Raw genomic sequence first — 136,745 nt, forward strand, 5'->3', positions numbered from 1 at the left:
ATCGCTGAGGTGGTGTCCTCCGTCACGCCCGTGATGTGGGGGCCGAACCAGTGTTGCAAACGGTGGAATGACATCGTTGGATCTGCGAGAGTAAGTACTAACTTTTATCATGCATTGATGATTTACTCTTGAATAGTGAACACATTTTATGATGTTGTAAAGCTTGGTGTCATTTTTATTTCCCATCATCGATCTCATAGTGCTCTGTATTTTAATGTGTTCATCATTCAACATTTGGATGCTAACAAAACTTAAATCGTGCAGTCGTTGATGAAAAGACAGGGGGACGGTTAATTGGGGATGTGTACCAATATATTGTGTATGTAACAAGGTACCACATAAAAGGTTACTGCACAAGATAAGAATGTTCACGGGGTAGGGGGTAATATATTAGCATGGATAGAGGATTGGCTAACAAACAGAAAACAGAGTCGGGATAAATGGTTCATTCTCGGGTTGGCAATCAGTAACTAGTGGGATGCCGCAAGGATCAGTGCTGGGACCCCAACTATTTACAATCTATATTAACGGCTTGGAAGAAAGGACCCAGTGTAACATAGCCAAGTTTGCTCACAATACAAAGATGGGAGGAAAAGCAATGTGTGAGAAGGACACAAAAAATCTGCAAAAGGACATCGACATTAGCTAAGTGAGTGGGCAAAAATTTGGCAGATGGAGTATAATGTTGGAAAGTGTGAGGTCATGCACTTTGGCAGAAAAAATCAAAGAGCAAGTTATTAGTGAAATGGAGAAAGATTGCAAAGTGCTGCAGTACAGTGGAATCTGGGGGTACTTGTGCATGAAACACAAAATGTTAATATGCAGGTACAGCAAGTGATCAGGAAGGCCAATGGAATCTTGGCATTTATTACAAAGGGGATGGAGTATAAAAATTCTAAAAGGACAAAGGGTGTTAAAAAAAACAAGCCTGAAGGCTTTGTGTCTTAATGCAAGGAGTATCCGTAATAAAGTGGATGAATTAACTGTGCAAATAGATGTTAACAAATATGATGTGATTGAGATTACAGAGACGTGGCTCCAGGATGATCACGGCTGGGAACTCAACATCCAGGGGTATTCAACATTCAGGAAGGATAGAATAAAAGGAAAATGAGGTGGGCTAGCATTGCTGGTTAAAGAGGCGATTAATGCAATAGTTAGGAAGGACATTAGTTTGGATGATGTGGAATCTATATGGGTAGAGCTGCAGAACACCAAAGGGCAAAAAACGTTAGTGGGAGTTGTGTACAGACCTCCAAACAGTAGTAGTGATGTTGGGGAGGGCATCAAACAGGAAATTATGGGTGCATGCAATAAAGGTGCAGCAGTTATAATGGGTGACTTTAAGATGCACATAGATTGGGTTAACAAAACTGGAAGCAATACGGTGGAGGAGGATTTCCTGGAGTGCATAAGGGATGGTTTTCTAGACCAATATGTCGAGGAACAAACTAGGGGGAGGCCATCTTAGACTGGGTGTTGTGTAATGAGAGAGGATTAATTAGCAATCTCGTTGTGCGAGGCCCCTTGTGGAAGAGTGACCATAATATGGTGGAATTCTGCATTAGGATGGAGAATGAAACAGTTAATTCAGAGACCATGGTCCAGAACTTAAAGAAGGCTAACTTTGAAGGTATGAGGCGTGAATTGGCTAGGATAGATTGGCGAATGATACTTAAGGGGTTGACTGTGGATGGGCAATGGCAGACATTTAGAGACCGCATGGATGAACTACAACAATTGTACATTCCTGTCTGGCATAAAAATAAAAAAGGGAAGGTGGCTCAACCGTGGCTATCTAGGGAAATCAGGGATAGTATTAAAGCCAAGGAAGTGGCATACAAATTGGCCAGAAATAGCAGCGAACCCGGGGACTGGGAGAAATTTAGAACTCAGCCGAGGAGGACAAAGGGTTTGATTAGGGCAGGAAAAATGGAATACGAGAAGAAGCTTGCAGGGAACATTAAGACGGATTGCAAAAGTTTCTATAGATATGTAAAGAGAAAAAGGTTAGTAAAGACAAACGTAGGTCCCCTGCAGTCAGAATCAGGGGAAGTCGTAACGGGGAGCAAAGAAATGGCAGACCAATTGAACAAGTACTTTGGTTCGGTATTCACTAAGGAGGACACAAACAACCTTCCGGATATAAAAGGGGTCAGAGGGTCTAGTAAGGAGGAGGAACTGAGGGAAATCCTTATTAGTCGGGAAATTGTGTTGGGGAAATTGATGGGATTGAAGGCCGATAAATCCCCAGGGCCTGATGGACTGCATCCCAGAATACTTAAGGAGGTGGCTTTGGAAATAGCGGATGCATTGACAGTCATTTTCCAACATTCCATTGACTCTGGATCAGTTCCTATCGAGTGGAGGGTAGCCAATGTAACCCCACTTTTTAAAAAAGGAGGGAGAGAGAAAACAGGGAATTATAGACCGGTCAGCCTGACATTGGTAGTGGGTAAAATAATAGAATCAATTATTAAGGATGTCATAGCAGCGCATTTGGAAAGAGGTGACATGATAGGTCCAAGTCAGCATGGATTTTTGGAAGCGAAATCATGCTTGACAAATCTTCTGAAATTTTTTGAGGATGTTTCCAGTAGAGTGGACAAGGGAGAACCAGTTGATGTGGTATATTTGGACTTTCAGAAGGCTTTCGACAAGGTCCCACACAAGAGATTAATGTGCAAAGTTAAAGCACATGGGATTGGGGATAGTGTGCTGACATGGATTGAGAACTGGTTGTCAGACAGGAAGCAAAGAGTAGGAGTAAATGGGTACTTTTCAGAATGGCAGGCAGTGACTAATGGGGTACCGCAAGATTCTGTGCTGGGGCCCCAGCTGTTTACATTATACATTAATGATTTAGACGAGGGGATTAAAATGTAGTATCTCCAAATTTGCGGATGACACTAAGTTGGGTGGCAGTGTGAGCTGCGAGGAGGATGCTATGAGGCTGCAGAGTGACTTGGATAGGTTAGGTGAGTGGGCAAATGCATGGCAGATGAAGTATAATGTGGATAAATGTGAGGTTATCCACTTTGGTGGTAAAAACAGAGAGACAGACTATTATCTGAATGGTGACAGATTAGGAAAAGGGGAGGTGCAACGAGACCTGGGTGTCATGGTACATCAGTCATTGAAGGTTGGCATGCAGGTACAGCAGTCGGTTAAGAAAGCAAATGGCATGTTGGCCTTCATAGCGAGGGGATTTGAGTACAGGGGCAGGGAGGTGTTGCTACCATTGTACAGGGCCTTGGTGAGGCCACACCTGGAGTATTGTGTACAGTTTTGGTCTCCTAACTTGAGGAAGGACTTTCTTGCTATTGAGGGAGTGCAGCGAAGGTTCACCAGACTGATTCCCGGGATGGCGGGACTGACCTATAAAGAAAGACTGGATCAACTGGGCTTGTGTTCACTGGAGTTCAGAAGAATGAGAGGGGACCTCATAGAAACGTTTAAAATTCTGATGGGTTCAGACAGGTTAGATGCAGGAAGAATGTTCCCAATGTTGGGGAAGTCCAGAACCAGGGGTCACAGTCTAAGGATAAGGGGTAAGCCATTTGGGACCGAGATGAGGAGAAACTTCTTCACCCAGAGAGTGGTGAACCTGTGGAATTCTCTACCACAGAAAGTTGTTGAGGCCAATTCACTAAATATATTCAAAAAGGAGTTAGATGAAGTCCTTACTACTAGGGGGATCGAGGGGTATGGCGAGAAAGCAGGAATGGGGTACTAAAGTTGCATGTTCAGCTATGAACTCATTGAATGGCGGTGCAGACTAGAAAGGCCGAATGGCCTACTCCTGCACCTATTTTCTATGTTTAAAAGCAAGGAAGTTTTGCTACAGTTCTACAGGGTATTGGTGAGGCCACACCTGGAATACTGCGTGCAGTTTTGGTTTCCATATTTATGAAAGGATATGCTTGCTTTGGAGGCAGTTCAGAGAAGGTTCACTCGGTTGATTCCAGAGATGAGGGTGTTGACTTATGAGGAAAGGTTGAATAGGTTGGGCCTCTACTCATTGGAATTCAGAAGAATGAGAGGTGATCTTATCGAAACGTATAAGTTTATGAGGGGGCTTGACAAGGTGGATGCAGAGAGGATGTTTCCACTGATGGGGGAGACTAGAACTAGGGGGCATAATCTTAGAAGGGGCCGCCCATTTAAAACTGAGATGAGGAGGAATTTCTTCTCTCAGAAGGTTGTAAATCTGTGGAATTCGCTGCCTCAGAGCGCCGTGGAAACCAGAACATTGAATAAATTTAAGACAGAGATAGAGAGTTTCTTAACCGATAAGGGATTAAGGGGTTATGGGGAGCGGGCAGGGAAGTGGACCTGAATCCATGATCGGATCAGCCATGATCATATTAAATGGCGGAGCAGGCTCGAGGGGCCATATGGCCTACTCCTGCTCCTATTTCTTATGTTCTTATGTATGTGCATGTTCTGTATTAGTAGCTGTCAAATTAGTTCACACATTTTTCCTTCGTAGCCAGTAGAAAGTAGCGAGCAATAGGGTGGAGCTCCGCAGAACAGGTGGTGGTGCACCCAACACTATTCCTCTCACAGACCTGGAACAACGCGCTGCAGCCCTGACCGGTGCGGTGGGGGGGCATACGATCGCAACGCCATATGTGTTGGTGCTAAACCAGTTGTCCCCGAGGGTAAGTCTGCATAATGCCTGGACTGTACTGCGGTCATGTAATTCAATATTATGGCAATATAATGTAGAATGTAATGTAACGGTGGGACCAAGAAATGTTGTTAGTTCTTGTTATGTATGTAACCCTTGACAACCTGAACCATACCACCACCAGAGGACCTACCTGTTGGGAGTCCCAAGGGATTCCAGCATCCCTTGGGAGCACTGTATATAATAAGCAGGCCTCCCATGCTGTACCAGCACTCTGGAGTTTAATTAAAAGAACTCAGGTCATACTTACTCATTGCATACAGTACTCTGTTCTATCACTTTATTATGAGCATAACAACTGGTGACGAGATAGCAAACAATCACGCGAAAATGCAAAGAACTATTAGTATTCTGGAGAAATTTTCAGAAGGGGACGATTGAGAGGCCTTCGTTGAGCGACTTGACCAATACTTCGTGGCCAACGAGCTTGAAGGGGACGAGAACGCTGCCAAACGAAGGGCGATCCTCACCGTCTGTGGGGCAACAACCTATGGCCTCATGAAGAACCTTCTAGCTCCAGTGAAACCAACAACCAAATCCTATGAAGAATTGTGGACACTGGTCCGGGAGCACCTAAATCCGAAGGAAAGCGTTTTGATGGCAAGGTTCTACATGTGTCATCGGTCGGAAAGCCAGGAAGTGGCGAGCTACGTTGCCGAACTAAGGCGCCTTGCAGGACATTGCGAATTCGATGGATTCCTTGAACAAATGCTAAGAGACTTTTTTGTGCTTGGCATTGGCCATGAGGTTATCTTTCGCAAACGATTGACTGTTGAAACACTGAATCTGAGCAAAGCCATAACGAGTTTATGTCCACCAGTGATAACACCAAACAAATTTCACAGCATAAAGAGATTTCAGCTAATACTCTGCACAAAGTAACATCGTTTTCAAGCAGGAGTACATATGGCAGAATGTACAAGCCTGCAGCTGCATGACCTCAGATGACCCAGAGTCCGCCATCAATCGTTAATGCGAGGCAGTTAACTAACACCTTGTTGGTGCTGTGGAGGTGATCATCAATGTTGCTTCAAACACTATGCGTACAAAGGCTGTGGAACAATGGGACACCTCCAGCGAATGTGCAGACGAGCTGCAAACCCTGCAAACCACCACGTTGCAGAGGAAGATTGATCCATGGTGGATCAGGCTGAACTCGAGACTCGAACCGGGGAGGCAGAAGTGTATGGGGTACACATCTTCACCACGAAATGTCCACCGATCATGTTAAAAGTTGAACTGAACGGAATTCCAGTATCCATAGAACTGGACACAGGTGCGAGTCAGTATATCATGAGCAAAAAGACCTTCGATAGGCTGTAGTGCAACAAGGCGCACAGGCCCAAGCTTAGCCCCATTCACACCAAGCTAAGAACGTACACCAAAGAGCTGATCCCTGTTATTGGCAATGCAGAAGTAAAAGTTTCCTATGATGGAGCAGTGCACGAACTCTCACTATGGATTCTACCAGGAGCTGGCCCCACACTGTTCGGCAGAAGCTGGCTGGGAAAAATCCGCTGGAACTGGGATGACATCTGAGCGCTTTCGTCCATCAACGATGCTTCGTGCCCAGGTTCTGAGGAGATTCCCATCGTTGTTTGAGCCAGGCATCGGACGTTTCTCGGGTGCGAAGGTGCAGATCCACTTGGTTCCCGGTACATGACCCATCCACCACAAGGCACGGGCGGCGCCATATATGATGTGAGAGTAAGTGGAAATTGAGCTGGACAAGCTGTAGCGAGAAGGCATCATTGCGCCGGTGGAACTCAACGAGGGGGCCAGTCCGATTGTTCCGGTTCTCAAAGGCAACGGCACGGTCAGAATTTGTGGGGATTATAAAGTAATGATAAACCGTTTTTCGATACAGGACCAGTACCCGCTACCCAAGTCAGGCGACCTATTTGCGACCCTGGCTGGAGGAAACACGTTCACCAAGTTGGACCTGATCTCGGCTTACATGAGACAGGAGCTGGAGGAATCTTCGAAAGGCCTCACCTGCATCAACACACACAAAGGTCTATTCATCTACAACAGATGCCCGTTTGGGATTTGTTCGGCCGCGGCAATTTTCCAACGGAACATGGAGAGCCTGCTAAAGTCGGTTCCGCGCACCGTGGTTTTCCAGGACGACATACTGGTCACAGGTCGGGACACCATCGAACACCTGCAGAACCTGGAAGAGGTTCTAAGTCGGCTAGATCGTGTGGGACTCAGGTTGAAATGCTCGAAGTGTGTTTTCCTGGCGCCAGATGTATTGTCCTTAGGAAGATGAATTGCGGCAGACGGCATCAGACCCATCAACGCCAAGACGGAGGCCATCAAGAAAGCGCCGAGACCACAGAATGTGACGGAGCTGCAGTCGTTCCTGGGACTCCTCAACTATTTTGGTAATTTCCTACCCGAGTTAAGCACCCTGCTAGAACCCCTACATGTGCTACTGCGCAAGGGAGACGACTGGGCATGGGGGAAATCACAAGAGGCTGCTTTTGAGAAAGCCAGAAATCTGTTATGTTCCAACAAACTGCTTGTTCTGTATAACCCATGTAAACGATTAGTGCTAGCTTGCGATGCGTTGTCATACGGGGTCGGGTGTGTGTTACAACAGGCTAATGAATCGGAAACATTGCAACTGGTCGCCTATGTGCCCAGGAGTTTGTCCAAGGCCGAAAGCGCTTACAGCATGATTGAAAAAGAAGCTCTGGTGTGCGTTTACAGGGTGAAAAAAATGCACCAGTATCTGTTTGGTCTCAAGTTTGAGTTAGAAACTGACTATAAGCTGCTCATATCGCTATTCTCAGAGAGCAAAGGGATTAACACCAATGCCTCTGCCCGCATCCAAAGAAGGGCGCTCACGCTGTCTGCATACAACTATATAATCCGGCACAGACCAGGCACAGAGAACCGCACTGATGCTCTCAGTTGGCTACGATTGCCCACCACCGTGGTGGAAATGGCACAGCATGCGGACTTGCTCTTGGTGATGGATGCATTCAAAAACGAAAAGTCATCCGTTACGGCCCGCCAGATCAGGATCTGGACCAGCCACGATCCTTTACTGTTCCTGGTAAAAAATTATGTCCTCCATGGGAGCTGGTCCAGCCTCTCAGCGGAGATGCATGAAGAGATCAAGCTGTTCCAGCGGCGCAAAGATGAAATGTCCATAGAAGCAGACTGTCTTTTGTGGGTTAATCGCGCGGTTTTGCCTAAGAAAGGCAGGGAAACGTTCATACCCAGTACCCACCCTGGAATAGTAATGATGAATGCCATAGCCAGACCCCATGTGTGGTGACCCAGCATCGACTCAGACTTAGAGTCATGCGTGCGCCAATGCAACACTTGCTCTCAACTGAGCAATGCACCCAGAGAGCCACCGCTAAGTTTGTGGTCATGGCCCTCCAAACCGTGGTCTAGGATCCACATTGACCTTGCAAGCCCATTCCTGGGCAAAATGCTTTTGGTTGTTGTGCATGCTTATTCAAATTGGATTGAGTGTGTAATAATGTCTGTAAGCATGTCCACTGCCACTATTGAAAGCCTACGAGCCATGTTTGCCACACACGGTCTGCCTGATGTCCTTGTCAGCGGCAATGGGCCGTGTTTCACCAGTGCTGAATTAAAGAAATTCATGATCTGCAATGGCATCAAGCACGTCATATCTGCCCCGTTCAAGCCCGCATCCAATGGCCAGGCAGAACGGGCAGGCCAAACCATCAAGCAAAGCTTGAAACATGTGTCGGAAGGCTCCCTGCAGACCCACCTGTTCCGAGTCCTGCTCAGCTATGCACCAGACCCCACTCGCTCACCGGGGTTCCCCCAGCCGAGCTGCTCATGAAAAGGGCGCTCAAAACAAGGCTTTCTCTTGTCCACCCTGATCTCCATGATCATGTCGAGGGCAGGCGGCATCAACAAAGCATGTACCATGATCGCACAAACTTGTCACGCGATATTGAAGTCAATGACCCTGTATTTGTACTCAACTATGAACATGGTCCCAAACGGCTTGTTGGCATAGTCATAGCCAAAGAAGGGAGTAGGGTGTTTCAGATCAAACTGGCCAATGGACTAACGTGCGGAAAGCATTTGGACCATACCAAATTGCGATTCACAAACAGCCACGAGCAACCCGAAGAGGACACCACCAACTTCGACCCTCCAACACACACACAAGTGGCAACCGACATCACGGTTGACCACGAAGCTGACCTCACCATCCCCAGCAGCCCGGCAAGGCCAGCTGCCCAGCAGCCTAGCGAAGAACCAACCAACTCACCCACACCTGCATTTGTACCGAGACGATCGACAAGGAAGCGAAAAGCCCCAGATTGTCTCACCCTGTAAATGAGAGTACTGTTGACTTTGGGAGGGAGTGATGTTATATATGTAACCCTTGACAACCTGTACCATACCACCACTAGAGGGCCTACTTGTTGGAGTCCCAAGGGATCCCAGCATCCCTTGGGAGCAAGGTATATAAGCAGGCCTCCCATGCTGTACCAGCACTCTGGCCTCGAATTAAAGGAGCTAAGGTCACACTTACTCATTGCATATAGTACATAGTTGTATCACTTTATTATGAGCATAACAGTTCTGACATGATTTTTGGTTTGATCACACTGTGCCATTTGGAAACCAAACTGTTTGGGACTCAAGTTTTGTTATGTCATGTACTTTCTCTATCCTTTGGTTATGATACTTTGATGTAATGATTTTCAGTAAAAAATGTTTGTTCTCTACAAAAGCCTGCACAACATGAATTGCTCTGATGTTACCTCTGACCCCTCCCCTCCCCTGTCGCCAGCCATTAATGTTATGTTTCAACTGTTGCACAGGTGGAAGCCTGCTGCCGTTCCCAGAGAGGTGTCATTACAGGGGAGGCAAAATCTACAGATGGTGATGGAGGAGACGGAGGAGCTGCAGGAGAACACTTCTCAGTGTTGTAACGCTGTTGTTGAATGAGGAGGGAGGGGTGGCGGGACTTCAAGGGCCGTTTCTACCTGCGGCCACCGGTTCCTCATTGGAATCGAACTTTCTTGGATTCCAGTCTAAGGAAGCGGGACCAAGCGGACTGCAACAGCTTACACCGACCCCCGTGGTGAATCTGCGGTGGCCAATCCGCCAAATTGGTAACGCTGCACAACAGGTGGCACTGTACACGATGAGCATCGAGTTGATACGAGAGCTCCTCCGGTCCATTGCTGGGTTATCGGAAAACATCGCGGCTTTAGCAGCCCGTCAATTGGAGGACATGGCAGAGCTGTTTGCCATGATGAGGGAGAACACCCAGACTGCCAATGCCAATGCAATGCGGCAATCGACGGCTGTGGGATATGGCACTGCACCCCAAGGTGCCATACCACCAATGGTGACAGCACCTGATAGTTGGGAGGAAGCACTTTCTTCTGACTATGAAGATGAGTCCTCAGCACCTCCCATCTTCTCCAGAACGCCCAAGCATAGTGCGACCATTTTCGCCCCCACCCCCTTCAGCAGTCACACTCGATGTGCTCTGCTGGTGCAGAACGTTCTGGTCCCGACGTGGGCAGTGCCAGCGGTCTTGTTAGCGGGAAGAGGAAGAAGGGGTCACGGCCAAGGGTGAGGGGAGGATTGGGGAGGAAAGGCGGCCGCAGGTAGAATTGTGGGAGGCTGCAGGGTCTTTTTAGTGCTGTTGATACTGTTGTTGTTGCTGTTTGTTGTTTATAATGTTTGTTGTTGTGAAAAAAATTTATTCAGCAAAAATTTATTATTTATTACATTGTTAACATTTTTTTAAATTCCTACTTTTATATAAAATGTTATTCAACTAAACCATTATTGTACTGTGTCTCACTCACTTCTGGGAAGGGGAAAATATCTCCCATTTGACAACTTTTAGGAAAGACAATTTTAAATGTGTGGTTGAGGGTGTCCCTTGTAAACTCATACCTTATCTTAGATGACCTAGACACAACTGACTGGGGTTTTCTTGAGCCTTGTGAACATCACGTAGCTGGGTAAGCCACTTACAATGCAACAGCTCTACCAACCTGTGAGCATTCTCACAGGTGCATGTATTACAGTTGTGACACCTGCTACAGTTGAATAGCCCCACGACCACACTGTCAGGTCACGTGAACAATGGTTACTTGCATGTACACCTAGTGAGTGACTCCCTTCTCACCCCCTCCCCCCACCTGAGGTCTCCTTGCACACCAATGACTGACTCCCTTCTCCCTCTCCCCCTCTGGTCTCCTTGTACACCCACTGACTGACCCTTCTCCCCCTCACGTCTCCTTGCACACTCATTGACTGACTTCTTTCTCCCTCCCACCCCCCCCCCCACCCCCCTCAGATCGTTATGTGCACACCGTGACTTGGATGAAGCCCCATTGTGTGGACACAACACCTCCCCGCTCCGTGTAAGACAGTGAGCCCCTTTCTCTCTAATCCTGTACTGGAAGTTAATTCAGTGCTTGGTGTGTGTCTGAGACAATGAGCCTCTTTGAATACCCGTTAGAAACATTTAAAATAATGAAAGGGATAGACAAGATAGAGGCAGAGAGGTTGTTTCCACTGGTCGGGGAGACTAGAACTAGGGGGCACAGCCTCAAAATACGGGGGAGCCAATTTAAAACCGAGTTGGAAGGAATTTCTTCTCCCAGAGGGTTGTGAATCTGTGGAATTCTCTCCCCAAGGAAGCAGTTGAGGCTAGCTCATTGAATGTATTCAAGTCACAGATAGATTTTTAACCAATAAGGGAATTAAGGGTTACAGGGAGCGGGCGGGTAAGTGGAGCTGAGTCCACGGCCAGATCAGTCATGATCTTGTTGAATGGCGGAGCAGACTCGAGGGGCTAGATGGCCTACCCCTGTTCCTAATTCTTATGTTCTTATGTTCTTATTAGAATAAGAGAACTTTTTTATTGCACAATCCAATAATTTCCAACGATCTTACAGGTCACATAGACTTCCTAATACAATGTTTGCACATTCAGTGTCAATCAGCTAACACAGAAACAATTTATAGCAGAAACTCAGCATATATTTCAGCCCAAAGCCTACTGAAGAAAAGGTTCTCCCAATTATCCCAATCACATTCAAATGATACAAAAGTTCATTTTCTGGATAGAATCACTTCAGTACTATAATGGTGGTCATGTTGTCGAAACATCACCTATCTGTTAATATGTACAGCACATATTACATTTGCATGAAAAATGGCTTTTCTTCATTATCCACCATCTTCTGGGCCACTGTGAAGCTGCAAGCAAAATGGAGGGAGTGATAAGGCTGGGCCTAAGTCAGGTAAGTACTCCAGAAATGGGCGGTATCCAGCGCAGCGGTAACGGGCGGTAGTGAGCCTTAAAAAACAGACTTTAATGGAATTTAGGGCTGGGAGGGAATTTTCCGACTTTTTTGGATCTCCAAAGTGGGCGGGCGCTTTGCAGCAACGCCGGCCCGGTAGGCCCAAATTACCGCCGGCACTAATTGCGGGTGGTAATTTCTACTTTGAATGAAAACGGGCGGTAACTGGACGATTTGAGAGGAAACTCTAGCCCTAAGTTCTTGAATAAGGCTCAAACGCTGCTGTGACTAAAATGAAGTATTTTTGTTTAGTTTTGGCTTGGTGCCTGGTCTTTTAAATCCAGTTGCAAAGCCAAGAGCAATTAAATTCCATGCCCTGACCTATATTGATACAAATATTGTGAGCATGGTTTGATTTTTTTTAAGTGTAGGCTTGAGATGATGAGCTAAGTCAAGTTCAAAGAAACTCATACTGTGTGACTCATGCAGATATGTGCATGACAGCCAATTATTTTTGAATCACTTATTCAATCCACAACAGCTGGGGGAATAAGTATGTGCCTTTGCTGTTCAACACACTGAGCTGGGCATGGGTATGAAACAATCTGCTTGGAACTTTTGAGAATGAAGTTCAGTTCATTTTCTGCAGTTTTATTTTATTCATTCATGGGATGTGGGCATCGCTGGCAAAGCCAGCATTTATTGCCTATCTCTACTTGCCCTCGAGAAGGTGGTGGTGATCCACCACCTTGAACCGCTGTAGTCCGTGAGGTGAAGGCATTCCCACTGTGCTGTCGGAGGGAGTTCCAGGATTTTGACCCAGCGACAATGAAGGAATGGTGAAATATTTCCAAGTCAGGATGGCGTGTGACTTGGAGGGGAACTTGAGTGTTCCCATGCGCCTGCTGCCCTTGTCCTTCTAGACAGTAGAGGTTGTGGGTTTGAGAGGTGCTGCCAAAGGAGAAATGTCAAAATGGTGAGAAACGTAAGAGAAGAATGACTGTGTAGATAAAAAAAATAATTCAAAAGAATAGTAATTTAACACTGGGATTGTGATCTATATGTTTCCAGGAGTGATATAGTACAATTCTAGATGCTGCCTGACCTGCTGAGTATTTCAAGCATTTTCTGATTTTATTGCAGATTTCCAGCATCCACGGTATTTTGCTTTTGTAATTATTAGAAAGGTTTTGTTCTGTTTGTTATCCTGTGTACATAACAAAGCATAAAGTAGTGATGTGACTGTCACAGGGAGTTGGGACTAAACTCCTGATGGAAACCTAATATATGGAAGCCATAAATTCTAGAGTACAAATGGTAGAAAAGACCCCAAAATATAACACCCAAAACCTGTTGGGCCATAATTTGCGGCCCCTATGGGTGTGTACGAGGTTGCGATGCGCTAAAACCTGGAACTTGCGACCTGTCAGGAATTTTCTTGACAAATTGCATGCATCCCTGGGAAAAGGGGCTCCGTAGGCAGGACTCAACTTCTGCCCAGTGAATGCCCATGAAATTCATACGCCTGATAAAAGCAGGCCTGCTTTCACCAGCGTAAGAGTTTTAAAAAACATAAAAATAATTTTTTTTCATTCATTTAAACAATAAAACACATGTACAATGAGGTAAAGTTATTTTTTAGCCCCTTTAAAACATTTACATTTATTTTTCAAAAAATTAAATTTTTGTTTTATTTGTATAATTATATTGTATTTTATTTAATTTTAAACATGTAATTTATTTTTATTTATTTGTTATGTTAAATGTATTTTTTATGTGATACCCAATCATGCTCATGGGGATTCTGTATATATTTAAGTTTTAAATTGGTTACGATGTTTTCAGAAACTCATTTTGTTTTTGTTTCAGAAACTCTAGGGAAAGACTAGTAAAATGTCCATTGGTGTGGAAAAGGCTTGTCACCAATGCATTTCAAAAATTGCGAGCAATGGTAAGCAACACTGTTAACTTTAAATTGATAACATTATTTTTTTTGTTTAAGGCACGATGCACCAACAAAAAAAACCTCTTGCTGATAGATGTACATAGAAACATAGAAAATAGGTGCAGGAGTAGGCCATTCGGCCCTTCGAGCCTGCACCACCATTCAATAAGATCATGGCTGATCATTCACTTCAGTACACCTTTCCTGCTTTTTCTCCATACACCTTGATCCTTTTAGCCGTAAGGGCCATATCTAAGTCCCCCTTGAATATATCCAATGAACTGGCATCAACAATACTCTGTGGTAGGGAATTCCACAGGTCAACAACTCTCTGAGTGAAAAAGTTTCTCCTTATCTCAGTCCTAAATGGCTTACCCCTTATCCTTAGACTGTGTCCCCGGCTTCTGGATTTCCCCAACATCGGAAACATTCTTTCTGCATCTAACCTGTCCAGTCCTGTCAGAATTTTATATGTTTCTATGAGATCCCCTCTCATCCTTTTAAACTCCAGTGAATACAGTCGATCCAGTCTCTCCTCATATGTCAGTCCAGCCATCCCGGGAATCAGTCTGGTGAACCTTCGCTGCACTCTCTCAATAGCAAGAACATCCTTCCTCAGATTAGGAAATCAAAACTGAACACAATATTCCAGGTGAGGCCTCACCAAGGCCCTGTACAACTGCAGTAAGACCTCCCTGCTCCTATACTCAAATCCCCTAGCTATGAAGGCCATCATACCATTTGCCTTCTTCACCGCCTGCTGTACCTACATGCCAACTTTCAATGACTGATGTACCATCACACCCAGGTCTCATTGCACCTCCCCTTTTCCTAATTTGCCACCATCCAGATAATATTCTGCCTTTGTGTTTTTGCCCCAAAGTGCATAACCTCACATTTATCCACATTATACTGCATCTGCCATGCATTTGCCCACTCATCTAACCTGTCCAAGTCACCCTGCAGCCTCTTAGTGTCCTCCTCACAGCTCACACCACCACCCAGTTTAGTGTCATCTGCAAACTTGGAGATATTACACTCGATTCCTTCATCTAAATCATTAATGTATATTGTAAATAGCTGGGGTCCCAGCACTGAACCCTGCGACACCCCACTAGTCACTGCCTGCCATTCTGAAAAGGACCGGTTTATCCCGACTCTCTGCATCCTATCTGCCAATCAGTTCTCTATCCTCGTTAGTACATTACCCCCAATAGCATGCGCTTTAATTTTGCACACCAATCTCTTGTGTGGGACCTTGTCAAAGTCCAAATACACCACATCCACTGGTTCTCCCTTGTCCACTCTACTAGTTACATCCTCAAAAAATTCCAGAAGATTTGTCAAGCATGATTTCCCTTTCATAAATCCATGCTGACTTGGACCGATCCTGTCACTGCTTTCCAAATGCGCTGCTATTTCATCTTTAATAATTGATTCCAACATTTTCTCCGCTACTGATGTCAGCTGAACCGGTCTATAATGACCTGTTTTCCCTCCCTCCTTTTTTAAAAAGTGATGTTACATTAGCTATCCTCCAGTCCATAGGGACTGATCCAGAATCGATATACTGTTGGAAAATGATCACCAATGCATCCATTATTTCTAGGGCCACTTCCTTAAGTACTCTGCGATGCAGACTATCAGGCCCCGGGGATTTATCGGCTTTCAATCCCATCAATTTCCCTAACCCAATTTCCTGCCTAATAAGGATATCCTTCAGTTCCTCGTTCTCACTAGACCCTCGGTCCCCTTGTACTCCCGGATGGTTATTTGTGTCTTCCTTCGTGAAGACTAAACCAAAGTATTTGTTCAACTGGTCTGCCATTTCTTTGTTCCCCATTATAAATTCACCTGAATCTGACTGCAAGGTATTGTGTTCTGAACACAGATGAGGCTGCACACAGGGAGGTTAAAGAAACAGTGACCTCAGTCTTTAATAAGACATTCCAGAATGAGGAACAGGCCTTAGGGGCCGGCTTATATACAGGAATGCTGGGATCCCTTGGGACTTCAGGGGATGAGCTCCCTGATGGCGGAACATGGGAGTGCATGCTTTACAGATACACCACATCACTCCACCGCCAAAGTCAAAGTGAAAACTATTTACAAGGTGAGGCGGTCGGAGCCTTTCTTTCCCTGGTGGACAGCCTCGGTACAAATGTCTGTTCTGGTGTGTTGGCTGTGGCCTTGCTGGGCTGGCGTGTTGTGTTGGGTTCGATTTCCTGGTCCGGCATGGTGTCGTTGATCCTTTGGGTGTGTGCTGTGGGCTCGAAAAAGATGGTGTCTGCTGTGGGTTGTTCAGGGCAGTCTGTGAACAGCAGCCTCATTTGGTCCAGGTGCTTTCTGCAAATTTGTCCATTGTCTAGTTTGACTACAAACACCCTATTCCCTTCTTTAGCTATCACCGTGCCCGCGATCCACTTGGGACCATGTCCATAGTTTAGCACATACACAGGGTCATTCAGATCAATTTCTCGTGACACAGCGGCGCGACCATCGTTTACATTTTGTTGCTGCCGCCTGCTCTCCACCTGATCATGCAGGTTGGGGTGAACCAGCGAGAGTCTGGTTTTAAGTGTCCTTTTCATGAGTAGCTCAGCCGGGGGCACCCCTGTGAGCGAGTGGGGTCTCATGCGATAGCTGAGCAGTACTCAGGACAGGCGGGTTTGGAGTGAGCCTTCTGTGACTCGTTTAAGGCTCTGTTTGATTGTTTGTACTGCCCACTCTGCCTGCCCATTGAAGGCTGGTTTAAACGGGGCCGAGGTGACATGTTTTATCCCATTGCGGGTTATGAATTCTTTAAATTCGGCACTGGTGAAACATGGCCCGTTGTCACTGACCAGTATGTCAGGCAGGCTGTGGGTGGCAAACATGGCCCTCAGGCTTTCAATGGTGGCGGTGGCGGTGCTTCCCGACATTATTTCACATTCAATCCATTTTGAAAAAGCATCCACCACCACCAGGAACATTTTACCGAGAAACGGGCCCACATAGTCGACATGGATCCTCGACCATGGTCTGGAGGGCCAGGACCACAAACTTAGTGGTGCCTCTTTGGGCACGTTGCTCAACTGAGCACATACGCTGCATTGCCGTACACAAGGATTCTAATTTAGAGTCGATACCGGGCCACCACACGTGGGATCTGGCTATCGCTTTCATCATTACTATACCCGGGTGTGTGCTGTGAAGATCCGAGATGAACGTCCCCCTGCCCTTTTTGGTAGCACTACGCGGTTACCCCACAACAGGCAGTCTGCCTGAATGGACAGCTCGTCCTTTCGCCGCTGGAACGGCTTGATTAGCTCTTGCATTTCAACAGGGATGCTGGCCCAGCTCCCATGCAGTACACTAGGGACAGCAGAGGACCTTGGCTGGCCCAAGTCCTAATCTGGCAGGCCGTGACAGGTGATTTATCATTTTCAAACGCTTCCATGACCATCAACAAGTTTGCGGGCTGCGCCACCATCAACAAGTTTCCAGGCTGCGCCATTTCCACCCCCGTGGTGGGCAATGGTAGCCGACTGAGAGCATCCGCACAGTTATCGGTGCCTGGCCTGTGGCGGATGGTATAGTTATACGCTGATAGCGCAAGTGCCCACCTTTGTATGCGGGCTGAGGCATTAATATTTATCCCCTTGTTTTTAACGAACAGGGATATGAGGGGCTTGTGATCGGTTTCCAGCTCAAGTTTGAGGCCAAACAGGTACTGATGCATTTTCTTTACCCCGAACACACACGCTAATGCCTCTTTCTCAATCATGCTGTAGGCCCTCTCGGCCTTCGACAAGTTCCTGGAAGCATAGCTGACAGGTTGCAACTTCCCCGCAACGTTAGCGTGTGGTAATACACACCCGACTCCATACGACGACGTGTCACATGCTAGCACAAGTCCTTTACACGGGTTATACAATACAAGCAGCTTGTTGGAGCATAAAATGTTTCTGGCTTTCTCAAAAGCAATTACTTGTTTTTTTCCCCATACCCAGGGGCTCTAAGAGGGAGCTTAACCCTGGTAGGAAGTTACCAAAATAGTTGAGGAGTCCCAGGAACGACCGCAGCTCCGTGACGTTCTGTGGCCTGGGCGCGTTCCTGATAGCCTCTGTCTTGGCGTCTGTGGGCCGAATGCCGTCCGCCACGATCTTTCTCCCAAAAAACTCCACTTCTGTTGCCATGAAGACGCATTTCGACATCTTCAGCTGCAGCCCTACGCGATCCAGTCGCTGGAGGACCTCCTCCAGGTTTTGTCGGTGCTTGGCGGTGTCCCGACCCGTGACCAATATGTCATCCTGAAAGACCACCATGTGTGGTACCGACTTGAGTAGGCTCTCCATGTTTCTCTGGAAGATCGCTGCAGCCGACCGAATTTCAAATGGGCATCTGTTGTAGATGAACAGTCCCTTGTGCGTGTTGATGCAGGTGAGGCTGCACCTCCAGCTCCTGCGTCATGTAGGCCGAAGTCAGGTCGAGCTTGGTGAACATCTTGCCTCCTGCCAGCGTCGCAAATAGGTTGTCTGCCTTCGGTAGTGGGTATTGGTCCTGTAGCAAGAAATTATTAATAGTTACTTTATAATCGCCGCAAATCCTGACCGTGCCATCATTTTTGAGTACTGGAACAATCGGGCTGACCCACTCGCTGAATTCCACTGGGGAGATGATGCCCTCGCGTTGCAGCCTGTCCTGCTCGATTTCCACTCTCTCCCTCATCATGTGAGGTACCGCTCGCACCTTGTGGTGAATGAGTCGTGCCTCTGGGACCAAGTGGATCCGCACCTTCACCCCGGAAAAGTTTCCAGTGCCTGGCTCAAAAAGGGAAGGAAATTTGTTAAGAACCTGGGTACATGAGTTCTCATTGACATGTGATAGCGCTCGGATGTCATCCCAGTTCCAGCGGATTTTGCCCAGCCAGCTCCTTCCAAGCAGTATGGGGCCATCGCCTGGGACACTCCAGAGTAGCAGTTCGTGCACTGTGCCCTCGTAGGTGACCTTGACCATGGCGCTGCCCAGGACAGTGATAAGCTCTTTGGTGTACGTTCTCAGTTTTGTGTGGATGGGGCTCAGGGCTGGTCTGAATGCCTTGTTGCACCACAGTCTCTCAAACATCTTTTTACTCATGATGGATTGGCTAGCGCCAATGTCCAGTTCCATGGCTACAGGTAAGCCATTCAATTTTACGTTTAGCATGATAGGTGGACATTTCGTCGAAAATGTGTGCAACCCTTGTACTTCAGCATCTGCCTCCTCTCTCTGAGGCTTGAAATTGCTTTGATCCACCATGGACCGATCTTCCTCTGCCATATGGTGGTTAGCAGGTTTTGCAGAGCTTGCAGCTTGTGTGCAAGCTCGTTGGAGGTGCCCAATTGTTCCACAGCTATTGCAAACATACCCTTTGAAGCGGCATGAATAGGCTGAATGGAAGCCTCCACAATGCCAACAAGGTGTGAATTGCCTTGCATTCATCCTTTGTTGGGGTCTCTGAGTCATCTGGGTCACCTGAGGCCTGCTGGCAGTTGCAGACTTGTGGGTTCTGCCCTGTACATTTCTGCTCGCCAACACAGTTCCAGTTAATTTATGAACATTGCTAGCACTTGTGTGCTGAGAGATTTGTTTGGTGTTATCACTGGTGGACATAAACGCCTGTGCTATCGCAATGGCCTTACTGAGGGTCGGTGTCTCTTCAGTCAAAAGTTTTCGTAGGATGATTCTGTGGCCAATGCCCAGTACAAAAATGTCTCTGAGCATTTGCTCCAGGTAGCCATCAAACTCACATTGCCTGCAAGTCGCCTTAGCTCGGCGACGTAGCTCACCACTTCCTGACCTTCAGATTGCAGGCATGTGTAGAACCGATACCTCGCCATCAGCACGCTCTGCCTCGGGTTAAGATGCTCCCGAACCAGTGTACACAGCTCCTCATACGACTGATCAGCGGGTTTCACCGGAGCCAGAAGATTCTTCATGAGGCTGTAGGTCGGTGCCCCGCAGACCGTGAGGAGGACCGCTCTCCTTTTTGCAGCGCTTCCTTCTCCATCCAGCTCGTTGGCTACAAAGTACTGATCTAGCCGTTCGACATAGGCTTCCCAGTCCTCACCCTCCGAGAAAATCTCCAGGATGCCCACAGCTTGCTGCATCTTTGCGTTGGATTCGTATTCTCATCGCCAGTTATTGTGTTCTTTACACAGATGAGGCTGCACACAGGGAGGTTAAAGTAAATTGACCTCAGTCTTTAATAAGACACTCCAGAGTGAGGAACAGGCCTTTGGGGGGGCCGGCTTATATACAGTGCTCCCAAGGGATGCTGGGATCCCTTGGGACTTCAGGGAATGAGCTCCCTGGTGGCGGAACATGGGAGTGCATGCTTTACAGATACACAATACAAGGGACCTATGTTTGTCTTCACTAATCTTTTTCTCTTCACATATCTATAGAAGCTTTTGCAGTCAGTTTTATGTTCCTGGCAAGCTTCCTCTCATACTCTTTTTTTCCCCCTCCTAATTAAACCCTTTGTTCTCCTCTGCTGAATTATACATTTTTCCCAGTCCTCAGGTTTGCTGCTTTTTGTGGCCAATTTATATGCCTCTTTCTTGGATTTAACACTATCCTTAATTTCCCTTGTTAGCCACGGTTGAGCCACCTTCCCCGTTTTATGTTTACTCCAAACAGAGATGCACAATTGTTGAACCTCATCCATGTGATCCTTAAATGTTTGCCATTGCCTATCCACTGTCAACCCTTTAAGTATCGTTTGCCAGTCTATTCTAGCCAATTCACGTCTCACACTATCGAGGACCCTAGTCTCTTCACCAGTCTCGGATGGCCAGCCCTCTAGTTAGTTCCTCGACATATTGGTCTAGGGAACCATCCCTAATACACTGTGGGAAATCCTCGACCGTATTCCTACCAGTTTGGTTAGCCCAATCTATATGCAGATTAAAGTCGCCTATGATAACTGCTGTACCTTTATTGCATGCCTTCCTAATTTTTTGTTTGATGCTGTCCCCAACCTCACTACTACTGCTTGGTGATCTGTACACAACTCCCACCAGCGTTTTCTACCCCTTGGTATTCCGCAGCTCCACCCATACAGATTCCACATCATCCAAGCTAATGTCCTTCCTTACTATTGCGTTAATTTCCTCTTTAACCAGTAACGCTACCCCACCTCCTTTTCGTTCCTGTCTATCCTTACTGAATGTTGAATACCTCTGGATGTTGAGTTCCCAGCCTTGGTCACCCTGGAGCCATGTCTCCGTGATGCCAATTATATCATATTCATTAATTGCTGCCTGTACAGTTAATTTGTCCACCTCATTATGAATACTCCTCGTATTGAGGGACAGAATCTTCAGGCTTGACTCTTTAACACACTTTGCCCTTTTAGAGTTTTGCTGTAATATACAGATACAATGCCCTAAATCCGGCAATCTCGGGGCCGAGGCCAGACGGTTTTTGTATTTTCCAGATTTTGGGTCAGACATTAAAAGGGCTTAGCACAACCCAAGCTTAATACAAGAACTCAGTAAATAGGAGCATGAGTAGGCCATTTGACCCCTCGAGCCTGCTCTGCCATTTAATAAGATCATGGCTGATCTGGTCATGGACACAGCTCCACTTCCCCGCCCACTCCCAATAACCATTTATTCCCTTATCACTCAAAAATCTATCTCTCTCTGGGGCAGAGAATTCCATAGATTTGCAACCCTCTGAGAGAAGAAATTCCTCTTCATCTCAGTTTTAAATGGTGGTCCCTTATTCTGAGACTCTGTCCCCTATGAGTGGAAATATACTCTCTGCATCCAACTTGTCAAGCCCTCTCATTATCTTATATGTTTCGATAAGATCACCTCTCATTCTTCTGAACTCCAGTGAGTATAGTCCCAACCTACTCAACCTATCTTCATAAGTCAACCCCCTCGCCTCCGGAAGCAACCTAGTGAACCGTCTCTCAACAGCCTCCAATGCAAGTATATCCTTCCTTAAATTCAGAGACCAAAACTGCACGCAGTAATCTAGGTGTGGCCTCACCAATACCCTATACAGTTGTAGCAGGACTTCTCTGCTTTTATACTTTATCCCCTTTGCAATAAAGGCCAACATTCCATTTGCCTTCCAGATTACTTGCTGTACCTACATACTAACTTTGTGTGCTTCATGCACAAGGACAACCAGATCCCTCTGTACTGAAGCACTTTGCAATTTTTCTCCATTTAAATTATAATTTGCTTTTTTATTTTTTCTGCCAAAGTGGATAACCTCACATTTTCCATCTGCCAAATATTTGCCCACTCACTCAGCCTGTCTATGTCCCTTTGCAGATTTTTTGTGTCCTCACAATTTGCTTTCCCTCCCATCTTTGTTTCATCAGCAAACTTGGCTACATTACATTCAGTCCCTTCATCCAAGTCATTAATAAAAATTGTAAATAGTTGAGCTGAAAGGAGGCAAGAAAGGCTGAATCCATGAGGTGAGTGCCTTTACAGGAGAAGCAGGAGTGTTTCCCCCAGGCCAAAAGATACCCAGTAAATCCCCCCTCGCTCCCAGCTATCCGTATGCTCCCCACCACAATCTGACCCCCCACCCCCGGACCACCATCAGACCCACCAAACCCCCAAACCCCTGCCTTCATTTTAACCATTTCATTTGAGCCAAACCCCCTCCCCCCCCCCCCCCCGCCATGCAATCGTGCCCGCGATCAGAAACCCCGCCCCCGCATTAGACGTAACTGTTCTCCTCGTCTGCGGCCTTGTGCCACAGGCTTCCTTGCCTGACAGGGCTCTGGCCTGTCAATCTGACTGCCTATGGGTGGGAAACCAATAGAAAAAAATTAAAATTAAAAACTGCTGGACTTCCGGGAAACCCGTTCATCCCGCACAGAACGAGCCTCTGGGTAAAAATTCAGGCCTTTATCGCTGTTGGTCATTTACAACTGCATGAGACCCATGTGTCAGACTGCAATAAATTGAACACCTCATTCATAAGTGCACTCGATCGTCAGAAAATGGATCTCGTGAATTAATAGCCACTTGATCACCATGGAAATCAAATGAATTGGACACACAGAAAACACCTATTGTCAGTTTACTACTGAAAGCAGAATGAAATAGAAAGACAAGGAGCCTCTGGAGAAATATGGACCTTCCTGGTTTTGTGCAGGTGCACACGTGATACAGAGAATAAAAATAAAACGGAATGTCCAATAGCAACAATTTCAGGAAAAGACAAGCTGCATTGCAATTTCAAACATCAAAATTGTGCCCAGTAAAATGTGCACATTCTGAAAGAACTATAAATCATCTGATTGAGATTAATTTCTATTCCAAATTTCTATCCTGAGCTAATCTCCAGTTTTGTTTTACAGAAACACATAAGCACTACTGTTTTCTTAAGAGGTGATTTTAACCCTACCTGCCCGGTGGAAGCTGGTTATTAAAATCAGCACGGTCATTTTTTTTAAAATTCATACATGGAATGTAGGCGTATTCAGCAAGGCTGGCATTTATTGTCCATCCCTAATTTCCCACGAGAAGGTGGTGGTGAGCTGCCTTCTTGAATAAATAGCATTTCAGAGTTAACCACATTGCTGTGGGTCTGGAGTCATATATAAGCCAGACCGGGTAAGGACAGCAGATTTCCTTCCCTAAAGGGCATTAACAAACCAGATGGGTTTTTACAACAATCCGGTAGTTTCACCATTACTGATACTAGCATTTTATTCCAAATTTATTTAATTGAATTTAAATTCCCCAGCTGCCGTGGTGGGATTTAAACTCATGTCCCCGAATCATTAGTCCAAGCCTCTGGATTACTGGTCCAGTAACATAACCACTATGCTACCGTACCTATGTACCCACCAATGTCCTGCATGGATTTCACTGTCTTCTATTTCAATCTGTTCTTCTGAGCAAGAGGCAAGGACACTTGCCTGAAGCCGACAAGATCTGTCTTTAAATATCCAGATCAGTGTCCAGTGACGATGAAAGAGTTTGGACAATTTATTGTTTATGGCGGGTGGGCAATGGAAAGCAAGCATGAAGAGTATTAGAATAGGTGAGTCCAAAAGTGACAAAGACTTGTATTCGTGGTGAAGGGGAGGTGGGGCAGAGGTGTAAGTCGGCGTTCTTGGTGATGGATAGGATATGGAGTTTAAAACTCAGTTCAGGCTTGAACAGGAATCCAAGATTACAACATGATGGAGTGGCCAGGGAGGTGGTTGAAGGCAGTGTCAAGGGAGCAGAATGTTGGGAGCTGAAGCTGATGGGCTTCTGTCTTCCTATTTAGGAGGTTGTGACTAATCTAGGACTTGACGCCTGCAGGATGGCAACAGTCAAGAGAAGCGGGGGAGAGGTAGAGCTCGGTGTCAGCTGTGTAGATGTGAAAGCTGACCCTCTGCCTACAGATGATGTTGCTGAGAGGCAACATATGAACAAGGAAAAGAAGGGGGAAAAGGATGAACCTTTGGGGGATGATGTGGGGAATGAAGAGAAACCATTGCAAGAGATGTACTGACTGCATTCAGATAGGTAGAAATGGAACTATGCAAGGGCTGTCCATGGAGCTGGGTGACTGAGGAGAGCAGTGTTAAAGGCTGCGGAAAGGTAACGGAGGTCCACCAAAAAGAGATCCTGTATTATTGACATTTTAGGAACCTTTTGGGATCCTGGTAAATGATAGTACAGCAAAACACTTAAGTGAGATGTGATTATATTAGATACTCATTCTTACAAATAGGAAACTTCAAATCTAGAAGACTATTTATTCTGGCTCTGGTGTATAACCTTAGGATGCGCTTATTTGTACTTCAAAAATAGCCACCATGCTGCACCCTTTGTCTATGATTGATCCTTTTGGAGGATAAGCCACACCCTGAAGTTACACAGGAATGTGTAACTTGAACCGCCTATCCCAAGGTCTCACTGACTTTGCAAATTGTAATCGATCCACTTTGATTTCCTGAAGTGACAGAGAACAGAGCTCCCCAGAAGACAGCAAGGGCCAGCCAAAGTGCCTTACCCCAGTCCAAGCATGCCTCCCCCAGCCAAAGTGCCTTACCCCAGTCCAAGTACATCCCTCCCCCGTCCAAAGTCCCTTACCCAGCACAAGAGCTTCCTTCCCCTCCCCCACCCCACCATAGATGGGGCAGGCATTGTGTACGGATTGTTAACAGGTTTATTGGATATGAAGTGAATAGTGATAGTGTTGTGACTTCTGGATATCATCCACTCCAACAATGTCCCTTGTAGGGGGTTGGAAGAACGTGATCCGTCTTCCCTTCGTTCCCTCTCTCTTCGCCGATTTCCCCCCCCCCGCCACCCACCCCACCCATGTCTCTCTGCCCCCCCCCCCACCCAGTCCCAGTCTCTCTCATTCTACCACCAGCCTCTCTCTCTCGCTCTCTCCCTCCAGTCTCCCTCTCCTTCCCTCTCGGCTCCCCCGCCGCTTCTCTGCTCGCCGCCGCCACTCTAGGCCCCATGGATGTCTGTCAAAAAAAGTGCAGTGCAAATAGTTACACTGATAACGTTATAGACAGTATTGAGGTTGATGTCCAAACTAAAGTAAATGTTGGTCCCTTAGAAGATGAGAAGGGGGATTTAATAATGGGAAATGTGGAAATGGCTGAGACCTTAAACAATTATTTTGCTTCGGTCTTCACAGTGGAAGACACAAAACCGTGCCAAAAATTGCTGGTCACGGGAATGTGGGAAGGGAGGACCTTGAGACAATCACTATCACTATGGGGGTAGTGCTGGACAGGCTAATGGGACTCAAGGTAGACAAGTCCCCTGGTCCTGATGAAATGCATCCCAGAGTATTAAAAGAGATGGCGGAAGTTATAGCAGATGCATTCGTTATAATCTACCAAAATTCTCTAGATCCTGGGGAGGTACCAGTGGATTGGAAAGAAGCTAATGTAACACCTCTGTTTAAAAAAGGGGGCAGACAAAAGGCAGGTAACGGGGTTACTGCGTACAGTGATGACGTTGTCATTGCCGGCGGAGCGGGGCGCTAGCGGTTACCGCCTCCGCTAAACTCCTGGGGAATTTAGCGGGAGTCGATAGCGGTGTCACTCCCGAGCGAAAAGTCGTTTGCCGGAGGCGCAAACTACCCATATTTCTCCCCCTAAATCTTCCAGGCACATGTTAGAACATACCAGGAGATGGCACTATTTGGAAGAACTGTACAAATATTTAAATTTGCTGCCTGTGCCCATCCTAATCATGGATCGTTGTTTCCAGTGCTCTGGCTAATAAGGCATTTCAGACTCATAATTCATGGGCAGGATTTTCCTAAATGACATATTTTAACATTCAATTAAAGTTTATTAGATTCACAAGTGATGCCAAGTTACTCTATTACATTAGTGAGCCTGTTTGAATATAGGAATTGATGCAAAGTTTACTGCTCTTCATTTCCTACAAGTTTTAGTTCCAGTATGTTGAGAATAAAGAAGTTCACATCTTTTTCTATTTATGTGTACAGCTTGCTTTATCTTTGGACTTCTTGCCTTCCTGGCACTGCCGCTGTCAATGGCTTTTGTGGGTAAGAAACTTTTTATTCTCATTAAATATTGTATCAGAATGAATAAAATATTTGACAATGTTGACTGCTGTATTATATGGAGAGAAATTGGGGTCGCTTGCACCTGCCGTTAGCGCTCCCTGTGCTTCCGCCCCACAGAGGAAGTGGAGTGCGTTATTTTGCGCTCCTTCCTCGGGGGCGGTAACCCCAATTTCGCGAGTGGGGCAGATCTTTCGCACCTGGCACGGGAACTCGCGGCTGTTACGCAATTTCTCCCCTTAGGTGTAAGTTTTATTCTTAAATGAGTGGTATACTTTAATTAATTTCTTAGTATTTTGATAGAAAGTTACTGCCTAACTGATGTAAAGTGCTAAAAATTTAAAACTGCAGTTATTTCATTTCAATTTAGCCCCTGATCAGTCTATGCGTCCGTCGGAGTTGCTATTTCTTGTTTTTGAGTAAATGTGATGGGATGTGCTTTCACCTCAGTTACATGATGAGAATGTCTCTCGATGCATGTCTTTATTGCAGAACTACCTCATCCAGGCCCAGCTGAACAGCTCACCAGTGACATAAAAAATGCATGAGATGTGCTTACAGGGCAATATTGTTATTGGCACTTGGGGGTTACTACAGCCTTCTGAGGCGCCAGTATAAGCACTTCTTTAGAAACGTCTCTTCCCTTTGGAAGCAGCGGTACCTCCTCATTTAATTGTACAGTGCTGAAGGCAGGGCTACTGCTGATCACAGTGATTTGGCTTTACAGGGCCTATGACAGGGGTGCAAAACTGAACTACATAGAATTACACAGAATCTACAGCACACAACAGGCAATTTGCCCCAATTGCTCTAAGCAACCACCCTAATTACCTCTCCCATCCTAATTACCCCTTTCCCTCCTGCCCCCATAACCTTCTCCCTCACGTATGCATCAAGCCTCCCCTTAAATGTCTCAATGCTATTTGCTTTAACCACTCGATATGGCAGTGAGTTCCGCATGCTCACCACTCTCTCTGTAAGGCAACCCCGCCTAAATTATTTATTTAATCTGTTAGTGGCTATCTTATATTTATGCCCTCTCATTCTGGACTCACCCACAAGTTTAACCAGTTTCTCCCCGTCCACCCTATCGAACACCTTCATAATTTTAAAGACCTCTATCAAGTCTCTTCAAAGTGTTCACTTTTCCAGGGAAAAGAATCCCAGTTTGCTTAATCTTTCCTGATAGTTACATCCTCTCAAGTCTGGTAACATCCTTGTAAATCTTTTCGGCACCTTCCCCAATATCCTTTTTGTAGTATTTTTTTTAATTATTCATTCTTGGGATGCGGTTGTCATTGACATTTAAGGCCCATCCCTAGTTATCCTGAGAAGGCGGTGATACAACTGAATGGCTTGTTGGGCCACTTCAAAAGGCAGTTAGGAATCAGCGACATTGGCGTGGGGTGTAATGTATTCACCTGTGAGTATGCTCAAAGGTTTGTAGAGCTGTTGCGTCCGGACACGCCATGGTGCACCATCTTGCCATCCAGAGGAGACGGGTCCCCAATGGCGTGGGCTATATGCAGGAGTCCTCCCTTTTTATTGGGGACTTAGCCTGGAGAATGTTGCACGGGGCGGTCCCATGCAATAAGTTTTTAAGTTGGTTCACGGGCTCCCAGGCCGCCTGTAATTTCTGCAGTCTAGAGGAGTCCATGTTCCATGCATATGTTGAACGTTCGAGGTTGCAACCCCTATTCCATTATTTGAAGGGGCTGTTCCTCAAATTCTGATTGCACTTCAGTCCCACACTCCTGATCTTTGGACACCCTGTGCGGAGGGGAGTGGGCAGGTCGGAAGGCCTCCTCGTGGGATTGCTCTTGGGCATGGCCATGGTGGCTGTCAACCGGTCCAGGCAGCAGGTGGTCAAGGGGGTCGTTCAGCCCAATTGCCTGCCTTTCTTCCGCAGTTACATCCGAGCCAGGGTGCCCCTGGAGATGGAGCAGGCGGTGTCCACCGATTCGCTCGCGGCCTTCTGCGAGGTGGGCACCGGAAGGACTGGAGTGCATCTTCATTCCCAGCAACCAAATTTTAATTTAATTTACGTTTCAGTTAAAGTTTTATTTGGAAATTTGTGGGTTCTAGTGCCCTTGCCTAAAGGGGGCACTTGATTTAAATGTTCTATCAAAAATAGTTGTAGAGCTGTTGCATTGTGAGTAGTTTAGCCAATCACGTGATGTTCACAAGACTCAATTAAAAACCCCAGTCAGTTGGGTCTCAGTCATCCACGGTGAGGCATGCAGTTGTGAGCCTAGTGGATGAACTGGTAATGTGTAGTGTGATCGTTAAACCGTTGTTAATAAACCAACTAGTTCTTAATAGCGATGTGTTGCTATGAATTATTAAGTAAAAAACCCACAAAGCAAATACATTACATGCGGTTAGTCATATATAGGGCCGACTAGGTAAGGATGGCAGGTTTCCTTCCCTAATGGATAATAACGAACCAGTTGGGATTTTACAGCAATATGACAGCTTCATAATACCATCATGCCCATTGTTCCGGGCGCCCAGCATTGCTAATATGCAAATAACAGCAGCACGTCATATTATGCCATCCTCTCAGTTGCATCCTTTAAAATACACCTGCCTATATTTGGTCCAAGGTGTTCGTTGTCACTTTAGGTGGGAAATCCTGGAAGTAGGTGACAGGAAATTGGTGGGATTTTATTTCCCTTGCCTACCCAGTTTATGCCAGACCCACGCCTTTTTCCCACCAATTATAAAATATTTTTGAGTTTGTTATTCAACCTTTTATTTTACATTCGTTCATTTTGTTTTGTAAGTAAGATATTACTTTTCTCTGTCACGCCACCTAGTTAACATTAGTCACAATTGAGAAACTCAGCACTTTCAACATGTGGAGTAAAAATCCCACTGGTAACTGCATGTGGCGACATTTTACCCACTGTCGTGAAGGTATCCAGCAAAATCATTCAGAACAAATCCAAGATTTTGCAAGAAACAATGAACGCTCATAATTTCATGTACACATTTCTGATGGTACCACGTACAGCGACCAGGAAAATTCTCATCTTGTTTGTGCCTGTTCACTTGCCTGCAACTCTTTGTTCCTAAAGTCTCTCCCAACTGTTTATTTTAGGAATGAAGTTCCTTAATAGCTGCCCTATTCAGCCATTGATTCCACTGTATTTGCTGGTTGGAGGAATTATCGGCAGTTTGAAAGTAAAGTATCACTCTAACACTAAATGCATGTCAACAGTTTTCAGCAACTTTGCAATTAAAATGCAACTCTGGCTGCTCGGTAATCCTTGAAGTGAAATGCAACTATGTATAGTTTTGGGTTGATGTAATGTTTGCCCCATTTGTGAATAGTTCCTCCTCCTTTTCAGATTGCTCAGTCAAAACTGGAAGAGCCAGAATGTACTACTAAGAGAGGAGAGAGCGGGTGTTGTCTGTGGAGGGTTATGAGGTCCGGGCTGAATGGTAGAGTTATAGGCCAGAATTTGCCGGGGGGTCAGTGGGCAGGATCGGTGGCGGGTTGGGTGGGAAATTTAATTTTTTTTTTGATAGCGGGTCGGGAACCCGCTGTCATCCTGCCATACCACGCCTTTCCCAATGGCGCGTCTGTGATCTTGGATCAGACCCGACCTGCAGAGGCGGGCGACCCAATTAAAGCAATTCATCATCATCATAGGCAGTCCCTCGAAATCGAAGAAGACTTGCTTCCATTCTAAAAGTATGTTCTTAGATGACTGAACAGTCCAATGTGGGAATTACAGTCTCTGTCACAGGTGGGGCAGACACTGGTTGAAGGAAAGGATGGGTGGGACTCGTTTGCCGCATGCTCTTTCCGCTGCCTGCGCTTGATTTCTGCATGCTCTCGGCGACGAGACTCTCAGCGCCCTCCCGGATGCTCTTCTTCCATTTTGGGCAATCTTGGGCCAGGGATTCCCAGGTGCCGGTGGGGTTGTTGCACTTTATCAAGGAGGCTTTGAGAGTGTCCTTGAAATGTTTCCTTTGCCCACCTGGGGTTTGCTTGCCGTGTAGGAGTTCTGAGTAGAGCGCTTGCTTAGGGAGTCTCGTGTCGGGCATGCGGTTGATGTGGCCCGCCCAATGGAGCTGGTCGAGCGTGGTGAGTGCTTCGATGCTGGGGATGTTGGCCTGAGCGAGAACACTGACGTTGGTGCGTCTATCCTCCCAGTGGATTTGCAGGATCTTCCGGAGGCAGCGTTGGTGGTACTTCTCCAGCGCTTTGAGATGTCTGCTATAGAGATGTAGCTGAAGAGCTGCTCCCAGAAACGCACTGCGGATTACGTTCACTAAGGGGTACAACGGACATGATCTTCACCGCGCAACTACTACAAGAGAAATGCAGGGAACAGCATCAACCCTTGTACATGGCCTTCTTTGACTTCACAAAGGTCTTTGACACGTGTCAACCGCGAGGGACGATGGATCATCCTCCTCCCTTTCGGTTGTCCCCAAAAGTTTGTCACCATCCTCCGCCTGCTCCACGATGACATGCAAGCCGTGATCCTCACCAACGGATCCACCACAGACCCAATCCATGTCCAGACCGGGGTCAATCAGGGCTGCGTCATCGCATCAACGCTATTCTCGATCTTCCTTGCTGCAATGCTCCATCTCACTCTCAACAAGCTCCCCGCTGGAGTGGAACTAAACAATAGAACCACTGGGAACCTGTTCAATTAAAGCAATTATTGGCTTGTTGACAGACCCCTAATAATGGGTTTAACCTTACCATTTAACTTTAATTGCTCACCCACAGGGCCCACTGCTCTTGGGCTACGTCTGTTAACCTGAGGCGGGAGTTGAATGGCCAGTGATTAGTTGACAGTTTGAAATATACTATAAAAGCTCTCACCTCACAGCTGTTCACGTTCCAAGCGCAGAGATGTTGCTCACTGCATTTGTAACAGATTGCAAGTGTTTGGAGCTAACTCTCCATCTCGGGTCACCTCATTGGAACAACCTCTCTTACCATTGACAGATTTCTTCTGTCATCTCAGCTTTATCTGCATGTGTACCGTTTATACTGTTTCACCTTGGTCCTCAGAATCTGACCACAATCAGCCCCAACACCAGCAGCACAAAGCGCACCAACAACACCAACCTTCTCCTCAATCATCTGATACTGCACAGGACACCGGGCATCAGCACCTGACCACATTGCTACCTGGGTGCCAGGGATGGCCACACCATGGCCAGATTTATTTCACTTGACGCTGCACATCCTGGCTGCCACATGATGCACCAGGTTGGCACCACCCCACACCAACACCATAAAGCATCCCTACAATGTCCAAGCCATTCCTTTCACACTCATCGCCATTGCAGGAGGTACCATTATGTTTCACCATTCAGTGCAACTCACTAAGCCAATTCCAAAGGTGCACACAAATCTGTCCAAGAACGCAAAGTGTTGAAAATAACATTTTCAATGTTTAACAGCACATTTACAGAAACTTTACATGAACACTGGATAAAACACCCAGATGGCTATCCTTGTGTGTTGTTAGTTGGTATGATTGCACTAGGATGAAGGTGAGTGTGAGCGAGTGAGATGGGGATGTGATAATGTAGACAGAGAGAGAGGGATGGGTGGAGATGCAAGGTAAGTTGGTGTGAGTAAGGATGTGCAGGAGTAGGGTAAGGATGGCTGAGTGATTGGGATGTGATGAGAATCACAGCAGGATGAAGGCGAGTGTGGCTTTGTACTCACGTTTCCTGATCTAATGAGATAATTGAAAGGTTTGAGTCACAACACTCAGGTCCTACTGACGACCTCTGCTTGTGAGCTCCTCTGCAATGTCTCTTGGGGCGATCTCTTTTGCCCATCGGCAGGGAAGAGGACCTCCCTGCGTGCTGTGACTCCCTCCCTCATAAGCATATGGAGAGAGTCATGAGAGAACCTCGGTGCAGCCATGCACCTCTGTGCAGTGCTTGTCAGTGTTTGCAGCACTTCAGTGCTGTAGAGCACTGACAGCACAAATGTCAAAAGTAAGGTAGCCATGGTCCCTTTAAGGAAACCAACTCAAGACACTTCATGAATGACGTCACCAGACCCACTCCATCTAATTGGGCCGGAAGACAGGCTGGGCAGGCTTAACAAGCCCCATTGCGGTAAGTTCATTTTAGGCAGCGGGATGGAGCCAGCAGCGGGTCTGTAACCCGCCACCGACACCGGCTGCACCTGACCCACCGAGGTGAGCAAAATCTCGGCTACAGAAATGTATGCTCTTGTGGGTCAGGGAGCATTTATGCAGATCATTCACTCAGGAGATAAATTGGGTGATTGAATTCATGATAGGGTAGATTGTGCATGATCTTTGGAAGGAGTGGGTTTGATGAACTGAATGGATTTTTTTCATTCCATGTTGCCTTCTGTTCTTTGCAATTTGTAGTACCCAATGTGGTATACTTTGAGGATTATTTTCAATTGTCAGATGCCTCTATATTGCCTGAAAAATCGGTCGCTGGCAGTTGAAAATCGGGGATTGGGGGAGGGGGCACTTCGGCCTCCCAGTGACACAAAAGAACATAAGAAATAGGAGCAAGAGTAGGCCATTCGGCCCCTCGAGCCTGCTCCGCCATTCAATAAGATCATGACTGATCTTCTACCTCAACTCCACTATCCCCATATCCCTTGATTCCCTTAATATCAAAAAATCTATCGATCTCTGTCTTGAATACACTCAACGACTGAGCATCCACAGCCCTCTTGAGTAGAGTATTCCAAAGATTCACCACCCTCGGAGTGAAGTAATTTTTCCTTATCTCGGTCCTAAATGGCCGATCCCTTATTCTGAGACTGACCCCCTTGTTCTGGACTCTCCAGCCAGAGGAAACATCCTCCCCGCAATGTACCCTGTCAAGCCCTGTAAGAATGTTGTATGTTTCAATGAGATAACCTCTCATTCTTCTAAACTCTAGAGAATATAGGCCTAGTGTACTCAAACTCTCCTGATTATATTTTCAGGCATTCCTGTAAATGAGTAAGTGGGGCGCTCACATATTTCCAATGAGAAGCTGCAATTTCTGATAAGCAAATCAAGGATAAGCTGGTTGTTGGACCACATTTGCAATATTCAGATAGATATAGGTGCAGCATGAGCCATGCATGCTCCATCTATTCATATCAGGCGTTGAGCAGCCTAATCAGTGGTCCTTAAAAGGACCGCTCAGGAAAAGGCATAAAAATTTAATTGGGAGAATTTTTGTGGGCCTGGTTCAGTAGTGGAACTCTTGCCTCTGAGACAGGGGCTTGTGGGTTCAAATCCCACTCCAGAGACTTAAGCACATAATCTAGGCTGACACTCCAGTGCAGTACTGAGGGAGTGTTGGAGGTGCCATTTTCAGACGTTAAACCAAGGTCCTCGGGTGGATGTAAAAGATCCCAGGGGAACTCACAGAGATGGAGAAAATGAAAGAATATAGCGAATGAATTAGAAGTAAATAAAAGATTAAAATTACACATTTTCTACATTTTTTTCAATGTTGTTTATACAAAATTAACCCCCATCAAATATGGCTTTTTTTTTTACAGCTATCCAACCTGTTCTGATGTTACAATAAGAAATAGAGGGGTTAGCACTTATCAACCTGTGGCGTCTTTGTGTATTTATGTAAGGGCTAACCCTCTGCACTGGAGTGGTGTAAACATGAAGTGATAACAGGAATTACAAATATAGTTGGCACTTCTCACTGATGGTGATGTGAGGAACTTCGGGGTGGGAGGGGTTTTAACAGCACAACAAATGTTAATCTAAATGCTAAAAGTTATCAACCAAATAATGGAAACTATTTAGTAGTTTCTGGATGCTGTGACATGGTTCCTTTCAATTAGAGACAATGGCACGTAAATTGCGGTCGGAAACTTCATGCGGGCGGACGCCTCCGACCGAAAAGTTTTTTTACGGAGGTAGCTGGTGGTCCCGGAGGAACATAAATTGCGCTCCGAGGCCTCCATTTGCAGCCCAGCGTAGGGGCCCACGTATTCCAGGAGCAGTTGTGGCGAGCCTGGGATCACGTGGGCCGGACCAACCAATGAAAATGGCGTATCCCCATTCACAGTTTGTATGGATATCACCATTTCTGTGAATGGGGATACCCCGATAAAACACACACATTTAATATAAATAAGAAAAGCACTTCACATATTTAAAATTGAATTTAATTAAATGTTTTAGACAAAATATTATTTTTTTGAATTTTTTAAATATGTTTTATTAGGGGTAAAAAATAAACTTACCTTAGTGGACTGGGTTTTTAATATACAAATTATTGATCAATTTTTATTTTTCTATCTTTTAAAACTCTTAAGCTGCTTTTATCAGGCATAAGAGTTTGAAGGACATTCGCTGGGCAAGAGTTGGGCAAATAACCCAAATCTCTGCCCGCTTAGGCCCTTTTCCCGGGGATGCGTTAGAACTATCAAAAGATATTTTGCCAGTTCACAAGTGCTGGTTTTTGCCGCATGCGCATCGCGTGCCGAGGACCGGCACTTGTGGGGCCTCTATGGGTACATGCGCACATCGTACGCGCCCGTACAGACTGCGATTTTTGGCCCATTAGAGTTCACTTTGTGCAAAATGATAAATATGTTTGTCAGAAACCTATTAGATCGTATCGATTATGCTTCCTCATTTACATTCTTAATGGTTAGAATAAAAGAAAGTGTTCCTGACAGTGTTGCGAAGGGCTCTTGACTGGTTTTATTTCTCCTTATCAGCTTTATACCTGGCAAGTGCAAACACCATTAAGAAGGTTTTTCTTAAACAAGTAAAAACCTGCTGCATTGTTGGCTGTCTACGGTGGTTTTCTGTTTGCCATATGTATCATTTTAATTGAACAAAACTTTTCTAGTTTCTGCCTTTATATTTATAAAGTATACATATTCAGATAGAAGCATGCTCTGAAATCTAAGGTTAAAAAGTCATAACCATGTGCCCTATACAGGGAGAACACCATACCTGTATTTGTTTGCTTGGCCTTGTATTAATACTGTTTTGCTGTGCGAATTACACAGGTCATCCTCCTACTGTACGATTCTGCAAAAATGAGACACCTTCTTTCCAAGTCTGTCATGATTGGCGATGACGATGATGATGAATATCCCTGGCGACAAAACCTGCACAGATATTACATCCATGTCACCCTCAGCCTGTTCCTCTTTGTGTGGTTTATATTGGGGAACTACTGGGTATTCTCTGCATATCTGCCCAATTTCATTCCACCCTTTCACCAGCCCCAGGATTACTGTGATAAAGCGGTGTACATATTCTCAGTTGTTGTTCTTGTCATAAGTCATACCGTTTTAGGCCTTTTGGTGCTGTGCAGTTGTTGCTTATTCTCTTTTTCAAAGCAAAGTGATGATCCAGAAGAAGAATGATCAGGCTGAAAACTAGACGTATGAAAATATGATTTAAAAGGGAAATCCCCATTAAAATGCACAGTTTCAAGAAATCAGAACTGGTTCAGCTATTCCTGTTATTTTCAGGTCTGGGTGTAAGTAACTCTCTTCTCTGCTGTGCCCTATGTACGTCTAAATGGAAATATGGGGCTAGATTTTAGTCATGCGCAGCCCGACAACAAGCCTCTATGTGCATTTTTCCATGCTTGTTTGAAATTTCTCACTGTTTGCACTTGCATGCTATTTCATTATCTTCAGAGATAGCTTAAATGATATGGCTCAAACTGAATCAAGGCACATGGAGTCTAACTGAGATAAAAGTGCCTCATGCTTCAATTTTTAGAGAAATATATAAAGACGCAAATTCTAATTTATACCATCTTGCTTTTGGCAAGAGAAACATATAATGACTGCATGAGCCAACAAGTTAATAATTCAAGCTTCCTATGGCATCTAGTACATCCCCAAATCCCTTCCCGGCCAAATCTATTGACGGCCGTGTCTTCAACCCTCCAGGCCCTAAGCTATGAATTCCCTCCCTAATCTTCTCCGCCTCCACCTCTGATCTTTTAAGACCCTATTTAAAACCCAATTCTTTGTCCAACCTTTTAGGCACCTTGCTGATATTTCCTTCTGGGGCTCACTGTTCATTTTCCGCTGATTACACTTCTTCGAAGCGCCTTGGGACGTTTGTCTACGTTAAAGGTGCTATATAAATGCAAATTGTTGTTGTTACCTGGGATGTCTCCACAAGTGGCTAGGCCAGGCTGGACCTTGTTGCACTAACTACAAGGTAATTTATTGGAAAAAAATAATTTTGCGAGACTTGCAAATTGCAGAATAGTTTTAACATCACCTGCCACTGGTAGGAGGCAACTGGTTCCCATCACATTGATAAACAGGTGCTGTTTCAACAGTTTATCAGGTTTGAAAACCGATCTGTATGACTGGCGTGGCTGGCACTATGATTACAGAATCAGGCCATTCATTGCGTCTGGGCTGAGAAATATGTCGAGCGGTTTACATGACAGCTAAGTTTTCAGAGTGAGTTGTTCTCAACTGAGCCTACCACAAACAAAAACTGCCCAATATGGTGATACATCCCCTTAAAACATAATTTTAATATTTAATGAGGTGTACAACTACAGTATAAGGGTACTAAAAATGGCAAAAATAAAATCTCTTGTCCTCGGGCTAGTGTGGCACAACTGCTAGCTGCATCACTCTGTTAACTTAAATACATTTAAAAAATTGAAAATCATCCCCCATTATATTGAAGTAATATCAAGTAACTACACTTAAGGATAATGAATACTGAAGAAGCAAAGGAAGCACTCTTTTTGATTTGCCCTATATAGATTAGATTTGAAATCAACCTTAAACACTGTTCCCTTTGAATAGTCCAATTCCTTTCAGTTTGGCAGATATAAGTCCATCATTTTTTCCCTGAAAGTGCTGATGTGAATTCAGTTTCTTTTCAAATAACCTAAAAAGTGGAAGTTACAGTGTTAATTGACTCTTATTTGACTTTGATTTTTGGCATAAAGCTGAGAATGTTTCCAGTGAAGAATACTGTGGGGGCAATTTTACAAAATCAGGCTCCTGGGTGGTAAATCATGGGGTGTGGTCCCAAATTCTTGATACATGGTGGCTGTTTGAACCCTTGTACCTTTGAGTTTTTAAGAAATACAGGTGCAGCATCCAGAATCCGGAACTCTCGGGACCGGGGCCGTTCCGGATTCCGCATTTTTCCGGACTTTGGATCATCTTTCTGACGTCACGAATCCGGAAACACCCAGGTTCGGGTATTTCCACATTTTGGAATGTCAGAAAGGGTGGGGGGGGGGGGGTCGCCGACGAGGAGCTGTTCGGGCGGGTCCCTGCCACCGAGGAAGTGGGCCCCGCCATGGAGGAAGTGTTCGGGCGGGCCCCTCCATCCAGGAGCTGTTCGGGCGGGTCCCTGCCACCGAGAAAGTGGGCCCCGCCATGGAGGAAGTGTTCGGGCGGGCCCCTCCATCCAGGAGCTGTTCGGGCGGGTCCCTGCCACCGAGGAAGTGGGCCCCGCCATGGAGGAGCTGTTTGGGTGGGTCCCCACCGTCGAGGAAGTGTTCAGGAGGGCCCCGCCATCCAGGAGCTGTTCGGGCGGGGCCAGCCGCTGTGGAGCCGGGGCCGGTGAGGAGGCCCCGAGATAAGGGCAGCGGCGAGTGGCGGCGTGGTAAGGGCAGCAAGGTGAGGCCCGAGGTTGGGCAGCGGCGGGGCCCCAAGGTAAGGGCAGCAGCGGTGAGTGGGGTGAGGCGAGTGGAGGCGAGGCCCAAGGTTGGACAACGGTGGGACCCCGAGGTTGGCAGGGTCGGCAGTTCTGGATTCCGGAACATTTTACTGAGTCTGGACAACCATGCCACCAATCATTCTGGAACATTCCGGAATTCCGGATTTTGGACGCTGCACCTGTACTACATATTTTGAAAGGTAAATCCACTTCACAGAATATATTATTGTAAAGCAAATGAGCTACCCAGGGAAACATAGGGACAACAGGAGTGGGCCATTTGGCCTCTCGAGCTTGCTCCATCATTCATTTAGATCATGGCTGATCTGTACCACAACCTCATTTACCCGTCTTTGCTCCATATCCCTTAATACCCTTACCTAACAAAAATCGATCAATCTCAGTCTTGAAAGGTCCATTTGACCCACCATCCACAGCCTGTTGGGGCAGAAAATTCCAAATTTCTACTACCCCTTTATGTGAAAAAGTGCTTCCTGATTTGCTCCTGAATAGCACAGCTCTAAGTTAAGTACTGTGTTCCTTCGTTCTTCATTACCCCACCAGAGGAAATAGTTTCATTGTATCTAGCCTTGAATCCTTTAAAAATGTAAACACCTCAATCATTTCACCCCTCAATCTTTAGTTCTTTGATGAAGTAACGGAGAGGATTGATGAGGGTAGTGCTGCTGATGTGTATATCGACTTTCAAAAGGTGTTTGATAAAGTACCACATAATAGACTTGTTAGCAAAATTGAAGCCCATAGTATTAAAGGGGCAGCAGCTGTGTGGATACCTGATTGGGTAAGGACAGCAAGCAGAGAATATTGGTAAGCGGTTGTTTTTCAGACTAGCAGGAAGTGTGCAGTGGTGTCCCCCAGGGCTCACTGCGAGACCACTGCTCTTTTTGAGATATATTCATGACATAGACTTGGGTATACTGGGCCTAAATTCAAAAAGTTTGCAGATGACACAAAACTCGGAACTGTAGTAAACAATGAGGAGGATAGTAACGGACTTCAGGAGGACATAGATAGACTGGGGAAATGGGCAACCACATGGCAGATGGAATTTAACAGTGAGAAGTGATTAATTTTGGTGGGAAGAATGAGGAATGGCAATATAAACTAAATGGTACAATTTCAAAGGGGGCGCAGGAACAGAGAGATCTGGAACAGTACAAGTTGATAAAGCACTGGCTAGACCCTGACTGGAGTATTGTGGTCAATTCTAGGAAAGATGTCAAGGCCTTAGAGAGGCATGAAAGACATCAGTTACGTGAATAGACTAGAGAAACTGGGGTCATTCCTCTTAGAGAAGAAAAGGTAAAGGGGAGATTTGATAGAAATGTTCAAATTATGAAGGGTTTTGATGGGAGTAAATATGGAGAAACTGTTTCCACTGGCAGAAGGGTCAGCAACCAGAGGACACAAAATGAAGGTAATTGGCTAAAGAACTAGAGGCGACATGAGGGGAAAAAATTACACAGCGAGTTATGATGTGGAATGCACTGCCTGAAAGGGTGGTGGAAGCAGATTCAGTAATAACTTTCTTTCATAAATACTTGAAGGGGGGAAATTTGTAGGGCTATGGGGAAAGATGGGAGTGGGACTACTTAGATAGCTCTTTCAAAGAGCCGGCTCAGGTATGATGAGCTGAATGGCCCCATTCTGTACTGTATCATTTGATGATTCTACACGCGAGGGAATACAAGCCAGGTTTATGTCCTCAAAATTTAACCCTTTAAGCCACAGTATTCTGATCAACATGAAAAGTGTTTGTTAAAGAAAATTAATCCTTTTTACATTGGGTACAGGTTAAAGGTCAAAGTGTTAAGCTGCTTGCGTCATGCTGTGGCTGGATTCTATCACACTCCTAACTTGAGATTTTCAGGTGGTGGAGAGGTTTTGACAGAGTCAGATAGCAAGTCACTTGTAGCTAAATTCTGCCATGTTCATGTAGCCATGTACTTGATATTGCTGGTCCAGTTAAGGTTTTGGTCAATGGTGATTCCAAGATGTTGACTGTGGGGTACTCAGTGATGGTGGTAGAATATAGGGATATGCGTGATGATTATTGTCTGGTGCGTATGGTGCACAATGTAAAAAAAGAAAGACTTGCATTTATATAGCACCTTTCACGGCCACAGGACATCCCAAAGCTCTTTGCAACCATTGAAATACTTTGGAAGTATAGTCATTGTCGTAATGTGGGAAATGACAGTCAATTTACGCACAGCAAGCTCCCACAATCAGCAATATGATAATGACCAGATAATCAGCTTAGTGATGCTAATTGAGGGATAAATATTGGCCAGGACACGGGGGATAAGTCCCCAGCTCTTCTTCGAAAAAGTGCCATGGGATCTTGTACGTCCACTTGAGAGAGCAGACGGAGCCTTGATTTTAACAGTCTATAGCTCATGTTTGTATTCTGATCACGTGTTAACTGATATATTACAGCGATAGCGTTTTGATGAGATTATCTCGCATTTAGTCCATGTTGATGAGAATTTGTGGTTGATTTCAATTACAGGAACATATATTGTGACAAATATCCTCGCAGTGTAACCTTTTGGGCTGTTGCAACTCTCACTAAAAAAAATGCATGGTATTCATTTTTAATAGATGTTTCAATGCATGCCATGCATGTTATAAAATCTAGATACTAATTCTGCATGTATATTGAAATATTTTTAAGTGTACATGTTTGATATTTCAGCTTTGTAAAACCAATGAAAACATAATTTCTAAAATTGCACATCAGAAAGTTGCAGGACCCCACTTTTTACATTTAATTCTGAAATATTTCCCGAAATGAATCAAACTTGAAAAAAATGAGCCTTCAATGCAAAGTCAGTACATTTCTTTATCTTCTCTTTTGTGTAGTTGTTGGTGTGTGAGGATGTTAAGATCACAGGCTGCTGTCAGTCCACAAACTGTGACCCTTGTCACATCCACATGGCTGATTGATAGCTCCAAAAGAAATAAATGCAAAAAATATTTAACTCAATAAAAAAGGAAATTGAAGGCTTTCTATTCTTTTCCAAATTGGGTTATTTAAGGAACTATGTTTGAATGTCTATATCAGTGTCGAGGACTCCAAATTCTATTACAAAAATGAAAAAAAAAGTTAACAATTCAAATGGAAAAAATACAATACAAAAGCAAAATGCGGCAGATGCTGGAAATCTGAAATAAAAACAGAAAATGCTGAGAATACTCAGCAGGTCAGGCACCATCTGTGGAGAACTAATGTTTCAGATCGATAACCTTTTGTCAGAATAAATACAATGATTGTAAGTTACAACTATACTCATTGTAGAAGGTCTAAATTGTGCTCTAATGTCTCAGATGTAAAGTACGTTTTGTTAATGTTCCTGTTTTATTGCATGATATGACAAGTTTATACACAAAGGTCAATGGCAGTGCTACAGAACTGACTCCTTTTCTCTTGGCTGTTGAAATGATCCTGTGCTAGAACCTAGAGATCAATAAATGTAAGTCTCCTGATTCCACTAACACCATTACTTTAATCCCCAGGATTGACTGCTATCAATACCCACACTTTGGACAGAAACAGAAACAGGGGGAAATGAGTTACAGACATGCAGAGAATATCTATGTACCAATTGATGGTTAAATGTAAAATGCCATCTGAAACTTTATGCTGTTCTGGTCAAATGTTATAAAATGTTGAAACCTTTGTGAAGTGAAATATCATCTTGTTTTTTTTAATCTGATACTTAGTCATTCAGTTTGACATTTCCATTTCTCGCATCAACAGATTTTCAATTTCCCCAAACAAGACTACAAAATAATTGTCAATAAGTGGTGAACTTTTGGCAGCAATGTGATGTTGACGTCTAGCCTGCTAGGGACTGATTTATACCACTTGGATTAATTTACCTCACAAGCTGTATGTGATCTAAGTTGCCCCAATGGCTTAATGTGTAATGTTTATGTTTTTGACTCCCTGCGGATATTATAACATTCTGCACCTTATTTCCAGGCTAGCTGTCTGCTGTTGTGTGCTAGAAGGTTGTTTGATGTATCTTTAATTTGACCAATTAAGGCTCAACACCTATGTTTCTTCCATTACTGCAAATAACCATATTATAATTTAATGATTCATAGTCTTTTAATGGAATGGAACAGTTCATTTTGCATAGCTAAAGCTACTTGAACAGTGTGAACATAAATAACATAACGAGCAGCTATGAACATCTGAAAACCAATAATGGCATGTCTGACTCCAATCATGGGAGGATAAGCACGGGAGAGATAATAGGAAATCAGATGGATGGACCATCAGAAAGCATAAACAGGAAAGACTTGTGAAGAGAAGGGGTTTCACCTAAGAGTTGAGACAAAGAACTCAACATTCCATTGGGCACCCTGGCTTGGGAAGAGTCCTTGCAGGTTAGATAGGCCTGTCAATCTTCTACACCAGGCCCACCCCATAAAAGAGAATAAAAGACTTCGAAAACATTTTAGCACAAGACGGTGCAGAGAAGAGCTATTCACACCGCCAGCCATCTGTCCAATTGGGACTGATACAAGCTACTTGTCACGGTCGTGTATCTACTATGTCTATCCTGATTGTGTGTTGTGTTTGACTGTATTTGAACTACCGCTCCTTAATAAAATGCCTTATGACTCCCAAGACCCTTTTGGGTAATGGCCTATGATTCCTAAGACCCTTTGGGTAATCTGTGTGTGACCTGTGATCAAAATCTTACAACACTGCATGGTGTGGTACTAAGCTATACAAACCAGTGTGTCCCTATGCGATTCCCTGTCTGCTGCAAAGGGTTAATTGCTGAGGTATTTTATATCAGCCGAGGCAGCACGCAGGGCACTACGACTGTGTACAATAACCTATAGATTAGGGAAAAATCAAGAGCTTTTTCTCGTGATTGCTATCTGTGAACGAGAATGGGATTGGACTTGACCGCGATGCCCTTCACGCTTGAAGAGTTTGCTGACTAGGCTCAAACATGAGTAGCCACTGGAGGGTTGCCAGCAATCGTGGAGCCACACCATGGTAACGGCCGTGAGGGGAAGAGTGAAGTACAATTATTCAATGAATTCATAACAGCAAGCCATAAAAAGTTTTTTAAAACTAAAAGCTGATTGATAGCACCACATTTTTAACAGTTACATTTTATCGATTGCTTTTATGGTATGAGTTTTCATATTGAACAATGGATTTTGGAAATTTTTGGTGCACGAATTGTTCCATTTCAAGTTAAATCTAACTGTAAAATTATAACAATAATTTGTATTTATACAGCGCCTTTCACATAGTGAAATGTCCCAAGGCACTTCACAGGAGTATTATCAAAATATTTGACACCGAGCCGCGCAAGCAGAAATTAGGGCAGGTGATCAAAAGCTTGGTCAAAGTGGTAGGTGTTTTGAAGGAGGAAAGAGAGGTGGAGAGGTTTAGGGAGGGAATTCCAGAGCTCAGGGCCTAGGCAACAGAAGGCACTGCCACCAATGATTGACCAATTATAATCAGGGATGCTCAAGAGGGCAGAATTAGAGTAGCGCAGATATCTCGGGGGTTGTGGGGCTGAAGGAGATTACAGAGATAGGACGGGACAAGAGCATGACGTGATTTGTAAACAAGGGTAAGAATTTTGAAATTGAGATGTTGCTTAACCGGGAACCAATGTAGGTCAGCAAGCACAGAGGTGATGGCTGAGCAGGACTTGGTGCGAGTTACAACGTGGGCAGCCATGTTTTGGATCACCTCTAGTTTACATAGCATAGAATGTGGGAGGCCAGCCAGGAGTGCGTTGGAATAGTCAAAGGCATGGATGAGTCTTTCAGCAGTGGATGAGCTGAGGCAAGGGCGGAGACAGGCGATGTTACGGAGGTGGAAATAGGCGATCTTAGTTATGCTGCGGATATGTAGTTGAAAGTTAATTTCAGGGTCAAATATGACGCCAAGGATGCGAACAGTGTGGTTCAGCCTCAGACAGAAGTTGGGGAGAGGGATGGAGTCAGTGGCTAGGGAATGGAGTTTGTGGCGGGGACCAAAAACAATGGCTGTGGTCTTCCCATTATTTAATTGGAGAAAATCTCTGCTCATCCAGAACTAGATGTCGGGCAAGCAGTCTGACAATGTAGATGGGACGAGAGATGTGGTGGTGAGTTAGAGCTGGGTATCATCAGTGTACATGTGAAAATTGATGCTGTGTTTTCAGATGATGTCGCCAAGGGGCAACATGTAAATGAGAGATAGGAGGGGGCAAAGGATAGATCCTTGGAGGACACCAGAGGTAATGATGCAGAAGTGGGAAGAGAAGCCATTGCAGGTGATTCTCTGGCTATGATTAGATTGAAAGAATAGAATCCAGCCGGACAACAGTGGAGAGGCGTTGGAGAAGGATAGAATGGTCAACCGTGTCAAAGGCTGCAGACAAGTCAAGAAGGATGAGGAGGGATAGTTTGTCTTTGTCACAGTCACAATGGATGTCATTTGAGGCTTTGATGAGAGCCATTTCAGCACTGACAGGCGTGGAAACCGGATTGGAGGGATTCAAACATTTGTGAAGCACAGAATTGCTGGATTGTTGTAGGAACCCATCTGGTTCGCTCATGTCCTTTAGGGAAGGAAAGCTTACCCGGTCTGGCCTATAAGTGACTCCAGACCCACAGCAACTCGGTTGACTCTTGACTGCCCGTTGAGATGACGGCTCACCACCACCTTCTCCAGGGCAATGTAGTTTCTGCTACAAAGAATTCAAAACAGAATGTAGACATTCAACGAATGTTAACAAACACATTTCCCTTGTGAAGTATTAACTGAGATGGCCTGCTATTAAAACTAGCCCGATAGTGTTCAGACTACCCGGGATCGGTCTTATTCATGACCTCGGACCGCCAACTCAAGAACTGAACAGACTTTCACAGCCTCTCAGTGCCCCGTCCAATCCTCAAACCCTTTGTGTAAAGAAATTGATTGTAATATATTTTTTTTAAATCAAGAGTAGAAAAAGCACAACATAAAATGCATTTATTGGAGAATGGTGATCAGTGAGGTTTAAGGTGGATTTTAGAAAATATATGTTTATAGAAACATAAAGATATTACTTTAGGGACAAGAAAATAAATGGTGTGCTGCAGAAGAGATTGACTGGAATGGTTCCAGGGATGAGGGATTACAGTTGTGTGAATAGTAGCTGGGATTGTTTTCCTTAAAGTAGAGAAGGACATTTGATAGAGGTGCTTAGAATCATGAAGGATTTAGACAGAGTAAATAGAGAAACTGTTTCCAATGGCTGACGGGTCAAAAACGGGAGGGCACACATTTAAGGTGATTGAAAAAAGAACTGGAGGCGACATGAGGGGAAACTTTTTTACGCAACGAGTAGTTAGGATTTGGAATGCACTGGCTAACAGGGTGATGGACACAGATTAAATGGTAGCCTTCAAAAGGAGGTTTGGATACATAGTTGAAGGGGAAAAATTGCAGGGATATGTGGAAGGAGCGGGGGAGTGGGACTAACTGAATTCCTCTTCGAAAGAGCCGGCGCAGACTCGATGGGCCGAATGGCCTCCTTCTGTCCTGTACTATTCTATGATATTATAATATGCTAGACTTTTTCTTAATAACAATGGCATATGAATATATCAAATAACTCTTACCATGTTATCTTTTGTGGATGAGATACTCAAATATAATTGCAGTATTTCTTTCATCCTAATCTGATAAACCTATCAGGGTATCATTGTCATTTTCTGTAAATGTTTTCTATGTAGGCTTCAGCACAATAATGATTGTTTGAAGAAAGGATTCCTGAGCTCATCACATGTTTTCAGAGGGTCATCGGGCATTCTGCTTTATGTTTTGCAGTCATGTAATTCTATTGTTCCCCTCACACTGAAATACCAATCGTAACATGCTTCAAACTGTTCACTCTGGAAATAGTTTATGAATCACATCTGCTGGAAGAGATTACTTTTTATTTTATAAAATGTACACCATTAAAGGAGCATTAAGAGTATAAATATTTAATACATTATTATGAATTTCCGATTCTGCTATTTTATCAGTGACATTTATTGGGGGGAATTTTAACCCCTCAGGATGGGGAGGGAAGTGGGGAAAGGGTTAAATTTTTTTATTAAAAATCGGAATCCCGGTCCCACTTTAACGGAGGCGGGTTGGGGGATGGGCAACGAACATGATCTTCGGAAGTGGGTCCCAAATTCAAATATTGTAATGAGGCAGCACACCTCGCATTTTACCTCCATTTTAAATGTTACACTAGCCAGCCGGGTTTCCCGGGCCTTGGGAAACAGGGCAGCTAAAGGAGGAGAGAACGGCTGGATGGAACTGGTAAGTGCCTTTCCAGCTCTGGTTATGGGCCTGGAGGAGCAGGGGAGCTTCCATGATGTCAGCTCCCCTCCCCGTATTAGCTCTCCTCCCCCATGAACACCCCCTTCCCCATATCCGACCCCCATATTCGATTCGCTCCCCATCGCAATGTCTGCACCCCATCTCAATAGCCAACTCGCTCCTCGATGTCCGACCCCCTCCCCATCCCTACGGCAGAGCCCCTGACGATGTTTGCTCCCCTCCCCGATGTCAGATTCCTCAACTGCCGCCTGGAGACGCAGTCCTACCCAGCCGACAGCCAGCTAGCCCCTCAATCTGGCTAGCTGCGGCCGGGAATCGGAGAAAGAAAACATTAAATCGGGTCCTATTGTTAAATTCCCACCTCGGAGTTATTATTGAGCTATTAGTCCATTTATTTCAAATGAGTTCATATCTCCACTAAAGTAGCAAAGACGGGAACTGCATGAAGTATCTGTTCACGATTTTTCCGGTGCTCACAAACACTTTTCATGATGGTAGTGGTCTTTACCAAGAAATCTTAGCTTTGATCCTTGGTAATGTGCTGAGTTTGTTCATCACAGACAGAGCAGCTGTGGGCATCGTGTTCAGTGTCAGTGTTCAGGGCTGGATTATGGGCCTGGGGCAAACTGATGCAAATGGGAATATAGTTATGTTTGTTCATTATATTACGTATATGATGGTCCGTTGTGGATGGACCACCCGTTACAGACACCGTTCGATCTACATTCCTATTGAAAGCAATGCACTACAGCTTCAATGGGCTGCTGAACTCATAGCACTTTCTCCAGGTGCTGCAAGTTTGATTCACAGCTAGGCAGCATGAATAAAGGGGAACCAGTGGATGTGATGTATTTGGACTGTCAGAAGGCATTTGACAAGGTGTCACATAAAAGGTTACGGCACAACATAAAAGTTTGCGGGGATGGGGGTAATATCTTAGCATGGATAGAGGGTTGGCTAATTAACAGAAAACAGAGATTCAGGATAAATGGTTCATTTTCTGGTTGGCAATCAGTGGACGCCGCAGGGATCAGTGCTGGGACCCCAACTATTTACAATCTGTATTAATGACTTGGAAGAAGGGACTGAGTGTAACATAGCCAAGTTTGCTGACGATACAGAAACAGGAGGAAAAGCAATGTGTGAGGACACAAAAAATCTGCACAAGGACAAAGACAGGCTAAGTGAGTGAGCAAAAATTTGGCAGATGGAGTATAATGTTGGAAAGTGTGAGGTCATGCACTTTAGCAGAAAAAAAACCGAAGAGCAAGTTATTATTTAAATGGAGAAAAATTGCAAAGTGCTGCAGTACAACGGGATCTGGGGGTACTTGTGCATAAAACACAAAAGGATGGTATGCAGGTACAGTAAGTGATCAGGAAGGCCAATGGAATCTTGGCCTTTATTGCAAAGAGGATGGTGTCTGCACTATCTCTTTATTCGCAATCATTTCTTTGGCTCTGTCCTTATTGAAATGCTGTTCTCCAGCGTGTTGGTTCCTTTTCAAACAATAAATCATTTGTAACTGGATCATTGCTGGTTATGAAAGGATTAAGCGCCAATATTTCTAGTCACAAGTTTCGTGAGCAAATCATGAAGCTTGGCACAAACAGCATCTCTAAAGTTTGCATTTGCCATTAATAACGTTCAGCGGATCATTTTATCCCTCGAGTAGCATACTTAAAAAGCATTTTACATTTTTGTGATTTTTTTGGGCAGATTGTAGTAACATATTCGCTCAATGAACTTGTGATTACACAGGAGACCTTTGTTAACCTTCAGCTTGAAGTTCGTGTACAATAGACTCACATAGTCTCCTGTTCAAATGTTTGATGAAACATTCCAGCTTGCAAAATTAACCACTGCCTTTTTGCGGGCACTGTCCATTTTTTTTAAAGGAAATGATTACTTTGTCCATTCACATTCAAATTATTCACAATTTCCGGAACTACAGATAGAAAATACTTGCATTTATATAGCATCTTTCAAGACTTCAGGACTGCCCAAAGCGCTTTCCAGCCAATGAAGTACTTTTAGAAGTGTAGTTACTGTTGTAATGTATGATAGTTTGCTGAACGATTATCATCGGGAAAACTTTTTTTTAAAGTAATTTAAGAGGTCTCACAATGCAGAACAGTGTACATGTCCTGAGTCAAGCATACATTTTTTTCCCCCTGGTAAACTTTTAAAGATCTCAGCTTCAGGAGGTTTCAATTTATTTTCTGATTTATTTAAATGATTATATAAAGCAAACTGGAAAGCTACCCAGTGAATAACACCCTCTGCTTCCTTCTCCGTGACCAGTGTCCTGACTATTGAGATCTCAGGTTTCTTGCCCAACTCGCCATCGTATTGAACATAAGGGACTGCACGTGATTTAAAAAAAAGAAAGTGACGGATGACCCTTTCCTCCGGGCGACCAGGCAAGGGTGTCTCAGAAATGCGGTTTGTTAAAAGATTTTACGATTCTGACATTCAATTAAAAGGGACGGCTTCAGGGCGAGTGGAGGCGGTGTTGGGATTTGAGTGAATACACATGATCTTCATCTCGTGACCCAGGAGTAAGACGCTTCAAATCTCTCTCTCGCTCTCGCTGCCTGCCAAGTATTCAGTCATGGCTTCCCCCCGCCTAGAAACCTTCTGTTGCCCCACCAGGGATCCAGCCACTGATTTTGTGTTGGGCTTCCAGCCTGCCTTTTTTAACGCCATCTGTATCGCTAGCGCCAGTTTGAGTCTGGTTGGCACTCTCGTCCAGGTCTTGCCAAAAAGGAGACTTGGTTACCGCAGATTCAGCCAGTATCCGCTGCAGAAACCTTCAGCATCTTCCAGGATCCTGCTGATTATCAGTATCTGTGACATTCTAGGCTGTATAGGTAGGTGGCTTAACATTTTTAATTTGAATAAAATATTACATTTGTATTATTGACTCATGTCCACAGTTTATTCTGGATTGCAAATATGTATTGCTTCTTATTTTGAAATGTTGATGTGAGTTATGCAAAATGTCTTTGTAACAACTTTGGAGTTGAATTGTACTAAAAAGCAAAATACTGCAGTTGCTGGAAATCTAAAACAGAAAACGCTGCAAGCACTCAGCAACTCAGGTGGCATCTGTGGAGAGTACAGACAGGATGGAATTGCTTTTAACTTGGAAGGGGGTGGTGGGCGGAGTGAGGGGGTGGGAGAGAAAGCTCTGAGCTTGCTCAGTGAAGGGTAGATATGGGCAGGGACTAGTTGGGCTCAATGGTCTGTTTCCATGTTGTATTTCAATGTAACTAGCAGATTCCGCACTCCCTGCATGGGAAATCCCAGTAAACATTGAGTACTGGGAAAGGTCTCACAGCAAACGCGGAACTGCGCTAACCTTTCCCGACCAGCCATCTATTTCCAGCACTAACTGGTCAACCCACCATTCCAAAAGAAAAGAAAGACTTGCATTTATATAGCACCTTTCATGACCAATGGGCGTCCCAAAGCGCTTTACAGCCGATGAAGTACTTTTGAACTGTGGTCACTGTAATGTGGGAAGTGCGGCAGCCAATTTGCACACAGCAAGCTCCCACAAACAGCAATGTGATAATGACCAGATAATCTGTTTTAGTGATGATTGTGGGATAAAGATCGGCCAGGACACCTGGGATAACTCCCCTGTTCTTCTTTGAAATACCTGCAGTGGACAATCTTTTACATCTGCTTGAGCGAGCAGACAGGGCTTCGGTTTAACATCTCATCTGAAAGTTGGCACCACTGACAGTGGAGCGTCAGCCCAGATTTTTGTGCTCCAGTCTCTGGAGTGGGACTTGAAGCCACAACCTTCTGACTCAGAGGCAGGAGTGCTACCCTCTGTGCCACTAAAATTGACTGGCCAACCCACCGTCTATTCCCAGCGCTGACGTACCGATTCCACCTTTTCCAAAATGACCAATCGAACCACATCAATGAAATGTGTTGCCTGTCCGGGGCACCGGCTAACACTGTCGTCATACCACTGCGCAAACACAACCACCCCATTGGCAAGCACTCCCCTCCCCACCCTGTCCAAACCGCAGCCAATCCGGTCAAAGCAATTCAGCAGACAACAAATAATGATCCACCCTTTCATTGGTCTGCCGGCTGCCAATGGGCAGATAATCTGCCAATGAACAATGGGCCCTGTTGATTGGTCCGTCTCTGAGTTGAAGAGTGCAGACTTGGATATATGTAGCTTATTCAAATAAAATGGCAGTGTGTTTAGGGTCAAGTTCCATTAAACAGGGACTCTTCCAGGGACATTGTATAATCAGGGACACAGTTCTCATCCGGGGACTGTCCCCGGAAAATGGGGATGCTTGGTCACCCTAATTTTAACTCCCGTGCTTCATTGGCATTTGGCAGAGCAATCTCCCACTCAAAACAGGTAGGCGGGAACAGGAATTCCAACATAAGCCGGAGGCTGCCGTGGTCCCAAGGGAACAGTCTCGGGCACAAAGTTAGTGGGGGGTGCAGGGTTGGAAGGAGATGCTCACGCTAGAAGGGAGAGGCTCGAGGACTCTATGCAGAGCCTGGGTGAGCATTTCTGCTCCTCCTGGTTCAGAAGGAAATCATCAGAATAGTTAAATAAGAATTCTTACATTGGCCACTCTTGCCATGGTCTTACTGTTGGGTTTGGTCCCATGCAAGCCTCCAAATTTCCTGAGTTTTAACTGCATTACAGTGGCAATGACCGCATCAGGCCACGACGTTTGAATGTAAAGTAGGTCCCCTGTCGGGATGGCCCTCCCATACCTGTTTTGAGTTGAGTTACAATGGAGGGTAGATGAGTCAGGAATATGGTTGTCAATCCCATCTCCAGGACACTGCTGTGAGCAATCCAGAAGAAAAATCATGGCATTAAATTCAATTGAGTTTATTTCATTTTCTTTGAACAGTTCCGTTTAATAGATCTAGAAATATTGGAGATGGGGAAAAGAGGCTGTTTAACTGACAGTCATGAATGATCCAGCTTGGTAATGGAAGAGTCTTTTCACTTTTCAATGGGCATGGAAAGGTGGTACACCATGAAACATAGAAACATAGAAAATAGGTGCAGGAGCAGGCCATTCGAGCCTGCACCACCATTCAATATGATCATGGCTGATCATGCAACTTCAGTACCCCACTCCTGCCTTCTCTCCATACTCCCTGATCCCTTTAGCCGTAAGGGCCATATCTAACTCCCTCTTGAATATATCCAACGAACTGGACTCAACAACTTTCTGTGGTAGAGAATTCCACAGGTTCACAATTCTCTGGGTGAAAAAGTTTCTCCTCATCTCGGTCCTATATGGCTTACCTCTTATCCTTAGACTGTGACCCCTGGTTCTGGACTTCCCCAACATTGGGAACATTCTTCCTGCATCAATCCTGTCAGAATTTTATATGTTTCTATGAGATCCCCTCTCATTCTTTTAAATTCCAGTGAGTATAAGCCTAGTCGATCCAGTCTTATTTCATATGTCAGTCCTGCCATCCCAGGAATCAGTCTGGTGAACCTTGGCTGCACTCCCTCAATAGCAAGATGGGGGATATTTGGGCGACCAGTGGTGTGAGAACATAAAAAATAGGAGCGTGGGGCAGTGAGAGGCAGGAGTTAATTTGACGAAACCTCCAGGAAACAAAATCACCAGATTTGGCACGCCTAGTCAGGACCGAAGGACAAACCACCATTATCAATGATCTGCTCGCCCCTTCCATGCCAGGCAGGTTGGGTTGAAATCTAACCCAATAATAGTCACTTCCTCAGAAATGGAAGATGTTACTGATGCACAACATTTTTAAAAAAAAATTACATACACAATTCCCAAACATCCCACACCTGGTACCAGCTCAATAATACTGCAAAAATTAACAAGAGCATGCTCTGGACACACTACATTCGTGCAACCAACATGTACCTTAAATATCTAATCCCTCCAGCACCAGCGCACCATGGCTGCATTGTGTACCATCTACAAGATGCACTATAGCAACTTGCTAATGCTTCTTCGACAGCATATCTCAAACCCACGACCTCTACCATCTAAAAGGACAAGGGCAGCAGGCACATGGGAACATCACTACCTCCACATTCCCCTCCAAGTTACACACCACCCGGACATATTCATTGTCATTGGGTCACAATCTTGGAACCCTATCTAACAACACTGTGGGACTACCTTCACCACACGATTTCAGCGATTCAAGAAGGCCTCTCACCACCACCTTCTCGAGGGCAATTAAGGAAGGGCAATAAATGCTGGTCTTGCCAGCAATGCCCGTATCCCAAGATGATTTTTTTTTAAATAGATAATCCTACATGTGATATGTATGAGTCCCTACTGCGGAGCTTTGACTTAATGAGTGTGTGAGCCATATCCTCTTAGACCTATGGTGCATCATCTAGGTGCTATCTCTATGGAAGGGGTACATGAGGTGGTTAGATGCTGTGTGTATACAAGAACTTTTTGAAGTTGAGGTGGGGCTCGCCCCAGTAGCTGGGTCTTGAGATCGATCAGCTCTGGGATTCACCACTTCCACAATGGCAGAGGTGGACTGGCATTGTGCATTTTCTGGCACATGTGCAGACATTGGAGGGGGCTGGCACCAAGGTCCAGATGTGTTGCTGTTCTGCAACAGTACCATCATCCGTATACCTTGTAGCAGTACCCCTGATGCTGGGCACTGCCACGTAGTGGCCACTGATCAGCATGACGGTAGACCTAATGGCACCAATGAGATCAGTGAAACCCTGCATCGTGGTCTGGAATCTTCCCAGCCCTGCGAGTACGGATTTGGAGGCGGGCCTGCTGTTAAAATGGCCCTGATTGACAGCGGGTTGGAAGTCTGCTCTGAACCCGTCTCCCTGTCAGTTTCTCAACTGTCTGGTCTGCATGCAGATCGCAGAGCTGACACCAAGCAGCAGGCCAGTCAATTAAGATGCTTAAGAGGTAATTTAACGGTATTTAAAAGGATTTTACGTAAGCATTTACTATTTCACCAAGTTTAAAACGAGTTTTCCATCCCTCAGGTTTGTGCGTTGGGTTCTCAGTGACTCTAAATTGCTTTGACTCGTTGACAGCTGCAGAAGTGGTATAAAAGCTACCATTTCACAGCTGTTCATGTTCTAATGTCAAAAGCTGAAACCTTCAGGATTTGGAAGAAACTTTTGAGCTGTATGCCGTTTGGAAGTATTTTCAGTGAACTCTCTATTCACTGTCACCTCCTTGGAACAACCTTACTCACCATTGACATCACTTCTGTCATCTCCACCTCACCTGCCATCTATTCCAGCAGCATTGGTGCTCCTGAAAAACATTCACCTTGGTCCTCAGAATCCCATCACGATCAGCCCTGACACCAACATCACTAAACACACCAGCATCACCAACAACAATATCATCTTCTCCACAATCACCTGATGCTGCACAGGACAGAGGGCATCAGCACCTGCTGCCTAGAAGGCTAGGGATGGCTTTACCATGGCCAGATTTACTTCACTTGATGCTGTACACCCTGGCTGCCACATGATCTGCCAGGTTGGCACCACCCCACACCAGCACCATAGAGCATCCCTGCAATTCCCAAGCCATTCCTTTTGCACTCATCACCATGTTGGGGTTACTGTGATGCCTCACCATTCACTGCAACTCACTAAGCCACTTCCAAAGGTGCACACACATCTGTCCAAGAACACAATGTTACAAAATAAAGATTTCAATATTTGACAAAACCTTAGCAGAAACTCTACATGAACATTGGGTAAAAGACCCAAGTGCCTACCTTGTTAGTTGGTATGATTGGACAAGGGTAAAGGTGAGTGTGAGGTGTGGCTAGTAAGATGGAGATATGATAATGTAAATAGAGAGAGAGGGATGGGTGGAGGTTCAAGGTGAGTTGGTGTGAGTAAGGATGTGGAGGAGTAGGGTAGGGAGTGCAGAGTGATGGGAATGTGATGAGTGAGACAGCAGGATGAGGTTGAGTGGGGCTTTGCAGTAATGTTTCGCGATATACTGAGATCATTGAAAGGTTTGCGCCACTGTAGCTAGGTCCTTCTGACAACATCCCAGCTTGTGCCCTCCTGTGCAATGTACAACCGGGCTGCGTGGTGTCCTAGGGAGGTCTTTTCCGTCCATTGGAAGAGAAGAGAACCTCCCTGCGTGCTGTGACTCCCTCCATAAGCATCTGGAATGAGTCATGGGAGCGCCTGGGTGCAGCCGTGCACCTTTGTGCTGTGCTTGTCGGTGTTTCACCACCTCAATGCTGTAGAACACTGACAGCACAACTGTCAAAAAAAAAAGTGGGCCGTGGTCACTTTAAGGAAACCGGCTGATGATGCGCCATCATATGCCATCATCAGACCGCTTCTTGTTAATTGGCCGGGAACCTCGCAGGGCGGGTTTAACCAGCCCAATCAGGGGAAGATTGTGTTGGGAGGGCGGGATGGATCCACGAGCGCATTCCCCTCATGCTAGCCGCATCGGTCTCTCCACTGTTGGCGAAATCACAGCCATGGTTTCTCTAGCTGATCCACAAACATCTCAAGAAATATGCCATTCCACTTTGGAGCATAACACATTTAGAGCAGCAGTCTGAGCATTCATAGGCAATGCACCAACTAACTTTAGGACTTCTGTCAAAGGCTACTCCATTCCAATGGCCCTGGAGTTATCACACATGCTCTGTTGACCTGCAGTTTTCCAAGACTGTACACAGGCACTGCCATCACTAGTATGCTGCTTGACACAATGTTCAGAGAGCATCCTTTAAACAAACAGGTCCTGTGAGGTCCAGATCCATGGGCTCGTCATCGGCCTAGGTGGGAAGTAAGCTGGTTGTCTAGGCAGCAAGTTCCTGCATCTCTCATGCCTTGTGCCTCATCCAGTGCCCTCCCTCAAGTTCACTCTCTAAATTCTCTTGTTTCCCTACAACGCAACAGTGACTACACTTCAAAAGTATCTCACAGGCTGTGAAGTGCTGGTATACCTAGAGAAGGAGAGGTTACAGTGGTACCCTCATGAGAAGCTTTCAGTAAGAGTGATATTATAAGGTGCTTCAGAATATAGTTTGCAAATCAGTGAATGGAAGAATAGGATGAGAAAAGATGACTAGGACAAAGTGTGCACGAAGTCTGAGCTCCAGATATTCCAATTACTTCTACATCTTGAGCACCTCTTATGAATTTTCTTTGTCGGGATTCCTTCTCATGGGATTAGAGAACAAAGGTTAGTAAGTTGTGTTCATGTGCATGCTCCTTTTTTAATGGCTGTACTCTCTTGAAACCAGAGTAGAGTAAGCTCCAATTGACATGATGACCTGCAAGTGTCAGCAGACAATGGATGTGACAACGTGTAGCTGTATTATGCAACTATGTTAGATGGGAGGATTAATTTTGGCTGAATGCATGTAAAGATGTGAATGAAAAAAACAGTTCAAAGTGAAGGCAGGGACTACAAATTGAATCCTGCTACATAATTGACATTCCCCTGGTAAGTCATCTCCCCCAACAGTATCCCAAACGGTATATCTGTTTTGGAGGGAGATGACCGCAGGGGACTCCTGCACGACCTTCCTACTCTTGCCTTGTCTCTTGGTCACCCATTCACTATCTGTCCTAACCCTTACCTGCGGTGTGACCAACTCACTAAATGTGCTATCCACAACATTCTCAGCATCGCGCATGCTCCAGAGTGAGTCCATCCGCAGCTCCAATGCCGTCGTGAGGTCTGTCAGGAGCTGCAGCTGGACACACTTCCCGCACACATAGTATGTCCCTGACTTCCCACATAGCACAAGAGGAGCATGACATGGGTCCGAGCTCTCCTGCCATGACTTAACCCTTAAATTAATTTACTGACTAAAATTTACTTAAACATCAAACAGCTACTTAGTAGTTTGCTGCCAATTAAACCAATCTAAAAGAGAGTCTTCTTCAAGTCCATGTCTAATTGCCTTTTGAAAGTTCCTATGGAAACTGATTCCACCACCCTTTCAGTTAGTGCATTCCAGATGTTAACAACCCTCTGTGTGAAGACATTTCTCCTCTAATTCTTTTTGACAGTTATTTGAAATCTATGACCTTTGGTTACCGACACACATGCCAGAGGAAACAGTTTCGCCCTACTTACTCCATCAATTTTGAATTCCTCTAAAACGTCTCTGCTCTAAGGAGAACAATCCCATTGTTATGTATTTAACCCCTTGCAACCTGTATTACACTACCACCAGAGGGCCTACCTGTTGGAGTCCCAAGGGATCCCAGCATCCCTTGGGAGCATGGTATATAAGCAGGCCACCCACGAGGTACCTGCACTCTGGAATCTTATTAAAGGAGCTAAGGTCACACTTGCTCATTGTGCACAGTACTCAGTTTCATCCTTTTTATTATGAACGCATCAATTGGCGACGAGGTAATGAATAACCGCGTGAAAATGCAAAGAACAGTTGGTATCCTGGAGAAGTTCTCAGATGGGGATGATTGGAAGGCCGTCGTGGAGAGACTCGACCAATACTTTGTGGCCAACGAGCTGGAAGGGGACGAGAACACTGCCAAACGAAGGGCGATCCTCCAAACTGTCTGTGGGGCAACAACCTATAGCCTCATGAAGAATCTTCTAGCTCCGGTAAAACCAACAGCTAAATCCTATGAAGAATTATGTACACTGCTCCGGGAGCACCTAAATCCTAAGGAAAGTGTTTTGATGGTGAGATATCGGTTCTACACATGTCAACGGTCGGAGGGCCAGGAAGTGGCAAGCTATGTCGCCGAACTAAGACGCCTCGCAGGACATTGCAAATTTGAGGAATTCCTAGAACAAATGCTTAGACTTTTTTGTACTGGGCATTGGCCATGAGGTAATCCTTCGCAAACTGTTGACTGTTGAAACTCCGAATCTAAGTAAAGCCATAACGATAGCCCAGGCATTCATGTCCACCAGCGACAACACCAAACAGATTTCACAGAGCAAAGAAGTTTCGGCCAGTACTGTGCACAAAGTAACGTCGTTTTTGAGCAGGAATATACATGGCGGAACGTACACGCCGGTTGCTGCTGCACGACCTGCGATGACCCAGAGTCCGCCATCAATCATTAATGCGAGGCAGTTAACACCTTGTTGGTGCTGTGGAGGTGATCATCGGCCCCATCAATGCCGCTTCAAGCACTATGCGTGCAACGGTTGCAGAACAATGGGACACCTCCAGCGAATGTGCAGGTGAGCTGCAAGCCCTGCAAACCACCACGTTGCAGAGGAAGATCAATCCATTGTGGATCAGGAGACTCGCACCGAAGAGGCAGAAGTGTACGGGGTACACAAATTCACCACGAAATGTCCACCAATAATGTTGAAAGTTGACCTGAACGGAATTCCAATATCTATGGAACTGGACATGGGTGCGAGTCAGTCCATAATGAGTAAAAAGGCCTTCGACAGGCTGTGGGGCAAAAAGGCACACAGGCCCAAGCTCAGCCCCATTCACACCAAACTAAGGACTTACACCAAGGAACTAATCCCTGTAATTGGCAGTGCAGAAGTCAGAGTCTCCTACGATGGAGTAGTACACAAACTCCCGCTGTGGATTGTGCCTGGGAATGGCCCCACATTGTTTGGCAGAAGCTGCCTGGGAAAAATCCGCTGGAACTGGGACGACATCCGAGCACTTTCGTACGTCGATGACGCCTCATGTGCCTAGGTTCTGAGCAGGTTTCCATCGTTGTTTAAGCCAGGCATTGGAAGCTTCTCGGGGACGAAAGTGCAGATCCATTTGGTTCCCGATATGCGACCCATCCACCACAAGGCACGGGCGGTACCATATATGATGCGTGAGAAAGTGAAAATTGAGTTGGACAGGCTGCAGCAAGAAGGCATCACACCAGTGGAATTCAACGAGTGGGCCAGTCTGATTGTCCCGGTACTTTAAAGAGGACGGTACAGTCAGAATTTGTGGGGACTATAAAGTAATGATTAACCGTTTTTCGCGACAGGACCAGTACCCGCTACCTAAGGCAGACGACCTATTTGCGACCCTGGCTGGAGGGAAGACGTTCACCAAGTTGGACCTGACCTCGGCCTACATGACGCAAGAGTTGGCGGAATCTTCGAAAGGCCTCACCTGCATCAACATGCATAAAGATCTGTTCATCTACAACATATGCCCGTTCGGGGTTTGGTCAGCTGCAGCTATCTTTCAGTGGAATATGGAGAGCCTGCTAAAGTCGGTTCCTTGCACCGTGGTTTTCCAGGATGACATACTGGTTACAGATCGGGACCCAATAAGCACTTGAAGAATCTGGAAGAGGTTCTTAGTCGGTTGGATCGCGTAGGACTCGGGTTGAAACGCTCGAAGTGTATTTTCTTGGCGCAGGAGGTCGAGTTCTTGGGAAGAAGAATCGCAGCAGACCCACCAACGCCAAGACAGAGGCCATCAAGAACGTGCCGAGGCCACAGAACGTGACGGAGCTGTGGTCATTCCTGAGACTCCTTAACTATTTCGGTAATTTCCAACCCGGGTTAAGCACCCTGCTTGAACCCCTACGTGTGCTACTGCGCAAGGGAGACGACTGGGTATGGGGGAATTCACAAGAGGCTGCCTTTAAGAAAGCCAGGAATCTGTTGTGTTCAAACAAACTGCTTGTCCTGTATAACCCTTGTAAACGATTAGTGCTAGCCTGCGACGCGCGTCATACGGGGTCGGGTGTGTGTTACAACAGGCTAACGAATCGGGGATTTTGCAACCGGTCGCTTATGCGTCCAGGAGTTTGTCCAAGGCCGAAAGGGCCTGCAGCATGATTGAAATTGAGGCTCTTGCGTGTGTTTACGGGGTAAAGAAAATGCACCAGTACTTTATTTGGCCTCAAGTTTGAGCTTGAAACTGACCACAAGCTGCTCATATCGCTGTTCCCTGAGAGCAAAGGAATTAACATCAATGCCTCTGCCCACATCCAAAGATGGGTGCTCACGTTGTCGGCATTCAATTATGTAATCCGCCATAGACTGGGCACAGAGAACTGCACTGATGCTCTGTCAGCTACCATTGCCCACCACCGGGATGGAAATGGCACAGCTTGCGGACTTGCTCATGGTAATGGATGCATTCGAAAACGAAAAGCCCCCGTTACGGCCCGCCAGATCAGGACCTGGACCAGCCAGGATCCTTTACTGTCCTTGGTTTTAAAAAAAACTGTGTCCTCCACGGGAGCTGGTCCAGCGTCCCAGCAAAGATGCAGGTGGCAATTAAGCCGTTCCACAGGCGCAAAGACGAAATGTCCCTGCAGGTGGACTGTCTGTTGTGGGGCAATCGCGTGGTCTTGCCCAAGAAAGGAAGAGAGAGGTTCATGTGTGAACTGCACAGCACCCACCCAGGCATTGTAATGATGAAGGCCATAGCCAGATCCCATGTGTGATGGCCTGGCATCGACCAGATTTAAAGTCATAGAAACATAGACATAGAAACATAGAAAATAGGTGCAGGAGTAGGCCATTCGGCCCTTCGAACCTGCACCGCCATTCAATGAGTTCATGGCTGAACATGAAACTTCAGTACCCCATTCTTGCTTTCTCGCCATACCCCTTGATCCCCCTAGTAGTAAGGACTACATCTAACTCCTTTTTGAATATATTTAGTGAATTGGCCTCAACAACTTTCTGTGGTCGAGAATTCCACAGGTTCACCACTCTCTGGGTGAAGAAGTTTCTCCTCATCTCAGTCCTAAATGGCTTACCCCTTAGACTGTGTGTGCCAGTGCAACACTTGCTCTCAGCTGCGCAATGCACCCAGAGAGGCACCGCTAAGTTTGTGGTCGTGGCCCTCCAAACCGTGGTTGAGGATCCATGTGGACTATGCATGCCTATTTCTAGGCGAAATGTTCTTGATTGTCATGGATGCTTACTCAAAATGGATTGAATGTGCAATAAGCTGTAAGCACGTCCACAGCCTCTACTGAAAGCCTACGAGCCATGTTTGCTACGCACGGCCTGCCTGATATCCTAGTCAGCGACAATGGGCCGTGTTTCACCAGTGCTGAATTCAAGGAATTCATGATCCGCAGTGGAATCAAGTACTTTACATCTGCCCCGTTCAAGCCTGCATCCAATGGCCAGGCAGAACAGGCAGTTCAGACCATCAAGCAAAGCTTGAAATGCGTGTCGGAAGGCTCCCTGCAGACCCAACTATCCCGTGTGCTGCTCAGCTACCGCACCAGACCCCACTCACTCACCGGGGTTCTCCCAGCCGAGATGCTCATGAAAAGGGCACTCAAAACAAAGCTCGCTCTTGTCCACCCTGATCTCCATGGTCACGTGGAGGGCAGGCGGCATCAACAAAGTGTGTACCATGACCACGCAAATTTGTCACGTGATATTGAGGTCAATGATCCTGTGTTTGTACTCAATTATGGACATGGTCCCAAATGGCTTGCTGGCACAGTCATAGCCAAAGAGGGGAGTAGGGTGTTTGAGGCCAATTTGACCTGAATGGACTAATGTGCAGAAAACATTTGGACCAAATCAAATTGCGGTTCACCAACAGCTACAAACAACCTGAAGAAGACACCAATAACTTTGACCCTCCAACACACACACAAGTGGCAACTGACATCACGGTTGATCACGAAACCGAACTCATCATCCCCAGCAGCCCGGCAAGGCCGGATGCTCAGCAGCCCAGTGAAGAACTAACCAACTCACCCACACCCGCATTTGTACCGAGACAATCAACAAGGGAGCGAAAAGCCCCAGATCATCTCACCTTGTAAATAAGTGTACTATTGACTTTACGGGGGAGTGATGTTATGTATTTAACCCCTTGCAACCTGTATTCTACTATCTACCTGTTGGAGTCCCAAGGGATCCCAGCATCCCTTGGGAGCACAGTATATAAGCAGGCCACCCACGAGGTACCTGCACTCTGGAGTCTTATTAAAGGAGCTAAGGTCACACTTCCTCATTGTACACAGTACTCAGTTTCATTATTATGAGCGCATCACCCAGCTTCTCCAATCTCTCCACATAACTGAAGTCCCTCATCTCTATATTAGCCTGGTAAGCCTGCACCTTTTCTAAGGCCTTGCCATCATTACTAATGTGTGGGACCCAGAATTGTATACAATACCCCAGCTAAGGCTAAACACTGATTTGTAAATGTTTAGCATGACTTCCTTGTTTTTGTATTCAATGCTCCTATTTGCACAAATCCAAGTATCACATACACTATCCTCAACAGCTCTACAACTATTTTTGTATAACATTAAATCAAGTGTCCCCTTTTGTAAGGGCACCAAAACCTACAAATTAACAATGCAACCTTGTCAAATCAAATAAAAATTTGGTTGCCGGTGATGTATTCCAGGCCCTCCGGTGCCCAACTTTCACGGAAGGCCGCGAGCATACCGGTGGACACGCCGTGCTCCATCTCTAGGGACACCCTATTACAAACATAGCCAAGCAAGAGAGGCAGACAGACCGGCTGAATGACCCCCTTGACCGCCCACTGCCTGGGCAGTTAATGGCCACCTTGGCTAGGCCCAAGGGGGGGGGGGGAGGGGAAGGGAAGAGAGAGAGACACACGTGGGGGGGGGGGGAGAGAGGGAACTCTGAGAGGACAGATCATGTTCTTCCTACCCCCTGATGCGTGCAAGCTCGGTGCATGTGTTACAAGGGATATCGTTGGGGTGGATGAAATCCAAAAGTCATGACACTGTCACTATTCACTTCATACCAAAACTGCACGCAGTATTCCAGGTGTGGCCTCACCAATACCCTCTACAACTGTAGCAAGACTTCCCTGCTTTTATACTTCATCCCCTTTGCAATAAAGGCCACGATTCCATTGGCCTTCCTGATCACTTGCTGTACCTGCATACTATCCTTTTGTGTTTCATGCACAAGTACCCCCAGATCCCGCTGTACTGAAGCACTTTGCAATCTTTCTCCATTTAAATAATAACTTGCTCTTTGCTTTTTTTCTGCCAAAGTGCATGACCTCACACTTTCCAACATTATACTCCATCTGCCAAATCTTTGCCCACTCACTTAGGCTGTCTATGTCCTTTTGCTGATTTTTTTTTGTGTCCTCCTCACACATTGCTTTTCCTCCCATCTTTGCATTGTCAGCAAACTTGGCTACGTTACACTCAGTCCCGTCTTCAAAGTTGTTAATATAGATTGTAAATAGTTGGGGTCCCAGCACTGATCCCTGCAGCACCCCACTAGTTACTGGTTGCCAACCCGAGAAAGAACCATTTATCCCTACACTCTGTTTTCTGTTTGTTAGCCAATCTTCTATCCATGCCAATATATTACCCCCAACCCCGAAAATTTTACCTTGTGCAGTAACCTCCAATGTGGCACCTTGTCAAAATGGCTTCTGGAAGTTCAAATACATCACATCCACTGGTTCCTCCTTATCCACTATGTTCGTTACATTCTCAAAGAATTCCAGCAAATTTGTCAAACATGACTTCCCTTCATTTTGTCTGGTTTTTGCCTGACTGAATTATATTTTTCCAAATGTCCTGCTACTGCTTCTTTAATAATGGACTCCAACATTTTCCCAACCACAGATGTTAGGCTTAACTGGTCTATAGTTTCCTGCTTTTTGTCTGCCTCCTTTTTTAAATAGGGGCGTTATATTTGTAGTTTTCCAATCTGCTGGGACCTCCCTAGAATCCAGGGAATTTTGGTAAATTACAATCAATGCATCCACTATCCCTGCCGCTACTTCTCAAGACCCTAGGATGCATGTCATCAGGTGCAGGGGATTTATCCGCCTTTAGTCCCATTATCTTACTGAGTACCACCTCCTTAGTGATTGTGATTGTGTTAAGTTCCTCCCCACCTATAGCCCCTTGACTATCCACTGTTGGGATATTACAAACATAGAAACATAGAAAATAGGTGCAGGAGTAGGCCATTCGGCCTTTCGAGCCTGCACCACCATTTAATATGATCATGGCTGATCATGCAACTTCAGTGCCCCATTCCTGCTTTCTCTCTATACCTCTTGATCTCTTTAGCCGTAAGGGTCATATCTAACTCCCTTTTGAATATATCTAACTTTCTGGCCTCAACTTTCTGTAGTAGAGAATTCCACAGGTTCACAATTCTGAGTGAAGAAATTTCTCCTCATCTCGCTCCTAAATGGCTTACCCCTTATCCTTAGGCTGTGACCCCTGGTTCTGGAGTTCCCCAACATCGGAAAAATTCTTCATGCATTTAACCTGTCCAATCCCATTGGAATTTTATATGTTTCTGAGATCCACTCTCATTCTTCTAAATTCCAGTGAATATACGCCTAGTCGATCCAATATTCATATGTCAGTCCTACCATCCTGGGAATCAGTCTGGTGAACCTTCGCTGCACTCCCTCAATAGCAAGAATGTCCTTCCTCAGATTAGGAGACCAAAACTGTACAGAATATTCAATGTGTGGCCTCACCAAGACCCTGTACAACTTCAGTAAGACCTCCCTGCTCCTATACTCAAATCACCTCGCTATGAAGGCCAACATTCCATTTGCCGCCTTCACCGCCTGCTGTACCTACATGCCAACTTTCAATGACTGATGTACCATGACATTCAGGTCTCATTACACCTCCCCTTTTCCTAATCTGTCACCATTCAGATAATATTCTGCCTTCGTGTTTTTGCCACCAAAGTGGATAACCTCACATTTATCTAAATTATACAGCATCTGCCATGCATTTGCCCACTCACCTAACCTGTTCACCCTGCAGCTTCTTAGCATCCTCCTCACAGCTCACACTGCCACCCAGCTTAGTGTCATCTGCAAACCTGGAGATATTACATTCAATTCCTTTGTCTAAATCATTAATGTATATTGTAAATAGCTGGGGTCCCAGCACTGAAAATTGCGGTACCCCACTAGTCACTGCCTGCCATTCTGAAAAAGACCCGTTTACTCCTACTCTTTGCTTCCTGTCTGCCGACCTGTTCGCTATCCATGTCAATACATTACCCCCAATACCATGTGCTTTAATTTTGCACACTAATCTCTTGTGTGGGACCTTGCCAAAAGCCTTTTGAAAGTCCAAATACACCACATCCACTGCTTCTCCCTTGTCCACTCTACCAATTACATCCTCAAAGAATTCCAGAAGATTTGTCCAGCATGAATTCCTGTTCATAAATCCATGCTGACTTGGACCGATCCTGTCACTACTTTCCAAATGCACTGCTATTACATCTTTAATCATTGATTCCAACATTTACCGATGTCAGGTTTAACCGGTCTATAATTCCCTGTTTTCTCTCTCCTTTTTTAAAAAGTGGTGTTACATTAGCTACCCTCCAATCCATAGGAACTGATCCAGAGTCTATAGAATGTTGGAAAATGACCACCAATGCATCTGTTATTTCTAGGGCCACTTCTTTAAGTACTCTGGGATGCATCCCAATCAGGCCTTGGGGATTTATTTGCCTTCAATCCCATCAATTTCCCTAACACAATTTCCTGACTAATAAGGATTTCCTTCAGTTCCTCCTTCTCGCTAGACCCTCGGTCCCCTATTATTTTCGGGAGGTTATTCGTGTCTTCCTTACAAAGTATTTGTTCAATTGGTCTGCCATTTCCTTGTTTCCCATTATGAATTCACTTGATTATGACTGCAAGGGACCTACATCAGTCTTCACTTATCTTTTTCTCTTCACATATCTATAGAAGCTTTTGCAGTCAGTTTTTATGTTCCCTGCAAGCTTACTCTCTTACTCTATTTTCACCCTCCTAATTAAACCCTTAGTCCTCCTCTGCTGAATTATAAATTTCTCCCAGTCCTCAGGTTTACTGCTTTTTCTGGACAATTTATATGCCTCTTCCTTGGATTTAATACTATCCTTAATTTCTCTTGTTAGCCATGGTTGAGCCACATTCCCCGTTTTATTTTTACGCCAGACAGGGATGTACAATTGTTGTAGTTCATCCATGTGATCTTTAAATGCCTGCCATTGCCTTTCCACCGTCAACCCTTTAAGTATCATTTGCCAGTCTATCCTAGCCAATTCACATCTCATACCATCGAAGTTACCTTTCTTTAAGTTCATTTTTAATGTCCTCTACCATAAAGACTGATACAAAATATTTGTTCAGAGTTTCTGCCATCTCAATGTTCACCATTACTAATTCCCTGGTCTCATCCTCCAAGGGACCAACATTTACTTTAGCTACTCTTTTTTTTTTCCTTTTTATATACCTATAGGAACTCTTGCTATCTGTGTTTATATTTTGTACTAGTTTACTTTCATAGTCTATCGTCCCTTTCTTAATCATTATTTTAGTCATTCTTTGGAAAGCTTTTAAAAGCTTCACAATCTTCTGTCCTCCCACTAGTTTTGGCCACTTTGTATGCCCTTGTTTTTATGGCTCCCTGGAATAAATTTTTCTTGAGAGTTGTGAAATAGCTCCTTAAATGTGCACCACTGTTCATCAACCGTCCTACACTTTAATCTATTTTCCCAGTCCACTTTAGCCAACTCTGCCCTCCGACCTCCCCAATACTCCACCTGTCTTCTATTTGTAGTGGTGTTGGCCACAATCAGGAACTCGTCCAGCATCCCATTGACTGTTTCCTGAGAATCCACACAGTGTACGAGCCAGCAACATGTTCCATATATTAAGGTCTGTCTGTGAAATTAAATACCTCCTGAGATCTTACTTGATTTGTGCATAGCTTAAACTACTACACGCTGGCCCTTCCAACCTATCTGACTCAAATAGCCTATATATTATATATATGGATGAAAAGCATTTGACAAGAGGTTATTACACAAAATTAGGGCTCATGGGGTTGGGGTTAATATACTAGCCTGGTTTGAGGATTGGTTAACAGACAGAAAACAGAGAGTAGGAATAAACAGATCATATTCCGGTTGGCAGACTGTAACCAATGGGGTGCTGCAAGGATCATTGCTTGGGCCTCGGCTATTTCCAATCTATATTAATTACTTCAATCAGGATACTGAGTGTAATATATCTAAGTTTGCTGATGATGCAAAGTTAGGTGGAAAAAGAAACTGTAAGGAGGATGAATAGAGGCTTTAACGGGATATAGACTGGTTCAGTGAGTGGATAAGAACATGGCATATGGAATATAATGTGGCGAAGTGAGAAGCTATCCACTTTGGTAGGAAGAATAGAAAAGTGGAGTATTTTTTTTTAAAAGGGTGAGAGACTGGGAAATGTTGGTGTTCAGAGGGACCTGGGTGTTCTACATAATTCACAGAACGTTAACATGCAGGTACAGCAAGCAATAAGGAAAGCAGATAGCCTTTATTACAAAGGGATTGGAGTATAAGATTAAAGAAGTCTTACTATACATAAGAACATAAGAAATAGGAACAGGAGTAGGCCATATGGCCCCTCGAGCCTGCTCCGCCATTTAATACGATCATGGCTGACCCAATCATGGACTCCGGTCCACTTCCCTGCCCGCTCCCCATAACCCCTTATCCCCTTATTGTTTAACAAACTGTCTATCTCTGTCTTAAATTTTTTCATTGATCCATCTTCCACAGCTCTGAGGCAGCGAATTCCACAGATTTATAACCCTCAGAGAAGAAATTCTTCCTCATCTCGGTTTTAAATGGGTGACCCCTTATTCTAAGCTTATGCCCTGTAGTTCTAGTCTCCCATAGCAGTGGAAACATCCTCTCTGCATCCACCTTGTCAAGCCCCCTCATAATCTTATACATTTCGATAAGATCACCTCTCATTCTTCTGAATTCCAACGAATAGAAGCTCAACCTATCTTCATAAGTCAAACCCCTCATCTCAGTGAACCTTCTCTAAACTGCCTCCAAAGCAAGTATATCCTTTCTTAATTATGGAAACTAAAACTGCACACAGTATTCCAGGTGTGGCCTCACCAATACCCTGTATAACTGTAGCAAGACTTCCCTGATTTTATACTCAATCCCCTTTGCAATAAAGGTCAAGATTCCATTGGCCTTCCTGATCACTTGCTGTACCTGCATACTAATCTTTTGTATTTCATGCACAAGTAACCCCAGGTCCTGCTATACTGCAGCACTTTGCAATTTTTCTCCATTTAAATAATAACTTGCTCTTTGATTTTTTTTCTGCAAAAGTGCATAACCCCACACTTTGCAACATTATACTCCATCTGCCAAATTTTTGCCCACTCACTTAGCCTGTCTATGTCCTTTTGCAGATTTTTTTTTGTCCCCCTCACACACTGCTTTTCCTCCCATCTTTGTATAGTCAGCAAACTTGGCTACATTACACTCAGTCCCTTCTTCCAAGTTATTAATATAAATTGTAAATAGTTGGGGTCCCAGCACTAATCCCTGTGGCACCCCACCAGTTACTGATTGTCAACCTAAGAATTAACCATTTATCCCGACTCTGTTCTCTGTTAGTTAGCCAATTCTCTATCCATGCTAATATATTGCCCCCTACCCCATGAACTTTTATCTTGTGCAGTAACGTTTTATGTGGCACCTTGTCAAATGCCTTCTGGAAGTCCAAATACACCACATCCACTGGTTCCCCTTTATCCACCCTGTTCATTACATCCTCAAAGAATTCCAGAAAATTTGACAAACATGATTTCCCTTCATAAATCCATGCTGACTCTGCCTGACTGAATTATGTTTTTCCAAATGTCCTGCTATTGCTTCTTTAATAATGGACTCCAGCATTTTTCCCAGCCACAGATGTTAGGCTAACTGGTCTATAGTTTTCTGCTTTTTGTCTGCCTCCTTTTTTTAAATAGGGACATTACATTTGCAGTTTTCTAATCTGCTGGGACCTCCCCAGAATCTAGGGAATTTTGGTAAATTACAACGAATGCATCCACTATCCCTGCTGTTACTTCTCTTAAGACCCTAGGATGCAAGCCATCAGGTCCAAGGGCTTTATCCGCCTTTAGTCCCATTATCTTACTGAGTACCACCTCCTTAGTGATTGTGATTGTGTTAAGTTCCTCCCCCCCCCCCCCCCCATAGCCCCTTGACTATCCACTGTTGGGATATTTTTAGTGTCCTCTACCATAAAGACTGATACAAAATATTTGTTCAGAGTTTCTGCTATCTCCATATTCCCCATTACTAATTCCCCGGACTCGTCCTCCACTAACCTAGGTCCTTGCTGAGATCGCACCTGGAGTATTGTGTACCGTTTTGGTCTCCTTACCTAAGGAAGGATATACTTTCAATAGCGGAAGTGCAATGAACGTTCACCAGACTGATTCCTGGGATGGGGGGATTGTCCTATGAGGAAAGATTGAGTAGACTAGGCCTATATTCTTTGAGTTTAGAAGAATGAGAGGTGACCTCATTGAAACATATATAATATTTGTTGAGGTAAAAAGACTTCTCTTCTTCAAGGTGCACTCCCTGATATAAGGATCGATGCCCACCCGCCCATATAGCGACCACGGAATCACTCGGACAAAACCTTGATTCAACCGTTTTTTTATTCAAGCATGCAGGGGAAGAGTTCCGATGAACCCTTCTAAGAACAGAGGTTTTACATCTACAGTTATACATGTTCCGAGGTGTGCGACCCTCCTACAAAACCACCGATTGGCCGACTGCTATCAGCGAAGTTACATCAGACTGGCTCTGAGTGGTTCCCTCCACCTGTCCATCTCCCATCACATGTCGCCCTTCCGGACTGTGTGGTTCAGTTTTGCCTCAGTTCCTCATGACGTGTGAATTAACCTTGTTTCCCAGGGTTTGCTATCTTGCTCCCAAACATCCCTTCAATTGTTGCTACAATCTATTTTTCTACACTGTTGACTCCCTCCTGTTGACTCCCTCCTGTCCTTGGTGGATGTTAGTCTGTACTGAATGTAAGTTTCCTTCAGTCTATATTAAGGTTAACACAACGGATGGTTCATTAACAATCAGGCTTTGCTGCTTCCCCTTCTTAAAACCCATTGTAAGCGAATGTATAAGCGTGCTCTACATAAGCGAGTTTTACATACAATCGGTCAATTTAGGATATATTACAAACCCTACCATAAGGTAGAGGAACTCTCGATTCCTCAGAACCTCCTAATACTGATAAATCCTTCAATCTCGACCATGTGTCAGATCAATTCACTACCTTCAGTATCCACTTTAGTGACCATTTATCTATCTGTCTGTCTACTTCCACTTTAGTGACCGTATTTTATCCCCTTACAATTCTTATCATCATCATCATAGGCAGTCCCTCGAAATCGAGGAAGACTTGCATCCACTCATAATATGAGTTCTTAGATGGCTGTACGGTCCAATACGAGAACCACAGTCTCTGTCACAGGTGAGACAGACAGTGGTTGAGGGAAAGGTGGGCGGGGAGCCTGGTTTGCCGCATGCTCCTTCTGCTGCTTGCACTTGATTTCTGCATGTTCTCGGCGACGATACTCTGAGCTCAGCGCCCTCCCGGATGCACTTCCTCCATTTAGGGCGGTCTTTGGCCAGGGACTCCCAGGTGTCAGTGGGGATGTCTCACTTTATCAGGGAGGCTTTGAGGGTTTCCTTGTAACGTTTCCTCTGCCCACCTTTGGCTCGTTTGCCGTGGACGAGTTCCGAGTAGAGCGTTTGCTTTGGGAGTCTCGTGTCTGGCATGCGAACTATGTGGCCTGCCCAATGGAGCTGATCAAGTGTGGTCAGTGCTTCAATGCTGGGGATGTTGGCTTGGATGAGGACGCTAATGTTGGTGCGTCCGTCCTCCCAGAGGATTTGTAGGATCTTGTGGAGACATCGTTGGTGGTATTTCTCCAGCGACTTGAGGTGTCTACTGTCTATGGTCCACGTCTCTGAGCCATACAGGAGGGCGGGTATTACTATGGCCCTGTAGACCATGAGCTTGGTGACAGTTTTGAGGGCCTGGTCTTCAAACACTCTTTTCCTCAAGCGGCTGAAGGCTGCACTGGCGCACTGGAGGCGGTGTTGGATCTCGTCGTCAATGCCTGCGCTTCTTGATAGGAGGCTCCCGAGATAAGGGAAGTGGTCCACGTTGTCCAGGGCCGCGCCATGGATCTTGATGTCTGGGGGCCAGTGCTGTGTGGCGAGGACAGGCTGGTGGAGGACCTTTTGTATTACTAATGTATCGTAAGGCGCATGTTTTCGTACGCCTCAGTAAATACATCGACTATGTCCTGGAGTTCAGCCTCTGTGTGTGCACAAACGCAGGCGTCGTCCGCGTACTGTAGCTCGATGACAGAGGTGGGGTGGTCTTGGACTTGGCTTGGAGACGGCGAAGGTTGAACAGCTTCCCACTGGTTCTGTAGTTCAGTTCCACTCCAGCGGGGAGCTTGTCAACTGTGAGGTGGAGCATGGCAGCGAGGAAGATTGAGAAGAGGGTTGGGGTGATGATGCAGCCCTGCTTGACCCCGGTCCAGATGTGGATTGGGTCTGTGATGGATCCGTTGGTAAGGATCAGGTCATCGTGGAGCAGGTGGTGGATGTATTTTTGGGACATCTGAAACGGAGGAGGACGCTCCATAGCCCCTCGCGGTTGACAGTGTCGACGGCCTTTGTAAGGTCAAAGAAGGCCATGTATAAGGGCTGGCGCTGTTCCCTGCATTTTTTCCTGCAGCTGGTGCCCTGCAAAACTCATGTCCGTTGTGCCCCGGAGGGGACGAAATCTGCACTGCGACTCCAGGAGGAACTTCTCGGCCACGGGGAGAAGGACTCTCGCGACGACTTTCCCAGTGTCTGATAGCAGGGAGATTTCTCTGTAGTTGCCGCAGTCGGACTTGTCCCCTTTTTTAAAGATGGTCACGATCACTGCATCTCTAAGATCTCCCGGAATGCTCTCCTCCCTCCAGCTGAGAGAGATGAGGTCATGTATTCATGCCAGCAGTGCCTCTCCGCCATACTTCAGTGCCTCAGCAGGGATTCCATCCGCTCCCGTAGCCTTATTGTTCTTTTTTAGCTGTCTTATGGCTTTTTCTACCTCGTGCAGTGTTGGGGTCTCACCTGAGGTGGTGGTGGGTAGCATGCTGCGGAATGGAGTCGAGAACACTCGAGTCAAAGGCAGAGTCTCGATTTGAGGAGGTCTTCGAAGTGCTCCTTCCAGCAGGCCCTGACTGCCTCGAATATTTGTGCTTGAATATTTCCCCGTTCTTGGCCAGCAGTGGGGTTGGGACCTTGTGTGTTTGGACCGCAGGTGGCCTTGACTTTCTTCTATACCCCTTACAATCCCCCCTTATGGCCCTTGGCTATATGCCTAAGACAGGCCATTTCCCAATGAATTCCTCATGGGTGAGCCTCCAGGTTTGTCCTTTCACTTTGGTAGTGCTACTTCCCGAACTGCAGGACCTACCTGTTGGCTTTCCCATCAAGGTTATACAAGGTAAGTCATTTTGGCAGGACTGCCTAATTTCCATTTATTCAATGTTTTAACTATAGTTCGTGCTATGGCCTGACTCTTACGTCGATTACATTTTTTACAAGCTAACAATAGCACAATAACCAATATGATCCCTTGCATCACAATCAGTATCCACGATGCACTTGCACATTGAGTCCAGCATTTCCTCAGTGTCCTTTCGCAGTTTGTCTATGTCTTCCATCAGGACTACATATTTCAGTCTTTGCCTCCAAATATCCTGCTCCAGTCGAGTTTGTCCCTCATTCAGTTCTGGTATCGGTTCTCTTTGCGGTCCGATGGCCTTCTCGTACCCTTCTCGGATAGTGTCTATCATTGTCCTATTGATGGTTTCTTCCTTTAGTTCAGGGTTTATAATGTATCCATTTAAACGTGTCTCATCAAGCAGGGTAAAGCAGAAGTCAGTATTTATGATGGCGCATGAGGTATCTCCTCCCTTATTTGTGACCGTCATTTCAGTCGCCATGGTGCTCACACGCCATTCCCCATTTCCTCGTGGAACAGCGGTAGTTTCGTAATTCTATGTTAGGGGGTGATCCTCAAGGTGCACCCGTCAATTTGGCCATATCCACAGTCATCTTTGATCCTGCTTGGTGAATCTCGACATAAAACAACTTGGTTATTTTTATAACCATCATCTATACTGAGACTCTTAGTACTGTTGTTCTCTTTAATTACATATCTGGATAGGTCATGGTAATGCACGCGAGTTTGATTTCTTATTTCCCTTATATTGTCTGTTTGGTGTAGGGGATCTCCCTTTGTCATATATTGTGGTATGGATAATACAAAACCTATTATATTTAAATGTCCGGTTACACATCTGGCCTTTGGGACCCAAGCATGACTGTTTCTCCGCACCTCGCATGCATGAGTCATGTTTTTAATCCAAGGTCCAGTTGGTAAATACATCAAGTGTTATCCAATCCGGCACCTTTCCATTTTGGAGTTGCTATAGATTATGTTGTATACCACTGAGTAACCATGCTCCGTACCCTGCGCAAACTATTTCTGTCTGCGGTTCTGCTCAAGTTTCTTTCCGCTCTGCCCATTAAATAGTTCTGGCGTGGTCTCACAACGTGTGGGCTACTTGTAACAATTCCCTCTCTGTGCCACTACCCAATTGTGCCTGTACCCTTTCATTATCCTCATTCATATCCAACTATTCCTGAAAGGTTAGGGCGTCGACCCAATCGTCTATTGTGTGCAGGCCTATGGTGTTTACCGTCACAACTCCTGCCGCATATCCTGCGCCTACCATTTCGAGTATCCCTCTTTTTCCCAGGTCCCGCTTTTTACCTGAACCTCTTTCCACTTTAAACCTCAGGGTTTTTGATTCAGGGCCTTCAAATGCTCGCAGGGTCAGGTTTTTAATACAGGCTTCTAGTGTTTGACCCGCTGAAGTTGAGGATGGTTAAGTCTGTTAAATTTAGGAATACCGTAATCATAGGTCTGCCTTATTAGCAATCCCCTTTTTGCCCTAGCGTTCATAGTTGGGCAAGTTGGTGGTGCTGGGGTGGTCAGGGCCCTGGTAGTGCTCACTGTTGCTAAAGTAGTTGGTGAGGCCGTGGTGGTGGGACTATCTCGGGAAATAAACCTCCCACACCATTCATAGATGTCTGCACAGTGGGTGGGCAGGCATATTATTAGTCCCATATTACTCGCCCATCCCTAATGTCGTTTCATTTCCTCATTACGTTTTATGCCCGGTATTCCGACGCTGCAATTTAAGTCCACTGTTGCTCCGTCGGCATTTTTAATTTTTTATCACAACTAATGTCGCCCGAGTCCCTGTAATACAGGTTTTGCTGTTCCTCAGCCTGTTGTCCTTGATATGAGATAGAAACATAGAAAATAGGTGCAGGAGTAGGCCATTCGGCCCTTCGAGCCTGTACCACCATTCAATAAGATCATGGCTGATCATTCACCTCAGTACCCCTTTCCTGCTTTCTCTCCATACCCCTTGATCCTTTTAGCCGTAAGGGCCATATCCAACTCCCTCTTGAATATATCCAATGAACTGGCATCAACAACTCTCTGCAGTAGGGAATTCCACAGGTTAACAACTCTGAGTAAAGAAGTTTCTTCTCATCTCAGTTCTAAATGGCTTACCCCTTATCCTTAGACTATGTCCCCTGGTTCTGGACTTCCCCAACATGGGGAACATTCTTCCTGCATCAAACCTGTCCAATCCCGTCAGAATTTTATATGTTTCTATGTGATCCCCTCTCATCCTTCTAAACTCCAGTGAATACAGGCGCAGTTGATCCAGTCTCTTCTCCATATGTCAGTCTTGCCATCCCGGGAATCAGTCTGGTGAACCTTCACTGCACTCCCTCAATAGCAAGAATGTCCTTCTTGAGAGGGGAGCAGCCTATCAAAAGCCCAGCGGGAGATCGAGAGCCAGCGGCAGTTGGTGAGAGGGGAGCGGCCTATAAAAGGCCCAGTGGGAGATCGAGAGCCAGCGGCAGTTGGTGAGAGGGGAGCGACCTATAAAAGGCCCAGCGGGAGATCGAGAGCCAGCGGCAGTTGGTGAGAGGGGAGCGGCCTATAAAAGGCCCAGCGGGAGATCAAGAGCCAGCGGCAGTGGGTGAGACGCGGGAGCAGCCTATAAAAGGCCCAGCGGGAGATCGAGAGCCAGCGGCAGTTGGTGAGACGCGGGAGCAGCCTATAAAAGGCCCAGCGGGAGATCGAGAGCCAGCGGCAGTTGGTGAGAGGTGGGAGCAGTGTCGGAGCGGCCTATAAAAGGCCCAGCGGGAGATCGAGAGCCAGCGGCAGTGGGTGAGAGGGGAGCGACCTATAAAAGGCTCAGCGGGAGATCGAGAGCCAGCGGCAGTTGGTGAGAGGCGGGAGCGGCCTATAAAAGGCCCAGCGGGAGATCGAGAGCCAGCGGCAGTTGGTGAGAGGTGGGAGCAGTGTCGGAGCGGCCTATAAAAGGCCCAGCGGGAGATCGAGAGCCAGCGGCAGTGGGTGAGAGGGGAGCGGCCTATAAAAGGCCCAGCGGGAGATCGAGAGCCAGCGGCAGTTGGTGAGAAGTGGGAGCAGTGTCGGAGCGGCCTATAAAAGGCCCAGCGGGAGATCGAGAGCCAGCGGCAGTGGGTGAGAGGGGAGCGACCTATAAAAGGCTCAGCGGGAGATCGAGAGCCAGCGGCAGTTGGTGAGAGGGGAGCGGCCTATAAAAGGCCCAGCGGGAGATCGAGAGCCAGCGGCAGTTGGTGAGAGGGGAGCGGCCTATAAAAGGCCCAGTGGGAGATCGAGAGCCAGCGGCAGTTGGTGAGAGGGGAGCGACCTATAAAAGGCCTTTACCGGTGCAGCTACAACGGGAGAGAAAGCAAAATAGAAGTAGAAAGTAATCAAAAAGTGACGTCACAGCCAATGAGGTAAGTGATTGGCTGGTGATTGGTGAGTAGCTTTTCTTTTATTTTTTATATCAGTAAGTGAACTGTAACATTGTTATTACCACTTTAAGGGTATCTAAGGTTAAGACATGGCAGGAGAGCTCGGTCACGTGATATGCTCCTCCTGTACCATGTGGGAACTCGGGGACACTTCCGGTGTCCCTGGGCGCTACGTGTGTGGGAAGTGTATCCGCCTCGAGCTCCTGACGGTCCGCGTTGCGGAATTGGAGCTGAGGGTGGATTCACTCTGGAGCATCCACGATGCTGAGAATGACGTGAGTATCACGTGTAGTGAGTTGGTCTTACCGCAGGAGAAGGGTCCACAGCCAGATAGGGAATGGAAGACCAGCAGGAAGAGCAGTGCAAGAAAGATAGTGCAGGGGTCCACTGTGGTTATCCCCCTGCAAAACAGATACACTGCTTTGAGTACTGTTGGGGAGGATGACTCATCAGGGGAGGGCAGCAACAGCCAAGTTCATGGCACTGTAGGTGGCTCTGCTGCAAAGGAGGGCAGGAAAAAGATTGGGAGCGCGATAGTGATAGGGGATTCGATGGTGAGGGGAATAGATAGGCGTTTCTGCGGACGCAACCGAGACTCCAGGATGGTATGTTGCCTCCCTGGTGCAAGGGTCAAGGATGTCTCGGAGCGGGTGCAGGACATTCTGAAATGGGAGGGAGAACAGCCAGTTGTCGTGGTGCACATTGGTACCAACGACATAGGTAAAAAAAGGGATGAGGTCCTACGAAAAGAATTTAAGGAGCTAGGAGCTAAATTAAAAAGTAGGACCTCAAAAGTAGTAATCTCGGGATTGCTACCAGTGCCACGTGCTAGTCAGAGTAGGAATCGCAGGATAGCGCAGATGAATACATGGCTTGAGCAGTGGTGCAGCAGGGAGGGATTCAAATTCTTGGGGCATTGGAACCGGTTCTGGGGGAGGTGGGACCAGTACAAACCGGACGGTCTGCACCTGGGCAGGACCGGAACCAATGTCCTAGGGGGAGTGTTTGCTAGTGCTGTTGGGGAGGAGTTAAACTAATATTGCAGGGGGATGGGAACCTATGCAGGGAGACAGAGGGAGACAAAAATGAGGCAAAATCAAAAGACAGAAAGGAGATGAGGAAAAGTGGAGGGCAGAGAAACCCAAGGCAAAGAACAAAAAGGGCCACTGTACAGCAAAATTCTAGAAGGACAAAGGGTGTTAAAAAAGCAAGCCTGAAGGCTTTGTGTCTTAATGCAAGGAGTATCCGCAATAAGGTGGATGAATTAACTGTGCAAATAGATGTTAACAAATATGATGTGATTGGGATTACGGAGACGTGGCTCCAGGATGATCAGGGCTGGGAACTCAACATCCAGGGGTATTCAACATTCAGGAAGGATAGAATAAAAGGAAAAGGAGGTGGGGTAGCATTGCTGGTTAAAGAGGAGATTAATGCAATAGTTAGGAAAGACATTAGCTTGGATGATGTGGAATCTATATGGGTAGAGCTGCAGAACACTAAAGGGCAAAAATCGTTAGTGGGAGTTGTGTACAGACCTCCAAACAGTAGTAGTGATGTTGGGGAGGGCATCAAACAGGAAATTAGGAGTGTATGCAATAAAGGTGCAGCAGTTATAATGGGTGACTTTAATATGCACATAGATTGGGCTAGCCAAACTGGAAGCAATACGGTGGAGGAGGATTTCCTGGAGTGCATAAGGGATGGTTTTCTAGACCAATATGTCGAGGAACCAACTAGGGGGGAGGCCATCTTAGACTGGGTGTTGTGTAATGAGAGAGGATTAATTAGCAATCTCATTGTGCGAGGCCCCTTGGGGAAGAGTGACCATAATATGGTGGAATTCTGCATTAGGATGGAGAATGAAACAGTTAATTCAGAGACCATGGTCCAGAACTTAAAGAAGGGTAACTTTGAAGGTATGAGGCATGAATTGGCTAAGATAGATTGGCTAATGATACTTAAGGGGTTGACTGTGGATGGGCAATGGCAGACATTTAGAGACCGCATGGATGAATTACAACAATTGTACATTCCTGTCTGGCGTAAAAATAAAAAAGGGAAGGTGGCTCAACCGTGGCTATCTAGGGAAATCAGGGATAGTATTAAAGCCAAGGAAATGGCATACAAATTGGCCAGAAATAGCAGCGAACCTGGGGACTGGGAGAAATTTAGAACTCAGCAGAGGAGGACAAAGGGTTTGATTAGGGCAGGGAAAATGGAGTACGAGAAGAAGAAACATTAAGGCGGATTGCAAAAGTTTCTATAGGTATGTAAAGAGAAAAAGGTTAGTAAAGACAAATGTCGGTCCCCTGCAGTCAGAATCAGGGGAAGTCATAACGGGGAACAAAGAAATGGCAGACCAATTGAACAAGTACTTTGGTTCGGTATTCACTAAGGAGGACACAAACAACCTTCCGGATATAAAAGTGGTCAGAGGGTCTAGTAAGGAGGAGGAACTGAGGGAAATCTTTATTAGTCGGGAAATTGTGTTGGGGAAATTGATGGGATTGAAGGCCGATAAATCCCCAGGGCCTGATGGACTGCATCCCAGAGTACTTAAGGAGGTGGCCTTGGAAATAGCGGATGCATTGACAGTCATTTTCCAACATTCCATTGACTCTGGATCAGTTCCTATCGAGTGGAGGGTAGCCAATGTAACCCCACTTTTTAAAAAAGGAGGGAGAGAGAAAGCAGGGAATTATAGACCGGTCAGCCTGACCTCAGTAGTGGGTAAAATGATGGAATCAATTATTAAGGATGTCATAGCAGCGCATTTGGAAAATGGTGACATGATAGGTCCAAGTCAGCATGGATTTGTGAAAGGGAGATCATGCTTGACAAATCTTCTGGAATTTTTTGAGGATGTTTCCAATAAAGTGGACAAAGGAGTACCAGTTGATGTGGTATATTTGGACTTTCAGAAGGCTTTCGACAAGGTCCCACACAGGAGATTAATGTGCAAAGTTAAAGCACATGGGATTGGGGGTAGTGTGCTGACGTGGATTGAGAACTGGTTGTCAGACAGGAAGCAAAGAGTAGGAGTAAATGGGTACTTTTCAGAATGGCAGGCAGTGACTAGTGGGGTACCGCAGGGTTCTGTGCTGGGGCCCCAGCTGTTTACATTGTACATTAATGATTTAGACGAGGGGATTAAATGTAGTATCTTCAAATTTGCGGATGACACTAAGTTGGGTGGCAGTGTGAGCTGCGAGGAGGGTGCTATGAGGCTGCAGAGTGACTTGGATAGGTTAGGTGAGTGGGCAAATGTGTGGCAGATGAAATATAATGTGGATAAATGTGAGGTTATCCACTTTGGTGGTAAAAACAGAGAGACAGACTATTATCTGAATGGTGACAGATTAGGAAAAGGGAAGGTGCAACGAGACCTGGGTGTCATGGTACATCAGTCATTGAAGGTTGGCATGCAGGTACAGCAGGCGGTTAAGAAAGCAAATGGCATGTTGGCCTTCATAGCGAGGGGATTTGAGTACAGGGGCAGGGAGGTGTTGCTACAGTTGTACAGGGCCTTGGTGAGGCCACACCTGGAGTATTGTGTACAGTTTTGGTCTCCTAACTTGAGGAAGGACATTCTTGCTATTGAGGGAGTGCAGCGAAGATTCACCAGACTGATTCCCGGGATGGTGGGACTGACCTATCAAGAAAGACTGGATCAACTGGGCTTGTATTCACTGGAGTTCAGAAGAGTGAGAGGGGACCTCATAGAAACGTTTAAAATTCTGACGGGTTTGGACAGGTTGGATGCAGGAAGAATGTTCCCAATGTTGGGGAAGTCCAGAACCAGGGGTCACAGTCTAAGGATAAGGGGTAAGCCATTTAGGACCGAGATAAGGAGAAACTTCTTCACCCAGAGAGTGGTGAACCTGTGGAATTCTCTACCACAGAAAGTCGTTGAGGCCAATTCACTAAATATATTCAAAAGGGAGTTAGATGAAGTCCTTACTACTCGGGGGATCAAGGGATTTGGCGTGAAAGCAAGAAGGGGGTACTGAAGTTTCATGTTCAGCCATGAACTCATTGAATGGCGGTGCAGGCTAGAAGGGCTGAATGGCCTGCTCCTGCACCTATTTTCTATGTTTCTATGTTTCTTCCTAAAGTTAGGAGACCAAAACTAAATACAATATTCCAGGTGAGGCCTCACTAAGGCCCTGTACAACTGCAGTAAGACCTCCCTACTCCTATACTCAAATCCCCTAGCTATGAAGGCCAACATACTATTTGTTGCCTTCACCGCCTGCTGTACCTGCATGCCAACTTTCAATGACCGATGTGCCATGACACCCAGGTCTCGTTGCACCTCCCCTTTTCCTAATCTGCCGCCATTCAGATAATATTCTGCCACCAAAGTGCATAACCTCACATTTATTCACATTATATTGCATCTGCCATGCATTTGCCCACTCACCTAACCTGTCCAAGTCACCCTGCAGCCTCTTGGCTTCCTCCTCACAGCTCACACCGCCATCCAGCTTAGTGTCATCTGCAAACTTGGAGATATTACACTCAGTTCCTTCATCTAAATCATTAATGTAGATTGTAAACAGCTGGGGTCCCAGCACTGAGCCCTGCGGCACCCCAGTAGTCACTGGCTGCCATTCTGAAAAGGACTCGTTTATCCCGACTCTCTGCTTCCTGTTTGCCAACCAGTTTTCTGTCCATGTCAATACATTACCCCCAATAACATGTGCTTTAATTTTGCACACCAATCTCTTGTGTGGGACCTTGTCAAAAGCCTTTTGAAAGTCCAAATACATCACATTCACTGGTTCTCCCTTGTCCACTCGACCAGTTACATCCTCAAAAAATTCTAGAAGATTTGTCAAGCATGATTTCCATTTCATAAATCCATGCTGACTTGGACCGATCCCGTCACTGCTTTCCAAATGCGCTGCTGTTTCATCTTTAATAATTGATTCCAATATTTTCCCCATTACTGATGTCAGGCTAACTGGTCTATAATTACCCGTTTTCTCTCCTTCCTTTCTTAAAAAGTGGTGTTACATTAGCTACCCTCCAGTCCAGAAGAACTGATCCAGAGTCGATATACTATTGGAAAATGATCACCAACGCATCCACTATTTCTAGGGTTGCTTCCTTAAGTACTCTGGAATGCAGACTATCAGGCCCCGGGGATTTATCGGCCTTCAATCCCATCAATTTCCCAAACACAATTTCCTGACTAATAAGGATTTCCTTCAGTTCCTCCTTCTCACTAGACCCTCGGTCCCCTAGTATTTCCGGAAGGTTATTTGTATCTTCCTTCGTGAAGTATTTGTTTAACTGGTCCGCCATTTCTTTGTTCCCCATTATAAATTCACCCGAATCTGACTGCAAGGGACCTACGTTTGTTTTCACTAATCTTTTTCTCTTCACATATCTATAGAAGCTTTTACAGTCAGTTTTTATGTTCCCAACAAGCTTCCTCTCGTAATCTATTTTCCCCCTCCTAATTAAACCCTTTGTCCTCCTCTGCTGTATTATAAAATTCTCCCAGTCCTCAGGTTTGCTGCTTTTTCTGGCCAATTTATATGCCTCTTCCTTGGATTTAACACTATCCTTAATTTCCCTTGCTAGCCACATTTGAGCTACCTTCCCCGTTTTATTTTTACTCCAGACAGAGATGTACAATTGTTGAAGTTCATCCATGATCTTTAAAGGTTTGCCATTGCCTATCCACCGTCAACCCTTTAAGTATCACTCGCCAGTCTACTCTAGCCAATTCACGTCTCATACCATCGAAGTTACCTTTCCTTAAGTTCAGGACCCTAGTCTCTGAATTAACTATGTCACTCCTCTCCATTTTAATAAAGAATTCTACCATATTATGGTCACTCTTCCCCCAAAGGGCCTCGCACAACAAGATTAGTCCTTTCTCATTACACATCACCCAATCTAGGGTGGCCAGCCCTCTAGTTGGTTCCTCGACATATTGGTCTAGAAAACCATCCCTAATACACTCCAGGAAATCTTCCTCCTGCTACCAGTTTGGTCCGCCCAATCAATATGTAGATTAAAGTCGCCCATGATAACTGCTGTACCTTTATTGCACGCATCCCTACTTTCTTCTTTGATGCTGTCCCCAACCTCACTACTACTGTTTGGAGGTCTATACACAACTCCCACTAGTGCTTTCTGCCCTTTGGTATTCCGTAGCTCCACCCATACAGATTCCACATCATCCAAGCTAATGTCCTTCCTTACTATTGCGTTAATTTCCACTTCAACCAGCAATGCCACCCCACCTCCTTTTCCTTTCTGTCTATCCTTCCTAAATGTTGAATACTCCTGGATGTTGAGTTTCCAGCCTTGGTCACCCTGGAGCCATGTTTCCGTGATGCCAATTACATCATATTCATTAATTGCTGCCTGTGCAGTTAATTCGTCCACCTTATTACGAATACTCCTCGCATTGAGGCACAGAGCTTTCAGGCTTGTCTTTTTAACACACTTTGCCCCTTTAGAATTTTGCTGTAATGTGGCCCTTTTTGATTTTTGCCTTGGGTTTCTCTGCCCTCCAATTTACTTTTCTTCTTTCTATCTTTTGCTTCTCCCCCATTCTACTTCCCTCTCTCTCCCTGCATAGGTTCCCATCCCCTTGCCATATTAGTTTAACCCCTACCCAACAGCACTAGCAAACACTCCCCCTAGAACATTGGTTCCTGTCCTGCCCAGGTGCAGACCGTCCAGTTTGTACTGGTCCCACCTCCCCCAGAACCAGTTTCAATGTTCCAGGAATTTGAATCCCTCCCTTCTGCACCACTCCTCAAGCCACGTATTTGTTGTGGATCCTTAAAGCATGCATTCCCATGTTCCACCACCACGGAGCGCATCCCCTGAAGTCCCAAGAGATCCCAGCATTCCTTTGGAGCACTGTATATAAGCCGGCCCCTAAGACCTGTTCCTCACTCTGGAGTGTCTTAATAAAAACTGAGGTCACTGTTACTTTAACCTCCCTGTGTGCAGTCTCATCTGTGTTAGGAACACAATAGTATTCATCTGAGCTATCCTGTGATTCCTACTCTGACTAGCACGTGGCACTGGTAGCAATCCTAAGATTACTATTTTTGAGGTCCTAGTTTTTAATTTAGCTCCTAGCTCCCTAAGTTTGTCTTGTAGGACCTCATCCTGTTTTTTACCTATGTCGTTGGTACCTACATGCACCACGACAACTGGCTGTTCACCTTCCCCCTCCAGAATGCACTGCACCCGCTCCGAGACATCCTTGACCCTTGCACCAGGGAGGCAACATACCATCCTGGAGTCTCGATTGCGGCCGCAGAAACGTCTATCTATTCCCCTTACAATAGAATCCCCTATCTCTATAGCTCTCCCACTCTTTTTCCTGCCCTCCTGTGCAGCAGAGCCACCCACGGTGCCATGAACCTGGCAGCTGCTGCTCTCCCCTGATGAGTCATTCCCCCCCCCTCAACAGTACCCAAAGCAGTGTATCTGTTTTGCAGGGGGATGACCACAGGGGACCCCTGCACTACCTTCCTTCCACTGCTCTTCCTGTTGGTCACCCATCCCCTATCTGCCTGTGTAACCTCTACCTGCGGTCTGACCAACTCACTAAATGTACTATTCACGATATCCTCAGCATCGCGGATGTTCCAGAGAAAATCCACCCGCAGCTCCAGTGCTGCAATGCGGGCTGTCAGGTGCTGCAGGCAGATGCACTTCGTGCTCATGTAGTCATCAGGGACACTGGGAGCGTCCCTGACTTCCCACATAGTACAGGAGGAGCATAACATGTGTCTGAGCTCTCCTGCCATGACTTAACCCTTAGATTAACTTAATTTGGCAACAACAATGATAAAGGTTGCCTACTAATAAAGGAAAAGAAAAACTACTCACTAATCACTAGCCAATCACTTACCCGCTTGGCTGTGACGTCACCTTTCGATTTCTTTCTGCTTTTTTGCTTTCTCTCCCTGCTGCAGCTGTACCGGCTAGCCTTTATAGGCCGCTCCGCTGTCCCCGGACTCCTGCTCGCACTCCCGCCTCTCCGACGAACGCTGGGCCTTTATAGGCCGCTCCGCTGTCCCCGGACTCCCGTTGCTCGGATGAGTTACCCCACGTTGTTCTCACGGGCACCAGAATCCTGCAAAAAAACAATATTTCCCGGTCATCACCAGTTAGTTAGTGACTATGTTTTTCAACTGGGTCCAGTGTTTCCGTTTGCCGACACCCTTTTTATAAGGTCCTACGTTCTCGCTTCCTGTAACCAAGACCTCTGGCAGTGTCCTAGCCCTTCCGGTCATTAGTTCAAAGTGTGTCAGTCCTACTGTCCGACGAGGGGTTGCCCTGAGCTTCATCAGTACTCTGGGTAACCTGTCTACCCATCCCTTTTTAGTCTCCTCGATTGCTTTGGCTCGGGCCGCTTTTCTAGTGGCGAAAGCTTCTACCCACTTCGTAAACGGGTCTATTATAACTAAGCAGTATGTCTTCCCTTGTTGCTGGGTAAAGGTCCAGTAAAACCTATCTAAGTTTTCCCAGGGTCCTTTCAGTCGGGGCTGATGTCCCAATCTGACCTTTACTTTCCCCTCCCCCCACCCCCGGGTTGTATTTTGTGTATGTCACGCACCTTCTACAGTGGTTCTCTATATCTCTACCCATTCTCTTCCACCACCAACATCTGGACATTGAGCTTATCATGTTGGTTCTACCTGTATGGACATACCCGTGGTATAAATTAAGTAGGCTCTTCTGGATACATTCCGGGGCCACCACATTCCTGTCTTTCCTCCATATTGCGGCGGTCCCTTGTTGGGCCCCTCTCTGCTTCCACCCCTCCTTTTCTTGTGGAGTGATCTCCCCCTGTACTTTAAGCAGTTTACTTCCTCCGGCCCGATTATACATGCTCCGATCTGGGCTTCCCCGGCCAGTGTACCTGTCTGCGCCACCCACTTGGCTGCCTCATCTGCCCATCCCGTCCGTGATGTCCCGTTGATATAGCACCGGGACCCATATACATATAGATCTATGTCTGCCTCCTCAAGTGGGGTTTCATTAGTCTGTCTACTTCCCTTGTCTTCTCCTGTTGGGCTACACTGATGCTCCTCTCCCTCTGTAATGATCCATCCTGCGAGGTTGTTACAGTTGTCTTTTTTTATTGTTATCGTCCTGTTGGGGGGTAAGAGCATTGCTTCCCACCTAGCTCTTCGTGCATCGGATACCGTTTTCAGCCTTCCTGTGTTAAGCAATTCTACTAAGGTATGCTGGTATATAATTGAGTCAGCACCGCGTTATAATTATCTTTACTGTGGTCTGTATAGATGTGGAAGGGCCTATTCTGGTCTGGTAATCCCAGGGCTGGAGCACTTGAGAGCTTGTTTTAACTTTACAAACGCCATTTCCTGATCGAGGCCCTAGTTCACTGGCTCTTGGGAGGGTTTTCCCCCTTTAACCAGGTCCTGTATAGGATGGATCATCTTGGCATATTTGGGAATAAATTTTGGCAGTAGTTGAAAAGCCCTAGTACCTGTCTGACCCCTTTCACAGTCCCTGGCCTTGGCATTGATCTTTTAGCTTCCTTTCTGTCCTTGGGCATTTGTCTTTTCCCTTGTGTTATGTTTTATCCTAGATATGTTACTTCACTCTTTATAACCGTTACAATTTATTTATTTTCCTTCTGGCACGTGGGAAAACATTCACTTCCAATTAAGGAACCCAAATTAATAATGTCCAGTATTTTTTGAAATTTCATGCAGCGATGCTAAAGTTGTTTGGTGAACTAAATAAAACAGCTGTCACTGGAAAGAGTTAACTCCTTTGCAGGTTTGTAAGAAGGCATGATGTCATTACGTGACTTCGCGTAATTATATTTTTAAAAACCTTTCCCGATGTGAGTGGCGCGTGCTCGCAATTCGTCGCGATCATTTTTAAAAAGGTTTTCAAACCCGAAATTTAAATCTCCTTTACTGGAGTAGAAACTTACCCGTAATCATTTATCAACAAGTCTTTTATCTCTTTTCCAATGTGGTGAAAGTTTCATATTCACACTTTGAAACAAAACCGAAATTTCACGGTGGCCACAATGAAAGTCCGGTTTTCATTGGTTAATTACCCTCAATAATCCAATTAAACCAATATCCTTTTCATAGCAGATATGTTATTAACTAAACACAATACAGAGCAGATGAAATAGAATAAAATCACATCCAGTAAGTTATGCCGGTTTCCATTGTCTCCTTTCTTCAGATGCCTTTCCAATGAACTGTAAAAATACTGAATTCGTTTTTGTATCTAACAAACATTTCACACAGAAGGCTTGTGGCTCCGAGAAATTTTTTGTATTCCAATTAAAACGTTCAGTTTGTTTTTCTTTTAGCAACTGTGTCTTCAAGGTTGAAGTTTTATCTTTTGTTAAACAAACCTATCCTTTGTGCATTTCATGTCCAAAAAGTGGAGGAGCTAAAACAGACATACAATCGTTTCGCTCTTAAAATACCGGCTTTCAGACAAATGAAAAATTCATTAACTCCCACCTCAAATATTCCACAGTCAAGAAAACTTCCACACAAACATTTTCATTTAAAGACAGACATTCACACCAATTTTTCATTCAAAACAGCTTATCTTTCTCTTAGCACAAAAGCTGAAGCTTCTGTGTCGGTTTTATTTTTCAGCAACTTATCCTTGCATGCCATTTCTCGTCTGGGTACATCTACCCCTCTACCAGATTCTGTGTACTGTTTCCAAGCCCTTGGACTCCTCCAACGTCTGGCCAGACTAACAATACTGATTGCCTCCCTAATCGGATTCCTCGGCAACTTAACTGTCAGTTTTATTTTTCTCCTTTCTTTCTAGCATATATACCCCGGACCCTTCTGGTCCATATATCAGAGACTCCCCTGATCTTCATTCCATCCCACTGGCCAGTTTTTCCAAATGATCCTGGGCTCGGCACCCACCGCCCCTTTAGATTCAGCACGTCACAAACAAGAAGGAATACAATCAATGCAGGCTTCTCCCTGTTATTAGCGTGTCACCGTCATGCATCGGGACATACACCTATCCTACCTCGGTTTTCGTCCTTCCATGGTTCGTTATAACTTAGTTCTTTTATACAGATTACCTCCTTCCCCGTCAATGCTACAGCTCTGCAGGTGGTACAAAAAAGAATATTCACTGCAATAGCTGCCACATCGTCCGTGTCAGAATGTCTGTACCCTGCTCGCAGCGCCAAATGTTGGGGTAAAAAGACTTCTCTTCATCAAGGTGGACTCACTGATATAAGGAATCGACGCACATATCCCCCCGCCCGTATAGTGACCACGAAATCACTCAGACGAAACCTCGGTTCAACCAGTTTTTATTCAAGCATGCAGGGGAAGAGTTCTGATGAACCCTTCTAAGAACTGAGGTTTTACATTTACAGTTACACATTTTCTGAGGTGTGCAACCCTCCTACAAAATCACCGATTGGCCTACTGCTATCAGCGAAGTTACATTGATTTGTTGACCCTTATCAGACTGGCTCTGAGTAGTTCCCCCCACCTGTCCATCTCCCATCACATGTCACCCTTCCGGAATGTGTTGTTCAGTGGTGTCAACTTTGCTTCCGTTTCTCATGACTTGTGAATTAACCTTGTTTCCCAGGGTTTGCTATCTTGTTCCCAAACATACTTTCAGATGCTGCTACAACCTCTGTTTCTCGACTGTTGACTCCCTACTGCCCCTGGTGGATGTTGTTCTGTACTGAATGTAAGTTTCCCTCAGTCTGTATTAAGGTTAACACAACGGATGGTTCATTAACCCTCAAGCTTTGCTGCGTAGCAAGCTTTGCTGCTTCCCCTTCTTAAACCCCATTGTAAGTGAGTGTTGTAAGTGTGCTTTACATACATAAGCGAGTTTTACATACAATCGGTCAATTTACGATCTATTATAAACCCTACCGTAAGGTAGAGGAACTCCCGATTCCTCAGAACCTCCTAATACTGATAAGCCCTTCAATCTAAACCATGTGTCAGATCAATTCACTACCTTCAGTATCCACTTTAGTGACCATCTATCTGTCTGTCTACTTCCACTTTAGTGGCCATATTTTATCCCCTTGTATCCCCTTCTATACCCCTTACAATATTCTTAAAAGGCTTGACAGGTTGAATGCTGGGAGGATGTTCCCCCTGGCTGGGGAGTCCAGAACTAGGGGCCACAGTCTCAAAATAAGGTGTCGGCCATTTAGGATCTAGATGAGGGGAAATTTCTTCACTCAAAGGGTTATGAATCTTTGGAATTCTCTACCCCAGAGAGCTGTGGATGCTCAATCATTGAGTATATTACAGCAGAGAACAATAGATTTTTGGATACTAAGGGAATTGAAGATATGGGGATAGTGTGGGAAGGTGGAGTTGAGGTCGAAGATCAGCCATGATCTTATTAAATGACGGAATGGCCTACTCGTGCTCCTATTTCTTATCTTTTTTTAAATTCATTCACGGGATCTGGGCATCATTGGCAAGGCCAGCATTTATTGCCCATCCCTAATTTCCTGAACCAAGTGGCTTGCTAGGCCATTTCAGAGGGCAGTTAAAAGTCAAACACATTGCTGTGCGTCTGGAGTCAAAAGACCTCAATCTGATGATTTTTATGCAGCAAGTTGCTATGATCTGGAATTCACTGCCTGAATGGATGGTGGATTCAATAGTAACTTTCAAAAGGGAATTGGATCAATACGTGTAAAGGAAAAGTTTGCAGGGCTTTGGAGAAAGAGCAAGGGATCCTTGGATTCTGTGAGTGGGCCTAACTAGTTAGCTCTTCCAAGGAATTGGCACAGGCACGATGGGCCGAATGGCCTCCTTCTGTGCTGTATGATTCTAATCTCCTTAAACTCTATGCTTCCCGAGGGTAAAAGCCCCAGCTCCCTCAGCCTATCATGGGCCTTTAAACTAGCTATCAATGTGATGATCCCCCTCTGCCCCTTTTCCAAGGGGCCCCACATCATCCACTATATAACGGGGACCAACATTGGACAGAGGATTCTAGATGAGGCCTCACCAAGCAGATGCTGTCTGACCCGCTGAGATTTTCCAGCATTTTCTGATTTTATTTCGGATTTCCAGCATCCGCAGTATTTTACACTTGTATAACTTCCTTGATGCTATGGACACTATTTTCCCATTGTTCATTGTGGGACTACCTTCACGACATGGACTGCAGCGGTTAAAGAAAAAAGAAAGATTTGCATTTCATCAGCGCCTTTCACGACCTCAGGATGACCCAAAGCGCTTTACAGCCATTGAAGTCCTTTTGGAGTGTAGTCACTGTCGTAATGTAGGAAACACGGCAGCCAATTTGCGTACAGCAAGGTCGTGCAAACAACAATGAAATAAATGACCAGATAATCTGTTTTCGGTGTTGGTTGAAGGATAAATGTTGGCCAGGACACCAGTGGAACTCCCCCGATCTTCTTCAGAATCGTACCGTGGGATCTTTGGCATCTTCCTGAGTGGGCAGACGGGGCCTCGGTTTAACATCTCATCTGAAAGACGGCACCTCTGGTAGTGCAGCACCTTCTCAGTACTGTACTGGAGTGTCAGCTTTGGTTTTGTGCTCAAGTTCCTGGAGTGAAACTTGAATCCACAACCTTCTGACCCAAAGGCGAGAGTGCTATCAATGAGCCACAGCTGATATTTGCTCACAGATGAAGGTCCTGTACCACCACCTTAAGAAGGATGGGCAAGAAATGCCAGCCTTGCCAGTGATGCCCATGTACCAAGAATGAATATCTGACTTTAAATGAAATATGTTACGTTAGTGTAAGTGAGCTGGCTGGTAATAGGTTACACCTGAGAATGTAGATATTTGAAGCATTGACCACACTTGATCAGCTCCGCTGGGCAGGCCACATAGTTCGCATGCCAGACACGAGACTCCCAAAGCAAGCACTCTACTCGGAACTCCTTCACGGCAAACGAACCAAAGGTGGGCAGCGTAAACGTTACAAGGACACCCTCAACATCCCCACTGACACTTCGGAGTCCCTGGCCAAAGACCGCCCTAAGTGGAGGAAGTGCATCCGGGAGGGCGCTGAGCAACTCGAATCTCATCGCCGAGAGCATGCAGAAATTAAGCTCAGGCAGCGGAAGGAGTGTGCGGCAAACCAGTCCCACCCACCCCTTCCCTCAACGTCTGTCCCACCTGTGACTGAGACTGTAATTCCTGTATTGGACTGTTCAGCCGCCTAAGAACTCATTTTAAGAGTGGAAGCAAGTCTTCCTTGATTCCGAGGGACTGCCTGTGATGATGATGAGATATTTAGATTACACTCTTATGTGAAGGGATAATGTTGAGCAGCAACTGTTGAGCAGTTCTAAATACATAAGGTAGTGGGGCCAAAATTCAGCCTCCCACAAAGACCACTTACCGCCAGAAAGCGGCGGCCAGGCGGCGCAGTCGGGTCCGATGGCCGCCATGATCGAAATTCACCCCGGGGATTTTTCTGGCGGTCCCCACTTCCGCCCCGCTGCTGCTGACCATCCTAAGTGCGCACCGCCGCGCTCCCGCACCTCCATGGCAACCCCCGTGAAATCTAGGTGAGAAAATCCACGATCCGCCGCACAGTGCCGCCGACAGCTCTTTCTGTTGGTGCACCTTGTATTGTGTGTGAGATCCGTGGCAGCGTGGCGACCCTTCAAGGGGAGGGCCCATTGCTGCAGCCACCATGTTTGTTTTTTTTTTTTGCCGGCCGACTTCCTGATCGGCCAGACAGTTATGGTCCCGGGTTCAGCCGGGCCTGTTGGCGGCCCGGCTGAAACCGGCCGAACCTAAGCAATCGCTACTTCTCTCCCCTTTAAATGAGGGGAGAGACGTAGTGACGCACACACGCACTGACATCATCACCACGGCGGAGACTCCGTTCCGCCCCCATTATGACCGACTTTTGGTCCGCTCCCTAAAAATTGCCAAAGAGCTAAAAATGGATCTGATGCGATAGTAAAAATACTTGGAAAATGGTAGGTGCACCAGGTTTCCGGTGGGGGTGAATTTCTACCCCAGCATCTCTACGATTCGTGCCTCGAGCCTGGGTAACATTCTCGGGATAGGAAGTACTCTCAAGTACTTCCCAGACTTTTTGGTTAACTGAACCTCATCCTTTCACTATGATCCTTTTCTTCTGGAAATATATCCCGGTGATCCTTGTACCCACTTCCCTGGTTGCTAGGCGACTGATGTCACACCCCTTTGCAGGATTTGGGGATGCTTTTGGTGCCCAGCACCCCAAGAATTCTTAATCTGGTTCGAGGACTCCGAGTGCAACACTGCAGGGCTGATTGGGTGAACCACGCTTCTCCCAATCTTCTTCAAAATGACCCCTTATATTTGCATTTTATGCAGGGGCAGTTGATAGTGGTGAAAATAGATGAGTTTTAACAACTAAACAAATTTAAATCTGAGAGTAAAATTCAGAATTTCACTTCTGCCAATAGGTTTTCAATTCGTAAGTTATAAATCATGAAAGAAAGAAAAGAAAGACTTTGGACATCGCAAAGCGCTTTACAGCCAATGAAGTACTTTTGGAATGTAGTCACTGTTGTAATGTGGGAAATGTGGCAGCCAATTTGCACAAAGCAAGGTCCCACAAACAGCAATGCGATAATGACTAAGGGGTAAATATTGGCCAGGACACCAGGGATAACTCCCCTGCTCTTCTTCGAAATATTGCTATGTGATTTTTTTACGCCCACCTCAGAGCAGAAGGGGCCTCGGTTTAATATCTTATCCGAAAGACGGCACCTCCGACAGTGCAGCACTCCCTCAGCATTCACTGGAGTATCAGCCCATATTTTTGTGCTCAAGTCCCTGGAGTGGGACTTGAACACTAAGTACAATTATGACCTAATTAAACATAGCAAATATTTTTTCTATTGAGCTTGCGATACATTCTGGTGCATCTCCATATTTTATTTGAAATTCCATTCTGCATCTGTAAGTGTTTGTTTTTTTAAATTTGCTGTGTGCTCAATATTCTCCCAAATAACATTTGCCTCTTTCCTTAAGGAATTATAACCAGATCATCAGTGTGGCTTGCCTTCCCAGATTTTGTTACAAGAATCTCTCTTAATGGGACTGAATCATGGCCAGCAGCCTTCTGTGTTGGCAGCACGGTAAGTAGAATCTGTTTCTGAAGCTTTGATATGGCTTATTTACCTGCTTCCGAATGCATTTTTTAAATCTTTCAATTAAGATATTGAAACACATTTATAAAGTAATGGCTTTTCCTGTATACCTATTATCTCTTTATAATAATTGTGCAAATGAGTTAATTCTGAAAACAACAAAAATGTTCTCATTTTTGTCCCCGCCACCAAGCAGATGTGGATTCAATTGTTCTATAGCGCCACCTTCTGGTGGCTGTTCTGCTATGCTGTGGATGCTTATCTTGTTGTAAAGCGATCTTCTGGACTAAGGTAAACTCACAGAATATAATTATTAGTGAATAATTTTAAAGGAACTTGGTACATTTCAGCTACGAGCGATCTAAGACTTAGAAATAATAGCATTAAAATTATTGGCACTTTTTTAATTTACTGATCCCGTTTAAATGTTTCAATGCTTAAAATGCTGAAATGCATCACACCATAATATGATTGAGGCATCTCTATGAAATAATGATATCATCCAACAGTAATTCAAAATTTTCAACTGTTCTGAAGAGGATTAACAAACATTGATCACCGGACGTTATCCACTTATTGTGAAGGCTTCAAATACCAGGGGACACAAGTGAGAAGTTAGGAGTAAGGGGGGGAATTAGATGCTTTTTTTTATGCCCAGAGTAACAGGCTTGTAGAAAAATGTACCAGGGAAGTAAGTTGGAAGCCTAGAGTGCAAAGAGGCAGCTAGCTGTGTCCAAAAGAGAGAAGAGATCGAGGGATATTATAAAAAGATGGGATTAACATTCATTCAAAAGGGATCAAATTAATGGCATTTTCCTGTTCCTAATAATCGTGTTTTTTTGGCACCATGTTGCAGTTGCTGGAATTATCTTTTTTCTTTTGGAAATTTCTCAGGAGAGAAGATTAAACGCGACAACATTCTCTGAGTGGCAGCCAAATGTGATTCACTTGTGATTCCTCTAATTTACAGACTTATTTTTTTGTCTTCATGAATCATGTGGAAAATTTAAACATGCAAAGCCACCATTTAAATTTGCCACATGAATTGAGAATACCTTTTTAAAAGAAAATTCACTTCTGAAAATTAAGGCCTTGAATATTGGCAATGCTGCATTCTGTGACACACAAACGGTCAGATAATAGCACTCCCTGGCTCCAGCTGTACTGAACGAAACCACCAGAGGATGTACAGCACCATTAAAGCAATCCTCTTTAACCCATTACCAAATACAATTTTAATATATGACTAGTCCGCAATGATGAAGAATGTTTTCTATCAGTTGGATAGAAATCGTGCCTCCTAATATAATTCTATTTCTACTGTTTAGGAATGCAGCTTGTTTAAGGATTGCTACACATTGCCAATCTTCCTAAGTAATAAATTCCATGACTAATATTCATCCTCCTTTATTCCTAATGGAAGTGTCATTGTCCGCGCCAAGCAGTACCATTAAATGGATCAATGTGAAGATCGCCCTGTGTGCTGGGCTCAGGAGGAATGTTTTAAAAATTTGTTCCAGGGATGTGGGTGTCACTGGCAAGACCAGCATTTATTGCCCATCTCTAATTGCCTTTGAGAAAGTGGTGATGAGCTGCAACCTTGAACTGCTGCAGTCCGTGTGGTGAAGGTACTCCCGCAGTGTTAGGGAGGGAATTTCAGGAACTTGATCCAGCGATGATGAAGGAACAATGATATAGTTCCAAGTCAGGATGGCATAACGACTTGGAGGGGAACATGGAGTTGGTGATGTTCCCATGCGCCTGCTGCCCTTGTCCTTCTTGGTGGTAGAGGTCGTGGGTTTGGGAGGTGTGATATATTCACAGAGCACAAGCACACACAGCTTCTAACATGGCAGGCAGCTCTCTCGGAAGCCACCAGAACCTGCTGCTTCTGTTTAATTATTAACTCTGTAGTTGCAATACGTCCACATCCACCGTCTGGAGCTACAAACATTACAAGCTTACAGACATTACACTTCTCCCTCCTTAATGAAGAAGTTATTATAACAAACATCATACATAACTTGCATGTTTATACATAACACAGGATATAGACTTATTTTTTTCCATATTTACAAATTTAACTTAAACTCTTGTTTTCTGTTTCGAAGAGGATACCTTCGCTCTCGAACAGAACCTTCCAAACATGGTGTTGAATTTAAACTCATTCGAGGCTCCTCCTGAGGAACGTTTTCCTCCACAGAATTTCCTTGATTTTCATTTGAACTCACTCTAACTTCAGGCTCTTTGTTTTCCTGACTCGGACTCAGACTTGCATTCTGATTTTCTCTTGGATTTGTTTCCAGTACACTAGATGTAGGATTTGCTACTGGTATATCAAAACTATCTGATGAGTCAGAAATAATTGAGTTATTCCCACCTTCAACTCCTTCCATATCTGTAGGTAAAATATGATCAATATGAACAAACCTAACCTGTCCATTATCAAACATCTTGACCAAATATGTGCGAGGATCACATATCTTCACTACTCTTCCTAGTAACCACTTTAACCATTTATGGTGATGGTTCTTCACTCTCCCCTTCTGATTAATTTCACACTTCTCTCTTTTACTCTACCTCTATCATGATTCTCTTTCTGTCTTAATTGTGTCTCTTCTATGGACTGTGCCAAATTTGGTTTTAACAACGAGAATCTGGTTCGTGGCTGGCGTTTGAGAAACAACTCTGCTGGTGTTCTATCAGTAGTTGTATGAGGAGTATTACGATATGTAATTAAAAAATTAGTCAATTTCTGATCCAATGACAACTGTCGTTTCTTTGGATTTGGATTTAACATTTGTTTTATGAGGGCATGTTTTACAATTTGTACAGTGCGCTCTGCTGCACCATTCGAAGCAGGATGGTATGGTGGAACCTTGGTATGTTTCACACCAGTTTTGCTCGTGAACTGTGCAAATTCTTCTGAATGAAATTGTGGTCCATTATCCGAAACAATTTCTTCTGGGAGACCAAATGAAGAAAATAAACTTTGCAAAATGTTTATAATGTTTTACTTGTTATTTTCCACATTGGAAACATCTCAACCCACTTCAAATGGCTATCAATCACAATGAACAGTTGTTGTCCTTCTAACTCAGCAAAATTAATATGTAGCCTTTGCCACACCCTAGGAGGCAATTTCCATGGCTGTAATGGTACTGATGGTGGTTGCTTACCGATTGACATGTCGTACACAGACTCACGATGTACTCTATATCTTTATCAAGACCTGGCCACAATAAGTAACTGTGCAAAACTCTTGGTCAAGCACATTCCCAGGTGCTGGTCATGGAGGTCTCCTAATAATTTGGACTTGAATTTATTTGGTATAACCACTTTTGCATCCCATATGATACAATCTTTATCGACTGATAATTAATTCCTTCGAATGAAGAATGGATGAATATCTTTATCTGTTACATGGTTTGGCCATCTATTTGCAATATACTCATACACCTTTGACATCACTGGGTCACGTTTGGTTGCTCTACGAATCTCTTCAGCTGTGACTGGCAGTTCATTAATGTATGAAAAATAAAACACTTCTTCCCTAGTTGGTGTAACTTGTGATGGGGAAGGCAATCTAGACATTGCAGCAGCATTACTGTGATCAGCTGATCGTCTGTATTCAATATCATATGTATATGCTGACAATATCAAAGCCCATCTCTGCATTCGTGCTGCAGCTAATGTTGGAACTGGGGACTTTGGATGGAGGATTGCTGTTAGGGGCTTATGGTCCATAACGATGGTAAACTTATGACCGTACAAGTATTTGTGAAACTTCTTGACCCCAAAAATTAATGCCAAAGCTTCCCTTTCAATTTGTGCATAATTACTCTCACTGGCAAAAGCAAATGGTCTCTCTTCCCCACTACTTAATGCATGAGAGATTACTGCCCCAACTCCATACGGAGAGGCATCACATGCTAGCTTGCTATGTCATAGTATGAGATGTGAATTGGCTAGAATAGACTGGCGAGTGATACTTAAAGGGTTGACGGTGGATAGGCAATGGCAAACATTTAAAGATCACATGGACGAACTTCAACAATTGTACATCCCTGTCTGGAGTAAAAATAAAACGGGGAAGGTGGCTCAACCGTGGCTAACAAGGGAAATTAAGGAAAGTGTTAAATTCAAGGAAGAAGCATATAAATTGGCCAGAAAAAACAACAAACTTGAGGACTGGGAGAATTTTGTAATACAGCAGAGGAGGACAGGGGGTTTAATTAGGAGGGGGAAAATAGAGTATGAGAGGAAGCTTGCTGGGAACATAAAAACTGACTGCAAAAGCTTGTATAGATATGTGACGAGAAAAAGATTAGTGGAAACAAACGTAGGTCCCTTGCAGTCAAATTCAGGTGCATTTATAATGGGGAACAAAGAAATGGTGGACCAGTTAAACAAATACTTTGGTTCTGTCTTCACGAAGGAAGACACAAACAACCTTCCGGAAATACTAGGGGACCGAGGGTCTAGTGAGAAGGAGGAACTGAAGGAAATCCTTATTAGGCGGGAAATTGTGTTAGGGAACTTGATGGGATTGAAGGCCGATAAATCCCCGGGGCCTGATGGTCTGCATTCCAGAGTACTTAAGGAAGCAGCCCTAGAAATAGTGGATGCATTGGTGGTCATTTTCCAGCAGTGTATCGACTCTGGATCGGTTCCTGTGGACTGGAGGTTAGCTAATGTAACACCACTTTTTAAGAAAGAAGGGAGAAAGAAAATGGGTATTAATAGACCAGTTAGCCTGACATCAGTGGTGGGGAAAATGCTGGAATCAATTATTAAAGATGAAATAGCAGCACATTTGGAAAGCAGTGACGGGATCGATCCAAGTCAGCATGGATTTATGAAAGGGAAATCCTGCTTGACAAATCTTCTAGAATTTCTTGAGGATGTAACTGGTAGAGTGGACAAGGGAGAACCAGTGGATGTGGTGTATTTGGACTTTCAAAAGGCTTTTGACAAGGTCCCGCACAAGAGATTAGTGTGCAAAATTAAAACACATGGTATTGGAGGTAATGTATTGACGTGGATAGAGAACTAATTGGCAGACAGGAAGCAGAGAGTCGGGATAAATAGGTCCTTTTCAGAATGGCAGGCAGTGACTAGTGGAGTGCCGCAGGGCTCAGTGCTGGGACCCCAACTATTTAAAATATACATTAATGATTTCGATGAGGGAATTGAGTGTAATATCTCCACGTTTGCAGATGACACTAAGCTGGGTGGCGGTGTGAGCTGTGAGGAGGACGCCAAAAGGCTGCAGGGTGACTTGGACAGGTTAGGTGAATGGGCAAACGCGTGGCAGATGCAGTATAATGTGGATAAATGTGAGGTTATCCACTTTGGTGGCAAAAACACGAAGGCAGAATATTATCTGAATGGCGGCAGATTAGGAAAAGGGGAGGTGCAATGAGACCTGGGTGTCATGATACATGAGTCATTGAAAGTTGGCATGCAGGTACAACAGGCGGTGAAGAAGGCAAATGGTATGTTGGTCTTCATAATGAGGGAATTTGAGTATAGGAGCAGGGAAGTCTTAATGCAGATGTACAGGACCTTGGTGAGGCCTCACCTGGAATATTGTGTTCAGTTTTGGTCTCCTAATCTGAGGAAGGACATTCTTGCTATTGAGGGAGTGCAGCGAAGGTTCACCAGACTGATTCCCGGGATGGCAGGACTGACATATGAGGAGAGACTGGATCGACTGGGCCTGTATTCACTGGAGTTTAGAAGGATGAGGGGGGGATCTCATAGAAACATATAAAATTCTGACGGGACTGGACAGGTTAGATGCAGGAAGAATGTTCCCGATGTTGGGGAAGTCCAGAACCAGAGGATATAGTCTAAGGATAAGGGATAAGCCATTTAGGACCGAGATGAGGAGAAACTTCTTCACTCCGAGTTGTTAACCTGTGGAATTCCCTACTGCAGAGAGTTGTTGATGCCAGTTCATTGGATATATTCAAGAGGGAGTTAGATATGGCCCTTATAGCTAAAGGGATCAAGGGGTATGGAGAGAAAGCAGGAAAGGGGTACTGAGGTGAACGATCAGCCATGATCTTATTGAATGGTGGTGCAGGCTCGAAGGGCCAAATGGCCTACTCCTGCACCTATTTTCTATGTTTCACCATACCAATGGAAATCGACTGCCGTGTTGTGTAGGTACTCTGGAGTTTTAATAAAGAAGACTAAGGTCACACTAAGTTTAGCTCACAGTACTCGGCCTAGTGGAGTTCTTCTATTCACAACATAAAGGTTGCGGATGCTGAGTTTCCTTCCATAAATCAGCATCTTCAGAAATGGAAGGGAAATGGAAAATATCATTGCTGGTGATGTGGCCTGATGTCCATGTGCAACTATTCAGGACATTCATGTCTCTCTTCTGTAGTCTTCTGATATCTTGCAGTTTCTAACTTTTGGGCTACTTAGTGTTAGCTGTGGATTAGTGGGTAGCACACTCGCCTCTGAGTCAGAAGGTTGTGGGTTCAAGTCCCACCCCAGGAACTTGAGCACAAAAATCTAGGCTGACACTCCAGTGCAATGCAGAGGGAGCGCTGCACAGTCAGAGGTGCCGACTTTCAGATGAGATGTTAAACCGAGGCCCCGACTGCTCTCTCGGGTGGACGTAAAAGATCCCATGGCATTATTTTGAAGAAGAGCAGGGGAGCTATCCCTGGTGTCCTGGCCAATATTTATCCCTCAATCAACATCACAAAAAACATTATCTGGTCATTATCACATTGCTGTTTGTGGGAGCTTGCTGTGCGCAAATTGGTTGCCGCGTTTCCCACATTACAATAGTGATTACACTCCAAAAGTACTTCATTGGCTGTGAAGTGCTTTGAGATGCCTGTTGGTCATGAAAGGCGCTATATAAATGCAAGCCTTCCTTTTACTATGAAGTTGTATCCTTACAGAGGCATCTGAAATCTTAATGGGTTGGGAGTTTGAATAATGCCATGAACCTGGTAAAATGTGATGTTAAAGCCATTCATTCTTTTTCTCAGTATTCTAATGTTGTACCACATGCTGACCTGGGGACTGGCGATCCTCCTGTGTGTTGAAGGTGTGGCCATGCTCTATTATCCATCCATTTCCAGGTTGGTGACTTCAGCAATTGGATGCAATTTGTTCTCGCTCTTGGCTTTCGGGAACCTGATGCAGTTTGCAGCGAATGTTTTTTTTAAATTATATTGTTGTCTAATACTGATGTGCACTCGCTTGCTCACACGCTCTCTGAGATGTCAGTGGTAGAATTTTACCACTTTTATGCTACTTTTAAATGTTGTTAGTGGAAGGTGTGGCTTTCATGCTGTTTAGCGACACCCAAAAATGGTGTCCAGGATCTTGGGCACAAGGTTCAATGGATGGCGTGTGATCAACCAAATCCTCTTTAATGTGCTGCCAACAATATTTAAATTGTTTTGTAAGAATTGTGACCACCAGAAAAATATTTTTAAATGACTATAATATAACCCATAATCTCAGAAAGCAGTGCTTCCAAATGGCCTTTTGTGCCATATTAGGTATTTCCCCCCATTTTTCCATTGAGGTTGAGTGACCGTTTACTTTGCATCACAGTGAGAGGCTCTTCCTTCAGCATTGGTGGTTCAAAAACACGGCAGGAGCTTAATCCATTTATCAAGGCCATTCAGCAGTCATTGAGTTCGGCAGGCAGCCTCTGCCTCCTAGTAATGCAATCGGTTATTAAGAGAAGACCCTCTGACTACACATGCCTTGCCTTTGTCACACTTCATCTCCCCTCTCTTGGGTGCATCACAACATAGCCCAGCTGAGATAAAAAACTCGCTCTATTGGGAATATAACAGAGGGGAACCTCCCTTCAGCCACTCTGCGGTGCGGTGCATTGATATACAAATCAGCTGCTCCAATAACCCATCATATTGGAATCATAGAAATTTATAGCACAGAAGGAGACCATTCGGCCCATCGTGTCTGCGCTGGCCAAAGAAGAGCTATCCAGTCTAATCCCACTTTCCAGCTCTTGGTCCGTAGCCTTGCAGGTTATGGCACTTCAAGTACATATCCAAGTATGTTTTAAATGCGATGAGGGTTTCTGCCTCTACCACCCTTTCAGGCAGTGAGTTCCAGACCCCTACCACTTTCTGGATGAAAAAACATTCTCCTCCGCTCCCCTTACTCCTTCTACCAATTACTTTAAATCTTAGCCACCTGGTTATTGACCTCTCTGCTAAGGGAAATCTGTCCTTCCTATTCATTCTAGGCCCCTCATCATTTTATACACCTTAATTAAATCTCCCCTCGCCCTCCTTTGAGTACACTTTTAGCACTGTGCTACTGTGAGTGTCAGCTTGGCTATGAACGTAGCACTCTTGACCAGGTCAGGTCTGAAGGTTGTAGATTTGAGCCCCACGGTGGGACTTGTGTACATTAGGGCTGAGCCACCAGTGCAATACTGAGTGGTGGTTGGATGGAGCTAAATGGGTGTGGAAAGGGCTTTGTCATCTGAACCATCTTGTGAATGGAAATTAAATGAACACTGCTGCAAATAATGTTAATATTGTCTTGCTCTGCTAATGTAAAACCTTTGTTTTTTGGCTTATTTTTGAAAATACATATAGAAAACCTTCTCTAACACACCATCATTGTAACTTGATTTGTATGTCAGCCAAAAGTATGCTGTATATTGGATTTCACAGATGACTAACATAAACTTGATTATCTTCCAGCTGTGAAAAGGGACTGGAGCATGCAATTCCACATTACATCACAACCTACGCACCGCTGTTGCTTGTTCTGTTTGTTAATCCCATACTGTTTGCAAAAACTGCATCTGCAGGTACGGCTCATACAAGTGTTGTCCAATGTTCGTTTGATTTATTTATTCCAGAATTATTGGCCAAGATTTTTTCCACTTTTTTTTTAAGAACAGTGATCCTCAATAGATCCGGGAGCCATACCTGTAGAAAGGTCCCGAGTTTAATTCTTGGACTGTGCTTGATTAGTAGATCACAGGTTAGAGGTACAGGGAACAGCACTACAGTTGAACTCGGTGACCCTGGTTAAGGGAGAGGAAAGCAGCCATGGTGCTGACTTTCCAATGACACCTGTGGGAAAAGTGTTTGTGTGGATGATGGGCTAACTGTGATGCTCCCCATGGTTGATTTAGTCTGACAGCACTCACGGTAAAGACTCGTGTGAATAATGGCGAAGTGCATCATTTAATTTTATCCATGGAGCTGTACTCCAGCAAGCAGTCAGCATCGTCCGAGACACTGGCCTCACATCTCCCATCATGTATTTACACCTGGGCATAAAGCTATGCCATTCACCTTGAGCATCACCATGAGCTTTATTATCTAAACATACTGCCTCTAATATGCAACACATTCCACTTACCCCCCCCCCTGCATAACAACATGAAAAGTAGAATTATCACTTGGGGTGTGTTCCTTTTTTTTTTAAGTGATCTTTGTACATTGAGTACATATTGCCTTTTAGAAATCTGATTGGTGTGTAGGAATAATGTGACCCGTGACTCCACTACTCTTGCAACTTCATGGAGGAATGAGAATGGAAATCATGTGATCCGTAATGTAATATATTTGCTTCATGAATTCTTTGCTTAAGAGTTCATAGCAACACGTTGCTATAAGAATGAATTGGTTTATTAACAAGGTTTAATAATCACACTACACATTACCAGTTCATCCACTAGTAGGCTCACAACTGCATACCTCATCATGGATGACCTAAACTCAATTGACTGGGGTTTTATTGAGTCTTACAAACATCACGTGTCTGGCAAAACCACTCACAACGCAACAGCTCTACAAACCTGTGAGCATACTCGCATCTGCATACATTGCACGTAACTCCTTTACTCTACGTGTGATTGATCAATGGGAAACATTGCCTCAAAGTGCCAATTAGTGTGAATGTGACAGATATTGCACTCTGCTCGGCCCTCACTGTCTGGCCTGCCCGTACTTTGCATGAGGCCAGACTGCTTGCATGCCCTTTACGGTTCATGGGGTGAATGATGATATCTTTATTAATGTACCTGGCTGGAGTGGGTGATGGGCACAGATTTATCTATGTGACTGGGTGAGTGAAAGACACATATGGGGTGGGTGAGGGCCATTCATCATTTATTTATGCAATGGGGGGGGGGGGGTGAACAGCATGAATCCATTTATTTAGGGACTCAATCATCCTTTCTTAATTCAATGCATGAGCACCATCATGTGAGATCCACTCGTTCACTAAAGAAACCTTGTGACAACATTGTGCAGTTTGTAATATTTTCAGTTTGGATCACAGATTGGAACTCACTGCCAGCCATTCTCTCAGTATGTATATTAATAATATTATCATCAGTTACAATATTCAAAAGTAGTGTTTCATTTAAACTGTCTGAAATTTCCATCTGATTGTGCCAGAATTTAGATTTTTAAGTGTAGCATAGCATTCGGTTCAAAGGAAATCTTTTTATTTTTCAGTTGCTTCACTTTTGAAGGGAAGACAAGGCATATACACAGAAAATGAAAGGCGTTTGGGGACTGAGATTAAATTAAGGTTTTTCAAGATTCTGCTTGTGTTTATTATTTGGTAAGGCACTGTAATGTATTCATGGGAATTGCTAATTGCCACTTGAACTTGCTGAAATTAAATTAGCTGTATTTCTTTGTACAAAATTGTCATAATGTGGTGTTATCCAGTGATGTCTTCAACCAAGACTGAATTGGAACGTAGGAAGCGGTGCAGGCTCGAAGGGCCGAATGGCCTACTCCTGCACCTATTTTCTATGTTTCGATGTTGAACAAGAGGCAGCCAGCTCACTCATGGCTGATCTGTATCTTAACTCCATGTACCTGCTGGTTCCATATCCCTTAATACCCTTACCTAGCAAAAATCTATCCATCTAAGTATGGACATTTTCAATTGAGCTACATAGATCACATGAAGCAGTAGTTCACAGTAAAGCTTCCAGTAATTGTGGTTAAATTACAGATTTGAAGGACTTGTTGCAGCCAAATCTTGTACATTGAGAGCACCATGGTGCAGAGGCATGACTGTTATTGCATTATCTCACATCATGCACTGGGCAGGAATGTTATTAAATGTAAATTTGATTTTCTTTTCTGAATTGAGGGAACAATGAAATTGCAATATTCTATGTAACATATGTAGATAATAGACCGAAGGCTGCTTTTCATTGGACCCCAGTACCGCAACTTAGGAATGAAAAATGCTTCTCATTCATGAGACAGCAGGCATCACTGCTGCAATGACTTGCATGTTGCACTGTACTGATTATGAGCATGTTTGTGCTATTTTAAATAATCTGGGTGAGTACTGAGGGAGTGCTGTCCTTTGGATGCGACATTAAGCCAATTTGTTCCAATGGTTCAGTAGACATTATCAATCCTGTGGCACAGTGACCCGGCCAATCTACCTCCCTCAACCAACACTGTCAAAACAAATTAACTGGCCTTCCATCTCATTGACGCTTGTGGGAATCTGCTGTGAGCAAGATGGCGGCCATGCTTCAATACATTAGTCACTGCACTTCAAAGTAATTTCTTGCCTGTTATTTCTGAGAGAATTGATGAGGCACATGCAAGTTCGTTCTTTTCTTCCATTGCCATGTTCCTGTAATTATAGGGATATCTTTCCCCTTTTCACAGCTGGCTCCCAAATATCATCAATGAGAGCCTTTTATTCTACCTTGAACTGGAGCCAGATATGACCAGAGACCTACTGAAGAATGTCAAGAATGCCGCTCTGATCACTTGGTTTACACTGGTAAAGTATGATTACACAGGTTGCTCTGATATCCTCGAACTCAAACATTGCTCAATGCAGCAAACACACTTAAATAAGTATAAAGGACTAACCTTGGAAGACGTTTTGCTGCTGGTTTTATTAGAGTAGTTTATTGCATTTTTCCATTATCAAAGTCAGTTGTAAGAAACCGCTCTGCTAATTACATTACCTTGTACATGATTTTCATGCACACAAAATGAAATATAAAACTATGTCCATTTCCTTTTTGGGAGAGGATGAATTGAATTTTTCAGCTGTTTGGTTTAATGTGCTGGCCCAAGACTGCCCTAAGTGGAGGAAGAGCATCTGAGAGGGCGCTGAGCACCTTGAGTCTCATCGCCGAGAGCATACAGAAATCAAGCGCAGACTCCCCACCCCATCCCTTCCTTCAACCACTCTCTGTCCCACCTGTGACAGAGACTATAATTCCCTTTTTGGACTTACAGATCATGTCCGTTGTGCCCCTTAGTGGACGGAATCCGCATTGTGACTCTGGGAGGAGCTCTTCAGCCACAGGGAGATGATGATTGAGGAGCATTCTTGCGATGACTTTCCCAGCGGCCGACAGCAGGAAGATTCCTCTGTAGCCGCAGTCGGACTTATCCCCTTTTTTGAAGATGGTTACGAGTACGGATCTCTGAGATCTCCTGGCATGCTCTCCTCCTACCAGATAAGAGAGATGAGGTCATACATTTGTGCCAGTAATGCTTCTCCACTATACTTTAATGCCTCAGCAGGGATTCCATTTGCTCCTGATGTCTTCTTGTTCTTGAGCTGATAGATGGCATTTTCTACCTCGTGCAGGGACAACGTGGACCATTTTCCATACATCGGGAGCCTACTATTAGCAAGGGCAGACATCGAGGACAAGATCCAACATCGCCTCCAGTGTGCCAGCGCAGCCTTCAGTCGCCTGAGGAAGAGAGTGTTTGAAGACCAGGACCTCAAATCTGGCACCAAGCTTATGGTCTACAGGGCAGTAGTGATACCAGCCCTCCTATATGGCTCAGAGACATGACCCATATACAGTAGACACCTCAAAGCACTGGAGAGGTACCACCAGCACTGCCTCCGCAAGATCCTGCAAATCCACTGGGAGGATAGACACACCAACGTCAGTGTTCTCGATCAGGCCAACATCCCCAGCATCGAAGCACTGGCCACACTCGACCAGCTTCGTTGGGCGGGCCACATTGTCCGCATGCCTGACACGAGACTCCCAAAACAAGTGCTCTACTCGGAACTCCTACACGGCAAGCGAGCCCCAGGTGGGCAGAGGAAACGTTTCACGGACACCTTCAAAGCCTCCTTGATAAGGTGCAAGATCGCCACTAGCACCTGGGAATCCCTGGCCCAAGATTGCCCTAAGTGGTGGAAGAGCATCCAGGAGGGCGCGGAGCACCTCCAGTCTCGTCGCCGAGAGCATGCAGAAACCAAGCGCGGACAGCGGAAGGAGCGTGCGGCAAAATAGACTCCTCACTCACCCTTTCCTTCAGCCACTGTCTGTCCCACCTGTGATTCCCGTATTGGACTGTATGGTCACCCGAGAACTCACTTTTAGAGTGGAAGCAAGTCTTCTTCGATTTCGAAGGACTGCCTATGATTGTGGTCCTGCACCGTACTGCAAATTCACACGAGACATGTACTGCAGACACAGTCACTACGTGACCTTAACCTTTATTCCCAGGACCAAGGAGTGCTGATCCTGGGTGGGACCTCCTTTTATACCTGGAAACCCAGGTGAGGAGTGTCTCCCACAAGTTCACCCCCTGTGGTCAGAGTGTGCATTTCTAGGGTATAAGTACAGTGTACATGAGTTGCATGAAGATTACCGTTGCATGATGGTTACATACATGACATCACCGCCCCACCCCCTTACGTCTTTTTGTGTCAAAGGTTAAGTCTGTCAGCTGGTTGACGCTCTCTTGTGGAGCGCCGCAGTTGTGGCTCTGGTGGCTGAGCCTCGGCACGCGTCTCTGTCACCTGAGGTGATTCCGGCCTGTCCGGGCTGGCCGCAGGGACTGTGCATGCTGTGGATTGTCCTCGTTGCTCGTCCACTGGCAGTGGTGTGGGTGACATCTCATGGTCTTCTTCAGGTTCCTCCGTGTCTATGCTGAATCTTTTCTTTACTTGGTCCAATTGTTTGCGGCATATCTGCCCATTGTTTAGTCTGACCACTATGACCCTATTCCCTTCTTTGCCAATTACTGTGCCCTCAAGAACAAATACCGGGTCATCTATTTCTATACATCTCCCCCTTGAGTTTCGATCATGGAACTCAGTTTGGGACTGGCGCTTGCCCTCAACAATGTTTGCCAGGGCTGGGTGAATGAGGGACAGCCGTGTTTTAAGCATACGTTTCATGAGGAGTTCCGCTGGCTTGGATGCATGGCATGCCATGTTTTTTGACTTGGACCGCACATTCCACCTGGCCATTGGAAGCCGGCTTGAATGGCGCTGTCCGGACGTGTTTGATGCCATTGCCCAACATAAACTCCTGGACTTCATGGCTGGTGAAACACAGGCCATTGTCGCTGTCCAGGATGTCCGGCAAGCCGTGGGTCGCGAAAACCGTACGCAGACTCTCCACGGTGATAGATGTCATGCGCGAGTTTAATATGACGCACTCGATCCATTTCGAGTATGCATTGACAGCAATCAGGAACATTTTCCCCATGAACGGGCCCGCATAGTCTACGTGACCATGGCCTGGTGGGCCAGGGCCACGAGCTGAGTGGGGCCTCCCTGTGGGCATTGCCCAGCTGGGCACACGTCGTGCACACGTCGTGTACCTGCGAACCCAGTGTTCCAGGTCTGAGTCAATCCCCGGCCACCATACAGGTGACCGGGCAATGGCCTTCATTAACACAATACCAGGGTGCTCGCTGTGGAGTTCCCTGATGAACGCTTCCCTGCCTTTCTGGGGCATGCCTAACCAGCTGCCCCATAGCAGGCAGTCGGCTTGGATGGAGAGCTCATCCATCCTTCTCTGAAACGGTCTTATCTCCTCGGGGCACGCCCTGTGTGCGGGCGCCCAATCCCCAGTCAGGACACATTTCTTTACCATGGATAGGAGTGTGTCTCTGTTGGTCCAGAGTTTGATCTGGCGGGCTGTGATGGGAGAGCCTGCGGTGTCAAAAGCCTCAGCGGCCATGACCATCTCAGTGCTTTGCTCCGCTGCCCCCTCGGTGGTGGCCAGTAGGGGCCTGCTGAGCGCGTTAGCGCAATTTTCCGAACCTGGCCGGTGCCGGATGGTGTAGTCATATGCAGCCAGTGTGAGAGCCCATCGCTGTATGCGAGCTGACGCATTGGCATTGACAGCCTTGCTGTCGGACAACAGGGATGTTAACGGCTTGTGGTCCGTCTCTAGCTCGAACCGTCGACCGAAAAGATACTGGTGCATCTTTTTCACACCGTAAACACAAGCGAGTGCTTCCTTTTCGACCATAGAAAATAGGTGCAGGAGTAGGCCATTCGGCCCTTCGAGCCTGCACTGCCATTCAATGAGTTCATGGCTGAACATGCAACTTCAGTACCCCATTCCTGCTTTCTCGCCATACCCCTTGATTCCCCCGAGTAGTAAGGGCTACATCTAACTCCTTTTTGAATATATTTAGTGAATTGGCCTCAACAACTTTCTGTGGTAGAGAATTCCACTGGTTCACCACTCTCTGGGTGAAGAAGTTTCTCCTCATCTCGGTCCTAAATGGCTTACCCCTTATCCTTAGACTGTGACCCCTGGTTCTGGACTTCCCCAACATTGGGAACATTCTTCCTGCATAACCTGTCTAAACCCGTCAGAATTTTAAACGTTTCTATGAGATGCCCTCACATTCTTCTGAACTCCAGTGAATACAAGCCCAGTTGATCCAGTCTTTCTTGATATGTCAGTCCCGCCATCCCAGGAATCAGTCTGGTGAACCTTCGTTGCACTCCCTCAATAGCAAGAATGTCCTTCCTCAAGTTAGGAGACCAAAACTGTACACAATACTCCAGGTGTGGCCTCACCAAGGCCCTGTACAAATGTAGTAACACCTCCCTTCCCCTTTACTCAAATCCCCTCGCTATGAAGGCCAACATGCCATTTGCTTTCTTAACCGCCTGCTGTACCTGCATGTCAACCTTCAATGACTGATGTACCATGACACCCAGGTCTCATTGCACCTCCCCTTTTCCTAATCTGTCACCATTCAGATAATAGTCTGTCTCTCTGTTTTTACCACCAAAGTGGATAACCTCACATTTATCCACATTATACTTCATCTGCCATGCATTTTCCCACTCACCTAACCTATCCAAGTCACTCTGCAGCCTCAAACCATACTCCTCGCAGCTCACATTGCCACCCAACTTAATGTCATCCGCAAATTTGGAGATACTACATTTAATCACCTCGTCTAAATCATTAATGTACACTGTAAACAGCTGGGACCCCAGTACAGAACCTTGCGGTACCTCACTAGTCACAGCCTGCCATTCTGAAAAGTACCCATTTACTCCTACTCTTTGCTTCCTGTCTGCCAACCAGTTGTCAATCCACGTCAGCACACTACCCCCAATCCAACATGCTTTAACTTTGCACATTAATCTCTTGTGTGGAACCTTGTCGAAAGCCTTCTGAAAGTCCAAATACACCACATCAACTGGTTCTCCCTTGTCCACTCTACTGGAAACATCCTCAAAAAATTCCATGCCATAACCACGCTCTGCCTGGGAGAGCGACCTGGAGGCATAAGCCACCGGTTGGAGTCGGCCGCCGTCATTACCCTGCTGTAACACACACCCAACCCCTTAGGACGATGCATCGCATGTTAAAACCAGTTTTTTACAGGGGTCATACAAAGTCAACAGTTTGTTAGAACACAGCAGGTTCCTCGCCTTATTGAAAGCCCATTCTTGACAGTTCCCCCAAAGTCATACACATGCTCCTGCGTAACGGTTGTGAAACGGCTCCAACAATCTGCTTAAGTTTGGCAGAAAGTTCCCGAAATAGTTCAAAAGTCCCAGGAATGATCGCAACTCCGACGTGTTGCCGGGCCTGGGCGCCTGGCGGATCGCCTCCGTTTTTGATTCAGTGGGCCGGATCCTGTCTGCGGCAACCCTCCTGCCCAAAAACTCGAACTCTGGGGCCAAAAACACACACTTGGCCTTTTTCAGCCGCAAGTCTACCCGGTCCAATCGGTGTAGCATCTCCTCCAGGTTGTGGAGGTGTTCCTCGGTGTCTCGACCCGTTATAAGGATGTCGTCTTGGAATATGATTGTTCCAGGAATGGATTTGAGCAAGCTTTCCATGTTCCGCTGAAAGATAGCTGCCGTCGAACGAATGCCAAACGGACACCTGTTGTAGATAAATAATCCCTTGTGTGTCGTGATGGTGGATTCTTCAGCCAGTTCCTGAGTCATGTAGGCCGAAGTGAGGTCCAGCTTCGTGAACAGCTTGCCACCTGCCAGTGTGGCAAAAAGGTCCTCCGCTCTCGGGAGTGGGTATTGGTCCTGCAGCAACACTCGGTTGATGGTGGCTTTGTAGTCGCCACAAATCCTGACCGAGCCATCTGCTTCAAGGACAGGAACGATGGGACTTGCCCAGTCACTGAATTCAACAGCCGAAATTATGCCCTCTCTGAGCAGCCTGTCTAATTCACTTTCAATTTTCTCACTCATCATATATGGCACCGCTCTGGCTTTGTGGTGCACTGGACTGGCGTCCGGAGTGAAGCGTATCACTACTTTAGTGCCCTTGAACATACCAACACTGGGTTGAAACAGTGACCTGAATTTTTGTAGGACCTGTGAGCATGAACTTCGCTCCACAGCTGAAATGGCGTGCACATCCCCCCATTTCCAATTCATCTCGGATAGCCAATTCCTCCCCAAGAGTGCGGGGTCATTTCCCGGGACGATCCAGAGTGGCAGCCGGTTCTGTGATCCATTATGTGTTACCACCAAGTTTGCACTGCCTAGCACTGGGATGATCTCTTTGGTGTACGTCCGTAGCTGCGTGTCAATGTGTTCCAGTTTGGGCCTGCTAGCTCGGTGTGGCCATAGTCTCTCTCAAATTGTTGGGCGCTCATAAGTGACTGGCTAGCTCCCGTAGCCAGCTCCATGCACACCGAGATGCCATTCAATAAAACTTCCATCTTCATGGGTGGCATTTTAGTGTATGAGCTGTGGACATCAGCCACGTGAACCCGCTAAACTTCAGCATCCATGGCTTTTCCCCAGGCATCATCCTACATTGCAGACCCCTCGTCTGGTTCCTCTGTCTCGCAGATTAGCCTCGCCACAGCCTTTTTGCACATCCTGGCCAAGTATCCACTGACGTTACAAATCCTACAGGTATATTGCTGGAACCTGCAGCTTTTCGCAGTATGTCTACCCCCGCATCTCCAGCATGAGCTGAGATTGTTGTTAACAAAGGGACTGTTACCAGGCATTCCTCTCCGATTGCCCATTTGGTTGTTTCTAAGCACTCTGATGGTGGGTGTTAATTGTTCCTCGTGATGGCGTGAATTGCCGATCCCCTTTCCATTGTCCCTGTTGCGGGCCCACCCTAGAGTCTGTTGCTGCCTGGGCGGTTTCGAAATGCCCTTGCCTGCCTGCGGGGTCCCTAGCTGCGTTCACAATGTTAACTCCCTGGTCCATCGCCATGTTGGGACCAGGGCTGCGTGCGTAAATTAGCTTGGTCTCCTCTTCCCCTGCCATGAAGGTCTGAGCTATCAACGTCGCCCTTTCTAATGTCAAGTCCTTGGCCTCTATGAGCTTCCTGAAAATCCCGGCATGATTAATGCCCTCAATGAAAAAATTCCTTAACATCTCCGCCCTGCAGGTATCTGTGAACTTAGAGAGACTGGCCAAGCGCCGCAGGTCCGTAACAAAGTCCGAGATGTATTGTCCCTCCCGATGCTGGTGTGTGTAGAACCGGTGCCGGTCCATGTGTACGCTACTTGCCGGCTTGAGATGCTCACTGATCAGCTGGCTGAGCTCTTCAAAGGACTTGTCCGCTGGCTTTTGGGGTGCGAGCAGGTCTTTCATCAGCGCATACGTCTGTGGTCCACAGCTGGTCAGTAGATGCGCCCTCCGCTTGTCAGCTGCTGTCGCTCCCAGCCAGTCCTTCGCGACAAAGCTCTGCTGGAGTCTTTCCACGAAGTCGTCCCAGTCCTCGCCCACACAGTAACATTCCTCTGTGCTACCGGTGGCCATCCTCGTGGTTCGGTGATTCCTGTTTCTCGTCGCCAAATGTGGTGTCCCTGCACCGTACTACAAACTCACACGAGGCATGTACTGCAGACACAGTCACTACATGACCTTAACCTTTATTCCCAGGTCCAAGGAGTGCTGACCCTGGTGGGACCTCCCCTTTTATACCTGGAAACCCAGGTGAGGAATGTCTCCTACAAGTTCACCCCCTGTGGTCAGGGTGTGCATTTCTAGGGTATAAGTACAGTGTACAGGAGTTGCATGAAGGTTACAGTTACACAAAGATTACCTTTGCATGATGGTTACATACATGACAATGATGATGATGATTGTCCAAAAAATAAATAACTTCCAACAACTTGCTTTTACATAGCCTCTCTAACATAGTAAACATCCCAAAGAGCTGCTCTGGCAGCATCTGCCCAAGTACTTTACCCACCTGTGCATCTGGACTGACCTGAAATAGGTCCCTATATGTTTATTACACGTTAATTGCAACAGACACTGAGACATCACAGCAAATACAGGCCATATTAAAAATGTCAACCTTTGTGAATATCCTGTCACAAATTCATAATTTATACTCATTCATGAAAAGCTGATTTGTAGAGTATAGGAATCAAATGCAATGCAAGAGATCAGTTATTGAAGTGGGTTAATTAGAGTGTGACTGGCTCAAGCTATGAAAGGTCGACATGAGGATAAATGGTGAGGCAAACCATAGGTCTATTGAGCCAGTCAAAGGCATTTTTTGCCAAGTACAGGCAGCACAATTATTGATAATAGTCAACACCTTACAATATTCTATACATTATATGAGGAAGCTAAAGGCAAAGATTTTAATATGCTGCTGTATTAGCAATAAGAGATGGCGAAACTTAGTAAACATGGTGGTCTTGAAGGAAAAAGTAATCTCCCTCCCTCACCAGGTGACCATCTTATCTTTTTAATTTTAAAGGAATATATTGGTAGGGCAGGAATTGTGCTAGCTGATCTCAACCAGGTGAGGCTTGGAGTTTGATACTTGACGTGAGCTCTTCTGGGCTCGGGAGAGGAAATCCGGCCAATATTCCCTGTGTGCGTGGATATTGGGTGAAGGCAGTATCTGGGTCTGCTATTGTCTAGGATTGAATAGCATGCTGACACTTGCATTCTAGGTACACACAGTGGGGGTGGGGGGGGTGGGGGTTGGAAAAAGACTACTTGACAACATTCTGAAAGGTTGCTGGTACCCTTGGCAACACACTGAAAGGTTGTTGGTACCCAGGGAGCTATATCTTGTCAAGAATCAACTTCTGTCACAACATTGAGCACAGGGCTAGTAGATCAGGGGCCCAGTGTGAATTAGTCAGTGACAGACAGATAAAACTATTGTATACATTTTGTATTCTTGACAACTGTCCTTTTGTGGTAACTTCATTTCCTGGTGCATGTGGTTGCCCCACCTTGGCCCTCTGTGCTCCTCCTAATGTGGAATAGTGAATATGCAGTCCGATTATCTACAGATCTCCAGTACAATGATTCCCTCCATATATGTGGCTGTACGGTCGATTAGTTAGAATGGGTCCAAATTTTGCCAACCCCTTTTTCCGGCACACTCTCCCAAGGTGCGGCGACTTTGTGCGCACAAAACGGCACCAACAAACTGACTCACGATTCTGGCCCCTCTGCTGTGTGTCCCGAGTCCTGGCGCGGCGTTTCTCGTGGCTTGGGGGGCGGAACTACAGCCTTGCGCCGAAAACAGTGCCACCAGCTGTCCACATGCGCAGTAGAACGTTCGCGCATGCGCAGTAGCTCTTCCCATGATGGTAATGATGATGCCCTCAGCGTGGGACCCAACGTGTCCCGCCCCTATCCTGGGCCAAGTGGCTTGCCGCACAGGCTGGCCATGCTGAAGGCTACAAGAAACAGGTTGGAGGGGGGGGGGGGGGGAAGAGAGAAAGAGTTTTGATTTGGTGGGGGGGGGGGATGAAAGAATCTTCAAAGATTTTCCAGTACCTTAATATCTCGCAATCTTTACTAAAAATCACCTATCTGCAGTATCTTACAGCTCACCCACTACTGTATAGAATTCTAAAATATTACTAATTATCAGAATCATACTACGCAATGCTGAACACCAAAATTTTAGTTTACATTTTGACATGCTTTATTTTATTAAATCTAATGTTTTAAATTTCTGAACCTAGTCAGGTCAATTTGTTGGTGCTGCAGAAGTCAAAATCCAGTGTGGTATGATGCCGCACACGAATCCATTAGGTGAGAGTGTTGGTGCTCTTGATCTATTATTTACAAAGAAAACCCTCCCCTTGCTTAAGTGACCCCTGTACTTAATCCTTCATTACAAGATCATTTTTATTCTTGTAAAAACCCCATACTCTGTTTAATCAAGCTGATAGCACCTACACCCTGTCCAGTCTCGCTGCTTGGGATTTAAAAAAAAACAGCATTCCTATCATAACGCTGATTTGGAGACTACCTGCACTGATTTCTTATATCTCCGCAAGGGTTTTGGCTACAAGTGGCCACATACGCTGGCCTGTTAGTTTGGAGCAACTATTAGCTGTCCAAACTGGTTTAAATGGCCCAAACAGGTATAGGTAGCTGGTAACGCCCCCTCTTGGAAAAAAAAGAAACTTTAAAAAAATCTTAACGAACTCACTTACACTGGCACAAATTAAATGTGCAGAATGGGAATTTTTAAGATACTCCAGAAAAATCAAGGTGCTCCAAAAAAAACCGGAGCAACTCCTGGGCAAATTTGGGCCCAGTGCATCCTGCCTAAGGTATAGGAGGGGAATTGAAGTAAGACAGGAACTGAAGTTTGGCAGGCTGCATGAAAGAATTGCCCATAAGTTACCTTCCATACCCCTCAGTCCACTGTTCCAGCACTAGAAGAGACTATATTGCTCAGCTACAAACACAATATACATAGAACAGCATAATGAATAGTATGAAAACTGAAATATGTGACAATCCAAACTGTTTTTCTGCATCATTTGTTCTGCACTTTGAACAAATATTTTGTATCGGTTTTCACGGTATAAGACACTGAAAGCATCCCAATAATTGATAATCAAGGGGCTATTGAGAAGGGGGAACTTAAAACAATCACTAGAGAAAAAGTACAAGGCAAACTAATGGGACTAAAAGTGGACACATCCTAGGGTCTTAAAAGAGGTGGTTGCAGAGATAGTGGATGCATTAGTTGTAATCTACCAAAATTCCCTGGATTCTGGAGAGATCTTAGCAGATTGTAAAACCGCAATTGTAACACCCCTATTTAAGAAAGGAGGGAGACAGAAAGCAGGAAACTATAGACCAGTTAGCCTAACATCTGCCATTGGGAAAATGCTGAAGTCCATCATTAAGGAAGTAGTAGCAGGACATTTAGAAAATCATAATCCGGTCAAGCAGAGTCAGCATGGTTTTATGAAAGGGAAATCATGTTTGACAAATTTGCTAGAGCTCTTTGCGGATGTTACGAGTAGAGTGGATAAGGGGGAACCAGTGGATGTGATGTATTTGGATTTCAAGAAGGCATTTGATAAGGTGCCATATGAAAGGTTACTGCACAAGATAAGAGGTCATGGGGTTGGGGGGGAACATATTAGCATGGATAGAGGATTGGCTAACTAACAGAAAAGAGAGTCGGGATAAATGGGTCATTTTCAGGTTGGCAAACTATAATTAGTGGGGTGCCGCAGGGATCAGTGCTGGGGCCTCAACTATTGGCAATCTATATGAATGACTTGGATGAAGGGACTGAGTGCAATGTAGCCAAATTTGCTTATGATACAAAGATGGGTGGGAAGGCAAGCTGTGGGGAGGACTCAGAATCTGCAAAGGGATATAGATAGGCTACGTGAGTGGGCAGAAATTTGGCAGATGGAGTATATTGTGGGAAAATGTGAGGTTATCCACTTTGGTAGAAAAAAAAGCAAATTATTTAATGGGGAGAGATTACAAAATGCTGAGGTACAGAAGGATCTGGGGATCCTTGTATATGAAACACAAAAAGTTAACATGCAGGTACAGCAAGGAATTAGAAATGCTCATGGAATGTTGGTCTTTATTGCAAGAGAATGGAGTATAACAGGAGGGAAGTCCTGCTGCAACTATACAGGGTGTTGGTACGACCACACCTGGAATACTGTGTACAGTTTTGGTCTCCTTATTTAAGGAAGGATATACTTGCTTTGGAGGCAGTTCAGAGAAGGTTCACAAGGTTGATTCCTGAGATGAAGGGGTTGTCTTATGAAGAAAGGTTGAGCAGGTTGGGCCTATATTCATTGGAGGGTAGAAAAATGAGAGGTGATCTTATTGAAACATATAAGTTTCTGAGGGGGCTTGACAGGGTAGATGCAGAGGATCTAGAACTAGGGGGCATAGTTTCAGAATAAGGGGTCACCCATTTATGACAGAAATGAGGAGGAATTTCTTCTCTGAGAGGCGTCAATCTTTGGAATTCTCTACCCCAGAGAGCATTGGAGGCTGGGTCATTGAATATATTTAAGGTGGAGATAGATAGATTTTTGAATGATAAGGGAGTCGAGAGTTATGGGGAACGGACAGAGAAGGGGAGTTGAGGCCAAGATCAGATCAGCCATGATCTTATTAAATGGTGGAGCAGGCTCGAGGGACCAGGTGGCCTACTCCTGCTCCATTTCTTAGGTACTTCTGTTCATTTACTTGCTAGTCATTCTTCACGTCATTTATTATCCTGCAGTATTCAAACTCTTATTTCTTGTAATTAAAACACTTTTTTTTTTAAATTGGGCTTTTTGTTTTAAGTTTTGTGGAAAAAACATAGAAAAAATGAGAGAGAGCAGAGCAGTACCTAAGCATAATTGGTATGCAGAATCTAGGATCTATAGTATCTGGGCAAACATCACCTTTGCACTGAAAGTGTTCTCTCCTGCACTGTTGTTCTATATTTGCAAATGGTGCCCTTATGTACACCAACCATCAGGGGGTGCACTTGAGCCATGGTTAGCTGCATTTATGAATGAGGCTAACAGTAATTTAGCTAGTTTGCTGAAGGATGATGCTGTGGGGTAGAATTTCTGCAGGAGTTCACCGATCTGCTTCCATAATTTTGATTATCGGAGGAAAGCCTGGTGAAACCCCCACTACCTTATGGGTAAAGAAATTTCCCCTCGTATCTCCTCTAAACCTCCTCCCAATTACTTTAAGTCTATGTCCCCTAGTTGTTGACCTCCCTGCCAAGGGAAACGGCTCCTTCCTATCTACTCTATCCTGACGATGTTCCGCCAAAGTAACGGCTGCCAATTAGAAGAACCTCCAAGGAAATAACCAGCGTATGAGGTTAAAGGTTGGCAGCAGACGAATTGGGGTAGAAATTCACCTCCGCCGGAAACTGGTCACACCTACCGTTTTTCCTGTGTTTACACCGCCACGTTGGATGGGGTGGCCTCTTGCACGAAATTCAGCTCTTTGTCTTTTTTTTCGAGCGGAGGGGAAGTCGGACATAATGGGGGCGGGAGTGAGATCAGCCATGATCTTGTTGAGTGGCGGAGCAGGCTCGAGGGGCTAGATGGCCTACTCCTGTTCCTAATTCTTATGTTCTTATGAAACGGAGAGCAAAAGATCGGTCATAAGAGGGGTGGAAGTGGGGGCGGGCAGAGCTTCCGCCGCTGTCAGTCATTAGCGTAGTGTCGATGATGTCATCACGTCTCTTCCCTTCCACTTAAAGGGGAGAGCTGCTGCGAGCTTTGTGATTATTTTACTTGGATCCACTGGGCCACCAGGGAAGCTTTCGGCCAGGCCAGTGGCCAGGCACCCAAGAGGGGGGTGCCAGGCTGCCTGTTGGCGGCCTGGCCGAACCCGGGAGGCATAATTGTCGGGCCAACCTGTCCAGTCAGCCGACAAAAAAAATAAGATGGTGGCCGCGGAAGTGCACCCACCCTTTTAATGGCGGCCGCACCGCCATTTTGCACACACTACAAACAGAGTGCACCGACAGAAAAAACTGTCGGGGCATCGCACGGCGGCCACAAGGTTTTTTTTTTAGGTGAATTTTGCTTGCAGGGTGGGAGATCGGCAGTGCTCGCTTTGAGGACGCACTTGGGAGGATTCAGCAGCAACGGGGCGGAAGTGGGGACTGCCGGAAAAACCACCGAGGAGAATTTCGCCAGCGGCAGCCATTCGACACCGCCGCGTGTCTGCCACTTTCCTGCGGTAACGGGCCTTATCGGGATGCTGAATTTCAGCCCCATTGTATCGGCCTTTTTGCTGCTCTCAATCAGTGTTGGGAAAATGAATCCTTTGAAATGGCATTTGTGCCTTTTTAGAATAGGTGCTGCTGTACTCTGAAGGTTAAGCAAATGTTCAGTGTCAGCTGTGGCTCAGTGGGTAGCATTCGCCTCTGAGTCAGAAGGTTGTGGGTCCAAGTCCCACTCCAGGGTCTTGAGCGCAAAAATCTAGGTTGACACTCCTGCACTGTCGGAGGTGCTGTCTTTCAGATGAGGCATTTCTGCGGCCGCAACTGAGACTCCAGGATGGTATGTTGCCTCCCTGGTGCAAGGGTCAAGGATGTCTCGGAGTGGGTGCAGGACACTCTGAAAAGGGAGGGTGAACAGCCAGTTGTCGTGGTGCATATAGGTACCAACGATATAGGTAAAAAAAAAAACAGGATGAGGTCCTACAAGACGAATTTAGGGAGCTAGGAGCTAAATTTAAAAAGTAGGACCTCAAAAGTAGTAATTTCAGGATTGCTACCAGTGCCATGTGCTAGTCAGAGTAGGAATCGCAGGATAGCTCAAATGAATATGTGGCTTGAGGAGTGGTGCAGAAGGGAGGGATTCAAATTCCTGGGGCATTGGAACCGGTTCTGGGGGAGGTGGGACCAGTACAAACCGGATAGTCTGCACCTGTGCAGGACCGGAACCAATGTCCTAGGGGGAGTGTTTGCTAGTGCTGTTGGGAAGGAGTTTAAACTAATATGGCAGGGGGATGGGAACCTATGCAGAGAGACAGAGGGAAATAAACGGGAGACAGAGGCAAAAGATAGAAAGGAGAATAGTAAGAGTGGAGGGCAGAGAGACCCCAGACAAAAAATAAAAAGGGCCACATTATAGCAAAATTCTAAAGGGACAAAGTATGTTAAAAAGACCAGCCTGAAGGCTCTGTGCCTCAATGCGAGGAGTATTCAGAATAAGGTGGACGAATTAACTGCACAGATAGCAGTTAATGGATATGATGTAATTGGCATCACGGAGACATGGCTCCAGGGTGACCAAGGCTGGGAACTCAATATCCAGGGGTATTCAACATTTAGGAAGGATAGACAGAAAGGAAAAGGAGGCGGGGTGGCATTGCTGGTTAAAGAGGAAATTAATGCAATAGTAAGGAAGGACATTGGTTTGGATGATGCGGAATCGGTATGGGTGGAGTTACGGAAAACCAAAGGGCAGAAAACGCAGGTGGGAGTTGTGTACAGGCCACCAAACAGTAGTAGTGAGGTTGGGGACAGCATCAAACAAGAAATAAGGGATGTGTGCAATAAAGGTACAGCAGTCATCATGGCCGATTTTAATTTACATATAGATTGGGCTAACCTAACTGGTAACAATGTGGTGAAGGAGGATTTCCTGGAGTGTATTCGGGATGGTTTTCTTGACCAATATGTCAAGGAACCAACTAGAGAGCTGGCCATCCTAGACTGGGTGATGTATAATGAGAAGGGACTAATTAGCAATCTTGTTGTGCAAGGCCCCTTGGGGAAGAGTGACCATAATATGGTAGAATTCTTTATTAAGATGGAGAGTGACACAGTTCATTCAGAAACTAGGGTCCTGAACTTAAGGAAAGCTAACTTCGATGGTATGAGGCGTGAATTGGCTAGAATAGACTGGCAAATGATACTTAAAAGGTTGACGGTGAATAGGCAATGGCAAACATTTATAGATCACATGGATGAACTTCAACAATTGTACATCCCTGTCTGGAGGAAAAATAAAACAGGGAAGGTGGCTAACAAGGGAAATTAAGGATAGTGTTAAATCCAAGGAAGAGACAGAAAAAGCAGCAAACCTGAGGACTGGGAGAAATTTAGAATTCAGCAGAGGAGGTCAAAGGGTTTAATTTGGAGGGGGAAAATAGAGTACGAGAGGAAGCTTGCCAGGAACATAAAAACTGACTGCAAAAGCTTCTATAAATATGTGAAGAGAAAAAGATTAGTGAAGACAAACATAGGTCCCTTGCACTCAGACTCGGGTGAATTTATAATGGGGAACAAAGAAATGGCAGACCAATTGAACAAATACTTTGGTTGTGTCTTCACGAAGGAAGACACAAATAACCTTCCGGATGTACTAGGGGACCGAGGGTCTAGTGAGAAGGAGGAACTGAAGGATATCCTTATTGGGCGGGAAATTGTGTTAGGGAAATTGATGACTTTGAAGGCCGATAAATCCCCGGGCCTGATTGTCTGCATCCCAGAATACTTAAGGAAGTGGCCCTAGAAATATTGGATGCATTGGTGATCATTTTCCAACAGTCTATCGACTCTGGATCAGTTCCTATGCATTGGAGGGTAGCTAATGTAATACCATTTTTTTTTTTAAAAGGGAGGGAGAGAGAAAATGGGTAATTATAGATCGGTTAGCCTGATGTCAGTAGTGGGGAAAATGTTGGAATCAATTATTAAAGATGAAATAGCAGCGCATTTGTAAAGCAGCATGGATTTATGAAAGGGAAATTATGCTTGACAAATTTCTGGAATTTTTTGAGGATGTAACTAGTAGAATGGACAAGGGAGAACCAGTGGATGTGGTGTATTTGGACTTTCAAAAGGCCTTTGACAAGGTCCCACATAAGAAATTGGTGTGCAAAATCAAAGCACATGATATTGGGGGGTAACGTACTGACGTGGATAGAGAATTGGTTGGCAGACAGGAAGCAGAGAGTCGGGATAAATAGGTCCTTTTCGGAATGGGAGGCAGTGACTAGTGCAGTGCCGCAGGGCTCAGTGCTGGGACCCCAGCTCTTTACAATATACATTAATGATTTGGATGAAAGAATTGAGTGTAATATCTTCAAGTTTGCAGATGACACTAAACTGGGTGGCGGTGTGAGCTGTGAGGAGGATGCTAAGAGGCCGCAGGGTGATTTGGACAGGTTAAGTGAGTGGGCAAATGCATGGCAGATGCAGTATAATGTGGATAAATGTGAGGTTATCCACTTTGGTGGCAAAAACACGAAGGCAGAATATTATCTGAATGGCGGAAGATTAGGAAAAAGGTAGGTGCAACGAGACCTGGGTGTCATGGTTCATCAGTCATTGAAAGTTGGCACGCAGGTACAGCAGGCGGTGAAGGCGGCAAATGGCATGTTGGCCTTCATAGCTAGGGGATTTGAGTATAGGAGCAGGGAGGTCTTACTGCAGTTGTAGAGAGCCTTGGTGAGGCCTTACCTGGAATATTGTGTTCAGTTTTGGTCTCCTAATCTGAGGAAGGACATTCTTGCTATTGAGGGAGTGCAGCAAAGGTTCACCAGACTGATTCCCGGGATGGCTGGGCTGATATATGAGGAGATACTGGATCAACTGGGCCTTTATACACTACAGTTTAGAAGGATGAGGGAGGATCTCATAGAAACATATAAGATTCTGACGGGCCGGGACAGGTAAGATGTCCCGGCCCGTCCCGATGTTGGGGAAGTCCAGAACCAGGGGACACAATCTAAGGATAAGGGGTAGGCCATTTGGGACTGAGATGAGGAGAAACTTCTTCACTCAGTGAATTGTTAACCTGTGGAATTCCCTGCCACAGAGAGTTGTTGATGCCAGTTCATTGGATATATTCAAGAGGGAGTTAGATATGGCCCTTACGGCTAAAGGGATCAAGGGGTATGGAGAGAAAGCAGGAAAGGGGTACTGAGGGAATGATCAGCCATGATCTTATTGAATGGCGGTGCAGGCTCGAAGGGCCGAATGGCCTACTCCTGCACCTATTTTCTATGTTTCTATGAGATTTGAAACCGAGGCCCTGTCTGCTCTCTCAGGTGGACGAAAAAGATCCCAAGGCATTAGTTCGAAGTACAGTGGAGTTATCCCCGGTGTCCTGGCCAATATTTATCTCGCAATCACTATAACAAAAACGGATTATCTGGTCATTATCATATTGCTGTTTGTGGGAGCTTGCTGTACGCAAATTGGCTGCTGCGTTTTCCACAATACAACAGTGACTACGCTCCAAAAAGTACTTCATTGGCTGTAAAGTACTTTGAGACTTCTGGTGGTCGTGAAAGGCACAATATGAATGCACGTCTTTCTTTACATGCTCTAAACAATGATATTACTTTGTCTTCAGTGAATATTTGTAAAGCCTAACACTGTTTTCATTTGCAGAGTATCCTGAATCCAATGCAAGGCTTTCTCAGCACCTTAGCATTTTATGGCTGGACTGGATGGGACTTTGATTTCAGGTTTCAAAGGCACGAAATACCTTGGGAATCTCCAACAACCTCGACTACAGCTGAAAATGCTTATAGCAACCCTATGCCAACCTCACTCAATTATCACGGATATCTGCACGAACATGAAAAGTTGATAACTGAAAATGGTCATGGAAATTGTGATGACCTTTCTGTCCTCTCAGAAGGTAATGGGAAAGCAAATGGCTTCTTTGTAAATATCTCCCCCATCTATCAGGGCCTGTAATTGGCTTCCTAAAAATATCAGGAACAGTTCCACGACTTCCACTCCTATCCATTGTTTTTGAATTCCCTTGAAAGTTTCTTGCTGTGACAGAAGGAGAATCTGAGCTATGACTTTCTCTCTGACTATCGATATTGCTCTATGATCAACCAGCAGATGGTCTGATTCAAGTGTCAATCTCTGCTTTACCCTGCTGCCCACAATTGCCTTGAACTCAAGATGAATCGCACATCCTTCTGTTCTAACTCATTCCTTCCCAGGACCTTCAAAACTGTCAGAACTCCTTGCATCCCTCGTTTTTCTTTTCTCCTACAAACTAAAGTACTTAAAATCCAATCGCGCATTAACCTATCACCACTTTATAATTTATCAATCATCTCTGCCACTCCTTCAATCATGGCAGTGTCTTGCGAGATGGGGCCTAGCTCTTCCCCTAATTCTCCCGTCGATGCTACCTTGCACCCTCAGTAAAGTTGAAGCCTCCGAGGTCCCTCTGCTCCTCCAATTCTGGCTTCTTGAAAACCTCAGATTTTAATCGCTCCGCCATTGGCGGTTATGCCTTGAGCTGCCTAGATCCTCAGCTCTGGAATTCTCTCCCTAAACCTCTGCCCCTCTCTACACCTCTCCTTCTCCTTTCTGACGCTCCTTAAAACCTACCTCTTTGTCCAAGTTTTTGACTGCCTTAATATCCTCCTTATGTGGCTCAGTGTCAAATTTTACTGGATAACACTCCTGTGAAGAGCCTTGGGGTGTTTTACTACGTTAAAGGTGCTATATAAATGCAAGTTGTTGTTGTTTACATTTTTCTAAATGTTTGATTAATGCTCCATCTTATGGCCTAGAGAGGCATTCGATCAAATGACAGGAGGGCCCGGGGTTCAAACTCACAAGCTTCTTGTTGGAAACCAAGTGATGTTCAGTAGCTTGGACTACCAGGCCAGGTGCTACCCCTTCTACTTAAATTGTACTTTCAAAATCCAAGAGAAAAAAAATTGTAACAAAACAATGCAGCAGTTTATATGATGCATTTTGAATGTCGCAGTATCCCTTTTTAAATAAGCTGAATCGATCGATCTCAAACATGTAACATGTATATTGCTCAAAAGCTTGTTTGTGTGCTGTCCAATTCCCCTGAAAGGCTAGTGAAACTGTATTTGATGGAATCAATGTAAACTAACTGGTTAACTGCAAGTTTAAAGGATATCTGTAGGATTGCTGAGGGATCCAAAAGTCAGACTTCAGTAATGATCCCTGACAATTGTTATCTGAGCCTGTATTCATTCTCCAATACAAATCAGAGCTTTGTTTAAAAATAAGAAAATGCTGGAAATATTCAGCAGGTTCGGCAGCATCTGTGGAGAGAGAAACTGAATTAATGTCACAGCTTTGATTACAGCTCTTGCTGCATTTCATTATCAGGCCATGCCTGCCATATCTAGCTTCTCACTGCCATCTTAAGTGCTCAGAAACACGATGACATTATGTGATTGCCAAACCCTTGGACATTGCGGCTTCCTACTGCCTGGTCAGGTATTGAAACGCCAATGGGTTTAATTTTTTCTGTTACATTTAGTATATTGGTTAACACGTTTGCATACATTCTTAAGACACCTTTTATTTCTCTCACTATTGCCTCCTTTTGTAACACCATTATACTTCTACTATTTAATCATCTCCTGTCCTGCACCTGATCACAGGCCTGTCTCTTTCTCTCTCCTCGCACCCTTTCCCTGGCTCTGTTCTCTACCGCAGAGAGTTGTTGATGCCAGTTCATTAGATATATTCAGGAGGGAGTTAGATTTGGCCCTTAAGAAATAAAGCAGGAAAGGGGTACTGTGGTGAATGATCAGCCATGATCTCATTGAATGGTGGTGCAGGCTCGAAGGGCCGAATGGCCTACTCCTGCACCTGTTTTCTATGTTTCTATGTTCCTACTTGTAAGCTGTAGATCTCCCGATGCTGACGAAAGGTTATCGGCCGAAAACATTGACCCTGCCTTCCTCTCTCCAGATACTGCCTGACCTGCTGAGCATTTTCTGCTTTTATTTCAGATTTCCAACATCAGCAATAGTTTGTTTTTTACATAAATTCCTATTCGTGTTTAAAATTAGCCTAGTCATTAGCTCCTCTAAATACAGACACAAATTTACCCAAATACACATTGAGAGGTCTACTAAAAATAGTGTGCAGAAAAAAATAATTAGGTTTACATACCACAAGATCTACAGCAGTATTTACAGACATAATTTCTACAAACGACGTATTTTGACCAGGGGCATTTTGCACTAAAAGGACTTTACTGTATCAAAATGACTTTTATATGTAATGACTGGTTGATTTAATGATTTGGATGGTTTTTCTCTTACTGACAACTTGAAAGCAGTTTTGGTAAACAACTTGACTTTTGCTCTCTGATATACTGAATTAGCACAGCCCAGACCGACCAAGTAAACCTGGTCACAGTAAATTGCTAATTGGGGTTCATACAGAATGGTCAATATGCTTTCTGTCAATCAGAAAGTAAAAATGGAACCACACTTGACCATTTCATACAGGGTAAACTAATGATCAGATTTATTCATGATTAAATGATTCAGGGCAGCAAATATTTACGCAAAATATTATACAGCGCAAGTGGTCATTTGCAATGTAAACAACTGAGATCGGTATTTTAAAAAGCGATTCTCTCAGTTCCTAATGGCAAATTCTTTAAAATATCACAGACACTGGTGGTAATGCAAAAGCTATACTTACCAAATTGTGCACACCATCAAACGTGTAATGGCACAATAAACAGAACTAACTAATAGTCGCCAAGATAACATGTATACATTGGATTTATTTGATAGAATCATAGAAATTTACAGCACGGAAGGTGGTCATTTCGGTCCATCGTGTTCACGCCGGCCGACCAACAGCTATCCAGCCTAATCCCACTTTCCAGTTCTTGGTTCGTAGCCCTGTAGGTTACAGCATTTTTTAAGTGGCACACCCAAGTATTTTTTTAAATGTGGTGAGGGTTTCTACTTCTACCATGCTTTCAGGCAGTGAGTTCCAGACCCCCACCACCCTCTGGGTGAAGAAATCTCCCCTCAAAACCTCCCCCCAATTACTTTAAATCTATGCCCCCTGGTTGTTGACCCCTATAACAAGGGAAACAGGTCCTTCCTATCCACTCTATCCAGGCCCCTCATAATTTTATACACATCAGTCAGATCTCCCCTCAGCCTTCTCTGTTCCAAAGAAAACAGACCCAGCATCTCCAATCTTTCCTCAAAGCCAAAATTCTTCAGTCCAGGCAACAATCTTATAAATCTCCTCTGCACCCTTTCCAGTGCAATCACATCTTTCATGTAATGTGGTGACCAGAACTGCACACAGTACTCCAGCTGCGGCCTAGCCAGTGTTTTATACAGTTCAAGCATAACCTCCTTGTTCTTGTATTCCATGCCTCGACTAATAAAGGCAAGTAATCCATATCATTCTTAACCACCTTTTCTACCTGGCCTACACTCCAAGGTCCCTTTGTTCCTCTACACTTTTCATTGTCGCACCATTTAATGTGTATTCCCTTGCCTTGTTAGACCTCCCCAAATGCATCATTTCACACTTATCCGGATTGAATTCCATTTGCCACTGTTCTACCCACCTGATCAGTACATTGATATCTTCCTGCAGTCCGCAGCTTTCTTCTTCATTATCAACCACACAGCCTATTTTTGTGTAATCTGCAAACTTCTTAATCATACCCCCAACATTTAAGTCCAAGTCATTGACATATACCACAAAAAGCAAGGAACCCAGCACTGAGCTCTGCGGAACCCCATTGGATACAGCCTTCCAGCCAAAAATATACCCACCCTTTGCTTCCTGCCTCTGAGCCGATTTTGGATCCAACTTTGCCCTGGATCCCATGGGCTATTACTTTCGTGACCAGTCTGCCATGTGGGAACTTATCAAAAGCTTTACTAAAATCCACATACATTACATCATACGCACTGCTCTCATCGACCCTCCTGGTTAGCTCCTCAAAAAATGCAATCAAGTTAGTCAGACACGACCTTCCTTTGACAAATCCATGCTGACTGTCCTTAATTAATCATGCATTGCCAAATGAAGATTTACCTGTCCCTCAGGATTTTTTCCAATAATTTTCCCACCACCAACGTTAGGCTGACTGGCCTGCAATTACTCGGTCTATTCCTTTCTCCCTTTTTAAACAAAGGTACAACATTAGCAGTCCTCCAGTACTCTGGCACCACACCTGTAGCCAGAGAGGATTGGAAAATGATGGTCAGAGCCTCTGCTATTTCCTCTTTTGCTTCTCTTAACTGCCTGGGATACATTTCATCCAGGCCTAAGGATTTATCCACTTTCAAAGCTGCTAAGCCCCTTAATACTTCCTCCCTCACTATTTATCTCGTTTAACATTTCACACTCCTCCTCCCTCAGTGCTAATTCTGCATCGCCCCTCTTTTTTTGTGAAAACGGATGCAAAGTATTCATTAACAATCCTATCCACGTCATCTGCTTCCACACACAGATTTCCTTTATGGCCTTTAATAGGTCCCACTCTTTATCCTCTTGCTCTTAATTTATTTATAAAACATCTTTTTCCCTGATTTTACTTGCCAACATTCTTTCATGCTCTATCTTTGCTTTCCTGATATCTTTTTAAATTGCACCCCTGCACTTCTTATACTCCTCTACAGTTCCTGCAGTGTTGAATTCCCGTATTTGTCATTAGCTTCCCTTTTTTTCTTTATCTTACCCTGTATGTCCCTTGACATCCCGGAGGCTCTAGTTTTGTTAGCCCCACCCTTTTTTTTTTAAATCAAGGGAACATACATGCTCTGTACCCTCAGGATCTCCTCCTTGAATGCCTCCCACTGCTCTGACTTACCGATTTACCATCAAGTAGCTGTTTCTAGTCCAATTTGGCTAAATCCCACCTCAGCTCAGCAAAATTGGCTTTACCCCAATTGAGAACTTTTATTCCTGTTCCCCCTTTGTCCTTTTCCATAACTACCCTGAATCTTACTGAACTATGAACACTAGCACCAAAATGCTCTCCCATTGATGCACCTTCCACCTGGCCCTCTTCATTCCCCAAAACCAAGACCAGAACAGCCCCTTGTTATATACTAGTTTGGACTTGTTATATACTAGCTAAAGAAGTTCTCCTGAATGCATTTTAGCAATTCTGTACCTTCTGTACCATTCACACTACCATTTTCCCAGATGTAAAAAGCAATCTCCTTTAAAATTGTCTTTTGCAAACCAAACCTTACAGTCTAAAGTCTACCATCTACCAACCCAGCAAACAATGAGATGACGGTCTGACATTTTTGTGTCTTCTCTCTTGTGTAACTTTCAAACATCTCAAACCAAACACTTGACACAATTGAAAATTGCTTATTAGAGTCCACAGACAATAGTCTTGTTTGTAATTGTATCGCCTCAACCTTCACACAAACATGTCATTAGTTACGATGGGGTAACCAGTTCCACACTGCTGAGGACAAAGTCTTACCTTTTAAACAGAGGGGACTAATTGTGTGAATTCAGGACTTTCTGGGCCCGATGCCAAATGTTGTATACTTTAACATGTTAGGCATACTGCTCCCATCAAAGAGAGCTTTTGTCTTAGGTTAAGTGAGCAAATTGCCCTGCCTATTCTTACAATCTGAGTATCACAGGCCAGCTATTTTGAACTTGGCAAAGGGGCAATCTTCATTTCATGTTAGTTACCCTTGCTACTTCAGGCCAAAGGCAAAAGTTCCTGTTTTTAAGCACAGAATAGAAAAGTTTGATTCCTGGTCTGTGCTATGTTGTTGGGTAGCCATGGCACTAATAATGATACTGCAGATTGTCTCATCATTCGTGGTCTGAAAGGAGAAAATTCAGCCAGGATCCCTGCTCCAGCTTGCTGTCTGTCCAATGACTTCTGCTGGAGAAAGTATTTGGGAGTTTTACTTTAGCGAAGAACAGGATTGAGCTTGGCAGCGGAATCTCCGCAGTCAAATATCCTGTTAACACTCCGTCCAGGATCACACTTGACAGGGTATCCAAGGTGACTGGTGCCATGAAGCAGCATGCCAGGAAGAGGCCGTGTCTTGCAGGAGAGGAGGGAGAAAGGAAGTATATAAAAACATTGAAGATATGCACTGTGGGGAAACTGGCTGATCCTCAAATGCTTTGATACCAGAAAGATTTGTTCCGTGTTCTGTGATTATAAAAATATGTACTAGGCTCTGAAATTACATTATGGGATTCTAGCTTAATGTTTCTCTCTACTATCTTAATAGATTTAAATAAATGGCTTTACAATTGTTAAAATATGGCGAGAGGAATTTCCGTTGAATGTTTTAAGCGTATGTAGGGTAGAAGCTCATTGAATGTCAGGGTTATCGTATTTATGGATCCACTGTGGGCTTAGTCCCATTGAAAACAGCTGCCTGAATGAGCTAATGTAGCAGGGAGGAGCTGACAGTCCCAACATGTTAGCAAGTCTCAAAGTAGCCCTTTAAAAAACAGTTACACTAATTGACTGCAACTGGGGCCAGTTTAAATTTTTTTTAAAATCTGAATTCAATGGCTGTGTAATTGCCTTGAACTCACTCACTGTGGTTACTCTTGTGTTGCTGAAAAGGTTTTTTTGTTACGGTATTTTCCCCCTGAATGAATACAGGGTCCTTGTGCTGTTCAACATGATAACCTTCACTCACTGACATCAGTCCTGTGACAAATTTTGGCATCAGTCAATGAAAGTTACTGTTTGTAGAAGTGGGTGGAGAAAGCTACTGTTTTGTGGGAAATTATATTGGATTGCTGTGTTGTACATTGTTCAATACAGCTGCTATTTAACTTCTTGTTAAAGTTGCAGTAACATCAGAGCAGGGTTCAAATCCAGTCGAGTCAGATGCTGTATAAAAGAGAACGGTGACGTACATGTAAGCAGTTTCATTTCAGCCCTTTAGATACCACTGCACAAAACAGCACCAATGTTAACAGCACATAGGCAGTCTCACTCCAAATCCACAAGATAGCTGACACGGAAAGTGGAAAATGTCACTTTGGAGCCAATAAATGCAATAGGGAGTACTCTTCTATGGTTAGGGCTAAGGCACGCACACTATTGCCTAGAAATTCGTCTCGGGCAGTGGTGCAGTGGAATTGAGTATCAGGCTCTGCTCAAAATGTGCAGCCAATCAGATACCACCCATTTCACGCCAATGCCCGAGACGAATTTCTAGGCCATTGCATCTAACCATGCTCTTACCGATGTTGGGATGTTCAAAATATGAAAAGTGTTCCATTTTCCCTTAACAACAAGCCTTTGCTTGATGAGCTCACAATTTACCACAAATAATATGGAGAATACGCTCCGAGGAAGTTTGTGGCCACGGTGTTAAAAGTTGCAGTAACTCAAAGGAGGATAAATTTAGCAATATCATACATCCAGTGGAGCACGGGTCGGAGTGGTTCTATCTCTGTGGACATAAAAGATCCCATGGCACGATTTTGAAGAAGAGCAGGGGTGTTATCGCCGGTGTCCTGACCAATATTTATCCCTCAATCAACATAACAAAAAAGCAGATTATCTGATCATTATCACATTGCTGTTTGTGGGAGCTTGCTGTGCGCAAGTTGGCTGCCGCGTTTCCCACATTACAACAGTGACTACACTTCAAAAATACTTCATTGGCTGTAAAGCGCTTTGAGACATCCAGTGGTTGTGAAAGGCGCAATATAAATCCAAGTCTTTTTTCTCTGCTGGGAGTGCAGAATAATTGAATGAACTCTCTAGAAAATACATTCATAAGATCCCCTTTTAAAATATATTCTCATCAATATCACAAACAGAAAGTGATAGTGATGTTGCTGCTTGTTTGGCTTATTTGGCAATGTGCTTTATGCTGGATGTCAGCACACTATAAACCTCACTGTCTTTACCATATTAGCTCAGCATGCATTTTATTTAAATAATTATTTTATAGTACAGCCATATAATTTTTTTAATTAACATTTATTTTGAACAGTTCGGCATTCTATGAGGGAAAAAAGCTAACTTTAAATTCTCTAACCAATATATTTTTTAAATGAAAATACATGGGCATTTTATGGCAAAATTAATTGTCAAGGAGGAATGTTGTAAATTTTATTTTTAGTTTCCCACTTCATTTAAAAATATACCTTGTGCATATATAACAAAGGAATGCTGCAGACCTTTAGTGTAAAACAGTTTTATTAACAGATTTCATATTGTGTAGCCACCTTGCATGGTGTCAAAACCTCTCGTTAATTTAATTTTAGTTCAAAGTATTTTTTAAATGTCAAATTTCCCCACACATAGCAAGTCTCTGTATGTAAGCAAGCTGGAAGGCATCTTAACCTTTATCACTAAATAAACTAGCACACCAATTTTTTTTAAAGTAAATCTAATGTGACTGCAGGCCAGCTTTTCAGCTGTAGCCTGTAACTGGGGGTAAAGCAAATTTCTGCTTTGGGTTACCATCAGAATACAGATTTTAGAGGGGATTTTAACTCTCTCTGCCTGACGGAAACTGGGCAGAAACAGAAGAGACGTACTTGCCACTCGTTTCCCCTATCGTGGCCATTTTAGCACCACTGTGTTTTCAGACAGCTTAAGGCAGGAGCCTCAAATATATGCAAATCAGGGCCTCAGCACCTAGGTAAGACCCCAATGCAGCTTTAGCAGCCGAATGGGGCATTCAGAGCAGGCCTCAGTAAAACCTGGTGGGCAAGAAGTGGAGGATCGGTAAAAAGTTTTCTTTGTGGGGCCAGGAGGCGCGGAAGTACTTGCCCAGTGCCACTGCTCTTCCCCATTACCCCCCTCCCCCCACTTCTCACGCGTGGAACCCTCCTGAGTTCCAAACTCCACTCCCATGACTTGCCTGACTGCTGACCTTTGGGCCACCCGATTTTCATGGGGCCAGAGATGGTAAGCTGCCCCCAGTGGGCAGTTGGCCAGTGCAATGTAAATGGACCTCTCTCTGCAGCTTCTGGGTGGGCCGCCCGTGTTTCCCACCTGCCTCCTGCCAGGAAGTTAAAATTCCCTCTCTGCAGTACTATAAAAGCTGTTTTTGTGTTTGAAGGAAAGGTCAGAACAGCTGATAAGGGCCAAGTCTCCTGGCTATGCCACTCATCAACTGTAGTTTTTCCCCCCTCGCATGACTGTTTCTTTTGGGTTACTAACAACAACAACTGGCATTTATATAGCTCTGTTAACGTGGAAAAATGTCCCAACACATTTCAGAGATGTGATCAGACATAAATGGAGGCCGAGCTAGAGATATTCAAAGGGATGACTAAAGGCTTGCTAACAGCAGAGATAAGATTAGGGCAAATCAGAGTGGATAGCAGCTTGTAACTCGGCCTCATTGACTAAAGACAATGGCTGCCACAATGAAGAAAACCAATTTAGAGGCATTCGTTCTAATTCGGGTAATTTATATTAATATTTTAATTTGGGGTTTACCCATTTTGGAACGAAGTAGATCTCGTTTTTAGTACACTACATGCTGCAATATCAATCAAGTAGCCATGCAACAAATCGAAACATTGACTTTTTTTTAAAAAACAAGTCTGACAATTAAATACTCATTTATTTTGCAGTTGGGGAAGTAGGATTCGGCACTACTGCATTTGGACAGGAAGTTTCTAAAATAGATTCTGAGAGAGTGTTTCCCCTGGCTGGAGAGTCTAGAACTACATCATAAGAACATAAGCATTAAAAGCAGGAGTAGGCCATACGGCCCCTTGAGCCTGCTCCGCCATTCAATAAGATCATGGCTGAGCTTCAACCTTTACTCCACATCCCTGCATTATCCCTTGGAAATGTATTCCTTGATTCCTCGAGTCCAAAAATCTATTGCTCTCCGCCTTGAATATACTCAACGACTGAGCATCCTCAGCACTTTGGAGCAGAGAATTTCAAAGATTCACAACCCTCAGTGAAGAAATTCTTCTTCATAAATGGCCGGCCCCTTATCCTGAGACTATGCCCCCAATTCTAGACTCTCTGGCCAGGCAAAATAATCTCCCAGCATCTACCCTGTCAATCCCCCTCAGAATCTTATGTTTCAACGAGATCACATCCTATTCTTGTAAACTCCAGCAGTTCAGCCATGATCTTATTGAATGGCAAAGCAGGCTTGAATGGCCTACTCCTGCTCCTAATTCTTATGTTCTTAAACTGGAGACAAGTTTTTTTTTAAAAATGGAAGCACCATTTTTTTCCACTTCTGTATCTCAATGTGTGGATACAGCAATGTCTCCGCGAGATCCTACAAATCCCCTGGGAGGACAGACGGACCAACATTAGCGCCCTTGACCAGGCCAACATCCCCAGCATTGAAGCACTGACCACACTTGATCAGCTCCACTGGGCAGGCCACACTGTTCGCATGCCAGACACGAGACTCCCAAAGCAAGCGCTTTACTTGGAACTCCTTCATGGCAAACGAGCCAAAGGTGGGCAGAGGAAACGTTACAAGGACACCCTCAAAGCCTCCCTGATAAAATGCAACATCCCCACTGACACCTGGGAGTCCCTGACCAAAGACCGCCCTAAGTGGAGGAAGTGCATCCGGGAGGGCGCTGAGCACCTCGAGTCTCATCGCCGAGAGCATGCAGAAAACAAGCGCAGGTTGCGGAAGGAGCGTGCGGCAAACCTGTCCCACCCATCCTTTCCCTCAACGTATCTGTCCCACCTGTGAAAGGGACTGTGGTTCTCTTATTGGACTGTTCAGCCACCTAAGGCCTCGTTTTAAGAGTGGAAGCAAGTCTGCCTCGATTCCGAGGGACTGCCTATGATGATGATGATGATGATGAACTGCAATTGGTGAGATAAATTAAGGACGAGAAATGTGCATAGTTTGCTCCTCCCGCTAACGGGGCGCAAACAATTTCTCGCGCGGGGCCGCTACCGCCTCCCGCGAATTTCTGCTTCTGCCCGTTGCCTCACTTCTGTTCTACCGCATGTTAGACTTGTCAAAATCTGGCAATCCTATTGAAAAATGCCCTACTGTATTCCATTGTACTGACACAAGGGCTGAAATACTTAGAAAGGTTTAGATATTAACTGAAAATATACAAATGTAATCAATTATCTGAAAAGGATGCGATCATTGCAATTGATTTTGAATTCATATTCTGGAGTTAAAAGTTTTGACTTCTTTCTTTTCTATAATAACAATGTTGAGCCTGCCTTGTCACTGCTTTGCTGTAACTGAAATTACGTTTTGACTAGATGAGTGCCAGAAACCTCAGAATTCAGTAACCTAAACTGCGCAGCACTAATACGACATGTGTGATGTGGTTTGTGAGACAGTAACGTGCTGCTAAACAATCTCTCACTTGGTCACGCGGTGTCACGCACTTTCACATCAGCAATAGTCCCCAAGGCCTTGCACGGTTCCTCTTACCGTCTCCTCAGATAACATAAGTATTCCTTTCCTGGACCTCAGATCTGTAGAACTCCTAACCATCCCCCTACAATTTACACGCTTTCAAAACTCGATTTTAGTGGCAGCTTCCTATCTGACTTGTTTTGTCATCCCTTTTCGTTCTTGATGGTGTCTTCCACTATGAACTTGATTCAGATTTCTTCATATAAAAGAAACAGTATTGAGTAAACTCCTGAGCTTGATTCTTTCCATTTATGATATCTGAAGCCATTGGGAATAATGAATGGGTATTTCCCTCAATCTGCTCCTGCTCCTGCTCTGCCACCCTAACTTCGCTGGAAAATGTGCCGGGCCACTCCTGTTTACATCGCACTTCCGATGAAGTTACGCCGGCAGATTGGGAAGAATTTTCCAAACACCAGCTTGTAACTCCCTTCCAGGGAAAGACTATTCTGCAAACTGTTTTTCTGGTCAGTGCTGACCTACAAGAATACTGGCTGTATTAGTAGGAAAGTGGAAAAGTATTGAGGCATATGCTTCAGTCACAAAAGACCAAGTACGCAAAAGGGATTTGCCGACAGCTCTCCTTCAGTACGTACGGGGAGACTTTCCTGGATCTGTGCCCAGCTGTACTGCATTGTCTGAGAGCAGCGGATAACAGAAAATCAAGCGGGGCACAGCACACGCCTGTAAAGGAACCTGCTCGATTTCAGTTAAATGGAGCAACGTTGGGTTGGTTTCCATTATAGGCAAGTGGCTGAATTTATTTTTAGGTTCCCCCTCTCTTTCCCCCCCACCCTACCGACCCCAACGATCTAGTGCAGATCCAGGAAAATCTCCTCTAATATCACCTGATTCAGGCTTGTGCACTGCGCTATTCCTAACAATAACTAACGCAAGTGAAAAATGAAAACAAACCAAGTAAATCAACCAAGGAAATATGGTGCTTACTGCAAGAAACATTTGCTTCATATGAATTCCTGTCAATTTTTTTTTCTTCTTGCAAGGGGGATGGAGTATAAAAGTAGGGTATTGGTGAGACCACACCTGGAGTACTGCGTACAGTTTTGGTCGTCTTATTTAAGGAAGGATGTACTGGCATTGGAGGCAGTTCAGAGAAGGTTCACTCAGTTGATTCCTGAGATGAAGGGGTTGTCATATGAAGATAGGTTGAGCAGGGTGGGCCTATAATCATTGGAGGTTAGAAGAATGAAAGGTGATCCGATTGAAACATATATGATTCTGCTTATATCTGCTCTGCTGGGCAGGCCACATTGTCCACATACATAAGAGCATAAGAAATCGGAGTAGGCCATACGGCCTCTCGAGCCTGCTCCGTAATTTAATACGATCATGGCTGATCCGATCATGGACTCAGGTCCACTTCCCCGCCTGCTCCACATAACCCCTTATTCTCTTATTGTTTAAGAAACTGCCTATCTCTGTCTTAAATGTATTCAATGTTCCAGCTTCCACAGCTCTCTGAGGCAGTGAATTCCACAGATCCATAACCCTCAGAAGAAATTTCTCCTCATCTCAGTTTAAAATGGGCAGCCCCCATTATTCTAAGATTATCCCTTCTAGTTCGAGTCTCCCCCATCAGTATAAACATCCTCTCTGCATCCATCTTGTCAAGTCCCCTCATAATCTTATACGTTTCAATAAGGTCACCTCTCATTCTTCTGAATTCCAATGAGTAGAGGCCCAACCTACTCAACCTTTCCTCATAAGTCAACCCCTCCATCTCTGGAATCAACCTAGTGAATCTTCTCTGAACTGCCTCCCAAGCAAATATATCCTTTCGTAAATATGGAAATCAAAACCAGACATGAGACTCCCAAAGCAAGCGCTCTACTCGGAACTCCTTCATGGCAAACAAGCCAAAGGTGGGCAGAGAAAATGTTATAAGGACATCCTCAAAGCCTCCCTGATAAAGTGCAACATCCCCACTGACACCTGGGAGTCTCTGGCCAAAGACCGCCCTAAGTGGAGGAAGTGCATCCAGAAGAATGAGAGGGGATCTCATAGAAACGTTTAAAATTCTGACGGGTTTAGACAGGTTAGATGCAGGAAGAATGTTCCCAATGTTGGGGAAGTCCAGAACCAGGGGTCACAGTCTAAGGATAAGATGTAAACCATTTAGGACCGAGATGAGGAGAAACTTCTTCACCCAGAGAGTGGTGAACCTGTGGAATTCTCTACCACAGAAAGTTGTTGAGGCCAATTCACTAAATATATTCAAAAAGGAGTTAGATGTAGTCCTTACTACTAGGGGGATCAAGGGGTATGGCGAGAAAACAGGAATGGGGTACTGAAGTTGCATTTTCAGTCACGAACTCATTGAATGGCGGTGCAGGCTCGAAGGGCCGAATGGCCTACTCCTGCACCTATTTGCTATGTTTCTATGTTTCTAAGTCTCATCGCCGAGAGCATGCAGAAATCAAGCACAGGCAGCGGAAAGTGTGCATGGCAAACCTTTCCCACCCTTCCTTACCCTCAACAACGATCTGTCCCACCTGTGACAGGGAATGTGGTTCTCGTATTGGACTGTTCAGCCACCTAAGGACTCATTTTAAGAGTGGAAGCAAGTCTTCCTCGATTCCAAGGGACTGCCTATGATGATAAGATTCTGAGGGGGCTCGACAGGGTAGATGCAGAGAGGATGTTTCCCCTCCTGGGGGAATCTAGAACTAGGGGGCATAGTTTCAGATTAAGGGGTTGCCCATTTAAAATGGAGCTGAGGAGGAATTTCTTCTCTCAGACGGTCGTGAATCTTTGGAATTCTCCCCAGAGAGCTGTGGAGCTGGGGTCATCGAATATATTTAAGGTGGAGATAGACAGATTTTTGAATGACACAGGTGTCGAGGGTTATGGGGAGTGGGCAGGAAAGTGAAGTTGAGGCCAAGACCAGATCAGCCAGGATCTTACTGAATGGCGGAGCAGGCTCGAGGGGCTAAATGGCCTACTCCTGCTCCTATTTCATATGTTCTCTCCTGTATTTAGTGGGTGGTTTTAGCAAGAAAGGTTGATGATAGACTTCTAAGTTGCAAATCCAGTTTTTATTTATTTATAAATCAAAATGATTTGAAGCCCTGGAGGAAATAAAGGGCTAATTGATGATAAGTGGCAATTACTTCAATTTTTTCTGATACATTGTTACCAACATTAGAACTGGCCAGATGGCCCACAATAGTCTTTTCTGCTCCTGTACATTCCCATGTGTTCCCATATGTTTCTTTGTAGCGTTGTTGTTGGCAATGCTTAGCATTGGTTGAGGAGGGCTAAAATGCCATGTGCACATAGTTTTAAAATATAAAAACTGATGACCTCAATAGTTTAGAAGGTTGAAACTAGGAAAGAAAAAACAAAATGTATCAAATGACTTGAAGCAACTGGGGGAAGAAAGAAAAAATTCAGAAGTATTAAATGACGCAGTAAAATACCTTCAAAATAATGAGATCAGCCTGGATTTTGCAGTAAAAATAACAATGAGGCTAACAGCACTCTTATGAAGTAAATCAGACATCAACTTCCAGTGTGAAATACATGAAGGAAGTGAAGTTGCTCTACTTATGTGATAAACACTAAACTTGCCAGAAAGGGAAGGTCTTAGGTAATGCATTTGGGGATGTCTAACAGGGCACGGGAATACACATTAAATGGTACGACACTAAAGGAACAAAGCAACCTTGGAGTGCAGGTCCACAGATCCCTAAAGGTAGCAGGCCAGGTAGATAAGGTGGTTAAGAAGGCATATGGAATACTTGCCTTTAGTAGTCAAGGCATGGAATACAAGAGCAGGAAGGTTTGTGCTTGAACTGTATAAAACACTGGTTAGGCCGCAGCTGGAGTACTGTATGCAGTTCTAGTCACCACATTACAGGAAAGATGTGATTGCACTGGAGGGGGTGCAGAGGAGATTTACAAGAATGTTGCCTGGACTGGAGAATTCTGGCTATGAAGAAAGATTGGAGATGCTGGGTCTGTTTTCTTTAGAACAGAGGAGGCTGTATAAAATTATGAGGGGCCTGGATAGAGTGGATAGGAAGGACCTGTTTACTTTAAATCTATGCCCCCATGTTGTTGACCCCTCCGCCAAATGAATTAGGGGACGGTTTAGAGGAAATATGGAGAAATTTCTTCATCCAGAGGGTGGTGGGAGTCTGGAACTCATTGCCTGAAAGGGTGGTAGAGGCAGAAAGCTTCACCACA

At 45.1% G+C, this 136,745-nt stretch overlaps 2 protein-coding genes across 3 annotated transcripts; both read left to right on the plus strand.

The window, feature by feature from the left end:
* Positions 1-13,841: 13,841 nt before the first annotated feature.
* LOC139274869 (transmembrane protein 272-like) lies at positions 13,842-35,849 on the plus strand. 2 transcript variants are annotated; one of them, XM_070891584.1, is made up of 4 exons: positions 13,842-13,924; positions 26,396-26,455; positions 29,577-29,659; positions 35,487-35,849. In XM_070891584.1, the coding sequence occupies exons 1-4, from the start codon at positions 13,867-13,869 to the stop codon at positions 35,847-35,849; spliced, it is 564 nt and encodes a 187-aa protein (XP_070747685.1). In that variant the 5' UTR covers positions 13,842-13,866. The 2 variants fall into 2 exon arrangements, with proteins under 2 accessions (XP_070747685.1, XP_070747686.1); XM_070891585.1 differs by lacking the exon at positions 26,396-26,455 and having other exon boundaries at positions 13,867-13,924.
* Positions 35,850-49,124: 13,275 nt separating this feature from the next.
* Positions 49,125-121,104, plus strand: gpr143 (G protein-coupled receptor 143). Its single transcript, XM_070891586.1, has 8 exons — positions 49,125-49,383; positions 91,282-91,388; positions 91,597-91,691; positions 98,420-98,512; positions 100,124-100,233; positions 101,897-102,005; positions 103,085-103,202; positions 120,793-121,104. Exons 1-8 carry the CDS (start codon positions 49,125-49,127, stop codon positions 121,102-121,104), a joined length of 1,203 nt encoding a protein of 400 aa, XP_070747687.1.
* Positions 121,105-136,745: the final 15,641 nt, after the last annotated feature.

The sequence above is a fragment of the Pristiophorus japonicus genome, chromosome 10 (assembly GCF_044704955.1).
Source record: "Pristiophorus japonicus isolate sPriJap1 chromosome 10, sPriJap1.hap1, whole genome shotgun sequence".
Classification (NCBI taxonomy): Eukaryota; Metazoa; Chordata; class Chondrichthyes; family Pristiophoridae; genus Pristiophorus; species Pristiophorus japonicus.

What these genes read in the sequence shown, in the direction of transcription:
- gpr143 (XM_070891586.1), top strand. Translation starts at nt 49,125, where the DNA reads ATGGCTTCCCCCCGCCTAGAAACCTTCTGTTGCCCCACCAGGGATCCA. An exon ending in TATTATCCATCCATTTCCAG is followed by an intron (nt 98,513 to 100,123) that starts GTTGGTGACTTC and finishes ATTATCTTCCAG; the next exon opens with CTGTGAAAAGGGACTGGAGC. An exon ending in TGCAAAAACTGCATCTGCAG is followed by an intron (nt 100,234 to 101,896) that starts GTACGGCTCATA and finishes TTTATTTTTCAG; the next exon opens with TTGCTTCACTTTTGAAGGGA.
- LOC139274869 (XM_070891584.1), top strand. Translation starts at nt 13,867, where the DNA reads ATGTCCATTGGTGTGGAAAAGGCTTGTCACCAATGCATTTCAAAAATT. An exon ending in TTCAAAAATTGCGAGCAATG is followed by an intron (nt 13,925 to 26,395) that starts GTAAGCAACACT and finishes TTATGTGTACAG; the next exon opens with CTTGCTTTATCTTTGGACTT. An exon ending in GCTGTCAATGGCTTTTGTGG is followed by an intron (nt 26,456 to 29,576) that starts GTAAGAAACTTT and finishes TGTTTATTTTAG; the next exon opens with GAATGAAGTTCCTTAATAGC.